This window comes from Dasypus novemcinctus, chromosome 4 (genome assembly GCF_030445035.2).
Source record: "Dasypus novemcinctus isolate mDasNov1 chromosome 4, mDasNov1.1.hap2, whole genome shotgun sequence".
Taxonomy (NCBI): Eukaryota; Metazoa; Chordata; class Mammalia; order Cingulata; family Dasypodidae; genus Dasypus; species Dasypus novemcinctus.
The window spans coordinates 134,294,362-134,438,540 of record NC_080676.1 but is presented as its reverse complement, the minus strand read 5'-3'; the positions used below and the strand labels follow the sequence as shown (position 1 = coordinate 134,438,540).

General features: G+C 39.4%; 2 protein-coding genes across 6 annotated transcripts; one reads left to right on the top strand and one right to left on the bottom strand.

Annotated features, from left to right (window-relative positions):
* Positions 1–30,396: 30,396 nt before the first annotated feature.
* On the top strand, positions 30,397–51,278 carry BTG3 (BTG anti-proliferation factor 3). The gene is made up of 5 exons (XM_004462639.5): positions 30,397–30,617; positions 34,042–34,220; positions 38,169–38,306; positions 44,172–44,370; positions 50,592–51,278. Exons 2-5 carry the CDS (start codon positions 34,048–34,050, stop codon positions 50,829–50,831), a joined length of 750 nt encoding a protein of 249 aa, XP_004462696.1. The 5' UTR covers positions 30,397–30,617; positions 34,042–34,047; the 3' UTR covers positions 50,832–51,278.
* A 9,803-nt stretch (positions 51,279–61,081) lies between these two features.
* CXADR (CXADR Ig-like cell adhesion molecule) lies at positions 61,082–133,682 on the bottom strand. 5 transcript variants are annotated; one of them, XM_058296110.2, is made up of 9 exons: positions 133,555–133,682; positions 94,005–94,171; positions 89,791–89,995; positions 83,794–83,949; positions 82,048–82,173; positions 78,643–78,781; positions 76,968–77,151; positions 63,346–63,445; positions 61,082–61,535 (listed from the first exon to the last, which is right to left on the bottom strand). In XM_058296110.2, exons 1-9 carry the CDS (start codon positions 133,595–133,597, stop codon positions 61,513–61,515), a joined length of 1,143 nt encoding a protein of 380 aa, XP_058152093.1. In that variant the 5' UTR covers positions 133,598–133,682; the 3' UTR covers positions 61,082–61,512. The 5 variants fall into 5 exon arrangements, with proteins under 5 accessions (XP_058152093.1, XP_058152094.1, XP_058152096.1 ...); XM_058296111.2 differs by having other exon boundaries at positions 63,410–63,445; XM_058296113.2 differs by lacking the exon at positions 63,346–63,445.
* Positions 133,683–144,179: the final 10,497 nt, after the last annotated feature.

Below are 144,179 nucleotides of genomic sequence, written 5' to 3'. Positions count from 1 at the left end.
CCATGAGGCAAAGGAACACAATGGCTTGGCTACTTTCTTGGAATGGGAAGGGGAAAAATACCTTTTAGCAGTGAAAACAAAGCACAAATCTGTAGGGCAATAAAATCCTGCTTCAAATATAAATACATATATAATATAGACATAGAGAAGCAGGTCTTTATAAAAATTTTATTAATAACATACACAGCTGAATGAATGCTTACAAGAAAAGGAGAATTTCACTGGAAAAGAAGTGACTTTTACTAAGATGACCTGTCTCATCCTCTAGTGTTCTACTATTGCCTTTGAACCCCATTCCAAACCCGAGGAAAAAGTATGTTTATAAAACTGCAAAGGTCAAGGCCAGTAATGGAAATTGATTTTACATGCTCAGCAGAGTGTTTTTAAAACCTTGGAACAGTCTAAGAGAAAAGAAATCTATTTAATTACTCGACAGTCTTTTGTAGTCCATTAAAAAGGCTCCACAATTGTCTACCTCCCCTGAACCAACTTAACATAAATCTCTCCCATTAAAGAAGCACTTCTTAGACATTGCACAGAATGCGCTCTTCTGAAGAGGTGAAAACTCCAGAGGATGAACTCAAACTGAGAATAATGATTTCTACATGAATACAGGATGCTTCCTTAAATGGTTTTAATGAGACAAAAATTTTCACTCAGCTCTTCTGCCTGATACCTGAGTAGCTAATCCCTTTGAACTTGTATTTTTCTCTGTTCATTCTTTGTTTGATGAGATGATGGGGAAGAAATCAATAGCCTCTGCTTCAGGAGCAATTATGGTGCATTCTTTCCTGTATTCTTTCTGAATTTCAGTCCATCACGGTCAACAATAAAATCTTTTTCCACATTTCAAAGAAAATTTATGATAATTTGAAATATGATTTTACTGTTATTAACTATGGACTGCTTTTTCAATTCTTACCATTTTAGATAGGGAATGAAGAAGAATGATATATAAATTAGATGTAAGGATCTGTATATCCAAATGACTACTTGGTTATACAAGCAAGTATGCTTACTTTGACAGAGCAGAGCTTAAATGAGTCTCCTGGGACAATAGTTCTCCAGCTAACAGAGGTCAGACTGCAAGTCCTGATACAAATCATTATGTTCATTAGATCATTAATTGAATTAATTCCATTTAATTAAAGGTCTTAAAAAAGTGCATAGTCAAGCACCAATGTCTGGAATTTTAGCAGTCTTCCTGTATCAACTATAATTAATTAACTATACATTAACTATATAGTATCTATTTTAGAACTGAAAGTTAGAAGCTGATAAATGGCTTGTGCTGTCACTATTACTTTGAAATAAATTATATTTGTCGATTTACAGTGGCTTCTCCCCATACTAATAAGATTTCACTCTATAGTAACTGATATCTCAAGATATTTATATAAGACTACCTCTACCTCCTTGTCTTAACTGAAATTTAGCTTTTTCCTGATTCCTTGCCTTGAAGCCTATTCCAGTGACAGCTGTTTCCTTTTACTAGTCCTAAACCAACCAGAGTGGAGCCATTTTTCTCCTTCCAGATGACAGGCTCCAACCTTTAAAACAAAAAAAGAAAAAGAAAAAAAGAAAACCTCCCTCAATTTCTACTACTCTTTTGAAATTCATGTTAATCTCAAGCTAATCTCAAATCAGCTTTTCATGACCCCCCATTAGGTCAGGTTTCTTAACCATTTGTGGTAGACAGAAAAACAACACCCAAAAGATATCCACATCCTACTCCCTGGTACCTATAAATGTTACCTTATTTGGGAAAAGCTCCCTAAATGTCACCATAAACGTCTTTATAAGAGAGAGGAGGAAGATTTGACACACACAGGCAGAGAAGAAGGAATGTGAGTGTGAAGACGGAGCAGAGAGAGTTGCAGATGCTGGCCTGGAAGATTGGAGTGTGGGGCCACAAGCTAAGGAATGCCAGGAGCCTGGACAAGGCAAGGGACAGATTCCTCCCTGGAGCCTGTGCAGGCAGCATGACCCTGACAACTCCTTGATTTTGGCCCAGTGATGCCAATCTCAGACCCTGGTCTCCAGAGCTGTGACAGAATAAATTTCTGTTGTTTTAGGCCACCACACTTGTGGTAATTTGTTATAGTAGCCATTGGAAATGAATACATTATCCTATTCTTTACTTTCAGCCTAAGACTTTGCCATATTGTGACAATAAATCATATGAAAAACCAGTAGAAGATTCATAAAATCCCACGATTAGTTTTAAGAATAAGGGAGCAATCAATATCTTTAAATACTACTAAAAGGTCAAGATAAAGTTTTTTTGGTTTGTTTAAATATTTATTTATTTATACACACAAACACTATGTTCTCTGTGTCCATTCGCTGTGTGTTTTTCTGTGTCTTCTTATATTTTAATTAGGTGGTTCCGGGAACTGATCCTGGGACCTTCCTGAGTGGCAGAGAGGTGCTCATTCTTTTGCGACTCCTCAGCTCCCTGATCTGCTGCATTTCTTATTGTCTCTCCTCTGTGTCTTTTTTTTGTTGTGTCATCTTGCTGCGCCAGCTCTCCACATGGGTCAGCACTCCACACCAGCAGCACTCTGCTTGGGTCAGCTCACTGCACAGGCCAGCTGGCTGTCACCAGGAGGCCCCAGGTACTGAACACTAAACATCCTATATGGTAGTCAGGAGTCCAATTGCTTGAGCCACGTGTGCTTCCCAAGATAAAGTTTTTAAAGTAACTGATAGATTAAGAAATCAGGAAATATTTAGTAACAAAAGGAAAAATAGTTTCAATGCAGTGGTAGGGATGGCAGCTGACACTCAATGGATCCAGTAGGTTGAGCAGTGAATGGTACTTGAGAAAGTAGAAAGCAATAAGGATAAGCTCAACTTTGCAAAGTGTGTTTAATATAGAAAGAAAAATATAAGGCAATTACCTAGAGTGCAATAAAGAGTCAAAGATATTTTTTTTTCTAATGGGAGATACTTGAGGATATTCATAAGCTGAGAGAAAACGTTCAGTACAGGGAAAAACATTGAACACACAATAGGAGACATACCTGATATACAAACAGATACAGGGAAACAACTTCTACTGAAATGGGAAAGAGGAAAGTGAAAATGGAAATGAACGCAATTAATTTTGTAAGTGTGGCAGATAGCACCTCCCATTCCACATGCTTTTCAGCAATGTGACCATGTCATTCCCCATCAAGTCTAATTTTCCTACCTTTGAATCTAGGCTATTCCTAATAACTTATTAAGAAAAAAAAAAGTTTCATAATAGTGTGCATAATGTCTTATCATTTTTGTACTTTTAAGGAACATAATATATATACCCATATATGCATGTGATTATATTTGCATAAAATATCTCTGGAAGGATACACAAAATGGTGACAATGTTTACTTCCACAGAAGACTGGAAAACTGGGGTGAAAGACATTTAATTTTCATTTTATATTCTTTTTGTTATTTTATATTGTCTTAGATGAGTAACCCTTATTGTCATAGTCCTCAGTGGTTGTGGTAAGTGACCAGGTTATTTGAGGAAAGGTACCGGGTGTAAAAATCGGGTGTCATAACAACTGGAAGAGGGCTTTTTGGACATGATTGGAAGAGTCAAGATTTAGAAAAGACAAGGAAGATCTGAGTGGATATAGCCCCTGGCCCAGAGATACAGATCTCATCTGTTATTTCTGTTTTTAGTGAAAACTGCCTGAGCAGTGATGATGCCAAGAAAAAGGCGAGTTTTTATTATGACAAGGTGATGGAGAGAGAGTTCTGTGAAGAAACTGGAGATATTGTAGGGAATGGAATAAATTTTCCAGAGAGCAGTAGAAAGGGTTGTGAGGGAGGTCAGCAGTAGAAAGCAGCAAGAAGGTGGGGTGAGAAAGAAAGCACAGAGCAGGACAGAGAAGCAATCAAAAAGTGAGATGGCCTGAGGGACTTACGTTCTAGACTTGAGGGTAATTGCCATGAGAAGCATGGAAGGAACAGTTCACAGGGTGCACAGTGTCCCTGATAGAATGTCAGTCAAACTTATTTCTGTACCTCCAACAAAATTCAACCCTAGGTAGTGTTAGCCACTCACATGGAGGGTTTTTCCCCCAATGTCATCATCAACCAGAAATTTCCCTTTCTGCTTCCTGTACTTCCAACACTCCCACTGGCCCATTATTGATGTGAGCTTGTCTTTGCCTTCCCTGAAACCTCTGGTCTCTTACCATTATTTTTCTTTGAGAATTCTAAGAAACTAGAACATAAAAGTAACTTTAGAAATCATTTATCCTAATGGTTCTCAACTGAGTTTCTTTATAGAAATCACCTGGCATGGTTTAAAAAAACAAACAAACAGATATCCAAGTCACATTCCCCAATCCGATTTAATTGTCTAAGATTCGGGCTGGGAATGTTTTTTCGACCTCCCCAGGCAATTCTTATGTACAGGCAGGGTAGAACAATGATTGACTTCAGCACTTTTACTACAAAAATGAAGTAACTAAAGGAGTTTATCCAAGAAAGAGGAGGTAGGATTGGAACTGAGCTTTCTTGGCTCAATTTACTGCTTATTCCTCTGCACAACGTTGCTTTGACCCAGTGATTCTGCTCCATCTCCTGGCTTTGCTTGGCTCTTTACCCAGCCAGAAAGTAACAACCGACAATATCAAATGTGATCAGCATGACCTTCATGTGTACCCACACATCCAGCTCCCCACCCCTGTGTTAGCCCAACCATCTACCTCTGTTCCACTCCTAAGCTGCTCTGTCTGGTAAAGTCACTTCACAGTGCCAGTTGGCACCACTACATTTTCATGCTATCTAACCTTAGTGTGTCCTCATACTGTTTGGCCATCCTTATTTTACCCTTCTTTGTTCATTGTGATGTCACCCAGAAAGGCTCTGCCAAATCTTTTCTGTACTCCTTGAATCATCTGCCTTAGCTCTGTATTCCACACTCTGCAGATCTCAATTCCCTAGCCTCTCCTATGCCTGAATTCATCTCTGTATTTTCACCTATGGTGCATGTCTTCCTGTTTCAGAAACAGGGTTCCTTCTCCTTTCCAAGTCTAACTTTTGCTTGTGGTTGGATTTAACCCACCCTATTTTTCTCTAGTATATATTCTATCAGCCCTACATCCCTTTCTTTTTCCAATTGTTTCTACACTGCTGCCTCTTCTCTCTCAGCCTACAAACAAGAGAGTCTTTCCCATCCTAAAAATATCCTTCCCTTAAAATTACTTCCCATGAAGCTACCAAACACCACCTATCTTTCTTTCTCTGCTGAATGTTTTCATTGTATTATTTACAATAACTGCTTCAGTTTCTCTACCCCTTATGCATAATCTGACCATCATCATCGAATTACTGAAATTATTTTCTTATTTATAATTTCAGCTTAATTGCCAAAATCAACAATCTCATTCACTCTCCTTGCATTGCGTTCTCTTTCTATAAAGTTTCTTCTCCTTTTCATTCACAATAGTTCTCAATGTTCATTCTCTCTCTTTTTCCCTTAGTCTCTTTTTCTGCCTCTGAACTTTCTAGTCACACCTTATTACCTCAGGTTAAAGGGCCTTGCTACTTAAAGTGTGGCCACCAGCCAGCAATGCTTCTGTGACCTGGGAGTTTGTTGAAATACAACATCTCAGCATCTCAGGCCCCACCTCAGACCTACTGAATCAGAATCTGCTTTTTAATAACATGCCCAGGTGATTCATATACAAGGTAAGACTGAGAAGCATTTAGCTAAGGTTCTGCCTTTAGCCATTTTTTTCTAAACCCCAGTTCACTGTATTCCTGATGGCCTGATCCAAAATCCCAACTAACCTTTCTAAGCAAAACTCCCAAAATCTTTTCCTGTGATCTGCATGCCTTTTCTCTATTTTCAGCAGCCTTTTGAATATATGTTAATGGACAAGGTATATCTTGATCAAAGGAAGTCTCAATTTCTTCTCTCAAAAAACTGTCCTTTCTTCCCTGCCTGAATTATTGGAACCACTTTCCTTTCCCCAGGCACCCCAGGTTTTAACTTTTTTGTTAACTTTGATTCTTTCCTGTCTTCAAACAATAAAGCATACATTCTTGGATAGATCCATTCCTGAAATGTATTTTTGCATTCTCATTACTTAACAAATTTTATATACCTATATTTATGTATATATGTATATTCTATATATTCCATATACATATATATGTAATATGCATATATATGATCACTTTTTATGAGTTATGAACCAGACATCCTTCTAAGACCTTTAAAAACATAAACTCATTTAGACAACAGTATCTTATCATCTTGCCCTCTTTTAGACTGATCATTTTAATCTGGATTTCTGTTAAAGCCTAGCTGGACTGGTTGCCTACTTACTTCTATAATCTCCCACTCCAGGACCATCCAGCACACCTATGATGAAAATCCTAACTAACGTTTGGGTAGTATTTTATATTAATAGTTTACTAAGTATATCACATGTATCACCTTAATTAAATCCCACAAAAAACTATGAGCCTGGTGTTATTTATATATCTCTTTTATGCGTAAGTAAAATAGGACTCTCACTATTTATATAATTTGTTCAAAACCAGCAAGTAACTCCTTACACTTAACTCCATGCAACTTTATCTTCCTAAAGCAATGTCTCCTCTTAGAACAAAACAAAAAAGTCAGTGTCTTCTAATTACCACAGAATGATGCAACCTACCTTTCCATCTTTAAGGGCTCCCTCATATCCTATTCTACAATTACTCACTAGTCCCATATTGTACCTAGGCTTTCTCAACTCTGCTTGTGATCACACTGTCCCTCATCTGAATTGTCCTTCTTCCCATCACTATTCAACAAAGTCATACTTGTCCCTGAAGTCCTGCTCAATTGACCTCGCCTCCATGAAGCTCTTTCCCAATCAACTATGGCAGGCCCAATTAATTCAGCTTTTCTCTCCTTTGTCAAAGCATTTTGAGTATGGTAAATAAGAGCATTGCTTTTTAAATCCAATAGCCTAGGTTCCAGGCCTGGCTATGCTACTTCCTACAATAGGCCTTTGGCTTCAATTCCCACCAGCAAATGGGAATGATTAGAGTACCTTGCTCATTCGATTATATGGAAATGCCAAGGACTAGACACAGTACTAGACACAGATATACTGCAACAACTGTATACGCGGTTTCTGCAAACATGAAACTTCATTTCAGACAGGGAAATAAAGAAATGAGTAAAAATAAGTCTTAGTATATAATTATTTGTGATAAATGTCTTTGCTGATCACCTCTTTAAAGGCCCTTTGAGAAGGTGAAATAAACAGGGACTGGTGCATTCAGAGTGCTGAAGAAGAGTGTCCTAGGAGGAACATGCTAAGGAGATGCATTGTATTTGAATTCCAATGAATCAAGTGGATACAAAAGTTCAATCAGCAACTGCAAAGACTTTTGACACTAACTGAAAATATACCAGTAGCTCAATCAATTCAATTCTACCCAGAGTTAGGCCAGGTTAAGGGCAATCCTCTAGAAGATTGTCCTTCAGGTACCAGTTGTTTATTTAGGGATTCAGGCCACCCACACTTCTGACCAACTGGCTACAGATTTAGGGGTTCCCACCACCCTCTCCGTTCAGTAATCCGCTTGAACAACAGAATAATACTTACTATTATAGCTTAACCACAGTAAAAGGATATAAATAAGGAAGAGTCAAAAGAAGAGAGACATAGGTTGAGGTCTGGGAGGATCTCATGTGCAAGCTTCCATGTCCTCGCCACATGGAGTCAAAACATGTCACACTCCCAGTACAGTGATGTATTTTTTCAGTCATGGAAACTGTCTTGGGCTTCAAGTGTCCTGAGTTTATATGGGGCTTCACGACATAGACAGGACTGATAGGATCACTGTCCGTGTGTCTGAACCCAATCTGTAGCATCCTCCACCTCCCAGAAAGGTGGGGTCTAAGAGCCTTCCTTCCCCTTGAACCTACTACAGTAGAAGTGAGTTCCCAGGCTAAATCATAATAAATGATACAATTTTGCCCTTAGAACTCAGTCACCATGCTGTTAGGAAGCCAAGCAGCTACATGGAAGAACCACATGAACATGTTTCAGCCACTGTCCCACTGTCCCCAGGTAAGATATCAGTTATCAACCCACAGGAAGCGGATTTGGCTCAATGGATAGAGCGTCCACCCACCACATGGGTGGTCCAGGGTTCAAACCCAGGGCCTCCTGGCCCGTTTGGTGAGCTGGCCCACACGCAGTGCTGATACGCACAAGGAGTGCCGTGCCACACAGGGGTGTCCCCTGCATAGGAGAGCCCCATGCACAAGGAGTGCATCCCATAAGGGGAGTCACCCAGTATGAAAAAGTGCAGCCTGCCCAGGAGTGGTGCTGCACACACAGAGAGCTGACAAAGCAAGATGACACAATAAAAAGAGATACAGATTCCCAGTGCTGCTGACAAGAATACAAGTGGACACAGAAGAACACAGAGTGAATGGACACAGAGAGCAGACAACACGGGGGAGGGGCAGGGGAGAAAAATTAAAAAAAAAAAATCAACCCAAATCAACTGCCAGACACATGAGTGAGTGAGTGAATCTTCAGGTGATTCCAGCCCTCATCCATGAAGTCACCCCTTCTGATGCTGAGACAGAACCAACTTGTTCTCACTGAGTCCTGCCAAAATTGCATATTCGTGAGCAAATTAAACACTGTTATTTTTTTAAACCATGAAGTTGTGCAATTGTTGGTTACATAGCATTGGATAACAAGAATATTAAATGTTTGAGTTAATATCATGTTTGCCAGTTGTCTACCTAATAGCATCTCTCCCCTGCCTTCTTAAAAACAGAACCTCAGTTTTCTTTGGAGCAGAAATATACCCAGTTACAAAAATATATTTCCACACATCCCTCAAACTAGTGGTAGTCATGTGATTCCTTTCTAGCTAGTGAAATGTAAGTGGACCTTTACTGGGTAGGATTTCTATTGTTTTCCTGGCAAAACGGGACAGATTCAGTTAGTATAAGTTAATACATACCTTGTGCCTTCACCAGAACTGGAATGCAATGTGGGCATGTGACCCATGCAATTTGTGCAGTGTGTGTGGTGTGTGTGGTGGTTTAATGCTCTGTGTTCCATGTGGTGGTTTAATGCTCTACTTTTGCCATTTTAAGATTCTTAATAACACTTAAGCAAGGGACCACCATTTTCATTTTGCACTGGGCACCACAAATTAGGTAGTCCGTCCTGGTCCCCCGCTAAGGATGGAGGAGCTGGAAGCTAAAAGATTCAGTGCCCTTGAAGGCTCACTGGAGGAGAAGTTGCACCAGCCCTGGATTTCTGCCTTGGTGCTTTTGTTATTAACAGTAACGTTAATAACCTCCTTTCTTTTTTTAAAAAAGATTTATTTATTTATTTATTTCTCTCCCCGCCCCCCACCCCAGTTGTCTGTTCTCTGCGTCGTCTTCTTTGTCCGCATCTGTTGTCAGCAGCATGGGAATCTGTGTTTCTTTTTGTTGCGTCATCTTGCTGTGTCAGCTTTCCGTGTGTGTGGCACCATTCCTGGGCAGGCTGCACTTTCTTTTGTGCTGGGCGGTTCTCCTTATGGGGCACATTCCTTGTGCATGGGGCTCCCCTATGCGGGGACACCCCTGCGTGGCAGGGCACTCCTTGCGCACATCAGCACTGTGCATGGGCCAGCTCCACATGGGTCAAGAAGGCCCGGGGTTTGAACTGCGGACCTCCCATGTGGTAGATGGACGCCCTAAACACTGGGCCAACTCCGCCACCAATAACCTCCTTTCTTGTTTAAGTCACTGCAGTGAGGTTTCTGTTACAGGCAGCAGAGCTGTTGATGATTCCCTTTCTTCAGCACTTATTCCTGCCCTCTTAGGTCATACTTACCGTACATCCACTTTTCCCATGTTAGACTTCAGTAATTCTACATGAGGCCAAGGCATTTTCCACTGACCTGTGTGTTCTCTCTGGAGCTTAGAACAGAGCTTTCATTCATGAGAGTCTACTAAATCTAGGCACCATATTAAAGACAGGCCTCTGACCTCAAGCAGCTTACCATCTACCAGTGGTCTCAGACATATCAAGAGTTTATTTCATATAAGACCTTAATGGAAATAAGTGAAGACACAGTCTTTGGGGAAAGTAGGTGAAGGAAGTTAGTCAATAAACATTTGATATTTGTAATTGTTGAATGATAACTAACTGTTCGCTCAAGTTTGCCACTAGCCCAAGAATGGAAGCTTGAAATGTTAGTTCTGTACAACAGCTTTCTTATAACTCTCCATAGTTGTTTGGGAAACCAGACTTATAAAAGTTTGGGAACAGTTTTGTACTTGTCTCTTTCAGGGTTTTTTCCCCTGAATTCATGATTTAAAACTACTATTAAAGGCATTTTCTACAGTAATAACATATCAGCTTTAACTATATTTTACAAATATATTTCTCTCCCTTTTGGGGTTCTCTTGCTAGATTTGACTGTTGTGTTTTTTATTTATTGATCATAGGCAGATCAGATGTTATTTTGGTACTATAACTGAGAGGCAGTCTGGAAGAAGATTTAATTTCCTGGCCTATGAAGCTGGGCAACCTGGCTGAATGAGGCCCAGTCTGTGTGACACCTCTAAACCTCTTTCCTCATATGTAAAAGTGGAATAATAACAGTCCCTGTGTTACAGGGTTGTTATAAGGAAAGTAAATGAGGAAATGTGAGGTGCCTTATACTAGTATGTGCTGAATAAATATTAGTACAGAGGAGTTTCATTGATTCTGGCTACTAATAATCCATTCCCGCTACGTTTGGTAACCACATCCTTCGGGGCAGTACCCCGACATTCTCAGACCATGTGCTTTCAGTGGTCTGACCCCACTCTAGGGGAGCCCTGGAGACAAGCCTCAGCCAATCAACCCAACATATTCTCCAGTACAGGTCAATTAATTTAGGAATGGGCTAATGACCCAACCCAGGCTGCAAAGTTTCAGCAAGAGATTTCCAGGACAGAGGCACATACTCTTCTGGTGGCCTTAAGGCTGAGCACATTTAAATCTGGAGGTGCTATCGCCATTTTTACCAATACAAGAGGAAGGCTGTCTAAGAGGGAGAAGAGCATAGAGACTGGGAAAGAGAAAATGGGCTTTGACAACAGGGTTCAAGTCTCTGTTCCTGACTTTCATTTACATGAGCAAATAAACCCCCTCTTTACTTTGACTTTCTGCTTTCTGTCCAATGTAAGAAAAGAGTTCTGTTTAACTTTTTTTTTTTATTTTTTTAGGTACTGGGGTCAGGGATTAAACCTAGGACCTCCTATGTGAGAAGCTGGTGCTCAATCTCTGAACTACACCAGTTCCCCTAACTTGGTTTTTCATTTGTTTGTTTTTCTGTTTTTAGGAGGTACTGGGTATCAAATCCTATACCTCCTATGTGGGAAACAGTTGCTCAACCACTTGAGCTACATCTGCTCCCCATCAACTATTATTATTGATGAAAATCTTACTGAAAAAACACTGTATATAAAGATTGAAGAACATAATTAAGATATAATATTTTAATTACTCATAACCATACTAACCCAACAATTACTTTTGCAGCTTACATATTACTTTACATATGCATATGTATTTAGTCATAATCACATGTTTTCACTTAATCATGTATCTGTTTCTTCATAACACAGATTTTTACGCAATGACATGATACTCTGTTATATTATGGAACATAATTTAATAAACCACTCTTACAAAAATGAACATGTTGATTGTTCCCCTGCCCCCTTTTCTTTGCTATTATAGATAGCACTGAAGTGTACATATTTGGGTATCAAACTTTTTACTTCTTGTTTACCACAGCTTTATTAAGCTACAACTTAAGGACAATAAACAGCACATATTTATCTGATGTGTTTGATATATGTATACCTCAATGAAACCATCACAATATAGATAATGACCATATCCATCTCCTTCCAGAAGTCTCCTCATGCTCCTTTGAAATCAATCACCCCACACACACACTCCATTTTCAGGAAACCGCTGATCTGCTTTCTGTCACTATAGATTAGTTTGCGTTTTCTGGATTTTTTTAGAAATGGAATTGTATGCACCCTTTTTGTGGCTTTTTTTCAGTTAGCAGAATTCTTTTAAAATTCATCTGTGTTGTAGCATATATCAATAGTTATCCCTTTTTACTGAGTGTAGTATTCCTTTATTGTATATACTACAATTTGTTTATCTACTCACTTGTTAATGAAAATTTGGGTTGTTTCCAGTTTTTAGCTATTACAAATGAAGTTCCTATGAATATTCATGTGTAAGACTTTGTCTGGACATATATTTTCATTTTTCTTGGTAGATTCCTAGAGGTGGATTGACTGGGTCGTATGGTAAATGCACACTTGACTTAGACTACCAATATCTACTTATGAATAGAAGGGAACTTCCTCAATCTGATAAAGGGTGTCTATAAAAATCCTACAGTGAAAGACTGTATACTTCCCTCCTAAGATCAAGAACGAGGCAAGGATGCCTACACTCACCATTTCCACTCAAAATTGTACTAAAAGTTCTAATGCAATAATAAGGCAAGAAAAATAAAGGCAACCAGATCAGAAAGGAAGATATAAATCTGACTTTATTCACAGATAATATAATTGTCTGTGTAAAAATCCTAAAGAACCTACAAATATACTACTAGAACTGAAAGAGAGTTTAGTAAGGTGGCAGGATATAAAATCAATATATAAAAATCAATTGTATTTCTATATACTAGCAAAGAATCAGAAATTGAAATTTAAAATTACCATTTGCAATAGAATAAAAAATATGAAATCCTTAGGGATAAATTTGACAAAAGATGTTCAAGACCTGTACACTGAAAACTACAAAACATTGCTGAGAAAGACATCCTAAGTAAATGGAGAAATATTCTGTGTTCATGAACCCAAATACTTCTTATTGTTAAGAAATCAGTTCTCCCCAAATCAATCTGTAGATTTAACACATCCTAATCAAAATTCCAGCATGAGCATGATGGGTTTTTTTTTATTATTATTTTGGGTTCTTTTTGTCTTTATTTATTTTTTTAATGTTACATTAAAATAATATGAGGTCCCCATATACTCCCCACCCCCCTCACTCCACTCCTCCCCCCATAACAACAACCTCCTCCATCATCATGAGACATTCATTGCATTTGGTGAGTACATCTCTGAGCACCGCTGCACCTCATGGTCAATGGTTCACATCCTAGCCCACACTCTCCCACAGTCCACCCAGTGGGCCATGGGAGAACATACAATGTCTGGTAACTGTCCCTGCAGCACCACCCAGGACAACTCCAAGTCCCAAAAATGCCCCCACATCACATCTGTTCCTCCCACTCTCTACCCCCAGCAGCTACCATGGCCACTTTCTCCACACCAATGCCACATTTTCTTTGATTATTAGCATGATGTTTTATAAAAGTGGCAAGGTGATTCTAAAATTTATTTCGAAATGCAAAAGATCTAGAATAACCAAAACAACTTAGGGAAAAAAGAACTCCTTACTAAGTATTTCCTTTGGAAAGAAAATAGGAGAAGAAATACTGAATTCTCTTTCATAGTTTGTAACAAATGTTTCACAACAATGCAAGTTTTGATGGTGGGGTGATGTATGGAAACCCTGTACAATGTTTATTTTAAACCCTGTACAATGTTTATACATGTTTATTTTGTAAGTTCACAACTTTTACTATAAACGTATTGTTTATGTAAGTTCATGTATGAATAATATACTTGAATTTTTAAAATTGTAATAAAAATATATGCAAAAAAGAAAGATTGACTAAAAGACTAAATACCTTTAAGAAAAACCAACAGCTTATTCAAGTAACTTTTTGTAGGTGAAATGCCTTTTAGCTTTGAAATATTTGAGTAGTAAATTGGGCTCGGGGAATGTCAGTGTGATTACACACTTCAGAGATGAGTCCAGAATGAAAGGGGATGGGACAGGGGTGTGGCATGGGATTATTTACTAGAGGAGTACATGATAGACAGGGAAAAAATCTCATTTACCAAATAAAATAACATAGTGGTAAACTTACTGATAAAAAGGAGAAAAATATCCTATTAGATAGAAGATACTTTATAAAAATTTTGTATTTATAACTATGCTTCAATAGAGCAAAGAGTCTTTTCACATCAATTTTTAGACGCTCCAAAAATGCATTGAACTGGAAGTCTGTTAACCTGAACATCAGTACTGGGTCTGTCAATACCTAGCCTGTTACAACCACCACACCATGGAGCCTAGAGTGATTACAACTGAAAATGGGAGGATTGCATCCAGCATCCAGGTGGAATCTGAGCCTCCTCTTGACATAAAGGTGCAATGGACACAACCAATCCAGTGTCCACATAGAAGAGGTGGCATTGGATTGGGAAAAGTGGACATAATGGACAAAGGGTATGGGGAAAGGCAGGAAGAGATGAGAGGTGGAGGCGTCTTCGGGACATGGAGCTGCCCTGGATGGTGCTTCAGAGGTAATCACCGGACATTGTAAATCCTCACAGGGCCTACATGATGGAATAGAGGAGAGTATGGGCCATGATGTGAACCAATGTATATGAGGTGCAGAGGTGCCCAAAGATGTACTTACCAAATCCAATGGATGTGTCATGATGATGGGAACAAGTGTTGTTGGGGGGGGGGGAGAGGGGGGGGTGGGGGGGTGGGGTTGAATGGGACCTCACATATATATTTTTAATGTAATATTATTACAAAGTCAATAAAAAATAAAAAAATTAAAAAAAAAAAAAATACCTAGCCTGTTGACTTTCGGTAGGTAAATTTACCTGTTAGGTTTTAGCTTTGACATTTTGATAAAAAGAAGTTATTGAAGGAAACAATTTCAGAGGCCCCTTCTAAATCCATACTACAGATCTATTTAGGCATTTTTGTAAAATTTTCAATGTTACTGCATTTTGAGATAACTTTTATTGATTATTCCCTATAGATTCAAGCTCCTTAAAAATGTATGCATCTTTATTTAGAGAACAATATTATGGCAGTGTCTAAGGAATCAGAGTCTCTAAAATGATCATTTCCCTTTTGCCACCAAGGACCAGTAAAGAAGGGATTTAATTTATCTCTACCACTGGGTATGGATGCTTTTGGTTTTTCTTCTCTCTGCAATCTCCAAAATGTATTTTTTGATACATCACATGCATGGAATACCAACGTTAGTTTTCTCTACTGATTTCCAGGGCAGACTAGAGAGTATTTGGAAATAAGTAAACTCAAAAATTATCAGTGTTCTCATGGAAATGACTAGTTCAAGTCCCCAAATGACCTTTAGCTAGTTACATCTGAAAATCTCTCTCCCATATTTTGACAAGTCTGATTCCTGACTTCCTGGAAGAGCTATTTGACTGATGATGATCTTAGTCCAAAAAGACCCCTGTTTAGGCTCTCTCTTTTTTGTACATAAAGCCAGAATGGAAGGGAGGAAGGGAGGAAGGGAAGAAGAGAGGAAGGGAGGAAGGGAGGAAGGAGGGAAGGAGGAAGGAAGGGAGGGAGGAGGGAAGGAGGGAAGGAATGAAGGAAAGAAGGGAGGAAGGAAGGGGAAAGGGAGGAAGAAAGGGGGGAGGAAGGAAAGAAGGGGGAAGGAAGGAGGGAAGAAGGAATGGGGGAAGGGGGAAGGAGGGAAGGAAGGAAGAAAACTTTGCATAGTCTTAAAAAGTACTTTGTCTTTTAGCTGTGATAGAATGAGTTACCCCCCACCTTATTCTCTCCAAGCAAGGTCCCAGATGAAGATCTGCCCATTTAGGGCTCCACTATTATGTGGCAATTAAGAGAGATGAGATCTCTCCTCTGAGGATCAAACTCCTGGGTTCAGGACCTTTTGAAATTTCATTTTCTCTTCTGTTCACTTTATTCCAGAGCTTACCATCAGTCCAAATTACCTCCTAATCTTTATAGAGTGTGTGAGACCATTCTGCAGTATAAGCTTCATATAGTCAAGGAAAATTCCAAGTGTGGTCTCACATGTTTTACAACATCTTAGCACAGGTTTGCAATATTAGACCACCTAAACTTTGCGACCACCATGATCATTAGCCCTAGGCAGAGTCTGAACTCAAACCTTTCGGACCCACAGAATCAGGTTTGACCTACTCTGTCCGCTTTCACTTTTTTAAATTGTGGAAATATATAGAACATAAAATTTCCCATTGTCTCCTTTACTTATAAGTAAAAGTTATACTTTTTTTTTAAAGATTTTTAATTTTTAATTTATTTCTCCCCCCTTCCCCGTCCCCCACCCCCACCCCCCGCCCCATTATCTGATCTCTGTGTCCATTTGCTGTATGTTCTTCTGTGACTGCTTCTATCCTTATTAGTGGCACCGGGAATCTGTGTTTCTTTTTGTTTCGTCATCTCTCCATGTGTGCAGGCCACTTCTGGGCAGGCTGCACTTTCCCTCACACTGGGCGGCTCTCCTTACGGGGCGCACTCCTTGCGCGTGGGGCCCCGCCATGCAAGGGGCACCCCTGCGTGGCGCGGCACTCCTTGCGCGTTATCAGCACCGTGCATGGGCCAGCTCCACATGGGTCAGGAGGCCCTGGGTTTGAACCTTGGACCTCCCATGCGGTAGGCAGATGCCCCATGCCGGGCCAAGTCCGCTTCCCAAAGTTATACTTTTAATGACCACATGAATTGCCAATTTGGCTTGTGTGTCCTAAATATTGCCCATTGGAAACCTTGACCAGTGTTTCTTTTTCTTCTTTTTTCTTTTTTTTAAAGATTTATTTATTTATTTACCCCTTCCCCCTCCCCCGGTTGTCTGTTCTCTGTGTCTATTTTGCTGCATCTTGTTTCTTTGTCTGCTTCTGTTGCTGTCAGCGGCATGGGAAGTGTGGGCGGCGCCATTCCTGGGCAGGCTGCACTCTCTTTCGCAGTGGGCGGCTCTCCTCACGGGTGCACTCCTTGCGCGTGGAGCTCCCCTACATGGGGGACACCCTGGGGTGGCAGGGCACTCCTTGCACGCATCAGCACTGCGCATGGGCCAGCTCCACACCGGTTGAGGAGGTCCAGGGTTTGAACGGCAGACCTCCCATGTGGTAGACGGGCGCCCTAACCACTGGGCCAAGTCCGCCGCCCCATTGACCAGTGTTTCTAATCCCTTTTTAGCTGAGTCTCCACATCAATATGTAACTCTGTTATTCTCCATGCTTTCTTAATCTGTTCTTTTTTTCTAGTTCTTCACATCAGGCTGTTAACTCATGTTGTATTCTCTTAAATTTCTCTTTGAAACCTTGAACCTTGTTTTTCACAGATCTTGCCCCCAGCATTTTCAATGTAGCCTATAAACTATAAAGCCCTTCAAACTCTTGGAGGCAAGTGTGAGTTTCGTTGACTTCCAAATGGCCTGGTCTGAATCTTTCACTTAGTGATACTAAAATCCCAAATTAATTATTTATACCAAAATTTTCACACTTTTGTTGCTTCCTGTTGAAATTTCCCAAATTCAGATGCTTTTGAAATAGTGTGACATAAATTTCATCTTCCCCATGTTGTCACCTTAATCAGGTGGTATCTCTTTGACCAGACTTGGCGAAGGCTAGACAGAATAAAAAAATGCTTTTCACTTCAATATTAGATGACAGTCCTGTGGAGAAGTATAAAAAATAACAAACTGAAATGATATCAAGAGCAAATAAAAGAAAAGTTAAATTTCTAATACTGTCATGTTGATTTTACCATGGTCTCTATGAAAATGAACATTTGATATATTTGAGATGTTGCTGGAGTCTGCATTGATTATTGTACCTTAAGTTTCAAAGGTAATTCTGGCAAAGTTTTTGTGTATATGGAATTCATAAAAAATTTTTTCATTAAAAAAGAATACATGTTGACATCTGTGAGTGATATCTCACAATTGAGTGAAAACAAAGTCAGCTGCTGCCTGGCTGCTACAGTACTTTTATTTGACACTTTCAAATACTTGGCTTAAAATGAGCTAGTGTGCAAGCCAACAAAAAGCAAAAGAGCATGGAAAAGTAGCAGGAGTAATGAAATTGGGTAAGAGTAAGACATTTTCAGTCCAACTGTTTTATTTTACAAGTCTAAGTCTGTAATAGCCACAAACTGTAAAACTATACTAAAGTATTTCCCACTGAATTTTATGCAATTCCACAATATTAAGTGTCATATCCTTTCCTTTGGAAACTTTTGCAAGTTCTAGATTTAAGTTAAAGAAGCTAGAACGCCATTATAAAAATAACCTATTTGGTGGATTTAATACATTTTACTATTTGGATTTCCAATCATCTCCTAATTATATAATACTGCTCTGGCTACAATCTTAGAGAGTCTACACTTGATGTCTCAATTTTTAGTTCACTTTCATTGGTAGACGTAGAGGATTCAAGGAGAGGGCATATATTTCTCTGCATCATCTCTAGCCCACCCTTCCACCTTCCTTTGTCTTCTCCATCTATGGCCTGCACATCATCTTTTGCATTTTTGTTTCCTTTTCTATAATCTAACACCTTCCTGAACAGCAGTTCCCCAATTCTTTTGCTCTCCTAAGAACCTCAGACTCAAAGCTGAGTGGGGAGTAGAATTTACTGAAAATTTGTAGTAAAAGGTGGGTAAACACATTGCACAGCAGTACATAAAATGACCTTAAATGAATATTAAAACTTACTCAAAATGTGGGACATTTTAAAAGACAAAAGATCCAGTTTCTTCAACAAGTCAGTAACATGAGAAGAAAAAGGAAGTAAATCTTTAGATTAAAAAGATTGGAGAGCTAGACCATTCAGACAGAAATGTGTGAACTGATACAAGGTGTTAATAATAGGGTGGAATACAGGAATTCTGTATTTTATGTATGCTTTTTCAGGAAACTTAGAACTTTTCTAATAAAAAATATTAAAATAATAAAATAAAAATGGAATGTATGGACTTTGAATTATGATTCAACTGATAAATTTGTGGTGATTTGAAGCTGTATGTACCCCCAGAAAAACATGTTCTTAAATCTAATCCATTCCTGTGGGTGTGAACCCATTGTAAATAGGACATTTTGATGGGGTTACGTCACTTAAGAAGGTGTGGCCCACCTCAATCAGGATGGGTCTCAATCCCATTACTGAAATCCTTTATAAATGAAGTGATATTCAGACAGACAGAGAGAAGTCCACAGGAAGTAAAAAGCTGAAACAAACGAAACTCAAAACTTGGAAGTGAAAGGATAGGCCAGGAGATGCTGCTATGCTTGATATGTGATAGAGGAGCCGAGGATCACCGGCAGCCAGCCCCAAAATGACAGTCTTTGGGGAGAAAGCATTGCCTTGATGATACCTTGATTTAGACTTTCTTTTTGCCTCAAAATCATAAGCAAATAAATTTCCATTGTTTAACCTGACCCATTTCATGGTATTTGCATGAGCAGCTAGGAAACTAAAACAACGCCTCCCGCTCCCCCAAACTGAGACAACCAAAGATAGTTTAATAAGGATTGGATACTCAAATATACCAAAATGATAGGAAAGAACTATTAATTTTCTTAGGTATGAAAACAGGTTGAGCTATGTAAAAAAAAAAATCTATACTTTTTAGAAATACATCTTGAAATATGTAGAAGTGAAATTATAAAATTTCTAAGATTTGTTTGAAAATAATTTAACAATGAGAGGGTAAAGAGATTGAGCACGTGTGGCTAAATCATGACCAATGTTAAATCTTCATGGATATGGGGAGTTTATTGTGCTATTTTCTCTACTTTTGTATCTGAAAATTTTCTTCTCACACATTTTTCAAATTTAAAAACTATTCAACACTATATTAGTCAGCCAAAGGGAAGCTGTTGCAAAGTACCAGAAATCTGTTGGCTTTTATAAAGGGGTTGGCTTTTATTTGGGGTGGATGCTTACAGTTACAAGACCCTAGAGAGTCCAACCCAAAGTACTGTAAGAGGTACTTTCTCAACAAATGTCTGTTGCCACATGTTGAAGCAAGATGACTCCCGTTATCTGCCAGGGTTCATCCTTCTTCTTTCCTCTTAAGGCTCTGTGGGCCCAGCTGCTTCTCATATCAGCTGTAGGCTGGCACAAGGCTCATCGCTGAGGGCTTCTCAGCTGCTCTGTTTTCTTCACAAGGCAGATGTAAACTATCAAGCGAGTGTTTCATCTCTCCCTGGGGCTTCAGTGTCAAAACCAATTTCTCTCCTCTGTTGTGCCTTTTCTGTTTATCTACTTCTCTGTGTGTCTACTTCCATGTTCTTGGTTGAGCATCTGTTTATATATCCCACCAAGGGGCAGGGACTCAATGTTGAATGCCCTAATGACATGGTTGAATCAAAACCCTAGTCTTAATTTAATAAAGTGAAACCTCTGAATTTAATACAATCAAAGAGGTATCATGCCCAGAGGAACAGACCAGTTTACAAACATAATCAATATCTCTTTTTGGAATTCAAAAATAATATCAAACTGCCACAAACACTGACTCTTATAAATTTTCATTTGAGTGTCTTCCTTGCTCAAAAGCCAACCCAAAATATTTTGGGCTACCTTGATTTCTTTTTAGAATCTCACTTTTAATTGCCCGGCTACATACAATCCTCAAATGTTCATTTATTTCCATCCCAATCAATTTGGACATATCCTGGGTTATTCTGACTGTGCTCAGAGAACCTCATAAACCTAAACAAAATGGCCCATCCAGATGTTTTCCTAAATGAAAGTTATTTTTCCTTTAATAAACTTCATTGACTTCTCTCTATATAGAAATTTTTATTTTCTCCTTTGTGTTTTCATAGCACTGAAAAAATATCTAATTGAAGAATTAAAACCAAGTGATATTATTTTACTAGCTCCCCCCAGTAACGTGTAAGTTCCCTGGAGACAGTCATCATACCTTACGCATTTCTAAGGGTACAGAACTTGACATAACGCCTAGAAAAGAATAGATGCTTTTTCTAAAGATTTGTTGAATTAATTAGTATTTTAATGCAGCGCATTTACTGTCTTCTAAGTGTAAAATGTATATTTGATTATTTATTTATTTATTTATTTTTGAAAAAAGAAAATGTTGGGCTTTGAACTATGTCCTACATTGGGGTAAGAAAATTTGAATTTTCTTGTGTGGTATAAAGAAAAACTTCCTGAGGAAGCTACTGCTGAATCTTTGGAGTTCCCAAGAGACAGGATTATCTCTTATTCATCCTCATGGTGGGCCCAGGACCACACCTGATAGTCTCCTGTGAGTTGATCTAGCAAATTATCAAATCTGATGAGGTGGTGGGAACCCATGAATTTGTACCCATTTGGTGAAAAGTATGGGTGGCCTGAGTCCCTTCCAATTAGCAACTACAGGTTAATCTTCCTAATAAGTTGGTTTTTTCTTGTTACTTCCCTATGCCAAAAAAAAGCATAAAACAAATATGGGGGGATGGGGGGGACAGGCTGGGGCAGGAGGATAATAAAAAAGAAAGAAAAGAATGGTAACTTTAAATGGATATCTCTGGCTCCTAAGTCATCTGAAGATTTAGCACGCATTGTCAATAATCCTGAGGAAATATTTAAATTAATAGAAATGCCAAGAATTTGCAATAAGGAGACATCCTAATTTTGAAAGGAAAAAAGTAGTTTGTAAAAACTACGAATTTGATCTTTAGCTCTTTCAAGATTTGAGAGAGATTATTAAAAAAAATTTTTCACGATTAAGGAGGAAGAGATAAAAACTTTGAGCTACTTTAGTTAGGCCAAGGAGAGTAACACCGAACTACTTCATTTTCCATATGACAGATCATGGGATACCATGGAAGTCATGACTAAGGCACCTGACAAACTAGTGATAGTCTTTTTTTTAAAAAAAACTCATTTATTTATTTATTTCTCTCCCTTTCCCCTCTGACCCTGGTTGTCTGTTCTCTGTGTCTATTTGCTGCATCTTCTTTGTCCGCTTCTGTTGTTGTCAGCAGCATGGGAATCTGTGTTTCTTTTTGTTGCATCATCTTGTGTCAGCTCTCCATGTGGGCGGCACCATTCCTGGGCAGGCTGCACTTTCTTTCGCGCTGGGAGGCTCTGCTTACGGGGTGCACTCCTTGCGTGTGGGGCTCCCCTACACGGGGACACCCCTGCATGGCACGGCACTCCTTGTGTGAATCAGCACTGCACATGGGCCAGCTCCACATGGGTCAAGGAGGTTCAGGGTTTGAACCGCGGACCTCACATGTGGTAGACAGATGCCCTAACCACTGGGCCAAGTCCGCCGCCCAAAATAGTGATAGTCTTAATAATATTTTTTTTACTGTAGTAACATATATGAATAAAAGTGGTTTTTTTTTTTAATAGTCTTTTAGGTCAATTCAGATTTAGTTGACTCATTTTTCTCAGACATGATTAATGAAGTGAGGCCTCTGGGAATTTTTTGGTGATTTGCATTCATTCAATCAATATTTACTGAACATTTTACTATGTGCCAAGAATTATTCTAGATGGGGAGATCCAACAGTGAATAAATAAAACTCCCTGCTCTCGAGGAAGAGGAAGATGGATAATAAACAAATAAGCAAATAGATTCTACATTAAGCAGTGGTGGAAAAAAGGGGAGATGGGGAAAAAGCAGATTAAGGGTGGAAGTAAGTAATTGGGGATGTTTCTCTTAAAGGTTGGTCAGGGGAGACTGATAGGATTTGGTGATAGTTGAGCAGAGGCATGAAGGAAGTGATGGAGTAAGCGGTATAATTATCTAGGAGGGAAGCTGACTTGGCCTACCACATGAGTAGGTCCACGGTTCAAACTCCAGACCTACTTGACCCGTGTGGAGCTGGCCCATGAGCAGTGCTGATGCACGCAAGGAGTGCCCTGCCACGCAGGGATGTCCCCCGAGTAGGGGAGCGCCACGCGCGAGGAGTGCACCCGTAAGGAGAGCCGCCCAGCACGAAAGAAAGTGCATCCTGTCCAAGAATGGCACTGCACACAGGGAGAGCTGACACAACAAGATGATGCAACAAAAAGAAACACAGATTCCCAGTGCAGCTGCTAAGGATAGAAGCGGTCACAGAAGAACACACAGCGAATGGGCACAGAACAGAAAACTGGGCGGGGGGGGGAGGGAGAGAAATAAATTAAAAAATAAATAAAAATTTTTTAAAAATTATCTAGGATTTGAGTCTGCGTGATGGAATTGGACTCAGAGGGGATCTCTTTTCACAAGACTTGCATGCTACTTTATTGGAATTGTAGTTGGTGCTGGGTTTGAGATATATGTAGGGGATTTGAATCTCTGGACTGATAATATGACACCCAGGCCCAGAGCCTCAACAGACTTCAGCTCCTACACTTTGATTTATTGGACTTACTCCACTCAGCTAACATGGAGTTGAAGAAGGTCAACCACCACAACATGGAGCCTAGAGTGTCTACAACTAGAAGCGGGAGGAGTGCATCCAGTACCCATGTGGAATCTAAGCCCTCACTTGACATAGGTGTGCAATGGACACAACCAATCCAATGTCCACAGAGAAAATGTGGAATGGGTGTGGGAACGGTAGCCATGGGGGCTGCTGGGTGTGGGGAACGGGAGGAAGAGATGAGATGTGGAGGCATTTTCGGGACGTGGAGTTGTCCTGGATAGTGCTTCACGGACAATTACGGGCCACTGTAGATCCCCCCAGGGCCCACTGGATGGAACGTGAGAGAGTCTGGGCTATGATGTGGACCATTGACTATGGGGTGCAGTGATGCTCAGAGATGAACTTTACCAGGTGCAATGGATGTGTCATGATGATGGGAGAGAGTGTTGCTGTGGGGGGAGTGGGGGGCGGGGGCGGTAGGGTTGAATGGGACCTCATATTTTTTTTAATGTAAATTAAAAAATAAATAAATAAATAATTAAAAAAAAAATTATCTAGGAGAAGAACATTCCAGGTTGCAGGGCCACAAGTATATGGGCCATGAGTTGGAAGCATGCTTGGCCAAGAGACAATAAGGTAGGCAGAATAATGGTAAACCCCAGGTATATAAGCCCTAATTTGTGGACCCTGTGAATATAATACAAGCAAAGATGGAATAAAGTTTGGGAACTTTAAATAAAGAGATTATCCTTGATTATCAGGGTAGGTTCAATCTAATCACAAGAACCCCTAAAGGCAGAGAATTTTCTCCAGCTGGAGCAAGAGAGATTTGGCAGAAGGGGCAAGTAGAAAGATTCCAATACACTGTTGCTCTCCTTGAGATGTAGGGACTCACATTCAAGGACCTGTGAGGGGCCTCTAGAAGCTAATGACAGCCCCCAGCTGAGAGCCAGCAGGAAATAGGGCCCTCACCCCTTCAAACACAAGGGACTAGATTATACAACAACCTAAAAAAGCCTGGAAATGGATTCTTCCCAGAGCCTCCAGAGAAGATCCCAGCCAGCTTACACCTTGATTTCAGCCTTAGAAGCAGTAAAACCAGCTGAGCCAACCCAGACCTACAGACCTTCTAATGTACAGATTGTGATCCTCTGACCTACAGAACTGTGAGATAATAAATTTAAGCTGCTAAGTGTATGGCTATTCATGGTCATGTTATGGCAGCAAGAGAAAATTAATACGGTCCATGACAGTAGATTGAAATGAGGGAGGAGTGTGTAGGAGATGAAGCAAGAGAGATAGAGAGAATTGGTTGGGGGAAAAGGGTAGGTGAGAGGTCAACTATTGTGGGGCCTTGTAGACCATTGTAAGGCCTTTGTCTTTTACTCTGGGTGAGACAGGAAGTCAAGGGGGATAAAGGATCACTCTGAACTACTCTGTGTAAAATCCAGTTAGATGGATGTTGCAATAGTTTGCACAGCTTGCATATGCAACATTCCAATGCAACAGCTTGGACTAGAGAGATAGCAACGGAAATGTGAATGGTAAGATTTTGGATACATTAGATTTTGTCATATAAAAATGCCATGTGGGTGAGTCAAAAGTACAAAACATTAAAGGATAAGCCTAAAGGATTTTTGATCATGGCTGGACTATGGGGTGAGGGGGTAGTAAGGGAAGATGAGTCACCGGGAACTCCTAAGTCATTGGCCTGCATCACCGCTGGAAGAGTTTGAGATAACACAAAATGCAAGGGGAGTAAGTTTAGGGAGTAGAGGGAACAGTGGCAACTTAGGGTTCATGTTTAGACATGTCATGTATGAAATACCTATCAGGCACCTGATATGTTTATTAATATGTTTATTAAGCTGTTGAAAACACAAGTCTAGATTTCAAAGAGTGTCTGGAATTGTAAATATTAATTTGGTGGGAGTCCTCAGCATATAGACAGCATTCAATGCTATGAGATGCTGATTTCAAACATTGGGGAAAGGAGTGTAAAGAGAGAAGTTTAACCTTTTTGAAAAATCTCTCTTAGATTTTTTTTCTAATTATGAATATAAATATACAAATAATCTTATAAACCAAAATATTTTAAAAGTATTTAGTTATTTAATGAATTATTTTAAAAATAAAATTGCAGAATTCCATTACAGAAAATCTAAAATAAATGGTTATCCTTTAATTTTAGTGTTTCCAAAATAAACATAGATCAGTGAATTTAGCATAAATTACATATGATATCAAAAAAGACCAGTGAATTATATTCCCTCCAAGATCTATTGCTCTGAAATAGTTAAACATTCTAGAATTGTGCACATATTCATATTGCATTTAATATTTATGCTGAACATCTGGTAAGGAGTATTATGCTTTCAATTAACTTTGGTTCCTTAGCACTATTAAGAATTAAGCATGTGGCTCAACAATCATCTACCATATAGGAGGTCTTGGGCCTCCATATAGGAGGCCCAGAGTTCGATGCCCAGGGCCTCCTGGTGAAAACAAGCTGGCCCATGTGGCGAACCTGCCCACGCAGAGTGCTGCCCCACGCATGTGTGCTGGCCCACACAGAGAGCTGGCACAGTAAGATGACACAACAAAGAGACAGAGAGGAAAGATAATAAGAGACACAACAAACCAGGGAGCTGAGGTGGCGCAAGAGAATAATCGCCTCTCTCCCACTCTGGAAGTTCCCAGGATTGGTTTCTGGAATCACCTAATGAGAATACAAGCAGACAGAGAAGAACACACAGCAAATGGACACAGAGAGCAGACAATGGAAGGAGGGGGGAGAAATAAATGAATGAATAAATAAAGAAAGAAAAGAATTAAGCATTTACGTATTTGTAATTCAAGACAAAAACTAAACTAAACAGAATATGACCCAACCTCACAACTTTGTTCAACTCCATATCCTTCCACACATATCCCTCCTCCCACCCCTATAGTGTTAAAGTTGTTGCTAATGATATTGGTCATGGCTAATTCATTACGGTCACCAACTTTCCTCCTGAAAAAAAACTTTATTTGTGAGCACTTTAGGCTAGTATTAAAAACACTGAAAAAAATCTGTCATAAATTTCTCTCTCTATATATGCATGTATACACGATTTATACATACATATAAGTATATATGTATGTGTATGTATGTATACAAATATATGTGTGCATACATGTATAATACGATGCTTTTTGTATCACAGAAAGCATTAGTTGAAACTTTTCACTGGAGTAGAGAAATATCTACCTCCTGCAATTATCTCTGTAAAGCACTTCTATAAGCACCATAACAAAACATTTTTTTGCCAACCACATCACAAGCAATTATTAATGTAGTAACCTTAGTTCCATGTTTTGAGCTCCTCCTGGGTTGGGGGTGGGGTGGGAACATGCTCTTTATGGTAATATCTCATTGCATCACCTGCTGAGAAAGCAGATTTTTAAAGCTTAACCATAATCACCCCTAATTAGGCCTTCAAATGCCAGGACTTGCAGTGTGAATTTGATTAATTCTACCCATCTCTGCAGTGCAACTGAGGTTGTGCACATCAAAGGAGTGTCTTGGCCTTGGGAGCAATTTCCTTATGCTTATGGTCTCTCACTCTCCACTTGCCTATATTTGAAGTAAGGAAAATTCGCAAAGATGTACTCACAAGTTTGTGAAACTTCCTTTCAGCTGGGAGCCTAATCACACCCAAACCCTTTTATATACCTACATCACTTCTGCCTTTATATCTTTATGTGGCACATAATTCATCATACAAATTGTAATATGTGTACATGGTTCACATGCCTCTGTCTTCAACCAGATTATAAGCAACTTATTTATTTTTCTTTTAATCCTTTCTGACTCTGTTCCCCAGGACCCCAACACAAATTTTTGAAATGGTGTGGCATCAAGTAAGCTTATGCATATGGTTCCTGGAAATATTCAATCCTCCCTCCTCCATCTTCACCCAGTACCACTGTCATACAACTGACCAAAAAAGACCAAAAAAGAGTAAAAACAGGACAATGTTACTTCCTTCAAAAAATATGCTTTATGTTGTTCAATAAGGGATTTATGCTTTTAAAATTACCACCGTGCCTTCAACAAAATGCTATTGAAAGTTGTATTTCAAGCAGTTCTTTCTTTTACAATATTTCTGAACATTGTGCTAATTACGTATACTTATATCCTTAATGTTGTTGCTACACTGAATAGGAGTTTATTTACTACTTACTAATAAGTCACTCTCTCTGCTAGATTGGAGAACAGGAGAGTTTTGTCAAAGAAACCCAAAAATAATGGCACCTCTTCCACCAAACAGGGGTATTTTACACCCGGGGCTTCCAATACGAAACTTTCCCTAAAACTGAAGTTTCAGCCCATCTAAGTAACATAACCTTTACATTTTCTTAAACTAGTTGATATGATTTATAAATCCTAACCAGTTATCAGTAAAGAATCTGAGAAGTTTGGTCAAAATATTTTCTCCTGAAATAGACAGGGTATGCTTGGGGGCAGAAAGATAGATGTCAACAGTTAATGCAACTCAGAATAGGAGGTTGTGCCCAGTTTCCATTGCCTCATTCATAAGGAGTTTGAGTTGTGACTTTTGGAAGCTAGTTTTATTGCATGATGTAATGGAGAAAGTAATGAAAATTACAAATTTTCTTTATGCTTATGTTTTTTAACCACTGCCAGTTTATGAGTATTTTCTAAGCTGAAGCAAGGAAAGGAGATTTAGTTTACTTTAGCCACGTGGCTAGGTCTTGGAAATTTCTGAAGGATTGAAGTTTTTTTTTAAATTAAAAAGTCTTAGAGCCCACTTGATGGACCTCCAGTGGCCCCCAAATGCTGCATACTTTTCCCTGATGTTACAATCTAACAGAAACCTACCTCTCGGTACACTATAAAAGTGATGGCACTGATGGTTTTATTTTCAGACTCAAAGTTGACATGTGGATTGAGATGATGGTACTGAAGACTCTTTCTTCAGTGCTGATTTTCTCTGAGTTCAAAGGAATATATGATATTGCAGAGTTACAAAGTCATTTAGTGAAAAACATGTCCCAATTTTAGAAGTCATTCACAGATTTTTGTTGTACTCTACTTGACTTTGGGGTACAAACCATGGTATGCATGTAATTATAAATTCCTGGTCCTATCCCGGTCACACATATTCAAAAGAATCAAGCCACATGTACTGAAAGCAGACTATACTAATCAAGAACCAATATTAGTGAACATGTAGGTCAGCTGTGAAAGGGAAAATATATATGAATTTGTAATTGTTAATATCAGCTCTGCTTCCTCTTCCCTTATCCTAGAGAGGAGGTCCTGTCTTGCTAAATCAATTTTCCTAGGCTTTGGGGATTCCAAAGAGAAGAAGAGAGAGCTAGGGGAAAGGATCAAAAGCATACAACCAGGGCTGAAGGACAGTAGGACAAATTTTAAAGACAGAGGTACAAAAGCATCTATTGTGTCCAAAAGAAGTGGATGAAAAAGAAAAGGTAAATGTTTAAAATAAATTGTATTTCCTTCCTAGCATTTGGACTATGAGAATTTTTAAAAGTTGTTCTGAAATTAGTTTCCATGTACCTGCCTGTGTTCTTTTGAATATGACATTGCTCAAAGATGGAATGATGTGGGTCACAAATCTACAAACATTACACAAAATACTAATCATAACCTACTGTAATTTCTGGATAAATTTTGGGTAATGTTCAAAGCTACCTGGCTACTTTATGAAATTGCAAAGATAAAAGCCTTCATCAGTAAAGTAACAGCAATTAGATTTTTATGATTTTAAAGTGAAAACACCCTCATGTTCCATAGAATAGACCAGTGTGTAAATATCAGTGTCCTCTTTAACCAGTAAATAGCCCTAGGCCTAGAAAGCTGTAATTTTTTTTCATATAAAGTTTATTGTACTGGCTTGGGGATTACTGCTAAAGAAATAGTTTTGAATTGCTAAAAGGCTATGGTCGCCAGCATCAGTTAAAAAAATTTAAGCTATTATAAAAATGCACTGAAAATGTGCTCTCAGGCTTAGTGGGCAGTGAGGAAACTGGTCAATATATAACAGTAACTTACTACTGCCTGTGTTAGCTCAAGTGAGAATAAGTCTTGTTTTAAAAGGGAGGGAAAAAGGAAGGATGATCTTGTGATTCCTGGCCTGTTTGATGTATTAAGGAGCTTTCACAAAATTGGTAACATAGCACCAATTAATAAAAAAGATTGGAAAGATGTTCCTCCTTTTCTTCAGGAAGTTAATGCACCCTTTCCATATTTGTATTTCGCTCAAAGATTAAGTTCTTTGTCTGGGACGTCCTTGAGTAAAAGTGTCAGAAATAAGAAAACCTGAACTCTCAAGACTTGATTCACTCAACCACCATCCCTGGAGCCCCTTCTTTGCGCACAGCACTGCACTTACTTCTAGACCCAACGTAGTCGACAGGAGGCAATCTCTGCTCTCAGAGAGCGAATGCTCGGCAACGGAAAGGCCCGGCCAGGAGTTTTAAGCAATCTAAAATATACGAGAGCGGCTGTATGGTCACAGTCAACGTGCCTGCTCTTACTACAACAAGAAGGATAAAGAGCCACCATATAAATACCAAGTTTCCCCTCCCGTCTGGTCTATGTGGTCTCTCTCTTTCCCAAAACCCTGGGTCTAGAAAACGGAAGCCCGAGCTGCGTCTAGAACTCTCGGCTTCAGGAGGGGGAAGGGGGGTGTCAGGATGCTGAGTGGAAAGGACCGACGAAAGGGAAGGAGAAGCCGGGGCAGGGAAGGAGACGGGGGTTGCGCGACCCCCGAAGGCACTGCTGTAAATAGGGCGGTCAGGCGGTGGCCCAGTTCGGCCCTCAGCGGGCACGTATTTCTCCGGGAGGGAAGTCTACCCGGTGTGGGCCTAGCCGACGCACCCGAGGGTCCGCGCTCGGCGCTTGGGGGAGCCAGGAGCGCTGCCCGGGCCGCGGGGGCGGGCTCGCGCCAAGCCCCGCCCCCGGCTCCGCCCCCGCCAGGACGCGCGAGCCGGTCCCGCGCGGCGCCAACCTTTTCCCGGGTCATCGCCCCTCCCCTCTTCCGGGCCGCGAGCCCCCCGCGCGCGCCGCCTCGGGGCCGCGCGCGCTCGTCCTCCCGCCCTGCCTCCTCCTTGGCGCGCACGCTCGGCCGCCCGACGACGCGGGAGCAGCACGCGCCGGACGAGGCTCGCCGCGCTCCTTGCCACCGAGCGCGGGCCCGCGGAGTCGGCGCCCTCCGTTCCCCGCCTGGAGACGGTCGGGGCCGCCTAGTTTGCGGCCCCGAGGCGGCGCGGCGGTGAGGAGACCGGGACGGGGGAGGTGGACACGGTGGGGCTGAGGGCACCAGGGGGAGTGTGGTGCGGGCGCCGCTCTGGCGACGTCGAGGGCTGCCTGGCGGGGTGCGCCGGGGAGAGAGGAGGCGTGCTGGATCGAGCCGGGCTGCACCGGTTCGGGGCTCCGCGCTTAAGAAGGGCTGGGGCTTCGGGGGTGGCCCACAGCGATTGCCGCGGCACCCTCGGCGGGATTCGGATGGAAAAGACGCCGCCTCGAGCCTCCTGCCACGTTTCCACCGCGCCGGGGCGCGCGTTCCCTTCCGCTGGCGGGGGGACGACGGTCTTCCCACCTCTCCTGCCTTCCTCCCCCCTCGCGTCGGGGGGTTTGCGCCCCTCACTTCTGGAGCCGGGGACCCGCGCTTGCTGGGTGTTGGGTCGCGCGAGAGGGAAGCCCAGTCCTCGAACCTTGGGCCACCCGGAGCCTGGACGCCTGCCTGGGGACGGCGGACGCCGCGGGCAAGCGGGACAGGCTCCCCCAAGCGCTGTCGGCGGCGTGGGGCAGGACGGGAACTGGGCTCGGGGGCCTTTCCTCCCTTGACTTGAGGGGGAAGCCGGGATTGCAGAAGTTGGACGCAGCTTGCGGGGCTCTCTCGAGTGGGTGGAGATGTTTGATGCTTACTCACCTAAACTCGTTAAAACCCAAGTGGGACTGCTTAGCAGCAGGTTTGCTTGGCTTCAGAAGGAAAACTCCTAACCCCTTGGAAAATTCTTTTCCTCACTTTCGGGAGACCGACCCCCCCCCCCCCCCTCCGGTCCCGCCCCCATCCGCCACCCCCGTGACGCCGCCGAGGCTGGTCCGGGCTCCTCACTCCCACAGACCGGGGTTCCCGCTTCCTCAACCTTGGGAACGTCTATCAGGAGAAATGTTTGTTTCTAGAAGCGGTAGCGATTAGCATTTTCGTTACAAGATAGGAGAAAGTACAAAGTTACACACACTCCTGGAAGGCCGGGCTTGGTATTCCCGTGGATTCCATCCATGCTTTCGTGAGCAGAGGATCCTGGGGAACAAAGTAGAACTTGAGGAGCTGCCGCCCCGGGGACCGCGTCCCTGGATGACGTCACCGTGCGTTATTTAAAATGCGAGTTTTTTTGCTCTGAGCGTGGGTGGAATACTTGTGGCCGCTTAAGACGCCCGAGGTTTTCTAGAAAGGACCCGCTTGATTCTGATTTTTTCTCTCCTGTGGCATTGTAACTCTCCCTTTTTCACCTTTTGGTAATCCTAGAAAACTGGTGGAAGTGAGTTCATTTTTCAGCTATTCCAGTCATCATGCCTTCAAACTAAAAAAAAAAACAGCAGCTCCATATGACTCATCTTGTGTGACAAGCAAAAGCAAAAGGGAAAACCACCAAGTGATTCTTTTCTACCTTTCTATTTTTCGAGATGAAACAAACAAACAAAAACCGAAAACCTACAACCCCGTGACTCTATGTAGCAAATTTAATGAATGGGGAGAATGATCTTGAGAAAACAGAACATCCCTTTAGTGTGGTTCCTTATTTTCTTTGGTGAAGTGGAGGCTAATGTAGTTCCATCGGCAACTTTCCTCCCAAACCATATATTAAATTACAGTGAGTTTTCTATCGTAAAGTGGTTGTGTGTAAACGTGGCTTTAAAGAGTAGAAACTGCTCACATTTTTTCAGGAGAAGGTTGCACAACGCCTGTGGTGGGTTATAGTTGTGTGTTCTTTGCACAGGCTGGAAGCTGTCCGTGGAAGTTTGGCCTTCTGAAGTTCCTGGAGAAAGGTTTGGGTGTCCTCCCATCCAGGATAAGGGTTGTTGTAACTGCCAGCGCACTTCTCAGATAACTGTATAGACTTTATTTCACAGTGAGGTCCCTTGTTTGAATTTGCACACAGAGTAAAGGGATCATATTATGAAGAGGGAGTTAAAGAGCAGTTTTGAGGCAAGAAAAAGGAAGCTAAGAGACTCAGCTTAATTTTTGGAATGTCTGGGAACACAAACTGTGGCTGGGTTAGTTGGCTTTTGAACTAAACATAGCAGAGACTGTATATCTATAATAATTGGCTCTGGAAAAGGTGATATTGCTTACTAAATGCAGCATCTGAATAACTCCAAATTACTTAGAGTAGCCAAATGAATGAGCTCATCCTTTAAAGACAGAGTATACATGGAAACAATCCTTGGACAAGGTTTTTGCCTTTATGGATTAATCAATGATAAATCAGATTTGCCTTTTTTAAAAAGTCCTTCTTTGAGGCAATTCCAAAACTCACCTCTGAATCTCTGCTTGCTTTTAGTTTAATTTTCTGTGGACAACCCTGAATTTCACTGTCTTAAATATGTTTTGATAGAGCCAGTATTTTTAGGTCATACCTAAAGTGAAGCACTCTTCTTGAGCGTATAAAGAAACTCAGTACTGGAATTTTAAGGAAAAAAAATGTGTAATAGCTTTATCGATATAATTCACACATTTAAGATGTGCAGTTGAATGACTGCAATATATTCAAAGAATTGTACAGCTATCAAAATTTTAGAACATTTTCATTACCCCAAAAGAAACACCATACTCATTACCAGTCATATTCCCTTTCCCTCCAATCCCCTTAAATCTGGCCACGAATCTATTTCCAGTTTTTATATTTTATAAAGACAATCATGTTGTTTTTTGTGGCTGATTTCTTTCCCTTAGCATAATGCTTTCAAGGTTTTTCCATGTTATAATAGTATGTATCAATACTTTTTATTGTTGAATAATATTCCACTGCATGGATTTTACAATATTTATCCATTCATCAGTTGATGGGTATTTGGGTTGTTTCTGTTTGGGGCTATTATGAATAATGCTGCTCTGAACATGTGTGTACACATTTTGGCATGGGCTTATGTTTTAATTTCTCTTGGATACATTCCTAGGGTCATATGGTAACTATAACCTTTTTAGGAACTGCCAGGCTGTTTTTCAAAATGGCTTCACAGTACAGAATTTTATTTTTAGGCTTTTTTTGTATTTTTGTCTTTTAAAGCCCAAAATATTATGCAGAATTTTGAACTTTAATCATAGTAGCTTCATATGGACACATTTAGTAAAAACTGTGTAGTGGTAATATTTATTATGGTGGTTATCTCTGTGTGGCATATCTGACTTTATTTAACCAAAAGAAACATTTGGTATTCTCTCTTTTTGAACTTCTCCACTAAGCTAAATGTAATCATTCTTAAATATTGTATAATAAACTCTTTATGCCATAAAATAAATTAGTGATTATTCCCTACTCCATATATGAGCCAAGGAAACACAAGATAAAATTGGAAGGAGGAAGGAGAGCTGGAAAGGAGAGATATTTCACAGTGCTTTATCTTCCTGTTAATATAATTTGGTGTTTGTTTTGTTTTGTTTTTTGAGAGAATGTGTTTTATCTTTGCAGGGAAAGATGAAGAATGAAATTGCTGCTGTTGTCTTCTTTTTCACAAGGCTAGTTCGAAAACATGATAAGTTAAAGAAAGAGGCAGTTGAGAGGTTTGCTGAGAAATTGACTCTAATACTTCAGGAGAAATATAAAAATCATTGGTATCCTGAAAAACCATCAAAAGGACAGGCTTACAGGTAAAGGAATAGACTGGATGGTTGGATTGGAATAAGCAGTGAAGAGTTTGATCAACCCCTGGAAGGGGTAAGAGGCCAGAGGCATGAACTGTATCTGGGTAATCAGAGTTTTATCTGCAAAACACAGATCTATCAGGCGTCTAGGTATTTTGTCATTCCTGATTTTAATATATAAATATTTGTTGATGAAGTTCCACTGCCTGGATCAGGAGGACAAAACAATAGGATCATTAGACTTACTCGTCTTCTTGTGGCTTATAACTTGGCTCTTGGTGCTTGGGTGTTTTCACAATTGTAGAGGACCCCAAAAACTAACAACCATAAATGAGCAGGGTAAGAATTGAGGTAAATGAGTCAACTTGTGCCTAAATATAAATTCATGTTACATGTTTTTTGTTTTTTTTTTTGGAAAAAAGTGAATTAGAAAAATCGAATGAGGATTATTGGATACCTAATACAAAAATGATTTCATTTATGATGCATAATTCTATGTGGGTTTAACATGCATAAAAGAGTCAGTGTACCACTTTACAGATGAAAGTAGATCATGTATGATCTACAGCTGGTAATGTTGGCTCCAGGATTTGAACTTAGGTCTAATGACTCTAAACTCTTAGGACTTTCTGTATACTTCAGTGTCACCACTGCCTTTGTATTGAGAGGGAAGGTACTTCTCACTTGCAGCTGTCTTTTGTACACTGGTTTGTACGTTATTTTTACAGCTTAAAGAAGAGTAAGCTCCTGCAAAACATGTCCTGGCATGCTCACTTTCTAGTATTTATGTGGCTTCTTGAGAACTGGGGTTGAGAATATTCTGCTGAACTTGGCTGTCAAACCTTAACCTGTTTGTGGATGTGGCCCCAAAAAAGTCAAAGTGAAACAGTTGTGACTATAGTGACAATTACAGAAATTCTCTTTGATTTTTATATTTGCTGTCCCCGAAGTTTCTTTCCCAGATTGGTACTTTGGTGCTTGGATATAGAAATAAATTTAGTCACTTAGCTCTTGCAAGTGCAGAAGTCTTGGAGGAAGGTTAAAATATGATTTGGGGAAGCAGATGAAGCTCAAGCACACGTGAGGTCCCAAGTTCAATCCCTGGCTCCAGTACCGCAAAAAATAAAAAAATAAAAAAAAATAAAAAGATTTATTTCTCATTTGCTAAAAGCCAGGAGAGCTTATATCCCATTGACAAAAAAAGATTTAAGATAATTGATGTATTCCCTCTTCAGTTTTATCCAAAGAGGTTTCCTATTAAATTGGAAAATGTGATAAGTCAAAGTAGAAATGTGGATGATCTATAATAAACAGGATTATTTTTATCTTATTTTTTCCTCTTAGTTTTTTCTGCACATCTTTATTGCTGATATAGTGAACAGCTCTTGTGAGGTAGATCTGTTGAGGCTTTTTATACTTACCTAACTGACATTGGATAAAGGCATTTTGGAAATTCCAAACCACATTACTATTACTGAAAAAGGAGGCACTGTCAAATCAATGCTTACGGGTCAGGCATGTACAATTTCATTTCCATTAATTCTAAAAACTTGAGGCAAAGGTTAAGCAGGATTAAATTGGCATGTGATCTGAAGTATCATATTGAGTCATTTAGGAATAGTCACTAAAGTAAGAAACTATTTGACTTAATGGTGGGTCTTCACTATTACAAAAATGAACAGAATATGGAATTGACCATAGTATATAGACTTCAATCCATGGGTTGTACGTGTTCTTCTTGTTTCTAAATGCTTATAAATTGTTTCTGTGCAATATAAAAATTATAAAATATAAAATGCTTGTAGAGGTACATTTGGAAAAATTAATGGAATCCATGAAAATATTTTCTTTGAACAGTAAGTCTCCTACAAAACTATTCCAGAAATATCAGAAATGCACACAAATAAATGTATGAATATGGATATTTCTTACACTTCACTTATAATTGCAAAAAATCAGAACTAAACTGCCAACATTAAGGAAATGACTATTTTTATGCAGTTTTTAAAACTTGTTTTTGAAGTGTATTTAATGGTTCTAGTCACAGTATGTAGGGTGAAAATAAGCGTAGTATGTGTAAGATGTTAATTTTGTTGAAGCAAAGTCTGTGTTTGAGAGCACTTGTATTTACATATATATATATTTTAACATAGAGCCCACATCACTCTCGTTGTGGATTAAAAAGAAAAAAATCTAAGATAAAACTCCTTACCCTTAGCTGCTTTTGAACCTGGGCCTTTGACTCACCTACCCAACATCAGAATCTGTAGCACAGAACCATCTCAGGGAAAGGACTAAGACACCTTACTATAGGACAGAAATTTTCCCCCTGAATTCCCTGTATTGTTAACAGTGATGTTAAATACAGACAGGCAAATAGAGTGCTGTTTAATAATACGAACTTTGGAGTCAGATGGCCTAGATTCAAATCCTAGATCCACCACTTACTAGCTATATGGTGCTGGAAAAGGCAAACTGTGCTTCCTTTCTTCCTTACAATGGGGATAGTAGTATCTAACACATAAATATGGTTGTGAGAATTAAGAGTTAATAGGGGAGCAGATGTAGGGCAAATGGTTGAGCATCTGCTTCCCAGGTATGACGTCCTGGGTTCAATTCCCGGTACCTTTAAAAAAAAGAGAGTTAATACATGGAAAACTTCAGAAAGAGTTGTTATTGTTTAGAAACATTCTTGACTGTTAACTAATTAGAACTTTTTAACAGTTTTTCTGTGGGGTTGTTGTTTGGGCTTTTTTGGAACCAGGGATTAAGCCCAGGACTTCTCATGGGAGAAGCCAGTACTCAACCACTGAGCCACATCAGCTTCCCCAAGTTTTTTTTTTTCTTTTGTTTTGCTTGTTGTTTGTTTTTGTTTTTTCAGGAGGCACTGGGAACTGAACTCGGGACCTCCCATGTGGGAGGCAGGTGCTCAACCACTTGAGCCACATCCACTCCCTTTTCACAGTTTTGATGAAAATTGAATCAACTAGTAAGAGAATTTAACTGGTATAATAACTGTAAATTAACTTCTACTTTCCATATATTACAACTTCAGGTTTGAGGTAAAATTATTTTAATCTAAGTTTGCCCTGTAAATAAGTAGATGTAGTACTAAAGCCCAGATTCTTGTGACTGATTTCCTAATAGTAGTAGGTCTTTGGCATGAAATTCTTTGCATTGTTGCTACCGTATTCCTACTGATGTAGAATTGTTTTAACATGTATTTTTACATTCGCTCTGGGATTGAGCATTCCGTTAATGGAGATATAATATTTCTTTGGTTTAAAAAAATAGAACAGAGGCCCTATTTAGCAGTTTTTCTCATTTATTTTGACAACTATTTTAAAAAGCCCTTGGGTAATTGAGAAGCTAAATGAAATCAGTAATAATTTTTTGATCTTAAGTATGTGAAATGAATACTTCCATGTGCTTGACTGATTCTATGAACAGTTATAGGTAAGGCAAAGGGCACCTTTCTTAGCAGTTATTTTTATTATCTGGGATGTAAAAGCAAGGTAAAAGCAGACCAAAATTTGTTACAAGCATTTCCAAATATTTAAAACAGTAGCTGGGATCTTTAGTTCGTTGGAAATTTTGTTGCCCTAGGAAAATTTTTACCTTTAGAGCTCTAAGTAATCTTATATAATTTTCATACTCCTTGATAATTTAATGTACATATGATGAGGTTGAGTAGTCTCTGGCTAAACTGAGTTGAGTCAGTGTTAGTGATTTGCCTGGGCTCACACAGGTGCCCTCTTTCCACTAAACTGGGTAGTCTTATTAATGCTGCCTCTTTACCTGTAGTTCACGTTTATTCAGGATAGGTTAGGTACCCTTCTGGGTTCTCCACTGGGAGAACCTTTTTTTTATTACCTTAACAAATACTGATAGATAAAAGTAGGTTTATGGTTAAAATTCAATCAAAATCATTAATATGACTCCACTTTGTTATAGATGCATTCGTGTCAATAAGTTTCAGAGAGTTGATCCTGATGTCCTGAAAGCCTGTGAGAACAGCTGCATCTTGTACAGCGACTTGGGCTTGCCAAAGGAGCTCACTCTTTGGGTGGACCCATGTGAGGTGTGCTGTCGGTGAGTTCTTAAGTTTGGCAGTAGAACTGATTTTATGAAATTCTCCCATGTGCTGCCTGCCTGGTATCTTTTATAGCTGGGAGGTGGTGGTTTAGCTTTCTAAAGCTGAATGTTCTTAAGCACTTTTCTTAGAGGTGCTGGTTAAGGACTGGTTACATTACCATTTTGCAGCTGAAAACGAACTGAGAAGCCTTTTGGGCAGGGATTTTCTTGAGCTTTGCCAAGAAATTTATTTTGGTTAAAGAATAGACTTGGACACCTATACTCCTCTAGGGTAATTAGCATCTTCTCTTTCGTTGGTGGTGTGCTATCTTTTTACCTTCTTCAAAATAGGAAAGAAGTTAATCTCACATAATAACTTTTGGGTTGTCTCTACTCCCCTCTCCCCACTTTGTTTTTTAAGTGACATATTTTCCTGATTTTGTTTTCATAATAGGGATTATTTCTCTCATCTCCTAATAAGCAGATGTAAAAGTTGAGTGCTAGTTTGAAGTTATTTGAACTCCATCCATTGGGAAAAAACTCACCAAGGACCAGATACTCTTAGTTGTATGTTCAGTAGACAAAGTCTGTGAAGCCTGACCCTGGCTTAAGTGGAATTCTCAATTAGTCCTAGAATCTTACAGTGTTTGACCTTCTCATACCTCAACTTGAGATGGCTTGCTTTGCCTTTTTCAACCTGAGAAAAACTGGTGGAGAATCTTTATCTCCATAAGCCTCTACCACTTCTTTCTTTTAGATTCTAGGATTAATTTAGAACTCCTCTTAGGCCTACATCAGACTTTGGAGACTTTATCACCTGAACCTTTGCATAAGACCGCAGTTTACAAGAAATAGCTATCACAAAGTTACTATTTTGATTTGCTAACTTTATTACCCCTGCACTTGGATCCATATTACTGCTATTTAGCACATAGTTCTTTAAGTTGCGTAGTTTCTCAGCCATAAAAGATTAGAAGCAGCATTTGAAAGATTGCTATTCATAGTAGTCAAAAAGCTACAAAAATGTCATTATGGGCTGCCACAGAGGCAGAAGTGAAAAAGTTAAATAGTAGGCACAAATATACCATCACACAACCAAATAATATTTAGTATAATGATCCTAATTCATCAAGGAAAAATTTTTATGTCCAGTCATGTTTAAGAAGTCAGGTGATTATATATAAACATTTTAGACACTTATTTAAAATGTTTAAAATAAGTTTTGGCACCTGAAAATAAAAGTTTTAGTTAGATGGACATTCCAAGGTATTCATTCAGGATAATAGAACCCCAAAAAGAAAGACTTGTTAGCAATTGAGTGGAGATGATTGATAGAAGTTAATAGAGGAGATTGAGATATTGGGAAGTACTTTGGGACCAAAACTGGCAAGATAAGTGTTCTGAAAATTAATGCAAATCCGATAGAGCATTTTTCTAATAGAACAAATAATCCGGAAAGTCATTAAATGGAGATAAGTCATTGGTAATCCTAGAGACTGAGGTTGTGGGGGGTGAGAATCATGATGTACTCAGGGAGAACTTTCTTCATAATGAAGAGTGTACACTGTCAGGATAAAATGTTGGGAGGGTACAAAGAGTACCAGATAGACTTGTTATCACTTAGTGAAATGTATGAGGTTGCAGAACAGATATCAGATATTTCCTATGATGAAAATGTCTGAAAATCTGTCAGATTCATTAGCTACTCATCAGATTCTCTAACTTTTTTGTGTGATTTCTGTAATCTCTTTTTTCTGATAAAAAGCATGATAGCTTATTCATTTCAGATTAATTAAACTGGCCTTAATGTTTTAGCAGTGTCACTGAAAAATAAGTTTGAAAGTTGTTCGTTGGAAATTCTCTGAAGAAAGGCATTGACTACACATTCTAATATTAACAGCAGTGAAGTAAGCAGCTTCAAGCACTTAGCATACCCAGACACTACAAAGAGAAAGATGCAGAACCTAATCAAACTTACCTGTGTAGGAAGTTTTAGTTAATAAAGCTGATCCTACAATCATTAGATGTCTGCTCTTGGTTTAGGTTTCTCTTTCTACGAGGCTGGGTTTTTTCTCAAATTTTTCAGCTTTTTGTTTTGTTTGAATTTTGACCATTGATGGACAAAACTGGGGGTAAGCATAAGCAAGCCTATTGATAATATTATTATTAATATCGGAATTTACCTTTGATTGTATTGAGATTTGTTTAGTCCACTGTGGAGAAGACAAAGAGACAAATTTCCAATGTAAAACCCTTTGCTGATTAAACCTGTGCATAAATTCTGTGCTGTAAGGAACTGCTCAGACATGTACTATTAAGAAACATCAGCCAAAGACCAACCAGTCTTCAGTCAGTTCCATCCTCTTCACCAAGCAGATAGGAAACTGACCTAGAGAAATTAAGTGACTGGTCTCTGGTAACAAAGCTAGTTAGTAGTAGAGCAAGTACCAGAAAAGGGTCTAATGCTTTTTCTTCCATCCAGTAGCAACTCATTTTTTGAGATAAACTGAAAAAGAATAGAAAAGGGAGTTATGTAATATTTATGGCCCGTTTCCACCTGTGCAAATGGAAGATAGAATTGCTAAATAAAGAAATAAGACTCATCTAGGAGGTTACTTGATTTCCACATAAACTTTCAGAGACTTTTTGGCAGTCAAGCCTTTTAACTTATCATAAATAAATACCCTGATTCAGAAATAATTTGAGACGAGTTATCTTGAGATGAACTTAACATCACTTAACCTTATTTTTCTATTAAATCAAAGCTTGATATTATTTCCAGTTGAACTTTCATTTTTTTATATTTTTTAAGCTGGAATAATTGTGTTTCTAACTTTAATTACATGTTTTATAAAAACTGCTTAACAATTCATTTCCTTTGTCATCTGTTTAAATAGACTTGTGGGTTTCTCCTTTATTCTCTGAATAAAACTCTTAATTTTACTGTTCATTATTGTTTCCTTATTGAAGAATTTATTTTCCTTTTTTTTTCTTTTTTCTTTTAATTAACCATCAGCCTATGTTATATATTTTTATATATTTTAAAAATTAGTCCCCTTCTCAGCCTAAAGCAGTGAGTGGACGTCATGCCAAATCCCACAAGATTGAGGAATAAAGAAAAGTAAGGAGGGAGCAAAGCTGCTGATTAAAGCAAATATAGTGTTATTGTAGTAATAATAGTATAATCTGGTGTTAACTGAGTAACATGTAACCTTGATATAAAAAATTAATAAGTTTTTGAATATATGTATTTATTTTTTTAGGAGGTGCCAGGGATTGAACCTGGGGCCTTGTACATGGGAAGCAGGTGCTCAACCACTGAGCTATACTAGCTCCCCCAAAATAATAAATTTTTAAGATTTTAAAAAATATTTTTTGTAAACAGAGGCTTTAAAAATATTTTGAAAGGATAAAAAAGCCTTGCTCAATTTACTCTTTGAAATTAAGATGAGATGTAAGCAGTTATCGTCACTATGAGGTAGGCATAATTTAAGCAAAACCCCTCTATTTTCCTTAACAGTAGTATTTTTTTTTCTTTAACCTCAATGATGGCCTCTGTTCTCATTTTTGTCATTGTGTATCCACACAGGCCTTTTTGATGTAATTTTGGTTAAAGTAAATCCCATAGGAAATTTCTGGTTGATTGGTAACTTGAATTACTAAGAGGTACATTATAGAGGTTAGTTTTAAATACATAAGAAAATTTTGCTGTAAAACCAAGGTCAATGGTACATAAAACATGAATCCAAAAAATGGCTCTAAACAGTGAAATTCTCTTTGATGTTTTAAACAGTTGGGAAAGAGAATTTTTTTTTGTACTTAACTACACCAGAAGTAGAAAATTGTGGCATGTTTGGTGGCATAGAGTGAATTTTTTTTTTTTTTTTTTTTTTGTTCTTAACTACACCAGAAGTAGAAAATTGTGGCATGTTTGGTGGCATAGAGTGAATTAGAATAGAATATTAAATGTACGGTCAATTCTGAGAGTCTTTGCCATGGATCAATGTCATGTCCAGACCTGTTTAATTGTTTTTATGTGCTTTTTTTTTTTAATTAAAAAAGCCTTTACTTACAAGAATATTAAACTTATTTGGGGGGAAGGGGCAGCTTTTTTTTTAACTATTTTTAAAGTAGTTTATTAAAAATACAGGGGATTCCCATATACCCCCACCCCTTCCCCTCCACATTTTCCCGTTAATAACATTTTTCATTAGTGTGGTACATCTATTAAAATCGATGAGCAAATATTGAAGCATTGCTACTAACCATGATCTATAGTTTACATTATGGTTTATACTTTGCACTGTACAATTTCATAAGTTTTGACAAAATGTATAATAGCCTGTATCCATCATTGTAATATCACAGAATAATTCCACTGCCTAAATAATGCCCCATGTTGCCCCTATCTTCCCTCTCACTCCCCTTAGAACCTCTGGTGACCAGGCTTTGTATCAGTGTTACTAGTTCTTCTGTTATGACAATACAGTATGTCTCCTTTGGTCCATGTTGCATTAACCCCTTAAGTTTGCTCGTTCCTCATTCTTGATGACTTTGAGAGATTATGATGACCACTCTGCTTCAGTGTGTAGCTTTTTATTCCTATTATTCATGAGTTCCTAAAATGAAGCACTTATTCTTTCAACATTCATCAAGCACTTAGTACAGGAACGACAAATGACACAAGGATATACATGACATGGTCCCTTCCCTCAGCATATTTACAGGCCAGAGAAGGTGGACAGCCTAACTGATAAGTAAACTGATAACCCCACCCCTAGTGAAATGGTGAGAAGAGCTGTGCACAGAGTATGAGCCATGGAGGGAGCAATCATTCATTTCACCAGAATTCCCCTGCAGTGAAATTGCAGGTATTTGATCATTTTTATATACAAAAATGGCATTTTCATATGGTTGATCCTCAGAGTTCAGCACGTCTCGCTCAGGGATTAGTTAGAAACAGTAGTAGGAAAAGGAGACAAGCTCATGGCCTGGCCTGGCCTGCCTCAGCTCAGTGGCAAGGAGTTTGGACTTGAAGCTGCCAACAACAGGGAATTGTTTGAATTTTTTTTCCCCAGGAGGTATGGGGGATTGAACCCAGGACCTCATACAGGTGCTCAGCCACCAAGAGAGTTGTTGTTGATACATATTAATAAAGCATACAGTTCATCCAAAGTGTACAGTTAGTGGTATTTGGTATGATCACATGATTGAGCATTCATCACCTCAGTCATCAAGTCATCATTAGGGCATTTTCATTATTTCAATAATAAAAAACAGCCAAGAAAGTTCTTCACCTTTCAATCTCTGTAACTTCCCCTGCTCTTTCTGGCTTTTTAAATTTTTATTTGATTTTTTTAGAAGGTACCTTGTACATGGGACCTTGTACATGGGAAGCAGGCACTCCACCACCCAAGCTACACCCGATCCCCAGTCTTTTTTCTAAACATCAGAAAGTAGGTTGTGTACATCATGCTCCATGGACAGTTAATATTTCCATGCACATTTCCTAATAACAGGGTTTTCATTTATGTAACCACCTTTTAAGTACAGTTATCAAGTTCAGAAAATTAACATTGATATAAAACTTAATATCTTCACAATTTTTTCATATACCCCAATTAGATGCAGTCTGGGATCATGTATTGCCTTTACTTGTTATTGTCTTTAAAAAGAAAATGTAGAAACATACATACAACATAAACTTTCACATTTCAGCCACTCCTGAGCATAAAATTTAGTGGGAATATCCACATTCACAATGTTGTGCTACCTCAGAACATGCATTAGCAGGACTTTCCCCAAAGAGAAACCTGGCACTATGGATATTTCTTTTTGTTGAATATGACTGCAAGTTTTGTAAGTATTTTATTTTATTCCTAGATATGGAGAGAAAAACAATGCATTCATTGTTGCCAGCTTTGAAAATGAGGATGAAAATAAGGATGAGATCTCCAAGAAAGTTACCAGAGCCCTTGATAAGGTTACCTCTGATTATCATTCCGGATCTTCTTCAGACGAAGAGCCTAGTAAGGAAGTGAAACCCAGTTCGGTGGCTGCAACCCCCAGCCCAGCATACCAGGTAACTATGAAACAGCTTCATATTGAAGGGCAAGAGTAGGGCTTGCCAGGTTGTTCCAGGAAGTCCTCCTCATGTTGCCCAAAGTTTCTGATTTGAGATTCTGAATCACAGTTCTTGCCTTTCCCATACCAAAGGGGAGCTGCTCTGATGACATATAAATAGATTTCCTGAGGTGTTTTATCAAAGGTCTGCTTTGACACTCGTTAGCTGTAGTAAATATTTTTCAAAAAAGTGTGACAAAGAACAGAAAACTTGGGATGAAACATCCCTAATATTTTTAAAGTGTTCAAGCACAGCACTCATTTTTTGCACTTTGGGTTTCATACCTTTGTGTATTTTAATACCTCTAAGTTTACACTAACTGAAACGTCTCTCACTTTAATGGCTGAAAAGTCGCAAAGCTAGTGTGTGTGCACTTACAGATTCATTCACTTATTATTTATATCCCACATACCAAAAGGTATATAATGTATATAACCTGCCAAACAAGATCTTTTGGGCCTTATTCTGTGCACATCATTTTGAATGTTTTTAAATGTACTATTTTTCTAAGTTTGGTCTTAATAATTAAATATGATTCAACCTATCAAGTTCAAGGGAGGGTTGGATTTGGGTTAAAATGAAAAGTTAGATCTAATGAGCAAGATGTCAGTACTTTATTGGAGTTTTGAATGTTGAGAAAGTAGTCTTTAAAATAAACATCATTTATATAACAACATTCTTTCCATATAACTTAATTTTATATCCTTTTCAGTTATTGAATTATCTATGTTTGAGAGGAATATTACATTTTGAAGATTATCATATTAGGAATATACACATATATAAGATTATTCAGCTGCTTTTAAAAACTTAAGATAGTATGAAAGTATAATAGAAATTCTACTCCTCCTGACCACTAGTCCTGTGGTGATATATGTCTCTGTGGAAGGGCAGTTTTCTATGTATTCTTCCAGAGATTCACTTTATAGAAGAAAGGATCGTTTTAAAAACCTCTGCCATCAATATTTTACTCATATTTTTCCTTTGTGATGCAGTATATACTGCAGATTACGTGGAAATTTGCTGGAATTCATTCAAATACATGGCACTCTTACCCCAGAATTTGTTGTTACTCAACAAAGCAAGAATATAAGTCTCAAACTGATGTGTACTAGTATTTTACAAGTAAATTGATGCTAATTTTTAAATTTATTTTTAAATTAAATTGTTTTTATTTTCTCAAGGTTGAAAGACTGTTAGGGATAAAAAGTAGAAAGGCATGGAAATTCTTAAGAAAAATGTTCCTTCTTGGAATTATACTAACAAAGCATTTCACAACAGAAGCACTATTATTACCAGCACTTTTGCAAAAAACTGGTGCAAGTGAACCACTTATTCTTTTCTGTCCACTTTTTGATCTTGAACCTGGCATGGCCAAAAGTTTTAAACTGGGCTACCAAAATAAGGACAAAAAATTCCTAGGTTGTTCTCTGGTGTGTTTTCTGAAAGATGCCTCCATGGACAGCTCTCTAAGGAGATATGAGTCAAAACTATGTCAGTTCTCCCCTGTTTTAGTTTGCCAAAGACTGCAATGCAAAAATTAACAGAAATGGGTTGGCTTTTATAAAGGGGATTTATTAGGGTAAAAACTTAAAGTTCTGAGGATGTGAAGAAGTCAAAATCCAAGGTATCATCAGAGATGCTTTTTCACCAAAGGTTGGCTGCTGGCAGATACTGGAGTCCTGCCACATGGCAAAGCAAAGTGGCAGCTCTTCATCTTGGTCTCTACCTTTTCCAGGTCACTTTCTCCTCAAGCTTAGCTTTGGACAATCAAGCACATACCATATAGCTCATCTTACAAAAGAACTTCAAACTCTCACATCCCCCAATTGATCTATATATTCACCTCAATCAAAATCCCAGAAAGCTTTTTCTAGAAATTGACAAATTGATTTTAAAACTTAAAAGGAGGGAAACAGATTTGGCCCAATTGATAGGGCATCCGCCTACCACATGGGTGGTCCAAGGTTCAAACCCAGGGCCTCCTGACCCATGTGATGACCTGGCCCACATGATGACCTGGCCCACATGCAGTGCTGATGTGCGCAAGGATTGCCGTGCCATGCAGGGGTGTCCCCCGTATAGGGGAGCCCCACGTGCAAGGAGTGCACCCCGTAAGTAGAGACACCCGGCACAAAGTAAGTGCAGCCTGCCCGGGAATGATGCCACACGCAAGGAGAGCTGATGCAGCAAGATGACGCAATAAAAAGAGATACAGATTCTGGGTGCCACTGACAAGAACGCAAATGGACAGAAGAACACACAGGGAATGGACACAGAGCGGACAACTGGGGTGGGGGGGAAGGGAAGAGAAAAAATTAAAAATCAAAAAAAAATTTAAAAGGAGAACAAAGCTGGAGAACTCATTTATATAAAGCTGTTGTACTAATCAAGTCACTGTGTGATAATAACTTAAAGATACACAAATAGATCAGTGGAACAGAGTAGAGTCCAAAAATTGACACAGTATATACACAGTATTTATGTTTTGTTTTGTTTTTTTTAAAAAGAGTTCCAAAGCAGTGGAAAAGGGAAAGGTTTCAAAAACTAGAGTTAAAACAATTTGATAATCTGTATAGAAAAAAAAATTTATCTCAAACACTACCAGATACCATACACAAAAAATTACAGATGAATTATACACCTAAACATAGAAGCTAAAACTAAAGCTTCTAGAAGAAAACAGAGAGAAATACCTTTAAAATATTTAGATTGGCAAAGATTTCTTCCAGGGAACACAAAAAGGCATCTGCATATAAAAACTGATAAGTTGGGGAAACGTACTTGGCCCAGTGGTTAGGGCATCTGTCTACCACATGGGAGGTCCGCGGTTCAAACCCCGGGCCTCCTTGACCCGTGTGGAGCTGGCCCATGCGCAGTGCTGATGCGCGCAAGGAGTGCCCTGCCACTCAGGTGTCCCCCGCGTAGGGGAGCCCCACTCGCAAGGAGTGCACCCGTAAGGAGAGCTGCCCGGCATGAAAGAAAGTGCAGCCTGCCCAGGAATGGCGCGGCCCACACTTCCCATGCCGACGACAACAGAAGCAGACAAAGAAACAAGACACAGCAAATAGACACAGAGAACAGACAACCGGGGAGGGGGGGATTAAATAAATAAATCTTTTAAAAAAATTGATAAGTTGGACTTCATCAAAATTTTAAATCTCTGCTCATCAAAAGAAACCATTAAGAATGAATGAGGGGGGAGGCAGACTTGGCCCAGTGGTTAGGGCGTCCGTCTACCACATGGAGGTCCGCGGTTCAAACCCTGGGCCTCCTTGACCCATGTGGATGCTGATGCACACAAGGAGTGCCCTGTCACGCAGGGGTGCCCCCTGCATAGGGGAGCCCCACGTGCAAGGAGTGCGTCCTGTAAGGAGAGCTGACACAGCAAGATGACGCAACAAAGAGAGACACATTCCCGTGCCGCTGACAACAGAAGTGGACAAAGAAGAACACGCAGTAAGTGGACACAGAGAACAGACAACTTGGTGGGGGGAAGGGGAGAGAAATAAATAAATCTTTAAAAAAATAATGAATGAGGGGAAGCAGACTGCCCAATGCGTCTGCCTACCACATGTGAGGTCTGTGGTCTAAACCCTGGGCTTCCGTGACCCAGGTGGAGCTGGCCCTGCACAGTGCTGATGCGCGCCAGGAGTGCCGTGCCACGCAGGGGTGTCCCCCACATAGGGGAGCCCCAAGCACAAGGAGTGCGCACCGTTAAGGAGAGCCGCCCAGCGTGAAAGAAAGTTCAGGCTGCCCAAGAAAGGCACCGCACATATGGAGAGCTGACACAGCAAGATGACACAACAAAAAGAAACACAGATTCCTGGTGCTGCTGATAAGGATAGAAGCAGTCACAGAAGAACACACAGCAGATCGACACAAGAGAACAGACAATGGGGGAGTGAGGGGGGGAAGAGGAGAGAAATAAAAAATACATCTCTTTTTTTAAAAAATGAATGAGCAAGCCATAGACTGTGATGAAATATTCACAATACATCTATCAAAGGACATATTTCCAGAATATATCTTGAAAAATTAATAATAAAAGCGAATGACCCAATTAAAAATATTGAACAAAAAGTTCTATATAAACAGTCTACAAAAGAAGTTGTATCAGTGGCCATACACACATTAAAAGGTGCTCAACCTCATTGGTCTTTAGGGAAATACAAATTAAAACCACAATGAAACACTGCTTCCTCCAGAACAGCTAAAATTGAAAAGACTGATAACCTCAAATGATGAGGATGTTAAGCAGCTGGATTCACAAACTAGTAGTGGGAGTGTAACATGGTACAACCACTTTGGAAAATTGTTCAGCACTTAAAGTTACATATGCTATTACCCAGCAGTTCCACTCCTAAGTATTTTGCCAAAGAAATGAAAATATGTCTGCTCAGCCTTGTATTAGAATATTTAGAGAAGTTTTATTCGTTAAGTAAAAAAAGCTATTAACAAGCTAAATGTCCATTACCAAGTGAATGTATAAACAAATTCTGATATATTCATGCAGTTGATTAATAGCAATAAAACAAAAAGAATAGATACAATATGGAAGAACTTCAAAAACATTAGGTTTGTGGGAGCAGATGTAGCCTTAAGTGGTTGAGTACCTGCTGCCATATACGAGGTCCTGGGTTCAGTCCTTTGTACCTAACAAAAAACAATAACAACAACAACCAAAAAAAAAAGTAGGTTGAGCAAAAGAAGCCAGCCAGAAAAGGTATACATGCTGGATGGTTCCATTTATAGGAAGTTCACAAACTGGGAAAACTAAATCTGGTGGTAGAAATCAGAACAGTGGTTGCCTGCGGGGTGTGAGGATTAACTGTAAAGGGATAATGCAAACGCCAGGTTTCTACCTACTTTCTGGCAAAACAAAACAAAACAAAAACAAAAAGACTTCGCACTATAGAAAGAAATGAAACACTCTTTGCCTGCTAGTTTGCAATATAGGTCAATTTTAGTAGTTTGAACTATAAATTCTTCGTTATTTCCCCATTATTGTAGGCAATCAAGATTTAACTGAGCTAAGATTTTTTACAGCATTGAGGTTTTCTTTTTGTTGGTTCGTAGGTTTTTGTTTTTGCTTTTGCTTTTTTTTTTCTTTTTAGGTTGTAAGGTTGCAAGGTTGCAGCATTGTTTCTTAATACTAAAAGACTTGAAATGGCCTAAATGTCCCATTAATAAAAGACCAGTTAATTTGATTATGTGGTAGTCACTGCAGTACTATGTAGCTGTAAAACAAGACAGAGAGGTCTGTGTGTTGATTTGAATGTCTGAGATGTATTATCAAGTGCAAAAGGTAAAGTACAGAATAATATGTGTTTTTAAAAAGTGTCTGTATAGTTAAACACAGAAGTATGAGTAGAATATCTCTGAAAGTAAGCCCAAAAACTTAGTGTCATTTGCCCTCAGGAGAGTAACTGGAGAACTGGTGGTTCAGATAAGGAAGACTTTCTACGGTACAAGCTTGTACTTTTTGAACGCAATGCTGTACAGAATATAAATAATAATAAAAACCTGTATTAAGAAGAGCAGAGCATCTGAGACTCTAGTCTAGTTTAGGCATACTATGCAGAGAGGTCCTTAACATCTGCTGGTAAAGACTTTTGAATAGTAGGAACATAATGTGCCTACCTGACTGATGGGCACTCACTCACTGAACAGGCTACAACAGAATCAGCTGGAGAGCTTCATCAAAATACCTGGACTAACTCCTACGATTTTTTATTATTATTCATGGACCAGGGCTGGGGTATGAGTACTTTGTGTTCAAAAAAGTCCTAGGTCCCTGTTCAATTAGCCAACTGTGGAAACACTGGTCTGAAACATGGTATGTTCTTACAAGCTTCCATTCTTTCCATGTTTTGATCTTTTCTAATTGGAAAACATTGAGGGTACAGATTATCCCTTACCTTTTATGAATTGTTTTAGAATGCTGTTTGTGTTTATTAATTTATTTCTTCATTCAGAGCACAGGGATTGGTCTCCTATTATATATAAGGTTTTTTTTTTTTAACACATTTTGTGACTTGCCCATAGAACTGTCACTTGAATGTATTCTTATAATTGTGGGTCATTTTGTTTGTAGTTAATAAGGAATCTGAAAGGTTACTTAGTCATGATTAATTTTTCTTTTGAATTAACTGAAAAAAATTTTTTTTTCCCTACAGATTTCAGAGCTGATATTCCCACCTCTTCCAGTGTGGCACCCTCTGCCCAGAAAAAGGTCAGGGATGTACCGAGGGAATGGCCACCCAAGTCACTACCCTCCTCCTGTACCATTTGGTTATCCAAGTCAGGCAAGGAAGAATAAACCCTATCGCCCAATTCCGGTGACATGGGTACCTCCTCCTGGAATGCATTGTGACCGGAATCACTGGATTAATCCTCACATGTTAGCACCTCACTAGCACCTTCTGCGTCTCCTGGTTCGTGTTCACAGATAGGTAGAATGCAAGCCTGACTATATGTTAAAAGTGAAATGTTCATACTTAATAGTAGTAAAGTTAGATGGACCAAACCATCAACATATTTTTATAGAAAAGTTATTGAGAATAATCTTTCTTAAAAATATATATATATGCACTTTAGATATCTTGATATAGTTTGAAAAACTTTATTAAAAGTTAGTCAAGTGCCTGAGTTTTTAATATTGGACTTGAGTATTTATATTTTGTGCCATCAACTTTGTTGGATACAGAACACTGTAGGAGTGGATGATCTGTTCTAGCACCTTTACACATTTACTTTATGGAGAGTATGTAAGTTATTTATACACAAGGAAATCTATTTTATGTCATTGTTTTAAAAAATTGTGTGAAATCATGTAGTTGCAAATAAAAAAATAGTTTGAGGCATGATAATGTGTGTTTCTGTTATGTGCATAAAAGGGAGGAAAAAGCGTGTTTACTTAAATATGTAGCAACAATATATATACACAAACAGAAACCAGAATTTCAATATTTCCTTTAAAAAAGAACACCTGTTCTTAACCATATTGCCCCCCAAAGGCCATAGTATCTATATAAATAGAAAATTTGTTAGCAGTAGGTAATTGAAAATAAAAACATCTCTTAACTTATCAAAGTCACTATATATAGGATTTTCTTACCCAGAATTTGACCAACTAATTTTTCAGGAGGGTACCAGGTTCAAACCTAGGACCTCATACTTGGGAAGCGGGTGCTCAACTACTTGAGCTACATCTGCTCAAAATTAGTCCAACATTAATTTTCTTTTTTAAGATTTATTTTTTATTTATTTCTCTCCCCTTCCTCGCCCCCAGTTGTCTTCTCTCTGTGTCCATTTGCTATGTATTCTGTGTCCACTTGTACTCTTGTCAGCAGCACCCAGAATCTGTGTCTCCATCATCTTGCTGCATCAGATCTCCCTGTGTGCGGTACCATTCCTGGGCAGACTGCACTTTTTTTGCACTGGGTGGCTCCTTATGGGGCGCACTCGTGCATGGGGCTCCCCTATGCGGGGGGCACCCCTGCGTGACACGGCACTCCTTGTGTGCCTCAGCACTACATGTGGGCCAGGTCATCACAAGGGTCAGGAGGCCCTGGGTTTGAACCTTGGACTTCCCATGTGGTAGGTGGATGCCCTATCCATCCGTTGGGCCAAATCCACTTCCCAGTCCAACACTAATTTTGACGTGATATCTGATTTAAGGCTTAAAGCAGAAATGTCCTTAGAACTGCTCTCAGTGCTGCCTTGTAAATTTTTTTTCAATGTGTAATGTTATAGTCCTTACTGAAGGTCTAAAAGCCAGACAATACAGTACTTCATATTCTTCAGTAGTCCTTCATAGTTAATACCCCTGTAATTCTGTCAGTCTTATAATTGTACTTGAACTACAAAAATGATCTATACAAGTTTGAATTTTTTCCCTACCACACACGGTTTTCAATTTCCATTTTGAATTATTAGAAAAAGTACAATTTGTTAAGTTATTGGTTTATGTTGGCTATTCCAAAATTCCCAGGTAAAATTTTTGATAAATTCTATTGAGGTATAGAATTCAGAATAGTGCATATATAAGAGCTTATGGTTCAATGATTTGAAAGTGTTAGGTCATCGTTTACTGTGGGATTTATAAAGTTCAACTTTATCAGAAAACTTATTTTTAGACCTTGGAGACAATTCTAGCTTTAATGTTACTAATACTCTGTTAAGCCATATACAACTTTAACATAGTTCTAAAACATAATATCCACTTTGTGAGGATTTTATCGGAACACAACAGTATCCCTACACTTTAGATGGAGCTTTATGGCATAAACTCATCCACTGGAAAGTTGTCACACCAGCACTAGTTATACTTAGAGAAGACTCATGCAATTTGTTTAAAATGTATAGTTGATTCATAGGCCATCTTCCAGGTTCCTTTGTTCTTTCACATAAAAAATTTTTTTTTTTAAGGTACTGGGGATTGAACCCGGAACCTCATGCATGGGAAATAGGCACACAAACCATTAGTTACGCCTACTCCCCATATTTCACATATACAATTTTAAAGAATGTCAACATGAAAACATTTAATCTTCATCAAAGTCAAATTCATCATTAGGACTTGTAGGAGATGTAGCTCTGCATTTCAGGATGATTTGATGTTTATTCCTTATAGCACACAATCACCACAAATCAAGTATTGAATTTAATTGTTCCTATCCTCAGAGTAATAACTTGCTGCAGAATTCACTTCCATAAAAGTTACAAATATGATCATGGTTGTCTTCTAGTTAAATGTCATAGGACTTGAAAATACCAAGCGTTATGATTCAGAGAGAGAGAGACATAGCTTGGCTCAAAAAACAAACTCACATATAATGCAAACATAGGAAGTGTGCATGGGTGATAAACATCATAGTCCAGCCTAGAGGTTTCATGGATCACTTCTGTACACAATTTTAGTGTCAAGGCAAGTAATGTATGAAAAGTTATTAAATTTCATTAGCAAAGGCAAAATAAAGCAGGTTTATTTTGGCAATCATAAGATTAATTATGTTTAATGTTGGTGAGGATGTGTGATGAAGTAGTCAATCTCAGACTGCTAGTAGTTTAGAGAGTATACCCTTTTTGAAGTTTATGTACATCCTTTGACCAAGCAACTGTATTCCTAGAAATGTACAGAAATACTCAAGGGGCCATGAACCATGTAAAATGTTCATTGCTAAATTATTTTAGATGGCAAAAATAAAAAGCCTAGTAGCTATCAATAAATGAATACCTAAACAGACTTTAAGCATTTATTTATTTAAGGAAATACTGTAGAAAATACCATGTAGCTATGAAAAAAAATGAGGTAGATCAATTTGTAATGATGGGACAAGTATTGCAAATGGAGAAAGAAAAGTGTTATGTCTAGAATGATGCCAAAATTGGAAGAATTTTTAACAATAGTGTTCTCTGGGGAAGGGAACAGATAATAATTTTTAAAATTTTTCTACGTTATATATTTCAGTCTAGATGTTTATACAGAGCATTATTACTTTGTAACTGGAGGGGTAAAAAGAAAAACATTTTTTTTAAAGTTCTTAATTTAAAAGATCAATAGATTTACCAAATCCAACTACTACACACCATGGATAAACCATGTTTTATGAGCAATCCGCTATATTTCTGGATTACTACATGGTCACAAAATTTATACATATGCTGATCATACTGTGTAAAAAGTCTGGAAGGAAAAATTGGAAAATAATGTTTGTAATTAGAGTAGTATGGTGGTTTGGAGTTATTTGTACCCCAGAAAAACAACATTCTTAAATTTAATCCAATACTATGGCTGTAAACCTTTTGATGAGGCTACTTCAGTTAAGATGCAAACTACCTCATTTGAATGGGTCTTAATCCTATTACTGGACTTCTGTCTAAGAGAATGGAATTCAGATAGAAAGCCACAGAAGCAAGAAGGCGAAAGCAACAAAACCCCAACGAGAAGGGAAAGACCAGCAACTGGTCTTCAGGAATAAAGCATCGCCTTGATGATGCCTTGAATTGGACATTTTCACAGCCTCAAAACTGTAAGCTTGTAAGCTAATAAATTCCCATTCTGAACCATTTCATGGTATCTGCTTTGAGCAGCCTAGGAAACTAAAGTAGGATTACACTTCTTTCCATATGTTCACAATTGTATACAATATATTAAATTTCATTAGAAACATTTAATACAGTACTTTGTGGGAGAAAAAAATCCCTACTACTAAGAATAGTATTTAATACTTGGAAATAAATGTTAATTACAACAAAAAGCAGTAAGTCCTATTCAGGAAAAAAATTTATAAAAATCTGCTGAAAGACAAAAAGAACTGAATATAGGAATATACCATATTTCTAAATGGACTCAATATTATAAAAACTTTTCTAAAAATTAATATATAGTCAACATAAAAAAAAAATTAAATCCCAATGAATTTTTAATGAAACATGAAAACTAGATTTTAAGGCTTACATCAAAGAATGTTTTTCAAGAATAGCCAAAAAGAAAATTTTAAAGAACAATGAGAAATGTTCACTTAAACTAGGTGTCAAGACAAACGATTCCATAAAGGGAGAAAATTTTCACAAAAATGTGTTTTAAAAAATGGGTTTATAGCCATAATAACAAAAAGCTTCCACATATAAGTAAATTACTTAGCAGAGTCAAATTTTAAAAAATGGCTAAGAGCAAAAGATGTGCTGATGGTACGTACACCAATGACAAGGGAAATATAATTTGAAATTGAAATACCATTTTTCACCTATCAAATTTATTGAAAAGATTGGGGTTTGCATGTTGTTTGCTTTCTTTTTGAAAGGCAATTTGACAATGCCAAAAATAATTTTTAATGCGCATATTCTCTTATCCAATAATTCAAATTCTACATATCTAGAAGATAACCTATGGAAATACTTTCACAAATGTACAAAAATTTATGTACAAGCTCACTGAAACATTATTTACATTAGTGAATGATTATAATTCATTCATACTATAGAAGAACGTGTGGCCAATAAAAATGTTGATCTGTGTCTACTGATGTGGAAGGATGTCTATCATAATGTGTGTGTGGGGGAGGGGAAGTTAGGGACAAAAATGTGTGCAAAATAGGTGTAAAAAAGAATTTAAACCTACATGGGTTTATCCTAGAATAAAATGTGATGATTAATGTAAAACTTCCTGGTACACAGCACATATCAAATGCTTAATAAATTTTATTACTTTTACATAATGTGTGAAGGGTGAACAGTGGTACAAAAAAAGAAGGATATAATACAATAGACTCTACCTAGATTTATCACTGGGTCATGTTACCATTATAGTTCATATGAATACATACATGTATAATGCATTTTTTAAAAGTTCTCTCCCCCCACCCATTGTCTGCTCTCTGTATCCAATCGCTGTGTGTTCTTCTGTGTCCGCTTGGATTCTTGTCAGTGGCACCAGGAATCTGTGTCTCTTTTTGTTGTGTCATCTTGCTGCTGCGTCAGCTGTTCGTGCCACACCTGGGCAAGCCGCGTTTTCTTCGCACAGAGTAGCTCTCTTTATGGGGCCCACTCCTTGTACATGGGGCTCCCCTACACGGGGACACCCAGTGTAGCGTGGCACTCCTTGCGCACATCAGCACTGAGCGTGGGCCAGCTCATCATACGGGTCAGGAAGCCCTGGGTTTGAACCCTGGACCTCCCGTGTGGTAGGAGGATGCTCTTATCCTTTGAGCCAAATCTGCTTCCCTATAATGCATTTTATCTAGCATATTACTGTTACCTTTCACAGGTATTGTAGTAAGGGCTTTCTATTCCTTGATAAACCTATGTATGTTCTAGTATTACCCTCACTTTACAGATGAAGAAACTGGGTCTCAGTATCCAAGTAAATTGCCCAAGGTATCCTAGCTGGTAGAGTTTCAAACAGGCAGTGTGGCTACAGGACACATTCTTTTAGGAGTGCGGTATAGGGCTGGAAATATAGTCCCTAAAGTGTTAATAATGGTTACCCTTAAACTGTTAATAATACTGAAAATGAGCACGTTATTTTTGTCATGTAGAAAGCAATAAAATACAATTTTCGTATTGGCTTAGATTTTTTTCTTGGCTTAGATTTCAATGAAAAGTAATAAATCACCTTTAAAACCTACTGGCCACAAGAGGGCATCAGATATTCTTTCCCAACTTCCAAGCTAAAGATTATTCTCCCTTGTCCATAATCGTTGGTGTTTATAGTTAAAATCGCTGCTTTCCTTATGGATCTACTTGTAGAAATTGCCATCAGTAACACAGAATTCCAATTAACTATGCCACATACAAACATTTCATTAAAATTGTTTTGGTTACTAGAAGTAGTATTGCTTATTTAGAAAAATTAGGTACACCACATACAAACATTTCATTAAAATTGTTTTTGTTACTAGAAGTAGTATTGCTTATTTAGAAAAATATTAGGTACACCAAAGCACAAAGAACGACAATGAAAATCACTGTTTGGGTTTTTAAAAAATTTTTTATTTTTTTAATTTCTCTCCCCTTACCCCTCCTTCCCCCACCGTTGTCTGCTCTCTGTGTCTATTCACTGTGTGTTCTGTGTCTGCTAGCATTCTTGTCAGCAGTGCCAGGAATCTCTCTTTTTGTTGCGTCATCTTGCTGTATCAGCTCTCCATGTGTGCGGTGCCACTCCTGGGCAGGCTGCCCTTCTTTTGCATGGGATAGCTCTCCTTGTGAGGCACGTGTGGGGCTCCCCTACATGAGGGACAGCCCTGCATGGCACAGCATTCCTTGCGTGCATCAGCACTGCTCGTGGGCCAGCTCATTATACAAGTTAGGAGGCCCTGGGTTTGAACCCTGGACCTCCTATGTGGTAGGCGGATGCTCTATCCGTTGAGCCAAATCTGCTTCGCTGCTATTAATCACTGTTAGTGTTGTAGTGGATGAGGGATATTTAAAAGAGAGAGCTTTCAGTTATTATAGTCTTATATTCTTATGATACAGAATATATTTGTTTTATAGTCACAACTTGAAGACATGGTGAACATTTTCTTGAATCACTGAATTTTTTAAAACATGATTTTTATTAGCTTCATGAATTCATCATATGTATGTGCCTTATTTATTTCATCTGTACCGTTAGCTAATAAGCTATCAATTTCTTTTGGAAATGTCTTTTTAGACATGTATTTAAATATAAAACCTTTGGTGGTGAGGATATCTATTCGCCAAAAGGGGTGCTGATGCAAAGTACCAGAACTCTGTTGGTTTTTATAAAGACTTTATTTGGGGTAGAAGCTTACAGTCACAAGGCCCTAAAGAATCCAACTCAAGGTACAATAAGAGGTACTTTCCTACCCAAAGTCTGTTGCCATGTGTTGGTGCAAGATGGCGGGCAATGTCTGCGAGGATTCAGCCTTCCTTCCTCTTACGGCTCTGTGGTCCCCAGTTCTTCCATTCTCAGCTGTAGACTGGCTTAAACTCTCTCCAGGGCTTGTTTCTTTCTGGGCACAGCTGTTCTGGTCTCTCCACTAGGTCAGCTATAGACTATCAGGCTCATCACTTCCCAGGACCTAAGGAGCATTCTCTCTTCCTGCGTATCTGCTTCTGTGTAATATTTACTTCTGTGTGGGAGTCTGTTTACCAGCCCAGGTAGGGTGGGGACTCAACCCTGCAGGTCCTAATCTTATCATAATTTAATCAAAGGCATCTCAGCTGTATCTAATACAATCAAAGGGTATCACACCCAGAGGAAGAGACCAGTTTACAAAAATAATATCTATTTTTGGAATTCATAATACCAAACTGCCACAAGGTGTTCCTTTAAATCCATAAATAAATGGATAGTTGATCTCAAAACAGAACTGCCACAATTTTTAATTCAGACAGATAATAAATTTTCTATAGACTTCAATAGCAAAAAACCCCAAATAGTACAATTGTTTCACTCAATCCAATGGAAAGAGCAAATATTGTTTTACCATCTTATAAAATCAAATACTAAGGGAACTGACTCTCCAAAATAAAATTTACTGATTAAGTGATAATGAAAATTTTAAAATTTTAAACTTTGTCTAAAATGACTGAAACATGAAAAATATATAATTTAGTTTGTCATCTGAGTTTTTACTACATGAAATCTGACTTCCTATTTTCTTCTTTTCTCTGGTTAATTGTAACCCCCTAATTCTATCTTCTGTTAGAAATGTGGGTGGGAGAGGGAGAGACAAAGAAAAAAGAGATACACAGATAACTAATCAAATCCTCCTATTAAAAAACACTATTTTAATAGTCCAGGCTGAGGAGTATTGCTGATTTCCTACTTGATATATATACCATATGGCCAGAACTCTTTGGCATGTATAAAAAAACTATACATGTCTGTCATTTAGAGGGGGGAAAGGCCATATATTTAGGATACAAGGTTTAAAAAAGGCCCAGGTCAAAAGATAGAAATAATATTCCTAACATTGCCCAGTGATAAAAATAGACTATAGTTGAAATCTGATACTGATAGCTAAATCTCATCCTTTAGTAAATGATTTTGAAAACCCATTTGTGATGCCTCATACTATGAAATAAGGAAATAAATATACAAAAGTTAAAGATACTTTGGAAGTAATATGGAAGCAATAATCAGATTATTTTCCTCAATATTTTAATGTTATCTTGACTGTGCCTTTTTAAAGCAATTTTTTTAATGTAGCTTCTGTCAACTGTTTCCAAAGCATTCATGTAATTTTTATAGACATAACCTTTTCTTGCCCCATGCATTTCTTTGGTTTATGTATTAGTTAATTACACTGTGTAATCAGTAGGTATAACAAGCATGAACAGGTTTGGTACCAAACAAAATGGACTCCAGACATGCATCCACTCCCCAAGGGCTGGCAGGAGTACATGAGCATCCCGGGGAAGAGGCTGTGGCTGTCACTGCTCAGTGTACTTAGGCATCCGTAAGTGATTCAGAGAGGGAACCACACGAGGGTCCTGGGAAGGAGCCAGTCTGTTCTTTCACGGACTTCTCCCTGGCTGGTATTGCTGAGTGTATATGAAAAGGCTGCGAGAGGGCTGCACACTCTTAACCCTTCCCTGCCTTCCCCCCATACAGTCTCTCACGCCCTGGACCAAAGAATCAAGGTGCCTGGAAAAACATGAGACCAAGAATCAGGAAATCTGGATTCTGTTCCTAACTGTGGCTTTGGGAAGTCTGGACTTCAGTGTCTTCATAAAATGATATTGAACTAGATTCCATAGGGCATGGTTGTTTTATTTTTCGTGCTGTGTCTTTCATGATGACAACTTGTCTGTATCTAGTTTAAAACGAAGCCTCTAAAATGCCATTGATCAAGCAAGCATTTTCTTTCCCAAACAAATGTTACCTACTCTTGCTTTAGACAAGTTGTATCATCTTGGGAGCAGGGCTTTAACCCCAACACCTGCAAGACCTTTCTTACTAGTAAAATATCCAAACACATTAGGAACCATCTCAGAGTTTGCTTTCTAAGACAGAGTAACTGAAGAATTTGAAGCAGGATGACACAACTACAAGTAGATTAACCACCCTGCTCGACAATACTCTCTCCTCTACCGTCTCTTCATTGTTACAGGAAACCCCTCCCCCTATATAAATAAAACTAAAAGCTACATCTCTTTACATGATGAGGATCATCTCTGATTGATGGCTGAACACTGGCCAGGTGCTGTACTAAGCACTTTACATGGACTATCTCATTTATATTCATGAACTATTAGTTTGTTTCCTATTTGCTTGGTGGCTGAGACAGGGTTTGAACCTTTATCAATCTCATTCCAGAACCCAAACTCTTCCATTTTTCTTAAATTGCCTGCAAGCACAGAGCTTTCCCACCTGAATTGACAGATTTCACACAAAGCCAGAAATGAGCATTTCTGACCCATGCAGGCCTAGAAAACACTAACTTGTGGCCACAATGGATCCCTTTCTAGCACAGCAACAAAGGGAAGGAAGGGGACTGAGATCTGTTCTGAGGTGAGACCCAGGAACAGTCCTGTGTTTCTGCCCTAAGACATTTTTTTCCTTTTTGACGTTTTATGTTTTTAAGAAGCTTAGTTTACATAAATGTTATATCAAAAATATAGGGGATTCCCATCAACCCCACCCCCTTCCACTCTCTCCCACTCTAACATCTAGGGTGGCACATCTGTCACAATCAATGAACACATACTGAAGCACTGCCACCAACCATGGACCAGTCTACACTGTAGTTTACACTTTACCCCACAGAATTTCACAGGTTTCAACAAAATGCACAATGGCCGGTATCCATCACTGCAGCGCCATGCTGGACAACTCAGATGTCCCCAAGCTGCCCCCATGTTACACCCATTCCTCCCTCCCCCACTCTCCCAGAACCCCGAGTGGCCACTGCCTCCATATCAGTGATACAAGTTTCTCCATTGGTATAAGTCTACTTTAGTCCACAGTTGCATTCCCCCGACCCCCCATGCTTGTTCATTCCTCAATCTTGAGGATTCTGGGACAGTGATTCCCGCTGTTTCCAATTGAGAGGAGGCCTACATCCCATGGGGCAGATGAAAGGAACTGTCATGCCTATAGCTGTAGACACTGTTTTTTGGGATAAGTGTCACCCATTATCATCCTTCTGTCAGTTGTGTTGGCTGAGTCTAAAGAACTAGAGAGACTACAGGACATTTTTTTACGGTAAGTTTTTATTTATTTATTTATTTTAGGAGATACTGGGGATTTGACCCAGGGCCTTGTACATGGGAAGGAGGCACTCAACCACTGAGCTATATCTGCTCCCCAATGAGGTTTTGTCTGGTTTTGTTTTTAGGAGGTACTAGGGATTGACCCAGGACCTTGTTCATGGGAAGTAGGTGCTCAACTATTTGAGCAAATCCATTCAATGGATTTGAGCAAATCCATTAGTCCAACACTAATCCTGACATGACATCTGACTTAAAAGCTTAACACAGAAATGTTCTCAGAACTGCTCTCAGCTCTGCCTTGTGTTTTTCAGAATGTTATGTTATAGTCCTTAGTCAATGTCTAAAATAAAGCCAAATAATACAGTACTTCATATTCTTCAGTAGTTCTTCAGTTATACCACTGTAATTCCATCAGTCTTGTAAGCATACTTGAACTACAAAAAGAAAAAAAGAGAGCTATAAGAGTTTGAATTTTTTCCCCCACCACCCACACTTTTCAATTTCAGTTTTGAATTACTTATCAGAAAAATCACAATTTGGTAGTAAGTCATTGGTTTACGTTAGCTATTCCAAAATTCCCTGGTAAAATTTTTGGTAAATCTATTGAGGTATAGAATTCAGAATAGTGCACAGATCATAAGGGTGTATGGTTCAATGATTTGAAAGTGTTAGGTCAATTTTTACTGCAGGATTTATAAAGCGTTTGCAGCTTTATCAGAAAATTTATTTTTAAACCTTGGAAACAGGTCTAGTTTTAATGTTACTGATACTGTTAAGCAATATATAACTTGAACACATTTCTAAAACATATCCACTTTGTGAAGATTTTATAGGAACACAATAGTATCCTCACAGTTTACATGGTGCTTTATGACATCAGCTTATCCAGTGGGAAGGTGTCACATAAGCACTAGTTATAATTAGAAAAGGCTCATGCAATTCCTGTGGTTTTTATTTCTCTCTCCCCCTTCCCCTGTTGTTTGCAGTCATTGTCTGCTCTCCGTGTCCGTTCATTGTGTGCTCATCTTTTTTTTTTTTTAGAAGTCATCAGGAACCAAACCTGGGACCTCCCATGTGGGAGGGAGGCGCACAATGGCTTGAGCTACCTCTACTCCCCGCTTGTTGTGTCTATCACTGTGTTTCCTCATTGTGTCATCTCATCGCATCAGCTTGCTGAGCCAGCTCGCTGTCTTGCTTGTCTTCTTTAGGAGGCACAGGGACCCAAACCTGGGACCTCCTATGTGGTAGGCGGGCACCCAACTGCTTGAGTCACATCTGCTTCCCTAATTCCTGTTTAATATGTGTACATTTTATTCATTGCAGAAACAGATTTGATAGCATTAAGCTATCTACATCTACTCCTTAGGAGTTTGTGAAACCATGTCATAATATGGTCTTTATGGCAGTTTGTATAAATTCATCTTCATTGAAAGAGTCCAAAAAGGACTCTTGGGTTTATTAATTTTTTAAATCTATCTTCTCTTCTCCATGCCTTTGGACAAGCAGGTGAAGCCTGTACCCCAGAATTCTAATATCTCAGCATTCAAGTGTTTTACTCATTAAAATATAACCCTCACTGAAGGTGGGGTGCAAGTGCAAAGTGAGATAGAGTGAATTTCAGAAGTTGTGTGTCAATACGGCCAAATCATTGATGGTTATCTTGGATGCGATGGTATTTCATTTCCAGTACTAAAGTAGGTGAAGTTGAAACCAAACCTCTATCTATCTACCTATGTTTATAAAGTCCTGTTGGTATTAGAAAATGAATCTTTTCCTTGTCCTGAACACAGAAAATACTATCTTTTAGTTGACAGGGCAGAGATTACATTTCCTGCCATGTGATTTTTAAATTTTACTTTGTGTTCTGGTCTTTCTGTGAAATCCTAAACTGTCACCTCGCATCAGTAGATGGAAAGTCTGGTGGACCCTGAATATTGGTGGACTATGATTTTGCAATGAGTTGCAAATTGCAACCACTGGCATCTTCTCTATCTCTTTCTCCTTCCAGTATTGCAAGTTGGATAAGAGGACTGGTGAGGATTTGGGGATAAACACTTTCAACCATTGAAAACATAAACTGTTTTAACGTTTATTAAAAATATCAAAATTGTAAATGCCCATACACTTTACTCAGCAACCCACCTTTTAGAAACTTAAGTTGATATATTTACAGATATGCAAAATGGTGTGTATACAAATGTGGTGGTTTGAAGCTATATGTACCCCAAAAAGACAGGTGCTTACATTTAATGCATTCTGTGGGTCTGAGTACCTTTGAGTAGACTACTTCAGTTAAGGTGTGACTGACCTCATTCAGCATGCGTCTTATCTTCTTAGTGGAGTCCTTTATAAACAGAATGAAAGAATGAAGAGAGAGAAAAGGAGATATGAGAGATAGCGAGACAGAAAGAGAGAGTGCACCATGGAGGCAAAAAGCTGGGAAGAGAGAGACCAGCAGACACGACCATGTGCCTTGCCATGTGGCAAGGAGCCAAGGAGTGCAGGCAGCCAGTCTTCAGGGAGAAAGCCTTGATGATGCCTTGACATGGACATTTTCCTGTACTTGAACTGCAAGCTAAAAAATTCCCACTGTTTAAAGCCAACCTATTTCATGGTATCTGGTTTAAGCAGCCTAGAAAACTAAAAAATTATATACATATATAGATTGTAAATTTATTCATACCAAAAGGATGAGACCAATTTAAATGCCCATCAATTGAAGACTGGGTTAAATAAGTTATAGTGTATCATTCTGACATATTACTTATACAATGTGGAAAAAAATAAAGCAGCTATATACATACACATATAGATCTGTGAAGAAAGGTTAAATGGAAAAAAAAGCAAGTTTGTATAAAATTTTATCTTTTTGAAAAAAAATATAAATATATGAAAGTGTAAGCATTGAGTATGATAGTGGAGAGTCAAATGTGAAAATCTAAACCCAGTTAGGGTTAGGATTCTTTAAGCTAGGGATTCTTCAGAAGCTTTTGAGCAAGAAAGTAAACAATTTTAAGAATATTAACCTGGAAGTGAGTGTGAAACCAGGAAATTGACTCTTTATGTGAAAAGAGTTCACTGATAGAGGCAAATAGCCATCTGTTTGCTTCCATAATTGGAAAGGATTCTATTTCTTTCAAAATGTGTCCATCATCTTTTCATGTCTTCATGAGGCAAGATGCTTCCATTATAAATGACATAACTTGACACTTGGTAAGCTGTTAACTGCTGTGGTTATTTTATCACATAGTTTTATAAAGTAAGTATATCAAGAGTCCCACTTTAAAGTTTAGGAAAACTCATGTTCAGAGAGATTAAATAACTTGCCCAAGGTCAAGCAGTAAATATTGGCAAACCTTAGACAGGCACCAAGAACTTTCTCTCAAACTCCAGTTCTAAATGTTATGATGTGGCCTTTTGAAATCAAATATTTCAGAGCTGTTTGACAGAACTCTGCAATGATGGAAATGTTCTCCATTTGTTTTGTCCAATAGTCACTAGCCTCATGTGGCTAATAAGCACTTGAAACTGGACAGTGCAGGTCTTGGAAGAAAGGCCATTTCTTGGGCCATTTCCATGTGCATATAAGGTAATACAAATTCCATCCTGGCTCCTACCTCTTTCTAGACTCCTTCTCCACAGGCTAAATTATGTTCAATTCTATCCCATCCTCACAAGTTAACCTTTGCCCTTCTCTAGTTACTGTGCCCTCTAGCTCTCTCCTTCCCTTCATGGGCAAGTCCCTCTAAAGAACAGCCTAATATAGTTTTCAAATTGTGCCCCATGATTCAGATGAATCTCATGTCTCAGGAGCCAAGAGGGATTGGAGAAGGAAGATAAAGAGAGATAAAGGAAAGGGGAGCAATAACCATTTCATATGTATATACTGCATTTTGTATAAGACTTGTTTTTGAACAAAGAATGGTTTTAAATGCTAAATGCATTCGTTTTAAAGATTTCTTTTTTATTTCTCTCCCCCTCCCCCCCTTGTCTGCCCTCATGTCCATTCGCTGTGTGTTCTTCTGTTCTGTGTTCACTTGCATTCTCAGCAGCACCAGGAATCTTTGTCTCCTTTTTCTTGCATCATCTTGCTGCATCAGCTCTTCGTGTGTGCAGCACCTCTCCTGGGCAGGTTGCGCTTTTTTTGTGCAAGGAGACTCTCCTTGCAGGGCGCACTCCTTGCGCGCATCAACACTACGTGTGGGCCAGCTCACCACATGGGCCAGGAGGCCCTGGGCTCGAACTCTGGACCTTCTATATGGTAGGCGGACACTCTATCAGTTGAGCCACATCTGCTTCCCTAAATGCATTTCTATTAATACTTCCTTATTTCTCATTTTTGCTTCAGTTCACTGAACTAAGGGTTATCCCAACCCTTCCACAAAACCTGGTCTGTTATCATGAATGACTTCATTCCCAAAAGTTTCTTTTTGGTTCTTTTGTACCCCAGGAGGCTGACTTTGATCCTCTTCTTGTTCTATACACTCTTTACCTGAGTGGCCTCACCTTCTCTCATGGATTGAACATATATATTATATACCTTTGGTTTTAAAAACAACTCAGGGAAGTGGACAAGGCTCAAGCAATTGAGCTCCTGCTTACCACATGGGAAGCCCTGGGTTCAGTTCCTGGTGCCTCCTGGGGAAGTTGACCAAGACAGCGAGCTGGCATGACAGGTAGGTGCAGTGAGCTGAAGCAATAAGATGGTGCAACAAAGAGACAAAGAGAAAAGACAATGAAAGACACAAAAACCACAAAGCTGAGGTGGCTCATGCGATTGAGTGCCTCTCTCCCACATGGGAGGTCACAGGTTCAGTTCCTGGTGCCTCCTAAAGAGACGATGATAGGAAGCAGATGTGGCTCAAGCGAATGGGCTCCTGTCTACCATATGGCAGATTCAGGGTTCGATTCCAGGGGCCTCCTGGTAAAGGGCAAGCTGATCTGCGTGGAGAGCAGGCCCATGTGGAGTGCTGGCCCACAAAGGAGTGCTGGCCCAGGCAGCAAGCTGGCCCAAGTGGAGAGCTAGCGCAGCAAGATGATACAACAAAAAGAGACACAGAGGAGAGACAATAAGAGACTCAGCAGACCAGGGAGCTGAGGTAGTGTAAGAGATTGAGCACCTCTCTCCCACTCCAGAGGGTCCCAAGATTGGTTCCCAGTGCCGCCTAAAAAGACAAGTAGACAAGAAAAACACAAAGCAAATGAACACAGAGAGCAGACACTGAAAGCAGGGGATAAATTTAAATAAATTTTTAATTTAAAAAAAGAAGACAAGCAGACACAAAGATCACACAACAAATGGACACAGAGAGCAGACAGCAAGCGCAAACAATGAGGGGAGGGGAAATAAATAAATCTCTTAAAAAAAACAATATAAAAAATATAAACAGAAAAAAAAGTGGTCTAGAGACCATAGCACCCATAGAAAGTAGCTCATGAAATGGTCAGGTATACGAGAAACAACTCAACAGCAGCTTCACCTAAATTCGACAATTTCATTTATGTTAACCACTATGATTACCCGTGCTCTAAAATAGCTTAAAAGAATGGAAAAGACTTTAAGATGCAATCTTACAATTACAGAGAAAATTGAAACTATCTCCAAGTCCAAAAATAACAAAATGATTAGTTATGGGACATTGACTTAATAATACCATGTGACCTTCAAAATGGATATATATGAAATATTTTTAGCAACAGGTATACAATATCAAGTAGAAATGGAACAAAAAGAGTCTATACAGGGAAGCGGATATGGCTCAAGTGATAGGGCTTCCACCTACCACATGGGAGGACCCGGGTTCGATCCCTGGGGCCTCCTGGTGAAAAAGAGAAAGTGGGCCTGCCTGGGAAGCCAGTGCCCACTCAGCAAGCCGAGTTCCTGTGGGTGCCTGTGCAGTGAGCCAAGTGCCTACGTGGTGAGCTGAGTACCAGCATGGTGAGCCAAGTACCCACATGGCGAACTGAGTGCCCATGTGGTGAGCCAGTGCCTGCACAAGTAAGTCACACAGAAAGATGATGATGCAACAAAAAGAGAGGCAAAGGGGAGAGTCAAGGTGAAGCGCAGCAGAGACCAGGAACTGAGGTGGCACAGCTGAAGGGAACCTCTCTACACATCAGAGGTCCCCAGGGTCGAATCCTGGTGAATCCTAGAGGAGAAAAAATGAGAAGACAAAAAAAGAAAGAGATACAGAAGATCAAAGAGCAAATAGACACAGACAGCAAAAACAGCAGTGTGGGGAGAAGGGGAAGAGGAGGGGGAGGGGAAGGGGCAAATAAATCTTTTTTAAAAAAGAAAAAAGTATATACACTTTTCAAATAAAATAAAGACTTAAATGTATCAGAAGACAGACAGACAGATTTTGTTTATGGTGATACCATTTGGGCAAAATATTTAAAAATTAATTTACTGATGTTACAGTGCTATTTCAACAGGAAACTTTTTTTATAATTCTACCATCAAGTCAGACCGACCAAATTCAGATTTTGGAAATGCAATGAGTTAAACACATCCTGGCTTACAGAGATGGAAATTTTCTCAGTGGGTATTTTCCCTATAATACAGGGAATGATGCCACACATTACAACTGTACGAGTGCTAGACTTTGGGGGACAATCTAAACACAGTGGAAATTTAACTATATTGGTGCTGTTTTGTTTGAACAGGGGCAGAGATACCTATCAGCAAGGCTCTACCTTCAGGGCTATCCTAAAAACCCAAAGGTAGGGTAATCATTCTGATTGTACACCTGAAGACAAAAGACAGATTGCTCTTACTAAATTCTCGAGATAACAGACCTGAGGTAGGTGTGTTTATCGCCATTTTATTTGTGAGGAAAGTAGTACAGAGTAGTTAAGGAGTTTATATAAGGTCACCCAGCTAGCAAGCAGTAGAAGCAGCAATGGAACGTGGAACTGGGGCCGACATCTCCCAAGCTCACTTTATGGCATCAGTCCACCAGAAGTGCTGCTTTGTGGGGTGCCCCCAGGTACTAAATGTTTAGTGTGTTTAACGCCGAAATAAAATTCTTCCTCAACAGCGGAATCCTATTGGGTTTATTTTTGTCCTCCCGTCACCCTCCCAACTAGTGATATCTTTAAAAAAATCCTAAACCTGACAGGTATAAACCCTTAAAATACCAAACAAACTTTCCCTACAGGAGCCACAGGGAATGGAGTCAGGCAGTTCATTCAAAGTTGCCAGTTCCCACAGGCTGACAGAATTAGAACTGCCCCCAACCCTCAATATCAACTCCAGTACATATTTCTTTCATTTCCCTACTTTCTGTTTAAGTGTCCAGAGCTGGGTCACTTATCTACACCTACACCCTTGGTGATCCACAACAGTCTCACGCCATGAATCCCAACCTTCTAGCTCTAGTCCAGCCCCCTTTCCCACATTCCACATGCACACATCCACGTTACCTAGTCAACATCTCCACTTGCATAACTATTAAAGCTCTCAAAATCGGGACGTTCAAAACTGAATTCCTTAGCTAAAGGTCAAAATGTACAGGAAGTCAGACCTCCACCCTCTGTTGCCTGTGTTTTCCTCTATATTCTCAGCCATAGTAATTTAATCTATTCCCATGTCTTTAAAATTCAACTAGGGGAGTGGATGTGGCTCAAGCAGTTGAGCACCCACCTCCCACATGGGAAGTCCTGGGGAACAAACAGCAAATGAAAAAACCGACTCAGGGAAGCCGTGTGGCTCAGTGGTTGAGCACCGGCATCCCATATGAGGCCCCAGGTTCAATCCTTAGTCCCCAGTATTAAAAGAAAAAAAAAAGAAAAAAATTCAACTAAATTATGAAGACTGTCAAAATTTTGTCCACAGTCCCAACTCTGCTACTTAAAGTCCAAGTTTGTGATTCACCTGATTACTGTCATCCCTGCCTAGATTCAAATATGCATTTTAAATGTTATACAGCCAAAGCAGGACTCTCTTTCTGCTTTCAAATTTGTTTCTTCCTCTGTCGTTCCCAGTTCTATACTAGAATTTTTCACTCAGTTGCTCCAGTCAAAAATCCAATATCCCCTTGCCTCACAGGACCAATCCAACAGCAAATATTCAGGATAAACCCACAAGCATTACTCAAGTGCCCGTATATGTATGGAGCATTTCTAGAAAGATAAGAAACTGATCATACCTTTTGCTGTGTGTTCTTTTAACTTCCACACCATGTGCTTATCCTATTTGAAACATTAAGAAACTAAAGAAAACAAAAATTGTAACTTATGGACTACAGATAATGTTGTAATGTTTGTTTAGCAAAAGCAAACTTGCTACTGTATTAATTTAAAGGTTAACAATATCAGGGTTTGGTTTTGTGAATATGAACGGTTAAGCATTTTTTCCCCCATTAACAAGGATACCTTGACTATATCATTTAAGTATTCTGTTCATCTGTGTATCTTTCTGAACACTAGAGCAACAATTTAGTGTTGGAATTAGATAAAAGGGCCTAAAAAAGAACTTTTTAGGAGTAATGTCTCCTTGACTTACTGGGCTTTTTCTGTTCTTTCACTTATTTGTTTTTAAGAGGTACCAGGGATTGAGCCCAGAACCTTGTACATGGGAAGCAGGTGCTCACCCACTTGAGCTACATCCGCTCCCGTTCTTATATTTTTGTGAATTTGAAATAGTCATTTTAAAAAAAAGCGAAGATAACTATTCAGATCCATAAATTACCGTTACTATTAAAATACAGAACATCTTGGGGAAAAAAAATACTTCCCTGAAAAAAGTTTCATCCTGTCAGCAAGTTTCTTAAAAAACAAACTCATAACCATTCCATCAACTCACTCTTTTTTCAATTGACAGGCATCTGTCAATTGGACCATGAGGGCCTTCTATGTCAATATTAAGATGATCTGGTTTTTAATACGATCATATTTACATTTTAAGAAAACAGAATCACCAGAACTAGACTAAGGTGAGGTTAAAGGGTACTGCAGTCACCCCATATGTGAAATAGACTCTATATTCCTGGGGGTGGGAGTGACTGAGGATCCATGAAATAACTATGTTGGCAGATTCAGGTGCTAGTATTTGTATTATGCCACTGAAAATTAAAACAAAAAAAAAATTCTCTAGGCATGTGTTTATTATTAGTCCCTCTTCATAACTTCCAATCATCACTACATGCAGGAATTGACTATACAAGACTGGCCACTTAAAATGACTTAAAAATAATTGACGTAATGCTGCTCAATTCGTTTGGAAAACTTTTCTAAGTTTATTTTTTTAGAAATCTAAGCAAGTCTCCCTAAACTGATATAAAGTTTATGATGCCAAAGAGAAAATATTCTACCATTAATAACTTAGCGTGGAAATCATTCATTTGCAAAAGGGTTTCTGAAATGATTCAGGGTTTCCCAATGTTGGTTATCAAAATAACGTGGGAACCTGGGAGAGGAGAGTCACTGACCTCTTTCCAGATATACACAATTAGAATTTCTGAGGACGGTTTTAGAAATTTATTTCTAAAAAGCTTCTCCAAGTTTTAATAATTAGGTAGATTTGTGTTAATGTTGGCTGAATTATGTTGCCCCATTTTCTGTGCAAATTTTATCAGAGAAGTTGTGGGTTTACGGAACCATCCTGCATAAAATACAGGATTCCCATATAACACCTTATTATGAACACTGCACTGGTGCAGAACATGTTACAATTGATAGATTTTTATGATTGTATGATTATAGTCAGATTGTACATATGGCAACAGAATTAAATTTTCTTAAAAATCCATAGAACTACACTATGCAAATAGTAACCTAATTTTTAAATACAAAATTGTTCTTACCACACTCACTCACTCACCCCCTTCATGATACTGCCATTTGGAAGAGACCATGCTGGTTGTCAAACTCACACTTGCCCCTAATGCACCATTGTCTGTCAACATTTACTGAGCAAATTCCAAGCCAGAGATGGGCACTGAGGACAGAGGTAAACAATCTTTTAGTCTCATAATGGAGGTGTCTTAAGCAAGTGAAACAGAATGCAGAATGCTTTGCACCATCAAAATTGACTCAAAGGAGATAGTGCTTGAACTTGTACTTGGCATGGAAAACATGCACTGCCAGTAAACAAGACTGAGGAAGTTGCAAGTTCACAAAGGGATGAAGCCATGGCCGCTTAGTTTTGGAGTGCAGCTGCTGCATTAAGGTACATCTTGACGTGTGGAGAAAACAAACCATAGAGAAATGGAATGGACCATGAGGGCCTTCTATGTCAATATTAAGATGATCTGGTTTTTAATACGATCATATTTACATTTTAAGAAAACAGAATCACCAGAACTAGACTAACTTAGGGAAAGACAAGAGCATGGCGGCTTTATTACTTCTGTGGGGATTTATATCAGGCTTTATACTTGTGATTTCCTAGCTTTAGCTCCGGAAATTCTTTAGATAACTATGATCAAGGAGAACTGGGCAGATCCTCTTCTGCAGTTACCTTAGGGCAACAATTTTCTTCTCTAGTAATAGTCAAAAATTCGAAATAACCATTTAAGTAACAAAACAAAGTATGTTTGATTTATACTTCAGGAATACTGGCAAAAACATTTATACTTCTGGGACTGGCTTCCTAATCTTTTCACAGCTGCCTTTACCGCATTTAGAAATTATGTCTGATTCTGCCTTAGCCTTAAAACTAAGACCATTTTTATTCAATAGCAAATGACTTTGCATTTAATGTTGCCTCAATGTCATCAGTACTGCCACTTGGAATCTAATTAACCAAAAATATGATCTAGGCTTTAGAAACGCAGAATGAAATCTGATCTAAATTACAGGAATTAAATTATATTCAGTAGTTTCCTGTATCCTTATTGTGTTGCCAATTCTTTGTAATTCTGGATATCATTATCAACACCTGGCTACTAAGGAGAAATACAAAGTATTTTCATTATTATATCAATTTTATCTTTTTAATCTCTTCCAACATCCTCTAAAGTACTTAGTAGGTACTTTTACCCCCTTTTGAAGCACTAGAAAACTGAAGGTAAGTAAAGCACCAAAGTAATAAGTGGTATTCTAATATATCTGACCCCAAAGTAGAAAATTTCACATTAGTATAACCCAATTGCTCTCTCCTGGAGGTGAATTTGCCTATGGGGACATTTAGCAATATTTGGAGACATTTTTTGGGAGGCGGAGGGCAGGGAGGACTGAATTAGCAGATAAGGCCAAAGATGCTGCTAAACATCCCACAATGCATGGGACAGTCCCCCCACGTCAAAGAATGATCTGTCCCCCCATGTCAAATGTTAACAGTATGAAGGTTTAAAAGTCCCGGTATACGAACAAAATATTCCTCAAAATGTCTTCTTATGGAAACATTACTACTTCATCCTGTTTTTTCCTGAAATCATTGCTTAAAATCAATGAAAATAATTTTAAGGCATAACTAGATGTAGATATATTAAATGTATATTTGCATGAACACTTTAATGCACATGAAACATGACTTTCACACTGTACATTCTGAAATGATCACAGAACTTTGGAGGTTTCAATCCCAAATATCCTATCATGTATCATATGGACTGTCATATAAATGCACACATATTTGTGTTTGGCATGGTTTCATTAACGTGTGATTGTTGTACTCTTTATTCTGTTTATTAAAGGATATAAAGGTTTTCGAAAAAAGGAAACCCCAACTCAGGAAAGCAGGGAGGAATAACATATTAAAAGTTTTAGTACATGCATGTGTTTCATGTATTTTGTTTTTTTAATAGACATTTTAAAAAGGCACAATGAAGCCACACCACGCTCTGAACTGCAAGGCAGAATACTGCTTTCTCAATTTTATTTCAAAAGTACACAAGGTCACAAAACTAGAGCAAGTTTTGTTTTTTAAAACAAATTTTGTTTTTACAAATTTTAAAATCTGCACCAATGGATAGTTAAGTCAGAAACTTTAAATACAAAATGATTTAAAAACTGACACTATCAAGGCATGTGTGAAGTGTCAAAATATATTTTCTCAGTAGTACAAGTATATTTATTACTAAAATTCACAGTTAGGAACAAGAATAAGTGAATCAATGAATTGTGGTTCTTAATACTTTTGTCACTGAAATAAATTAATAGAAAACACAAAGTTCTCCCTTAACTGGAGTTTTTAGTGTCCATACCCCAAACCAAACCAACTGATATTTGCCATGCTTTTAAATTACAATATAGGACACTTTGTAAAACTTGATTTTAATTACTACTAAGAGGCCTGCTGTAGCAAATATTTGCTGGTGTTATCAGACATAAAATGAATGATCAGCCTAAAGAGGCATAAACAGAACCACAATTCATATATTTATTTATTATTCTTCCCTGTTTCTATAATTTATAAATGAAAGTTGTGCTCAGCTATGAACAACAGGCAAATGAGTAATAAGCCCTAATGCAGAATGTGTTGCCTTTATTGCAGGAATATCCAAAGGCATTTGAAATATTTAAACTTGCTCAGAACATTTACACTACTAAACACAAGAACGTTATGAAGTTTTATGTACATATATATATATAATGTCACAAGCCACTAAAAAGTTAAATTGTGCCCCCATTTTCTACAAAGTATTATATGACACATCAAAGCATTGACCACATAAAATATGAACATTTTCTGTTCACACTAGAATAAGACATTTGAAAGCTCTACAGTTTTAGATGAAAACTGGAAAAAAAATTCACATAATTTCAAATTTACATGCCGTGCACACCCACAAAGACACCAAGAATACTTTAAGAAGCCATACATCATAGAATTTGATATCCAACTTCATGCAATGGGTTCTTTTTATACTGAGTCAAAATGTTTACTTGTCCCTTGAGCTAATGCTCCAAATTTCTAGTACTCGACCTTAAAATTAAATATTTATTGAACTGAGGAATTGAAAAAGTAACCACATACATTGATTCTCTTATCTGGAGGCAAAGAATTAATATTTCTTCATATCCACAATCTATATGGATAATGGTTTGTGTTTCTTCAAATTAACTACTCCCCACCCCCTAAGACAGACTCAGGCTGTGTTTCCATTTTAACAGGTCCGTAGCAGATAGCCCAAATTGAAGGAAAATTATTTGTCTGATCAATGAGACTTTTTTTTCTTTCCAATAGGGGAAAGTAAGATTGTCAATAACAAAAACAATACCTGTAAGCTACTTTGTATTCAAGACACAACCACACAGTCCACAGTATCATTTCTCTTCAAGTTATCAATGTAATTGAAAAAGATGGTGCCAAGTCTCTAGGTTTATGTAATGTGGAATCGAACAGTTTTGTTCTGAAGATACAATGCCATCCTTGGCTGGTGGTATTTGTCTTTTAACAAAAATGCTTTAATAACCTTTTTTTTTTTTTAAGCTTTTTGATGATCAGTAACAGTAATTCTAGAATAACTGATCTCTGGCTCAAGTGAAATTATCGGTGAGAATGTGGGAGAAGTTATCAGTGATATTTTCTTACCTTTGGATCAAATGCAATTTACAATGAAAGCAGCTGGAGACATAAGCCTAAAAAACTAAATTCTGTCCCCTAAACTTAATCACGCCAATAAGTCTCTTTAGATTTCACAAGTGATTTTTTTTTTTTAATGAGTTTGATTCTCATGCTGTGATTGCTATCGATCTAACTTGAAAGCCTTTTTGGAAGAGGTTATTGGTAGCCAAATCCTAGAAGGCTAAGGGAAAGAAGGTCTTACACATGTCTATCTTTTATATATATTCTACTTTAATTGATAGCATAATCTTCATTTTATTAAAAAAAAAAACAAGAATCGGAAGGACCAATACTTCTGTAATATTAAAGTTTCTGATCTGCTTTTTATTTATTCTTATAATATCTTATAAATAAATTATATTAGTATAAAAGAGGCCAGATATCTGGCATTAAAAAAGAACTACTGTTATAAAATCAGAAGCCATGAATGCAGTCAAAGAGTGTTGAGGATACTGAAATTTCTGAATCTTTATGAATAGCACAATCATTTAAATTACATCTAAAGAGGCAAGATTGAAAGTGAGGATAGAAAGGTGTCACAGTGATGTGTTTTGGAAATAGTACCTTCACCTCTAGCACCTGAAAGGCGATAGCTAGCTCATAGGCACCAGAAATTCATAATAAAAATTAAATTATCCAAAAGGCACAGATGAAAAGGTTAACACAAGTATAAAAGTAATTTTATGCAAGGGGAAGAACCTGTTTTTAAAAATGCTTCCAAATGTAAAACTATACACTAACCTATTACACATACATTCAGCTTAAGCATACCAAGACAAAGTATACACAATGCTGCCTAATCGCAAATTCATGCCAACATTTAATTAATAATATGGCATTTACCATCACAGCACCGAAAAAAGTTGACAGAAACCAATTCCCTAATAAAATCTAGGGAAAAGATTTTAGAGTTAGTGAAGTAATTTATTGCAGACCTTATTCACTATGGACATTCTACTATATCCGCACTCCCTCACAATCTTATGGGAAATACAATAAATTCACTTTCTTTTTCTAAACAGCACTGAACACATTTGGCAGTCAGGAGTATCCTTTTCACTCCTCTTTACTTACTTTTTTTTTTTTTAAAGAACGAATCACTTTCACAAATTAAGACAAACTTTTTTAAGTTTGACTTTCTAGATGAAACTTTACAAAAAAACACGTTGGCCACACATTACACAGCCTCCCAAAATTTCTAGACAATAAAATATGCAATATCAAAAAAAAAAAACCACAGACACACATAAAATAAGACGACTGAACTATAAAAAAAATTAATTTGGAACCAATAATTAGGGAATTTCAACTATAACTGCCAAATAATAAATGCATAATAATTTTTTCTTACCAGAAAAATATCAACTGAAGGGGAAAGGCAGTGTGTAGCTGGCAAAAGCCATTCATTTAAAAGCCTAGGTCAGTGAGTTGTGTGAATAAAACACACTAAGCCAGCTGTGGTTCTGAAGACCACCAGAGGCCACACGTCACTCATTAACAAAACCCACCCCCAATACTGCACCAGTAGTTTCATCTCCGTGTGTAGCAGACAGCTTTTTCTAGATGAAACTGACAGGAGCGCCTTTACTTTAGCAAAGAAAAGCCTATTATGTCCCTGTTGCCTATACCAGTCTATCAATTACTTACATCATTTCATAGACATGGAGTATGAATAACAGACTCAGAAGTAAGACTAGTAATTTCTAGAACACTGTAGTGTTTTCTATGTTATTAGAAACAAACTTCAACACATTTATTAGTGTTTTCAAAGAATCAATAAAAACAAGAACATATATGTCTAAGTATTTTTGCCCATGAATGCTTCTTTACTAATTTGGAGGTGGGGGTGGGCAACTTTTGGCTCATGAAGGGAGAAAGGCATCCTGAAATTAATGCTAGAAATTATAAAGTACTACTTTTGGATGATTCAAGTATCTATCAATCTGGTATGCATGGAAGTTCACCAATTTCCTCACCTATCATTTCATGTTCAAAGTGCTACATATTAAATATTAATATTTACTTATAAAATCAATAACCTAAAGCAAATCCATCTTTTTCACATGGTGAATTTATCTTTAACAACTTTAATGCCGTTACTGTTTCAATATAACCAAACTAAACTTCCTGAAAAGTAAATGTCTTATGGTCTCTCATGAACTTCTTTCTGATACCTTTTAAGTGTGGTAACCTAATTTGGAACAGAACTGGTTTTCATACATCAAGAGAAGAAAAGAAAGGTGGAGAGCATAGAGGAAAGGCACGGAAGTTCTCATACTATGGACCCATCCTTGCTCTGAGCTGGAATCATCACAGGCACCGCTCCCATTCTACTCAGGTTAGGGGCAGCTACCTTGGCAGGCGCAAGAGTTGGGCTCTGAGAAGCACGTTCAAAATCTTCACTTGGGACTTGGTTATACTGAGCCTTGGAATATCCTTCCATGTTGGACGGAGACATGGATCCCAGGGATGAATGATTACTGCCCATGTAGCTCCTGGCTGTGGACGTGCGGCTCTTTGGTGGAGGCACGTCTTCCCTGGAAAGCAAGTCCTCGAACAAGTTAAAGAACAAGCTTTTGAAAGCCTACAATTATATCAGCTATGAATCCCGGCTAGAGGTGGGGGATATCGTCTAAGTATTGCAATGGTTAATTTTATCATCAACGTGGCTAGGCTAGGACAGTCCAGGACGGGCCTAGATGCTGCTGTGTAGGTTTTCATAGATGGGGTTAGACCCTACAATCAGTTACTTTTAATAAAGAAGATCATCCTCAAAAATGTGGGCAGGCCTCACCCAATTAGTTGAAGCCTAAGGAGCAAAAATCTGAGGTTTGCTGAGAAGAAATTCTGCCTCAAGAGTATCAACTCATCAGAATTTCCAGTCTGCCGGCCTGCCTTTCAATTGCAGATTTGCCAGCTTCCTCACCATGAGAACCAATTCTTCAAAATAAATGTCATATCCTGTTGGTTCTGTTTCTCTGGAGAACCCTGACAGTACTAGTACTAAATTTATATAAGGTATATTTATGTCACACAAAAAAGAAAGTAGAACAAGGGGCAAAGTCTTAAACTCTATATGTACTCCCAACTTAACATTTAGAGTATCTTCACAGAAGATAAAACTATAGTTTTTACATTTACTTATTCCATCTTATGTTAGCTTTATAAGGAACAAAAATCTCAGATATTTTAGGATTCTAGTATCACTTTTCAAGATAATCTAGTTACATTCATGTAACATTTTATAGCTGATATAGCACAACAGCTACAGAAGTACAGGGGGAAAAAACCAAAAGAACAAAAAATTTTAAATTCGCAAGAAATGGGAATTTAGGCATAAGAATTTTCATACCAAACAATGGCAAAGAATATACATATATCTGAGTGATCTGGTGCTTTTTTTTTTTTAAGGAGGTACCATGCAGGGGTTAAACCCAGGCCCTCAGACACGGGAAACAAACGCTCAACCACCAAACTACAGCCACACCCCCAATAAGAGCTGGGGATTTTTTATTATCCATGTGTGTGTTTTTTAGGTGGCACAGGGGATTGAACCCAGGACCTCATATGTGGGAAGCAAGCACTCAACCAATTGAGCTACATCTGCTCCCCTGATCTGGTGAATTTAAAAAATACAAGTGCCGCGACCACAACCTGTAGTCCTACCAAAATATCAATTTTCAGGATATTATTTGAATCATGTGTTACCATTTTTTGAAGTGCCATAATCCAATGTGCACTTCTAGTTAAGACCTACTAGCTTAGAATATTTGAGAAAATGAAAGTATACTATCAATAATTTTATGAACTACCTATCTCATTTGATATAGTGGCTGGGGTAAACTGGAGCCAAAGAAATTGTGGGGGTGCGGGTTGGGGAACACAACGAAGGGTGGCTGATATGCACATGTGAAACTGAAAAGAAACAGCTTTCAAATGCATTGAGGGGTAGAGTCATAGCTTTTATCCAACTCTCGGACAAATAATACTTTGGATGATTAAGTTAACTAATGCTACTGAGACATTACCTGATATCGTGATGGACTTCCTTTTCATATTTTTCTTCTCTGCGCTTTTTACGACAGCAAAAGATGATGAGACCAATGAGCAAAAGAGCAAGCAGTGTTCCTATAATAGCTCCTGCAATTGTTGCAGCTCTATTTGAAGCTAAAATAAGAATATAATTAAGTGTAAAAACATCTATATTCATATCGAGGGTAGGATACACATTGATTACATTGCATGTATTAACTGTCAAAGACAAATTATATAGCCTTTTTTGATACAGGAGGGGGAAATCCATTTAAAGGACTTTCGTCTCAGAAATGCATAATCCATTTCGAGCATATAAAAACAAAACCAGACTAAAAGATTAATATTCAAAGCTATCTTGGTTAGCATAAAAATGTTATAAGCTGCTCATATTTATAATGGCTAAATATGGTACATAAGAGATGATCTGACATCACTTTCTGTGGCAGTTAGATTTGGGTGAGAAAGTACCTCTTAGGGTACCTTGAATTGGACTCTTTCTTCAGGGCCTTTAACTGTAAGCTTTTATCCCAAATAAATACCTTTTATAAAAACCAAGAGACTGCTGGTACTTTCCATCAGCACCTCAATTACCAAAAATGATAGAAAGGTTTTATAAATGGTTAAAGAATATTTTTTGAGCAATTGTGAGATGCTTCATGGAAAAGGCCTAGACTCCTGTGAAGAGACTGCTGGTAGGAATATGGAGTCTAAAGTTATTTCTGATGAGGCCTTATAAGGAAATGATGAAACGATTATTTAAACTGGAGGAAAAGCGAGCCATGTTTTAAAGTTGTAGTGAACTTAGCAAGATTAATTCCTGATGTTACATGGAAGACAAAATTTGAAAATGGCACGTCTGGACATTTAGCTGATGAGCTTTCCAAAGAAAACTCAGAGAATGCAGCTTGGTTTCTCCTGCAGCTTATAGCAAAATGCTAGATAAAAGAGATAAACTGATATCTGAATTATTAGGCACAAAAAACCCAGAAACTGATTCAGGAAACTCCAAGCCTCTGGAAATCAAGCAAGCCCCAGACAATAGTGCCCCATTTAAGGATTAACTAAACCTGGAGCTTGTAAGCCAGGATTGAAAATGTGGTTATCCAGGAAAGACTTGTGCAGTCTTTCTGTCTGATGGCTTGGACCCCTGCTTCCTGCATGCTAAACCAACACGCTTTTTGAGAAACCTGTATGGAAAAAAACCACTGTCAGCTTTGACTAAAAGGGACATGGAGGGGAAAGATGGAAGGGAAAACAGCTTTAGAGGAAAATCATGGAAGCTGAGGTCTGGAATTAAGACATCTCCTTGGGCCAAGAGAGGGACCCCAGCCATGTATGGAAAGGGTGAGTTTGCCCTGGCATTTGAAGAAAGTGGATGCTCCAGCCCGCTGTTCAGGGAGAGTTTTGCTGCCCCAGGCTACAGAGAAGGTGGAGTGTATTTCCCAAGGGTTCTGGAGAATGAGGTTGACACCTCAGTGATCTGAGAGGGGTGGGCCTGTTCCCCACAGATTAGGGAAGGCCAGGTCACCACCTCACTGTTCTGAGGTGGGAGATTGGGCCTGTATGCCAGAGATTAGGGAAAATGTTGCCACCACCTCACTGTACTAAGAGGATTGAGACTCCACTCAGAGATTGGGTGAAGTGTGGCCATCACCCCAACATTCTTGGAGGGTGACTCAGGCTGGGTCACCACCCAGATGCTTAATGAGGGTGGAACCAAGAAAACAGTTGCTGGGCAAGCCTATGGAAAGGGTGGGCCCCCATGAGGCACCATGCAATCCTATGGAAAGGGTGGGCCCACATGAGGCACCAAGGAGGAGAAATAACCATCATCTTAAGAATAACTCTCAGGTATGGGCCATGATGTGAACCAATGTATATGAGGTGCAGAGGTGCCCAAAGATGTACTTACCAAATCCAATGGATGTGTCATGATGATGGGAACGAGTGTTGTTGGGGGGGGGGAAGAGGGGGGGTGGGGGGGTGGGGTTGAATGGGACCTCACACATATATTTTTAATGTAATATTATTACAAAGTCAAAAAATAAAAAAATTTAAAAAAAAAAAAAAAAAAAAAGGATAGAAGTTGCAACCCTGTAGCTGTCAATTCAGTGACAGCTGGGTATGAAACACTAAGCTATACATAAACATAAAATTATTTAGTTTGGATCACTCTTCAAAACCGTGCTTGTTAAAAAAAATCTACAAATATAAGAAATATTGCTTAAATCAAACCAATTAAACAAAGATATTTATTGGTTACCTTCCATGTAATTGAAGAATTGTTACTACTATGCCAAATAACAAAGAAAGTAAAATAAACTTGAGAGTATTTCTTCAAAAAAAAAAAAAAAAAAAAAAAGAATAACTCTCAGATTTTGAAATCTAATGGAGTATCCCTGCAGGTTTTCAGAACTGTTGGGGACCTGTGACGTATGTTTCCCTCCCTAAGTCTCCTTATGGTAATGCAAATGTATATCCTGTGTCTGTCCCTCTGTATACTAGAAGTAGATGAATTGTTTTGTAAGATTCACAGGTCTACAGCTAGAGGGGACTTTGCCCCCAAGAAAAACTATTTGTAACACTGTGGTGTGATTTTGTACTTAGCATTGCTAACTGAGAGGATATAAGATTTTTTGAATGTTGTAATGTCTATTTGGAATTCAGAGGGTAGAGTATGGCAATTTGAGATTATTTATGAATTCCAAAAAGAAAGATTATGTTTGTAAACATAATGGTCTATTCCTCTGGGCATGATCCTCTTTGTATTAGATTCAGCTGAGATGTCTTTGATTAAATTACATTAAGATTAGGGCTTTTATTAGACCACACCAGTAAGGTGTAACTCAGTTTAAGTCCCTGCCTTCTTGGTGGGCTATATATAAACACTCACTCACTCACTCAGGATACACAGAAGGCAGTACAGGAAGAAAAGAGCACTGCATAGACATGGCAGAGGAGAAAACTTTGATCCTCTAGCCCCAGGGAGAGAGCTGAACCATTTGCCTTATAGTTTGCAGCTGAAGAGAACAGAGCAGCTGAGCTGAGGAAGCCTGGAAAGAAACAAACCCCATGCCAGCCTACAGCTGAGATCAAAAGAAGCTTTTACCCCAAATAAATATCTTTTATAAAAACCAACAGATTTCTGGTACTTTGCATGAGTACCTCTTTGGCTAATGCAATAACCTTCTTCACATGTTACTACAATAATGAAGGTTTTATTAATAAAATGCATTACTTTTTCCTTTCCATGAGCTAGAAAAGCTAATAACCAAGGCACAAAGCACTCTACTCAATAAATCAATTTGTCCTCAGTACACACTTGCTGACTGAAAGGAGGGTTGTACAAAGATAACTGGAACAAAACATTTTTACAAAAGATAGAAAAAGGTACTTACGAGGAACAACATTCAGGAGTAGGAGGCACTGATCAGAACCCACTCTGTTTTTGACTGTACAACTGTATGTCCCAGAGTACTCAGCAGTGGCATTTTTTATAGATATAATAGGTGAGGAGGTCATTTCTATGGGGAGGAAAGGAGAAAAATTTTTACAGTGTTATTATTTCACTCCTAGCTGAGATCTTAGTAAAGGCAAACCCTACCAATTTCAACAATCCATTTAAAAGCACATCAGGCTAAAGGTAGTTATAGAACAAACTTCCAGAGGGCTGAATTCACATCTCCAAAATCTAAACAATCATGCATTCAGTTCATTTTGGGGGTAAGGGGATACCAATAAATTTTTATTTATTCATTGTGTTATCGCAGGGAAAAGAAGAACATGGAAAAGATCAGCATGTGTCACAAAATAATAGCAGAAGGGAAAGGAAGTACCCGGTAGAGAATCCAACCATCAAATAAACATACCCCAGTGACGGGGTCACCAAGGCCCAAGAGGGCTCAGTCTCGCAATTCAGGAGGGGAAAGAATAGACAGGTACATGCTTTCCTCCCCATAAATTCAAGATTCCATACCAAGCTCTGGTTTCTAGTAGTAAACATGGAGTTACATTCTTCCATCTCCTATGAAACAATTCTGTGGCCACTTAGACACTTGCACCTGCATAAAAGTTCCTGAGTGATTTGGATATACATTCATCTTCCCTTTCTCGATCTCTCATCCCCACTTTCTACATGGATCCTCCCCCCCCAATTGTTTCTCTCAATCCTAGGACTGATGATTAAGTAGATTTGGTCAATCCAAATACAGCAGTGTTAATCTTTTGGCTTTAATCACATCAAGGAATGGTCTTTACTCAGAAGGCTGGGAATGAGAGACGGAGTGTTCCTACATTCTTCAGGTTTTTTATACAAATCATTGTAGAGTTGTGGAGATACCCCCAAAACTAATGTATGGGGTGGGGGCTGAGAGGGGGCTCCCTCTGGTTCAGCCAGGCATCAAGATCCAGAGCTGAAGCAGAGACACTGGTCCACTGCACAGCAGTGCGCAAACCCGTTTCGGGCCCCAGTACCCCATGCCACAAAAGCCCTTCCGTGCAGCAGGAAAGCTTGCAAGCATCCATCTTATTCCCACAGATGGAAGAAATGGACAAGTGAAAGTCAGAAGGGATCTTAGACCATCTAGTTGGGCCTCTTGGTTTGAAAGAAGAAAGAGGTAGAGAGAAATTCTAATTAAGAGCAGGGTAAGGGGGATGAGAAAAGGGAAGATTATGTTCAAGTGCTGCATTCCTGAAGGTGGTAATCAATTTAACCAACAGGTCAGTTAAACAAAGAGGTCACTTTCTAGTTAGCATCATTCAGGTTTTCTTATTTACATATACACCATAGGCAAATTATGATGTTTCCAGCATGAATTATTAATAAGACAAAGCATTCACAATCCAGTTCATTACAGTTTAGCCACTACGTAATTTATGATCATGAACATTTCCTATTAGTATTACCATTAATTTTTAAAAAATCCATTACAAAAAAAAACTAAGAAAAATATCCTAAAAGGTAAAGTCATTATAGAAATATCATTTATTCCTTTACACTAAGATGTCATTATAGAACACAGTAATTCCGAAAGAAATTGTGATTGTTCTAAATAGAAAAGGGAAGGAGTTTGGGCATTTTACAGAAAGTACATACACATACACATGCCACATTTGACTTAAGGCCAAACTATAATCTGTAGTACCTGACAACCATGGGGTGGACATTTTCTGTGAGTTAGACAATTTTTGCCATTCATACTGTAATGGAAGAGAACCTTCTTTTGGTTCACATTTTAATTTAAAGTCACTTCCAATTTCTTCTGATCCATCAACATAACACCTTATACCAGAAGGCTTAACTGAAAAAGAAAATAAATTATAACTTTATACAAAAGAATGGATTTTTATAACAGATACTTAAACACACAGCATGCTGTACAAACAATGACTCATTATCAATTCATCCTGGGTTCAGAACTGACAAAGACTAGAAAGCTACAACTGGTTCTCAACCAGTTTATTCAGCTTTAACCAATACAAAATACATGAAAACAAATTTGGGCAAACAGCCACTGTATTAGGAGGTCTGACAACATCTCAGGTACAGCTCTGTGCCCCTTCATTCCGCAGGGTACATTTGAAAAGAGGGATGATGTGGGTTCAACCACTGATGACTCAAGGAAGCTTCCCAATCCATTATTTACCTATTCTTTTACTCCAAGTTTGACATGTGCCCTCTGGGATATGTGCCACATCACATCCTCTGGAGTTTACAATAAATAATTCTGATAACAGACAATCTGCTTAGTGTAGCAAGGCCTAATTAACATTCTGCATTTACACTATTTCAATACCTTCCAAAGAAAATATATTCATGGCAAAAGAGAATATAGAGGGGGAGCATACGTAGCTCAGAGGCTGAGCGCCTGCTTCCCATGTACAAGGTCCCAGGTTCAGGCTCAATCCCGAGTACCTCCTTTATAAAAAAAATACAGAACAAAATATTGACTGTAATTATCTCTGATCAGTGAGATTATGGATGAGTTTTATTAATTTTTATTTTATATGTATTTTTCTAAATTATCCTATAATGAACATGGAACATGCATATTAAAATAGTATACATTAAAAGAAAAATCATACAATGAAATTAACAATTACATAAGTTTTGATCACTTGAGAAATATCTATACCAATCAAGTAATACTCTAACTACCTCCCGAGGAATTTCCCTTTCTGGCTGTTGCAATCAATCTCCTTCCCTAACCCAAGCTCCAGGTAGCCACTGATCAGATTTCTAGTGCTACAGATTAGTTCACTTCTTCTAGAATCATAAATGGAGTTAACATAGCATGTATACTTCTATATTGCTTCTTTCACTTAGCATCATGCTTTTGAGAGTGGTCCATATTGTTACATACCCAGTAGTTCATTCTTATTTTTTGCTGAGTACTACGCCATTGAATGATCATAATACAGGGCTGCTTATCATTCACCTGTTAATGAACAGTTTTTAGATTTCGGGCTACTGGTAAGGCCCTGATCAACCAAAACCTCTGGTAGTGGGGCATCTATCAAAACCTGATTGAATGATGGGTGAGAAAGCTACTATAGAGGAATCGTACATGGAACACTACTGCCCAAGAATGGAGGGACTGAGAATGATTCTGGAGTCTAGAAAGCAGTAATCAGTTCTGAAGTGGATGCTGTTTCTGGGGCAGGATTAGGAGAAGCAGGGATTAAATTAGGACTGGGTGCTGTCCAGAGATGAGTTTAGCAAGGAAAGGATGGGAAGAGCAAAATGGGTCTGGGGGAGACATTAGGAAGACAGCAGTAGTCCTGCATTTTACAGCTGCTCTCCAAACCTTGGAAGAGACAACATTTCCTATAAATTATGCATGCATTTGGCTTTATCTGTCTGTCCTCTCAGCCTGATAAATGGTAGGATTGCGTCGTCCTTTGTCAGTCTGAACTGGTTTTCACCCAAGTCCTAAATGGGTTTTTTCTTCTTTCACTACTATGAATAAACATGAATGGGCACTCACAGTTTTGTGCTACTGTGAACAACATTGCTCAAACATACATGCTCATACTTCTTCCTTTCTCTTGGTAGTTGCAGGGTCATGTGATAAGTGTATGTTTAAAGTCTATAAGATACTGCCTGTTTCCTAAAGTTGGCCAACAGGATTTGTCATATACAGTGGGTTCTCTTCAACTAAGACTGTCAAACATGTTTTCATTCTTTCACATAATTCCTCATACTCCTCAGCCAATTTGATAGTATTCTGCCCATCATCTGTTACAGTCTGTACTTAAAAGGATCAAGAGATGCTTTTAAGAGTGTTGCTGACATTTCTAAGCAAATTTCTTTCTTTTCAGACATCTTAGTTGCCATGGAGATTATATCAATTGGACTTTTAAATCAATTTTGTAAATAATTTCACAGGTAGGTTTTCACTGAAGTAAGTCTTGTTCTCCACTTCCTCAAACTAGCACCAAATCCTTTATTATATAAACTACCAGTAAGTGAGATATTAAAGCAAAGTTTATCACCAACAACTCTTGGTAATATAGTATATTCTAGTCCTAACCCCTCATCCTCTCTACTGAAAATGTCCCTTTCCATATACAAAACACATCCAATAAATACATTTACTAAAACCCACTATTTAGGAAACTCAGGGCCCCATTGAGTCTGAGATCTCAACATACCCCAGCCACAAAAGAACAGCATGTTACCAACACTGATTTCCCAATGTCACGCTGAAGAAGCCCACCTGCTTTCCAATGGGAGGATGCAGTACTAGTCTTACATGCCCAACCCCCAACCAATACACCATTCAGAAGATTAACTCTTAATCCATAGTCCTCCTCTGGGAAGGAATGATGAAACAATAAAGAGGACATGGATAAAGCCTTGTCCCCTAAATGCTTCCTTGCTCTGGAATTCCAGGATATGTTGCCACTTTCATCAGAACATGTGACTCCATGATCACTCATAGCCAGTAGTCCTTTCCAAGTAAGGGCACATGACCATCAGGATGTATATTTGACCATAGTGCTCCACCTTTTCAGTAATTCTGTAATCCATACACCAATCGCACCATCATACTTCCAAGTTAGTGGCCTACTTGGTCTATTAAAAAAACACTCTGAACCCCTAACTGGGATAGGATATATTTTTATCATGATATCCTTCCAGGAATGCTTCTTCTGCCTTGGATCAAAACTATCCTGACTCGGATACCTTGACAGGATCCATCAATAGATGGATCAGTGGGTCAGAGTTTGAGGAGAAGCAACAGATTGTGTATAGTCTCAAAGTATCTCTGCCCAAGATTTTTAATTATAAAGGGAAAAATAGTAATTTTACAGTGGAAAAATCCATCAGAGAACACTTAAACCAAGTGATCAAGATTCCTGCCCTGTACACCTCAGTACACTCAAGATCAGTGTTGACTGAGTCCCCATACAAGCTGTTAGCACTATGTTCTGGCATCAGTGCAATTTGTGTGCACCATCTATGTCTAGGAAACTGTTAACTGTATATGCTCTACTCTTCAAAACAAATTGGTCTGTTTATACCAGAAGATCTCAGTAACAGGCCCTTTCAGAGTTCCAGATGAGAGGGATATACAGCCAACATATTGACCTTCTATCAGCTCCCTTTGTATCCAACACTTCCTTTCGGCTTTTTTAGAATTGCACCCACATATGCTTTTGGTGTATGTGAAAGAGAAGGGCATGCTCTGGCATACGGGGCAAGCTATAACAACACGTCATCACTCACATCCAGGCAAATGACAGACTCACGTGGGTTCGCAGCCATGCAGAACACAGTGAACTATCGTTATTACTCTGTGGACCCAACTGCTGCAACTCCTTCAGATTTCCCACAAAAGAATCAAAGTATGAAACAAAGCCACTTACACTGAACCAAATGAGAGCTCCTACCAGTCAGACTACCTACCAGTCAGGTCATTAGAGGGCATTTCTCATTTTCCCTCCAAATAACCCAGGGAGCATTTCTGGGCTAAGCTAAGAGATAAGTCCAATCCTCACTTTCAAGAGAAAATACCAGTGGTTTCTCCCAGCAGCAGCCATGATGCATGAAAACATGGAATAAAAGCTAGAGAAATTCTCCACTGGCTCTGAGAGATCCTTGACTGATCAGAGTATTAGTCATCCCTACTTCCTGATTCCTTTCCCCCTTTAATCCCTGGATTTAATCCTTCTCTCCTTCTCTGGGCTGAATTCAGGGATTGCTTGGCCATGGTAATCTCCCAGGAGATATTAAAAAGAGTAACGAGGTCAACACTTGCTGCTTATCTATTCCAAGGAATCAGATGTTAGGACTGTGAGGTTTAATGTAAAAATATCCTCTACCTACTGATCATTATGTACCATTACTACACAACCCAGCCTCTTTCTGGGATATGTGCTTTAAGATTTTAAGCCATAGTCCACCTTGTCTTGTGCTACAATGATCATTTCAGACAGGGCCTACCAATTCAACCCAGAACCTAGGTGAGCTCCAACAGTAAACACACAAATACACATGCAAACTGTGCTTTTCCACAGCTCTAAGCTGAGAGTCTCACCATACTGCTCAGTTCTTTCCTCAGGTTGGTTCACTCACTTTCATACCATAACACACGTTTTTGAACCACTGCACTTGGGAAAGATTGCCTTGCACCAGAACTCTCTTTTGTGCCCAATCAATGGTGCTACCAGCAGTCAGTTCACTGCCTCAGCCACGAAGACAACACCTGAAGCTGTCAGCAGGGTGCACTGTCATCTTTCTTTTCCCTAGCCTCTATATTCTGACACTGACTCATTAGGGAAAAAATGAGGTTCAAAACGATTCTGGAACCCAAAACACTTCTCTCCCCCACCTCTAATCAATTCTCCACATCAAAATGGACAAGGTGAAACTGATATAGAGAGCTGCCTTACGAGGTTGTTTCCAGGAGCGTGCCAGGCAGTTCCAGCAATCAGCATTTCCTACATAATGTAGGTCCTTCACATGTACCCAAAACAAGAGACCTTGTGTCCAAAACAAGGAATTTACTATCACAGAATAGAGAGCCAGAAAGCTGTGTGTTTCTACATGGTAGCCACCATACATCTAATGAAGACTATCACAATAATGTTTTAGAAGTAGATTTATGAATTATATTACTATAACATTTGACTTTCTTGGTTTGAGGGGGTTAAGAGTGACAGGATGAATTACCACAGGATGTAAAGAAGGATAATAAAAATTGCAGTCTTTGACAATTTACAAAGCAATTTACACTTCATTCCTTCTTAATTATCAAATACACAGAAGACACCCTAGTGATTGTCTAATCCCTTCTCTTTAAGAATGAAAAATAGTGATGCTCAGGCAAGTTAAATGCCTTACTCCAACTGAATATTCCTTCTACCACATTCTATCTCCCCTTTTCTACATATTCCCAATTATTCATATCAGAAACCTCATTTAATCTTTGGGTAATTAAGGTATACACTTAAATCAGACATAACAAAGAATTTTGTACCAAGTGATATCTCATGGCTAGATTTAATAATTAAATCTTTTTCTTCTTCAAAAAGGTAGGCTGAGGCCCAGGAAAATTTAAGAGGTTCTAGTTAATTCTGAGGACAAAGGCAAAAACCTCGAATCTCCTACTTCCTGGTTTACAGTTCTTTCCCCAGACAATATTCCATTTACTTTTCTTTTTTTTTTTTTGAGGTACTAGGGCTGGGGATTGAACCCCAGATCTCATATATGGGAAGCCAGCACTAAATCACTGAACCACAGCAGCTTCCCTGAGTTGGTTTTTTCGTTGGTTTTGCTTGTTGTTTGTGTTTTTGTTTTTTCAAGAGGCACCAGGAACCAAACCCAGGTCCTCTCACGTGGGAAACAGGCACTCAACTGCTTGAGCCACATCTGCTCCATTTACTTTTTTTTTTCATCTTTTTTAGGAGGCACTGGAAACTGAACCCAGGACTTTCCTTGTAGAAGGTGGACACCCAATTGCTTGAGCCACATCCACTCCCCCACTAACTTTTAAATTCATGAATTTCACAAAGAAGTTGGCCATTTCTTATTTCTTTCTATCAAAAAGTGTGCTATCTTTATCTTTTATACTGTTTGAAGACATTATGTGATAAAGTAGCACTGCTAATAAGTAATATGAATGCAATTAACTTACCAAGAACTGTGAGGTGAATCTTTTTATTTCCAACACCAGGAGCTTTTTTCACTTTGCACTGATATGTGCCAATATCTGATAACTGTAAATTGGTTATATTTATTGATGCATCGCCAGATGTGAGATCACTACTTGTAAAATGCACTCGTCCTTTCAGATCTGCATAGTAGTCATCATAAATTTTGTCTCCGGAATATAAAATAATCTAAAAGAAAACCAAAATAAGAGGGGAAAAAACAAACAAACCTCTTTTTCATTAAAGGATCCCTGTATACACTGTGCTACTGTGAGATAAAGAAAAAATAGATTGGGGGGGTATATGGGGACCTCATATTTTTTTAATGTAATATTAAAAATAAATTAAAATTTAAAAAAGAAAAAAAAATAGAATAAGAATACAGCATTATGAGGGATCCATAATTATCCAAATCACAGAGTGAGAAAATGGAAAAGGATCTATGTGATCCTCGAGTCTGGCCCAAATCTCCAAGTGGGGAAATCAAGACCCAACATGGATAAGCAATAGGTCCAATATCAGAGAGCACAGAATAACACAGATCTGTTTTTCAACTGCCTCAGAGGCGGCAGTATGCCCATCAAGTGCATAAAGTCGAGTTTAATACATCCCTCTCCCAAAGGCGTATGATAATTTATCTATGGAATCACCAATAAAGACATTTTTTAAAAAATCTTGATACTATGCTGGGAGCACTTGGGAGTCCGAGACTCTAATAGATAAAAAATCATAAAATAAACATCTTAAGATATGTGTACCCAGGTTGACAAGCTCTTTCAAAGAAACTCTGTTAACTAAGAACACACACCCTTCTTAAACACTATTATAGGCTTGATAGAGGTAACTGAAAGGTGGCTAGATTCAGATGGAAAGTAAAAAAAAAAAAAGTGTTAAATTTGACTTGGAAGAGAACAAGAGTCAACTCTAACTATCCCTAAAATTAATTTAACACATTCCATGAATTTTCACATTTGCTAATAAAATCCTTAATTCTGGTCATGACACCCAAGAGCAGTGGTGCCAAACTCAAATAAGAATCACGAAACCGGACTCTACAGTCCACATCCTGCAAATACACCTTTTAATTCTGAGATGCTAATTATGGGTAGCACAATCAGATAAATCATCCAAGACATCTATACGAACTTCATAAGGACAGGGACTTGAGTTCTTTTAAGTATCATCACCCCCACTACCACGCTGACCCCATTCCTAAACCACTCAAGATCTTTTAATTACATTTTAAGTGCCATACAAGGCATGGGACTGTATATCACAGTGAATCCTGTGGTGGAAGATGAACTGTGGTTAACAGCAAACAAATAAATATATAATACTAATACAGGGTGTTAATAATTGGATGGGCTGGGGGGGAAATACACCAAATGTATGATATGGGCTATAGTTAGTAAGATCTTGATGATGCTCTTTCATAGTTTGTAACAAAGGTTTCACAACAATGCAAGGAGTTGGTGGGAGGTGGTGGTGATCTATGGGAACCCTGTATGATGATACGTATGTTTGTATTGTAAGTTCACAACTTTTACTAGACACTTCCTGTTTATGTATGTTCATGTATGAATGATATACTTCAATAAATTTTAATTAAAAAAAAAAAAAAACTACATTAAGTGCCTGCACCTAGGATGCACTTAGTATCAATTTGCTAAGTAAGTACAAGAATCAGGGGGAAAAAGGGGGAGGCGGGCGGGAAGCAGGCATAACTCAGTGGTTGAGTGCTTGCTTCCCACATAGAGATCCCAGGTTCAATTCCCAGTACCTCTTTCAAATAAATAAAAGCATTTCTTAAAAAAAAAAAAAAAAAGCAGCAGTTAAGGGTCTACAGCTGACTTACTCAATAAACAGAAGCCATTACTTTATTTCATCCATCGTCCCACCACACCCCTGGTCAACAGGAACACTGAGAACTCAAGGGAGACTGCTATTATCTTCCCTTATATTTAATTACTCAGTCGCTGCTGTGAAAAGCTATATATATATATATATATATATAAGGTTCAACCCACTGTACTTTCAAATCCCCCATGTTTGCTTAGCACAGACATTAACAGTCTTTGAAGGAGGGCATGATAAACTGTGTACCCACTGTTAGTTATAAACAGTGCTTGAGAAATTGGAAATTATCATTGACAGGCAATTTTACATGTCTTTGTTGATTCCTGGTGACAACCATGCAAGGATAGTGGCATTATCCACTTTTAACATTTAGGATGAGGAAAGCAGTGACAGGCACAGACCAACCTTCACAAAATCACACTGCTAAAATGCAAACCAGATCAACTCAATATTAGCACAGTGTACTGACCTTTACTTGCATTCCTGTATTCTAAGTTCATGAAATGCTGTGCATGCAGCATATCGATTCTAGCAATGCTGAGAGATAGGCACATGTATTTCTATTTTACACATGAGGAAATTAAGGCGTATGAAACAAACAAAGGAGGTGGTACGGATAGTGTAAAGAATAATCAAAGTGCAAGTGTGGGGGAAAAAAAGTGCAAGTGTGGGAATCAGAGACCAGGGTCAAACTCCAACTGCATCAGGTCCCAGCAGTGGTGTGACCTGGGTGTGTTCCTTTAAATCTCTGGGCCTCCTTTGCCATCTTTTTGTGTTTACAATAATTCTCATTTTAGGGTATAATTTTTAAGGCTTAAAGAAGAAAATATAATTAAACTACATAATACACTGGCCAGCACATAATAAATACATAATACATGGTAACTGTTGGCTGGCAAAAGAGATAGCACAGGGAGTAAGAACGGAACTGTCTCCAGACCACTCATCCTATTCAGAGTCCTTATCCACATGCTGGCAGCTTAGATACAGAGAAAGGAGGCTCAGTTAACATACAGTGTCCCTGAAATTCAAGGTAAGCATTACATAATCTACCCTTTTGTGTTCTGATTTGACTGTGTTAGAGGCTATGTTTTTAACCCAGAAATGGACACTTCATTGCCCAGTTTCACACTTACATAACTCTCCTTTGGTCCGAAGACTGTGCTTCCCACTCAGCAGGGAAGATTCTGTGTTCTCCCTTCTATGCATTCACAGGACACACAGGGCTTCTGGTACCCGCTTAGGGCTTCAGCCATAAGATGCAAGTCTTAAGCCAGAAGCACCCAGCCCTCCATGCATCTCCCAAGCTTCGCCCATCTTACCCAGGGGGGTGATCAGAATTCTGGGCTCTCAAGGGGCATGGGGACTGCACTGGCAAGGGAAAGGGAGGATGTGCGGGAGCTCAGGTTGAAGTCTGGACTCAAGGTGCTGACTCTTCCAGAGAGAGAGGAAGAGGAGGAGCAAGAGAGGAAGTAGGGGATCTGGGCTGGGGAGACAGAATGAGTCAGGCTCAGTTTATTTTGCTTATAGAAAAGAAGGAGTTCCCATTGCAGAATCAGAGAAGGGTTGAGACCCTGGAGGCGGTGGCCCCAGTCATTCCCAACTTGGGAAAGTACCTTAATTACTCCCTTTAAATACACCATGGGTAAACTGCCTTGACTTGTCAAGAATATTAATCACCCACTGATTCAACCATTAAAGAGAAAAATTTTGTTTTCAGTTTTTAAATAACACATACTTTTATAGATTATTTCAATGCTGTAAAGACTTTTTAAAAAAGAAATTCACTTAACAGAATTTTAAACTTGGAGAATAAGGAAAACAGACTCCTCAATAATAGCATAAACCTTTGTTGGACTACCTCTGTGCTTAAAGACCCTCTTCTAATGCTGACAGTATCCTTGTGTAAATCTTACAAATCAGTTCTACCTTTCAACAAAGTCTCCTTTACTCACTGCCTTCTAGTGCACTATGCATATTTCTGTCCTACTATCCCTCTACCCCTTTCTCTACCTCTGGTATGCTTCCAAATCCAGATTTTCAGAACTATTGCAAATTTCTCTTCCTCCTAGGAGCCTTCACTAAGAAGTCCGTGGCCTCTTCTTCCCGTAAAATCTTAGAGCACTTCCTGTATCTCTCACTCCATTACATGTTACCGTGTGTCCTCCCTTTTCACCAGAACAACTAACAGCCTCACCAAGACTACAACCTGAGATGTCTGTGGCTTTCTGCAGCCCCTTGTGCCCATCCAGGTATGATCAGCACAGTAAGCAATACATACAAATAACACACTAAGTTAAACAAACGCCTGCTGAATGAACAAACACTTATCAAAACTTACCACTTGATCCACCTTCTGATTATCCGCTGGTGACAGCAGCCACTCAATATCCAGGGGTCCTTGGTCTCCTGGGCTCAGGGTAAATTTGCACGGCAAATAGGCAGTTTCCCCTTTGGCTTTTTCAATCATCTGCTCAGGAGTTGTTATACTCAAACTTCTGGTCAAATCTGGGAAAAGAAATATGTCCGTGGAGTAAGCATCTGCTATTAAATGGTGGCGTGCTGCGCATACCACAGCCATTAAGGAGGAGCCTGTGATGCGGTGGAAAGAACTGCATTTGGGACAAGGATAACTGAGGTCAAACTCAGCAATCCCCAATTTCTAATTTGTGCCCTTGAAAAAATGGAATGACAATACTACTATCTGTCTTATTTAATACAATTCCCTTTAAGAGTTCTGTGAACTTCCCAATATTATGTTTTCATTAATAAAGGGGATTCTATATTCAAGTAGATGTTTAAAACTGAATTGAACTGGACCCTCTAAAAGGTCAGTTACGCCTTACTAATACTAATTCAAGGCTGCATAAATTCAGGCTTGCCATGGTGCCTCATTCGCGCTGGGAGCTCACAGTTGGTGGGGCATATGCTAATGAATTTTGACAAGTTCTCTGTCAAGGCTTTTTAAATTCTAAATCTTTATTAAATTTGAGTCTGTAATCTTTATTGGCTGTTTAACAATATTTCTCAGTCAAATTCTGACGAAGACAAATCAGAAAGAAAAATACCCATTTATATATTTATAAATTTACAATATAGTTGATCTCAATTTTATCTTTAAGACATTTCATACTGTTCATGACCCTTCCTATTTCCCTTCTGAAAAAGTCACGAATATTTCTTAAATGCTTTTAAAAAGACATCTTTAAAAAACACACTTTAAAATTCCATAACTTAGGAAGCAGATTTGGCTCAACTGATAGAGCATCCTGGGAGGTTCAGGATTCAAACCCAGGGCCTCCAGACTCGTGGTGAGCCGGCCCATGTGCAGTGCTGATGCGCGCAAGGAGTGCCCTGCCACACAGGGGTGTCCCCCACGTAGGGGAATCCCATGCACAAGGAGTGTGCCCTGCAAGGAAAACCACCCAGGTTGGGGGGTGGAGGGGAGTGCAGCCTGCCCAGGAGTGGCGCTGCACACACGGAGAGCTGACGCAGCAAGATGACACAACAAAAAGAAACACAATTCCCAGTGCCACTGACAAGAATGCAAGTGGACACAGAAGAACACACAGCGAATGGACAGAGCGAGCAGACAATGGGGGGAGAGAAATAAATAAATCTTTAAAAAAACTTCCATAACGTGCTCTGAAAATTTTATCTTTAAAACTCTCATATACATCAAAGAGAAAAGTAATAAGTAAATGCCCAAATAAGAGATCTTGAACTCCATCCGCACACATATTCTTCAAGTAGTTTGTTAAAAAGAGCTGGCTTAAACCCACTGGAACCTACAAGAACTGAAAAAAATGTTCCCTCCTTGTTGCTAATAGTTTACTGTTAACAATACCAGTATCTCTTACATGCATATAGGTGGAAACAAACAATGAGCAAGATGTCACTATTTCTTGGGGGGGGGGGGGGAAGCAATTAAGTCCCACATATAAATAATTCTGTTCACTACTTATGTCTTATAAGATCAAAGTTTGAACAAGCTAAGAAGATTTAAAATGCAAATTCAGGGAATGGAAGAGGCTTGAGCAGTTGAGCACCCGCCTCCCATATGGAAGGTCCTAGGTTCAGTTCCTGATGCCTCCTAAAGACAAGCAGACGCAGCAACGAGCACATGCCGCAACCAGCAAGGAGCAGAAGAGGCTCAAGCAGTTGGGCTCCCGCCTCCCATGTGGGTGATCCTGTCCTCGGTTCCCAGTTCCTCCTAAAAGAAGATGAGCAGACAGTGAGCAGACAAGTGAAGGAGTCATCTCTGGAGGGGGGGACTTGCCACACAAAACTTAATTTGTTCACTATTTATGCTGCAAAGGTTTGCACAACACTATTTCATACCTATCTATTCCTTGTGATGACCTAACATTTTAAGTGTAAATTCAAGTATCTAATTATGCAGAATCTTAAGTTCCAAGTGAATAAACCATCCTCTGTTAAGCAGCTCTAGATCTCTTTGTCACCTAACACTGACGTTTAGGCCCAGATGATGACCTGGAAGAGGCCCTAAGCACCAAGATTATGGTGTGTGCAACCTGCCTCTTCCCATTTCCCTTATTCTCCTTTCTCACCATAAAAGTAAACACAACAGAGCAGATGTAGCTGAAGTGGTTGGGTGCCTACTTCCCATGTACGAGGTCCTGGTTTCAATCCATAGTACCTCCTAAAAACAAAACAAATGAGGGAACCAGCTCTCATTGGGGAGCAGATGTAGCTCAGGGTTGAGCGCCTGCTTCCCAAGTACAAGTCCCAGGTTCAATCCCCAGTACCTCCTTAAAAAAATAATAAGGGAAGTGGACTTGGCCCAGTGGTTAGGGCATCCGTCTACCACATGGGAGGTCCGCGGTTCAAACCCCGGGCCTCCTTGACCCGTGTGGAGCTGGCCCATGCGCAGCGCTGATGCGCACAAGGAGTGCCATGCCATGCGGGGGACCCCCACGCGCAAGGAGTGCGCCCCATAAGGAGAGCCACCCAGCGCGAAAGAAAGTGCAGCCTGCCCAGGAATGGCGCTGCACACACGGAGAACTGACACAACAAGATGACGCAACAAAAAGAAACACAGATTCCCGTGCCTCTGACAACAACAGAAGCGGACAAAGATGATGACACAGCAAAAAGACACAGAGAACAGACAATTGGGGTGAGGGGTTTGGGGGGAAGGGGAGAGAAATAAATAAATAAATAAATAAATCTTTAAAAATAAACAAATAAAAAATAAATAATAAAATAAAATAAACACAACAGAGCAAAATTAAGGGTAAATAAATATAAAGTCTTAATTCTCCACAATGACTACTGTAATGCTATTTTTCAAATAATAAATCAGCAGAACAAATGAAAACAAAGAATTACATTAACCATTTCATAAGCCTTTTCATTTGTCCTAAAATAAACTTATTATAATAATAAAATATTAACAGAGTTGAAGTCAAAAGATTGAAGACAAAAGAAAAACTAGGTTACATCCAACACCATTTTTATTCATACACCATCTTCAGCTTTTATTCACATTTAAGTACACCACTTAAGTGGTACATGAAAAACAGGCACAAACTCTCTGCACCCCCATCTCTTAAATCTGAGATTGGCCTTGTTTTGGGCAATAGAATGGCATAAATGATACTGTGCCCAGTCTAGGCCTCAAGAGACCCTGCCGCTTCCACTCTAGCCCTCTCAGAAGGCAGCCACCTAGTGAACAAATGACCTAGTGAGCAAATCACATAGAAGCCAACTAAAGTGTCCTAATACGTAGCCTGCCTAACACCCAGCCCCCGGCCAGACCAGCTGTCTGCAGCCTCATGAGCGAGCCCAGACATTCCTGTATCTCAGCCTAGCCTGAACTGTTAACCCCACAGATTCATGAACTAACACATGATTTTTACTTTAAGTATCTAAAGTTTGGTTGGTTTGTCACCCAACAAGATTGAAGATACACCACTCAAGCCCACTAATGCAGCCCAAATGGACTGCTTTTCATCCCTGAAAAAGTCCAAACTATTCCTGTCTCTATTTAATTTCCATTTATTTATTTAAAATTGCATGCTTTGATATTTTTGTCTATAATCTGAAGTGCTTCTCCTGAGTAAATACTTAATACTCTAAACAAACACTTTCTACTGTTTCTAATAAATTCAGTTTCATTCCTGCCACATTCATTAAGGCATTCTCCTACTCTCCAACCTACACTGATTTTCCTTTCCCTCTTTCTGTAAGTGTTCACAGTACTTTACTTTCTATTACCTGTACCACCCATTTGGCACGTATCATATACTACCTTGTATTTTCTTTTTAGATTTTATTGTTAAGCTGACTTCAGTAGGTTCTGTCACATTCCTAGATACTGATGAGCTTCTTGTCGTCTAGCCCTAAAATCTATTTTTAAGTGCAGGTCATTAGCTATCTTAGAGTAGAAGAAACTATAGAGAACTATATGTTCTCAACACCCAGTAGAGGTGGACGCCGTACTTGGACATCCTTAGAAAAGAACTGGTGACTAGACTGAAAGTTTGATCAATTTTGGAAATGTCCTTTTAAAAAGAAATAAATGCATTACTCTATCATATAAAGAAGTTGGCAGATTTTTCCTGCTATTTCAGGAGTTCCTTTCTACAGCTACTGTAACAATTTGTTGCCTGCATATAATGTGCCTAGCTATTAATACTAACTTTACTAAGCAAAATAAAAACAATAAGTACACTTCAGAATGAAAATTCCATTTCAAAATGCATCAAGACATAGCACAAAAATATGAAGGGTGAAAATATACAAGGGAGAACTGAAAATCTGCTGTAACAATTAAAATATCCTGGTTACTCTATGTGTCAGGAGTTTTTATTCTATAGAAAACAAAGTATTAAATGACATCAATTAGACATTTGAATGTGTAAATGTTCAAGTTCTCCTAATTCTGGCTCTCAGTACATATACTACATAAAGTCATCAGGATAAAATGCAACGTAAGTTTTCATGATACAATCTTTCATTGTTTCTTGTTTGACACACACAAGAAATTACTTTTATTTTTAAAGAGTGACAAAAATAATTACATATATGTGTATAAATTATTCAAAAAGAAATACACCAGACTGTTAATGGCAGTTTATTTTTGAGAACTGACATTTTAATGTGATTGCCCTTTTCTGTCTTATGCTGAGATTTTCTTAATGTGTGCACTGCTTAAAAAAACTTAAACAGGTTTTTAAATGGCTTTCAGTATTTCTTTTTCAAGAAAATGTTATAAAAAAATCAATTACTCTCGGTTTGCACTAAATATGAACTAAAATCTTCAAGCTCACACAGAACAATTATTGGGTTTCCTAGCAACATTTAATGGCCGGCCTCTTTTTTCAGAAGCACAGTTTTGCAGTGCTGAAGTATGCAACAGTGATAAACTGTGTAAGACAAAAAGGGAGACAACTTGGGGATTCTTTCCTAATACTCTTCTCTATGGATTTTTTTCCTAATACTACCCAATTTTATTTATACAGCAAATGAGTAATAATTTACCTTGCAAACTCCTCACAGGTGCAAAGATCATCTAAACATAAAATCAAATAAACTGTCTTATAATTTTATTCAAAAATGGGAAGCAGATTTGGCTCAACTGATAGAGCGTCTGCATAGGAGGGCCAGGGTTCAAACCCTCCTGGCCTGGGTGGTGAGCTGGCCCATGTGCAGTACTGACGCATGCAAGGAGTGCAATGCCACACAGGGTTGCACCCCGTGTAGGGGAGCCCCATGCGCAAGGAGTGTGCCCCCCTCAAGGAGAGCCGCTCCGTGCGAAAAAAAGCGCAACCTGCCCAGAAGTGGCACCACACACATGGAGAGCTGACACAGCAAGATGATGCAACAAAAAGAGACAGAGTCCTGGTGCCGCTGACAAGAATGCAAGCAGACAGAGAAGAACACATAGCAAAAGGACACAGAGAGCAGACAATGGGGCGGGGGGAGAAATAAATAAAAACTCTTTAAAAAAAAAATTATATTCGGAGTGTGAAATACTGTGAGGCCACAAGTATTTCCAGAGTCCAGTTAGTTAAGTCCACAGCACTGGATTATATAAATAAACTGAATCACACCCCACTTGGCAGTGACTGAAGTAATAGTTTCTAGTGTTCTACCTGCTTTTTTTCATTTCCAAATTCCAAACTGCTTAGATCTTTAGAGCTTCTCTTCTGCCCAGACGGCCTTCTATCTGAGTTTCAACTTGACACAAGCTCGTAAAAGCGAACTTTAGTCCTTGATGTTGCCATGTCCCACAGAGGCCTTAGAAAGATATCTTTTTAGTCCTAAAGATAACGCATGGGAAACTGCAGATAATGGAAGGGGCTGTATTTTGAACAGATGACCTGCCTCCATTTCTTTAACTTCCTTTTTCACTATAATTTTCTTTTAAGCTATAAATTTGGAAGGTTTTTAGCTACCTTTGTCTTCTGGTAATCTTAAAAACATTGAAATTGAAGTGTTCATGAAATTTTGTGGTTGACTTTTTTTTTAATTCTCATGAGAAAATTTATTATAAAAATGTTTTTCAAGTGAGGAAAACCTGAGAAAAAGGTAGGGAAGAAACACAATAGGTATTTAAAAAAAGGAGACATAAATTTAACTCTACTAAATTTTTTAGGTTATAAAAATCAACATTTGACAAAAAGCACAGCATTTATCATTCCAGTAAAAATCATCAGTGGATGCTAAAATTTAGAATATAATGAAAAACAATATTTACACAGTTTCTAAGAATTTTCTAACAAGACATTTATTAATTTCAGAGGGAAACATACTAACTTTACAATGGAGAAGCTTGGCAAACACCACCTTACCTAAATGTTTACTTTCACCATAACAAATGAACACATGAAATCAACACTCCTGATAAGATGCACTTAAAAATGATGCAGTATTACTCTGGTGGTATAGTCAAGAGTATAGAATCTCACTCTAGAATGCAGTATGGCAGTTCCTCAAAAAGTTAAATATAAAAATAAATAAAAATTTTTAAAAAGAAATGAAAAAGTTAAATATACGCTCATCCCAATCAAGATATGTGTGATATGCTTCAGAGCTCCATCCCCCCATAGAAGCTTTGACCAAACAGGAAGAACTGGAAGAAACATATTTCTCAAAGGTCTAGAAAAGATTTTAAAATAAGATAATTTAGAATTTGCAGATTTATGTTTCCCTGTATACACCTGTTTCATATAATAAACTATTCTCCATGTGACAATATTTTTCTGACACATTTCTTTTACCATCTTGCTCACAGTCTATCACCCAGAATCATTTATTTCCCTCTTGTCACACGTTTAAATTAATTCTAAATAAAATTGCTTCTGAATTTCATTTTTATAGACGTTCAAGGGGCATCCCTGTACTTAAAAGTTTTGGAGTTTTTTTACTTAAGGTTTTGCCTGCCATATCCTTATCTGATCCTTTCCTCAAAAAAGGTTCTAAAAAGATTTACTAGATCCATGAGCATGGATATTTTTAAAATAGTTTTAACTTAGTAGTTTAATAGTAATACCGGAGAGTTAAAATTAACACTTATTGAGTACTTACTTTGTTCCACAGATTTTACTAAGAACTTTACCCACACTGTCTCTCTAAATTATCACAGGGGTTGTAAATGTACTATTGCTTTTTCCATTTACAGCTAAGAATACCAGCTTTCCTCAAATCACACAATAAATAAATGGTAGGGCTAAGATTTGAGGCAAGAAAAGATGATCCCAGGGCCTTAATCCATCCTTAGAAGTGAAACAAAGTTTGGGAAGAAAATTGTCTGCATTTCCGTCCAGTGATTCCTGATCCACCACAATGTGAGAAAGTCTGCAGGTCAGTACATTCAAGGGCTGTGCCACTCCAGAGACCTTGCAGTAATCAAAAAGCCTTCTTAACCTAGAGCAGTCATGAGGGACTGCAGTCACTGGTTTTGACGTTGCCTTTGTTCCAAGGTCATGATGACATCATAACAATTGTGGGCCCTGTTTCAATAATGATTCATTTTCCTAGCTATTGGAAATCTCCCTCCCAGTTATAAAAACTGAACTGCTAGAAACTGGTAACAGTTTCCTCCTCTGGAGGAATTCTAAATGACTGCTAGAACTCAAGGGGGAAAAAAATCACTTTTATATCCTTTTATACCCACCGAAATTCAAACCAAATGATTGCATTACCTCCTCAAGAAACAAAAAATATGTGGTATTCCTACAGGATTTTAAGATGGCCTTACCAGTGTCAAATCAGAGTTCATAATTCACACAATTTGTGAACATACAATTCTTTAGCCTCAAGGTCTTTCTCCAGCCCACCACCTTTACAAGTACATCTTCTTCCTTAATTATACCACCTGCTGCAGGAATACCTGGGTCTCTCCTACATCGCTGAGTCTTGCTAATAATGTCATCCCTCCATCAAGAAGGCAGTGTTCCAGTGTAACTGTGGAGTCTACCATAGAGCAATATACACACTTTCTCCCACAGGACTGTCCCACAACTGATAATTCCCTAGCCAGCCTTATCCGCCCTGTATTCACCATCCACAAAGCCGAGAAAATGTAAAAATATTCTATGGATCAGAACTAATGCCCAAAGACAGGCTCTCTGGCACATTAGGTGGAGTTCTTCAAATTTCAATAAATTGAATGCAAAATTGTGTACATATACGCTTTTTTTTTTTTTTTTTTGAGGAGGTAGGGTGTTGGAGGGTGGTGTATTGAACCAGAGACGTCATGCATGGGAAGTAGACACTCAAACCAATGAGCTACATCAGCTCCCTGCACTTAATTTTTATAGTGAGAGACTGAGCAAAAGTGGTTCTTGCCCTATGCACTTCAAACAAATTCCTGAGACACCCAAGTGTCAAAGGGAGAAAGAGTTTTGCTAGCACGTAGCAAGGAGCTCAGCCTAACAGCCTAAAAGTCTGTCTCCCTAAACTGCAGTAATTCTGACAGTTTATAGCATCCAAGTTTAGCAGGTTTATGCTAATGAGTAATTGGGGTGGGGGTGGCTCAGGTTCTTTCATTAATAATCATTAAGGGGTTGTCTAGTGATCATAAGACTTTAAGGTTTGTTGGTTTGTTTTTTTTCTTTTAAGATTTTATTTATTTATTTATTTCTCTCTCCTCCCCTCCCGGTTGTCTGTTCTGTGTCTATTTGCTGCGTCTTGTTTCTTTGTTTGCTTCTGTTGTCAGGAGGACGGGAATCTGTGTCTCTTTTCGTTGCGTCATCTTGTGTCATCTTGTGTCAGCTCTCCGTGTGGGTGGCACCATTCCTAGGCAGGCTGCACTTTCTTTCACGCTGGGCGGCTCTCCTTATGGGGCGCACTCCTTGTGCGTGGGGCTCCCCTACATGGGGGACACCCCTGCGTGGCAGGGCACTCCTTGTGCGCATCAGCACTGCACATGGGCCAGTTCCACACGGGTCAAGGAGGCCCAGGGTTTGAGCCACGGACCTCCCATGTGGTAGGCAGACGCCCTAACCACTGGGCAAATTCCGTTTCCCAAGACTTTAAAGTTTTAAAACAGGATGGGGTTGAGTACAAAATGGGGGTCAGTCACAAGGACTTTACAATCAGGAGATGAAAGTTATATAGTTTTACAATCATTATAAGAGATCAAAGCATCTGGATTCTAGTTCAGAGTTTCAGTAATTTTAGGTATTTACTTCTACAATACTAGAAAGTAAAAAGGCATCTATAATTAATATTTTTTTAAGATTTATTTTTATTTATTTCTCTCCCCTCCCCCCTCCCGTTGTCTTCTGCTCTGCGTGTCCATTTGGTGTGTGTTCTTCCTTTTCTTTTTTTTAAGAATTTAAAAAATTTTAACACAATTCAAATCAGCACATCTGGTTCATTTCAGCTTCTTTACTACCGAACCTGGAGGCAGGGACTGCTTCAGTTTCTCTGCCTTCTCTTCGTCTGTGATGATCAAAGCATAAAGATATCTGCTGCAGGAACTTTAAATTTCACATTATCCTTATTTTTCTTGATCTTGACAGATTTGGCATACTTTCGCCTGGCAGTGAGCAGGAAGTCCTTGATTTCCTCAATTTTACGAGGCATGGTGACAAGGTGCACTGGGAGGCGGGTGCAGAAGGGCACAGCCAACGGTGAGAAGGACAGAAAAGGTCGGTGTGTGTTCTTCTGTGTCTGCTTGTATTCTTGTAAGTGGCACCCAGAATCTGTGTCTCTTTTTGTTGTGTCATCTTGCTGCGTCAGCTCTGCATGTGTGCGGCACCACCCTGGGCAGGCTGCACTTTTTTTGCACTGGGCAGTTCTCCTTATGGGGAACACTCCTTGCGCGTGGGGCTCCCCTACGTGGGGGACACCCCTGTGTGGCAGGGCACTCCTTGAGCACATCAGCACTGCGCATGGGCCAGGTGGGCAGCTTAACTGCTTAAGCCACATCTGCTTCCCTATGTTAAAAACAAATAAAGAGGCCAACCAGCAAGATGGTGGCAGAGTAAGGAGCATCTAGAGTCAGCTTGAGCTACAGGGCAGGAGTTATCATCCAGAACTATCTAAAGCACCTGTTGGGGGGGGAGGGGAGAAACGGACTCCAAGAGACCAGAAGAATGTCCTACATCCTTGAAGGAATGGAAGATTCCTAAGTAGAGCACTCCACACCCAGAAGCCAGTGCCCATCCTCCAGTGGCAGCACAAGCTGCCTCTGGATAGATTCTGCAGCTGGAATGGAAGCCCCAGTTCTCAAAAACGGGAGGAAGGGATGTTTGGCCACCAGCTTCAGATAATTATTAGTAAATTCAGTGGGCTAAAGTATAAATACTAATAAAGTTTGAATCTGTCCAACTTAGAAAGAGGCTAGTTTTGATTCTGCCCCCAGCATGAAGGGAAGCCAGGCCGACTGAAAAGCACAGTGCTGATAGACTGGTTTCTTTCACCCAGATCAGCCTATAGCCCTAGCCTAGGCTTCAGCCCCACCTCTACCAGGGAGAAAGCTGGCAGGCCCTGCACCACCCTATCCAGGTAACTGTAGGCACATTCGGCTGGCACAGACAGACTGAAACACTGAAGTCTACCAGGGCAACTGTGGTTATTTTGGACCCACACAGCATAAACTGCCGCCACACCTGCAGCTCCATCCCCGCCCCAGGCAGGGGAGAAACGGGTGTAAAGTTTCATCTGTCTCTCTGGGCAACAGTCTAGGCCTGCACGACTTGGATTATTCCACAAAACTGTGACTCTGTCCCTACCCCTGACAAAAGAGAAAGTTGGAAGAAGCTTCATCAGTCCCTGGGGCAAAGAAGGCAGCTTAAGCCTCCACAGCTTACAGCACCAACTACATCCTTGGCTCCTGCTACACAACCAGCAAGGGAGAAATGGTAAGAAAGTCCTAAAGTGAGAAACTGCACCCAGAACAAATATTTTAGTAAGCTAGGTGCCAAGACACTAACAAAAAATTACAATCCACACCAAGAAACAGGAAGATAAGGCCCAGTTAAAGGACCGAGATAAGCCTCCAGATGACATAAGGAAGTTGAGAAAACTAATCACAGATGTTCAAGCAAATCTACTCAATAAATTCAATGGGATGGTGAAAGAGAATAAGGATATTAAAAAGACAATGGATGAGCATAAAGAATAATATGAAAGCATACATAGAAAAATAGCAGATCTTATTGGAATGATAGGTGCAATAAATGAAATAAAAAATACATTGAAATCATATATAAGAGTACATTTGAGGAGGCAGAAGGATTGGGGAACTTAAGGAAATGGTCTCTGAAAGTGAACATACAAAGGAACAGATGAAGAAAAGAATGGGAAAAAACTGAACAAATTCTCGGGGAACTAAATGATGGCAGGAGACATGCAAACATACATGTCATGAGTGTACCAGAAGGAGAAGAGAAAAGGGGAAGAAGGAATATGTGAAGAAATAATGGTAGAAAATTTCCCAACTCTACTAAAGGATAAAGATATCCATGTCCAAGAAGCAAAACATACTCCTATCCAAACAAATCCAACTAGACCAGCTCTGAGACACATATTAATCAGAATTCAAATGCCAAAGACAAAGAGAGAATTCTGAGAGCAGCAAGAGAAAAACAATGCGTAAGATATAAGGGGGAGAAAAAAAGATATAAGGGGGAAAACGGACATGGCTCAACCAATTGGGCTCACATTTTCCATACAGGAGGTCCATGGTTCAATGCCCAGGGCCTCCTGGTGAGGACAAGCTGGCCCATGAGGTGAGCTGGTCCACATGAAGTGCCAGCCCACGTGGGAATGCTACTCTGCGCAGGAGTGCCACCCTGCATGGGAACGCCGCCCCACGCGGGAATGCCAGGCAACACAGAGAGCTGGTGTAGCAAGATGATGCAACACAAGACACAGAGGAAAGAAATTAAGAATATGTAGCAGAAGAGGGAGCTAAGGTGGCACGAGAGTAATTACCTCTCTCCCACTCTGCAAGGTTCCAGAATCGGTTCCAGGAACTGCCTAATGAGAATACAAGCAGACACAGAACACACAGTGAATGGACACAGAGAGCAGACAATGGGGGAGAACGGTGGGGGGGAGGGGGTGCAGGGGGATAGAAATAAATAAAAATAATAAATCTTAAAAAAAAAAAAGATATAAGGGATACCAAATAAGATTGTGATTTCTCATTAGAATCATGGAGGCAAGAAGGCAGTGGTATGATATATTTAAGAAACTGCAAGAGAAAAACTTCCAGCCAAGATTTCATATCCAGCAAGACTGTCTTTCAAAACTGAGGATGACTTCAGAATATTCATAGGTAAACAGAAACTGAGAGAGTCTGTAACCAAGAGACCAGTTTTGCAGGAAATACTAAAGGGTATGCTACAGCCTGAAAAGAAAAGGCAGGAGAGAGAATTGCCTGGGAGACTAGAAATGAAGATTATATCAATAAAAGTAACTAAAAGTGTCAAGAGTGGTGAAAATAAAATAAAATATGACAGATAAAACCCAAATATTCAGTAATAAACTTAATCAAAGATGTAAAGCCCTTGTATTCAGAAAACTACAACTCATTGTTAAAAAAAAAAAAGACCTAAATAATTGAAGAATATTCCATGCTCACATACTAGAAGACTAAATATAATTAAGACATCAATTCTGCTCAAATTGGTATAGAGTCAATGCAATCCTGATAAAAATTCCACCAGAATTTTTTAAATTAATGGAGTACACTATTATCAAATTTATTTGGAAGGACAAGGAGTCCTGAATAGCCAGAAACATCTTAAAAAGGAAAAGTAAAGTTGGAGGACTCTCATTTACGGCCTTTAAATCATATTACCTAGCTACAGTGGTAAAAACAGCATGGTACTGGCATAAAGACAGACACACAGACCTATGGAACCAAACTGATAGTTCAGAAACAGACCCTCACATCTATGGTCAAATGATTTTTGACTAGCCTGTCAAACCCAGCCAGCTCAGATAGGACAGTCCATTCAACAAATGGTGCTGAGAGAACTGGATATCCATAGTCAAAAGAAGGAGGAAAGCAGACTTGGCCCAGTGGTTAGGGCATCCATCTACCACATGGGAGGTCCGCAGTTCAAACCCCGGGCCTCCCTGACCCGTGTGGAGCTGGCCCACCTGCAGTGCTGATGCGCCCAAGGATTGCCCTGCCACGCAGGGGTGTCCCTGCATAGAGGAGCCCATGCACAAGGAGTGTGTCCCGTATGGAGAGCCGCCCAGCGCGAAAGAAAATGCAGCCTGCCCAGGAATGGCGCCGCACACATGGAGAGTTGACACAACAAGATGACGCAACAAAAAGAAACACAGATTCCCGTGCTGCTACAACAACAGAAGCGGACAAAGAAGAACACACAGCGAACAGACACAGAGAATAGACAACTGGGGCAGGGGGGGAGGGGAGAAGGGGAGAGAAATAAATAAATCATTTAAAAAAAAACAAGGAAAGAGATATTCTCTCTCATATCTTCTACAAAAACTAACTCAAAATGGATCAAAAACCTAAATATAAAAGAACCGTAAAGCTTCTGGAAGAAAATGTAGGAAAATATCTTCAAGATCTGATGGTAGATGGTGGATTCTTAAAGGAGATAGGAGGACTGAGATGGACTACTGACTATTTAATGTATGTAGAAGTTTTAATTAGCTGTACTGTAAAAGTGTGGAAATGGACAGAGCTGATGGTAACACATTATAGTAACAGCTGGTTTATAAATGGGAATGTGGCTGAAAATGGTAGTCTAGGGATGTAAATGCCAACTGACAGAAAACTAGAGAATAATCTAGGGACTCAATAGCACGGTAAATCCAGAGGTGGATGAGAATTGTGGTTGATGGGACAGATGCAAAAAAATGTCCTTTGTTGACTTAGAGCAGATGTACATCACAATCGCAGGGTGTTAGAAATGTGACTAAGCATGGTAAAAATATAACTGGAGTGACCTATGGACTGTGGTTAACAGTAATAATGTAATATTCAAGCATCTATGCCAAAGATGTATTGTGTTGATAATGGGGGAGGGAGAGTATGGAAAAAGTATGTCAAATGTATGCTATGGATCTGGTAATAGCCTGATGATATTAACTCATAATCTGTAACAAACGTTCCACCACAGTGTGGTGTATTGATAGAGGGGTGTTGTATGGGAATTTTGCATATGTGCATGATTGTTTTGTAAGTTTACAACTATCATAAAAAATATATTTAAAAAATAATAATAGGGTGGATTGGGGGAAATACACCAAATGTAATATAAGGACTATAGTTAGTAATATTTTGACAATATTCTTCCTTAATTTCTACCAAATGTCTCACAACAATGAAAGATGTGGGTGGCAGGTTGATGTATGGGACCCCTGTATCATGTTATGAATGTTTGCTTTTTAGGTTCACAACGTTTACTATACACTTACTGTTTATGTATGTTCATGTATGAATGATATAAAAATATAATAATAATAGGGAGGATAGGGGGACAACAGTTAGGAGTAGTATTTTGAGGATGCTCTTTATGAAGCATCCTCAAAATTAGTTAAATTAGTTAAAAATGTTTCACAACAGTGCAAGGTATTGGTGGTAAGGTGAGGTATGAGAGCGCTGTATGATGTTATGTATGTTTGTTTAAGTTCACAACTATTACTATACACTTATTGTTTATGTATGAATGATATACTTCAATAAATTTTAAAAAATAAATGGCTGCAGTAATATGGAGAGAATGAATCAAGAAAAAGACTACTTAAAAGTGGGAGGATATCGTGGTGCACTGGCTGGCCCCTTTCCCACCCCTCAACAAAGTTCAGGAGGGAGCAGAAGAACCCCTGTGCACATACTGAGAGCATGTATGTCTCACCCAATCTATCTGGTGGTAGCCAGAGGGAATCACCCTCCCAGGAATTTACCCTGTGTTCCAAGGCAGTCACAGTATACAAGGACAAACATACAGACTAATGCAATCAAAATGAGATTTCAAAAATCAACCCTCACTGGCACAGCAAGCTGGCCCAAGTGGAGAGCAGGCCCACATGGAGTGCTAGCCCACATAGCTTGCTGGCCTACGCAAGAGTGCTGGCCTGCATGGAGTACTGGCACAGCAAGATGATGCAACAAAATGAGACAATAAGAGATGCAGCAGACCAAGGAGCTGAGGTGGCACAAGAGACTGAGTGCCTCTCTCCCACTCTGGAAGGTCCCAGGATCGGTTCCTGGTGCTGCCTAAAGAGAAGACAAGCAGAAACAGAATACACAGTGAATAGTCACAGAAAGCAGATAGGGAGCACAAAAACAAGAGGGGAGGGGAGAGTAAAATAATCTTTAAAAAAAAAACAATCCTCATATTTATAGCGAGCTGATTTGGGACAAGCAGGCAGGACTACTCAACTGGAAAAGAAAGTCGCTTCAATAAATGGTGCTGGGAAAACTGGATCTGCATTTGTGAAAGAATTAAAGTGCACCCATACCTCATATCCACATTTAAAAATTAACTCTAAGTGGATCAAAGATCTAAATATAAGAGCCAGAACCATAAAACTCCTAGAAGAAAACAAAGGGATGCATCTTTAGGACCTTGTATAAACCCCAACCTCTCTAATAATAATAATAATAATAGTAATAATAGTAATAATAAAGGAACATAAGTGAGACAGCTGGTTAAATAGAACAAGATCTACCCATTAAACAATAGTAGAGCATCAATGTTAAATTTCTGTTTTTTACTATTGTATTGTGGTCATGTATGTTTATATCTGAGGATTTCTTTTTACTATTTTTGCAACTATTTATTATTTCTGGAACTACTGTAAAATGAAAAGTTTAAAATATCAAATTAAAATTTTAAAAGCATAAATAGCATACACAAAGACAAATCTTGGCGTATCATCAGTAGGGGAGAGATGTACAACATTATCTAATATAGAAGAGGCCTACAAATAATTAGGAAAAATCACCAGAGAGAAAAACAAAGTCACAGTTCAAAACAAATGAAATACACATAGCCAAAAGCTAATAAGGAGTCTCAACTATACCCATAATTAAAGAAATATAAATTAAAATAATGCGGCATATCTCATGTACAAATTTGGCAGAGATAAAAAGTTTAATAAAAGCCAAGCATGGCAAGTGTTGGAAAATGACACTTGCATACATGTAGAATAAATTAGTACAACCTATTGTAAACTCAACAGAAGACCTGTGAAATGCAAATATGTAAATCCACTATGCAGAATCAAAGCTGAACTCACTCTCAGCTGTGAGGAGCTCAGATGTGTAAGGATAAATATTCATCAAAGCGCTATGTAATGGGAAAACAGCTGAAAACAACGTACATGTCCAACAACAGGTAAGAAAATCAGAGTAAGAAATCCAAGCTCATCTACCTGAGACAAAGAAGCCAGAGCAAATACCAGGCCAGAACCAGACTCCTCCAGCAAAAGAACTTTACTAAAATTTGGTCAGTGGGTGGTAAAACTGACATTCACTCACTAAATCTTGCCAACTCCAGATTTGATACCACTCAATAGACAGCAAAGATAATCATCTAATCAAATTAGACCTTTTAAAAAGATCATTACCTTAAACATACCATAAATGCTTTTAATTTTTTTTGGACTGCCTTCAACTCCCTGGAGTGATGCAGTTTTTCATCACGGAAGAGGTATGCTATTCAACTGGATATGAGGTAATGCATTTAGCAAAAACTTTCAAGAGGGATTAAAACATACTGGGAATTCACAAAACAATGGGAAGAATGTGCTTATCAATCCATTCAGGGGGCAGATCCTTCCAGCTAAGTGGGGGGAAATAATTTATATAGATTAAATTAAGTATAAAGTGTAAATTAAATTAAGTATAAAAAACTTTACGGGGGGGGGGGGGTTATATATATTGTTTCATTTAATCTTCACAAAACCTGTGAAGCAAGCATTACAGACAATGAAACCAAGGAACACTTTCACATGAAACAGAGGTAAATTTCTTAATCCAGACTAATATGGAAGGAAAAGAGGGAAGTGAGAGAAGATAATGAAGCTACTTATGTAAGAAAAATGAGGAAATGAGGTAAGAGAACTTAAAAGAATAATAAAAAAAAAAAACCTGTTTAGGTAATGGTGATACAGTTTGTAGATCCCTAACTATCCAGAATAAGGAAAGCACAAAGCACCACTGCTTTAAAAACTGAGCTGAGAACCCTCATATCACAAGAAAACAGGGTAGTAATTTTAGAATTAGACCCACATACTTGATTTGGATAGAATCAGGGGAGCAATGCTATCAAACTGTGATGGTTTGTTCCCAGGTCTAACCCCAAATTTCTCTGATGTATCCCCTATCTCAGGGATCTACTACCATCACCTCCTGTAACCAATCCCTGCCTAAGACCAGATATGCAAAAACAGCTGCATCACCAATCTATCTACACCAACCTGGAAATACAATTCCAGACCATTATTATTTCTCACAAGGATTTAACCTGCTAACTGGCTTACCTGCATCTACTCTTCCTCATTCTAACCCATTCTCCATATAGTTACCCAGAGTGTTCTCTATACTATCTTTATTTTAAAGAAAGTATAATGTCTGCCAAGTTCAGAAACCTCAGATGGCTCCCCATTGATTCAGACACTGTAATTATCCTTTCAAGGCCCTTCGTGAGGCAGTACTTCCCTACTTCTAGTCTTTTACCACTCCCCACGCCCACGTATGCTTTACCCAGTTCATCCTCTCCCCACTGAGCCTTCTCTCACTCATTATTCCTCCTTCGAAGATTCTCCCCACCTCCACATACACCTTTTAGGCAAACTCCTACTACTTTGGTCTCAGTTCGGACTCAATTTTTCCAGAAAGCATCCCTTTACAGCAAATATAGATTGAAGCAGATGTCCTCTACGTACTCCTAGAACTGATAATGCCATCCTAGGCACTAATCACACTTTATTGAAGTTGCTTCTTTACAGTGTATCCTTCCCACTCCTCACTCTCAATGAACATTTCACATCTGACTTTGAAGACAACCATGACAGTCATTTATTTAGGAGATACCAGAGACTGAACCCAGGACATCGTACACGGGAAGAAGGCACTCAACCACTGAGTCACACCCGGTCCCCTCATGCCAGTCTTGATCATCACAGTTTTCTCTCAGGTTATGAGAATTTCAGGTACTAGGGGGGATTCAACAAACATTAGCTGAATGATTGACAGGGTTTTCTGTTTTATTGCTGAGAAGAGAAAAAGAATGTTTTGAAACATTTTTTCACTTTTTACCAATACCAGCAAGATTGTGAAGTCTGATTAGTTACTGCATTTGCACAGAGATTTTTAAGATCATATCTGAGGGCAGAATTCAAGCAGTGACAGATGAGGTCCTTTCACCTGGGTGCAGAGAGGAATGAAGAATTAAAAGATGGGCGACTACATGATCTGTCTTCAGATCAAAGTGATCAAGAGAACAAGCCATCACAACCAAATACAACAGCAATCAAGTAATTCTGGATGCTTAGAGATAAGGAGGTCACACCTTTGGGTAATGAAAAGTATTCAAAGAGAACCACAGGGAGTTGGTGTAGCTCTTTCAGTGCCTGCCTGCCACTTACGAGGTCCAGGGTTCAATCCCCAGTACCTCCTACAAACAAAACAAACATTTCAACTAGAGTCATGGAAAAAGGAGGCTAAGCAAAGGTCATAGACATAAACACCTTCATGTAGAAGGAAACAGAGAACTCACTATAAGATGAAAGATGGTAAATTTGGGAACAGTGGAGAAACATTAACAAGACGAAATGCAGCTAAAAGTAAGAATAAATGAAGATCTTTTTCTTTTAAAGATGGAGTATCAGTCAGGTGTCCTGGCCTGGGGCTAATCAGAGAATAAACAAATCAGGGAAAGCACTACGGAGGAAAAAAGAAAAATAAATCAATGTATTTTGAGCACTCCCGTATTTGTGCAAGCTTTCCCTTATGTCTGAAATATCCACTGCTCCACTTTCTCCCACCTAGAGGACCTCTAGCCATTTATCAAAGTACCTCTTGCCTGTCACTTCCTCTCTGATCCCCAAAGGCTACACTGCTCCCTCCTTTGTATTACACAACCTGTTCCTCTACTTTAGGTAGTTGTTTGCATGACCCTACACTTCAGAACACACTTTTAATCGCTTAACAGGGCCTCCTGCTTCATCTCCAGAAGGCATGGCCCAAGTCTTATTCAATAATAAGCCGCAAAACCCCCGTCTCATGTGAAATACGAGTATGGGTAATACTGCACACATAAGACTGTTTTTCTTCAGAACAGAGCAAATGTAAAGGGAATACATACTGTTTGACTCCATCAAATACAAAATATAAATACAAATAAATTAGACGGAAACAGAATAGCAGCTATGTATGGCAGGGGAAGAACAGAGATTGAGGTGATTTTAAGGAGTAGAGATTTTTGTTTTTTATTATTCGAGTAATGGAAATGATCTAATATTGATAAAAGTGATGAATGCACAACTGTGATTATACCAAATACCAGTTAACTGTACACTGTGGATGGACTGCATGCTTTATGAGTATGTATAAGTAAAATTGTTTTTAAAAAAGACCCCTTATTACTAAACTTCAAGTGGTAGGAGGGCACTCAGAGTAGAGGGAAAGTAAAGGAGCTCTTTCACAGAGGAGTGGACCATCAGATCATGTGCAGGGAAAGCATGAGAAAGGAGGGCCATGAGAGAGGCAAAGGAATGAAACCTAGTCAGAAGATACAGCTTAGAGGGAGCTGGGATAGCCTGAGTCATTCCAAAAATACTAACAAAAAGGAAAAAAATTAAAATAAGAGGAATTTAAATCTACATTCCAAGTCTTGCATATTTCTTTGGTTTCTTGGAAAGGGGTATGCTAGGATGACTTTAATGCCAAATAGGATTATTGATGAGGGACGCATGGTTGGGAGGGAGTTTTCCAGGACATGTATACAGGGAATATAAAATGTAGGAAGGGAAGCAGATGTGGCTGAACTGAAAGAGCATCTGCCTACCATATGGAAGGTCCAGGGTTCAATACTCAGGGCCTCCTGACCTGTGTGGTGAGCTGGCCCATGTGCAGTGCTGCCACGCACAAGGAGTGCTGTGCCACACAGGGGTGTCCCCCACATAGGAGTGCCCCATGCGCAATGAGTGTGCCCTGCAAGGAGAGCCGCCCCACATGAAAAAAGCACAGCCTGCCCAGAAGTGGCACCATACACACAGAGAGCTGATGCAGCAAAATGACGCAACAAAAAAAGACACAGTTTCCCCGTACCGCATGACAAGAATGCAAGCAGACACAGAAGAACACACAGTGACTGGACACAGCAGACAATGGGGAAGAGAAGAGAAATTTAAAAATCTTAAAAAAAAAAATGCAGGGATATTTGCTGGGTATTTTGATAGCAGTTACATTTACAAAAAACAACTGAGGGAGTGCCGAGTTCATAGCCAGGGGAGCTCTGCCACATTTCCCAATGGAACAGCAACAATCCCCCAAGTGCAAGGGCAAGGGCAAAAACCAGTGAAGAAGGATGTTCCAATGATGGGCCCTTGATACTAATGATTATGTTTGCCTGTGTGCCTGAAATATGAACTAGGCCTAGAGCTGCAGGGTGCCTAAGAGTTATCTCCTGAAAGCTTCCATGCTGCTCAAATGTGGCCCCTCTCTAAGCCAAACTCAGCATGTAAATGCATTACCTTCCCCACCAGTGTACGACATGACTCCCAGGGATGGGCCTCCCTGGTGCCGAGGGATTACTACCAATCACTAGCTGGTGATGCAACTAGAAAAAGACCTTGAAGAAAAGGGGGATAATGGTAAAGACAAATGAATTTCTATGGGTAAGAGTCTTCAAAAAAGAGTCTGGAGGTCATCAGCAGGATCCCAGAGACAGCCAAAGTAGATACAACCCCAGGTACTGGTACTCCTGAGGGCAATGGAGACACACAGGTTCTGTGGTCATGGCAGGTGGTTCTGGATTTCAGTGCCTTGTCAGTGGGCCCTACTTTGTAATTTGTGTTCCTGAGTATAATGGAAGTGGACTCAGATGTGACCTTTCTACACATGAACCTGTGTTTTGACACAGGGGTTGGTGTATACTCAGGAGACTTGAATCTCTAGACTGGTCATGTGCCAGCTGGGCCCTGAGACTCAGCAGTGTTGCAACTCCTACTCTCCAGTTCGTTGGACTTACCCAGGTCAGCTAACAGGGAGGTGAAGATGGTCAACTACCACACCAGGAAACCAAGAATGTCTACAACTGCAAGCAGGAGAATTGCATCCATCAACCAAGTGGGATGTAAGCCCCCTCTCAATTTAGAGATGGAGTGGACATCACCATCGCAGGGTCCACAGGATGGTGGAATAAAATATGAATCAGAGTGGACTTACTGATATCCCACTATAGAACTATTGTGACTCTAACACTTGAAAAAATTTTATCATTGATGTGGAGAGAGTGGCCACAGTAGTTGCTGAGGGCAGGGAGAAAGAAGAGATTTGATGTGGGGGCATTTTTGGGACTTGGGAGTTGTCCTAAACGATATTGCAGGGACAGATGCTGGATATTTATATCCTGCCATAACCCACTGAATGGACCTGGGGGAAAGCGTAAACTACAATGTAAACTATAAACCATGTGGTGCAGCAGTGCTCCAAAATGTATTCACCAAATCAATGAATGTGCCACAAAGATGAAAGGGGTTGTTGATGTGGGAGGGGTGGGGTGGGGTGGGGCATATATGGGAACCTCATATTTTTTAACGTAAAAAAATTTTGTGATGTCTTTTTTTAGAAAGTCAATTAAATAAAAATTCAGAAAAAAAAGAATACATTTAATACTGAACTTTCTGAGAAATGTCGAGAGTTACTATTTTAAAAAGAGGACAATCAATAGTATTATTGACTTCAGAACACAGTATTTTAAGAATCTTACTATAAAATGTAATAATAATGAAAAAAAAACTGGACAAATCAGGACTAATAATTATGTTTAAAGGATTGACCAGGACAAGTAAAAAAGAACTTGTGTGCTTGACTACAAATTGAAAACCTCACATGTAACCAGCCAGAGCAGGCTGGCAACACAGTACAGCCGCGGCACCAGGAGCAGAGGCCTGGAGGGAGCATGAGGCACGGGGAAATCGGCTGCGCAGATCCAGTGACAGTTCAAGACGTACTAGATTTTGACAACCTTAACATATGCGTGAGTATAAGCTAGACATTGTTGGCTCAGGAGGCACTGTAAAGTCTGCTCTGACTGTGCAGTTTGTTCAAGGAATTTTTGCTGAAAAATATGATCCTTAGAAGATTCTTCTAGAAAGCAAGATGAAGTAGATTGCACAACAGAGCATATTTGACATCTTGGATACTGCAGGAACAGAACAATTTACAGCAATGAGGGATTTGTACATGAAAAATGGACAAGGCTTTGCATTAGTTTATTCCATCATGGCACAATCCACATTTAATGATTTACAAGATCTGAGAGAATAGATTCTTCCAGAAATAGACACTGATGATGTTCCCAATGATTCTGGTTGGTAGTAAGTGTAACTTGGAGGATGAGAGAGTTGTAGAAAGGAGCAAGGTCCAAATCTAGCAACACAATGGAAAAACTGTGCATTCTTTGCATCTTGTGCAAAATAAAAAATGTTAATGAGCTCTTTTATGACCTAGTATGGCAAATTACCAGGAAAACTTTATTAACACAGTTATACAGTTGTTGATTTTTTTAAATTTTTGAAAAACCTGTGAAGACAATGATCTTGTGTTTAAAATGACAGTCCTTTTAGTTAAATGACTTAAAGACATTGCCTTTAACATCTGTTGGGAAGGAAATTTCCAGGCTTTTCAAATCTCCTGTTATATGTTTCCTTTTTGTATTTAAATAGGGAACAATGTTTACAGTTGTTTGTATAGTGGGAGGTCTACAAGAAGTATTTTCAAACAATTTAATGATTTAACAATTTTTGTAAATCATTTTCAGGCTTCTGCAGGTGTAGATTCTCACTGTGAATCCCATGCTCGCTCAGGCGTATGTGTATTTACAATACCAAATATATTTAGTATTTTTGCCTGCTAGTGATTGTTTCCCGCGGGTAGTGTTCTGGTTGAGATGTTAAATGGTGTATGAGTACTGTGGATGTGGATGTGGGAAGTAATTTTAACCATGTGTAATTAGTCACAAGGTCTAAGTTACAGTAACTACTGCTGTTTTATTAAACAATGCCTTGTTGCTTTGTATGCATAAACAGGTGGGTGTAAAGACTGCCTGTCTATCCAAACAGGGAGCCAAAGTATTTAAATTGACCAACCTAATGTTACAACTACTTTGAGGTGGCCAAATGTAAACTGAAAGTCTTAATTAGAGTGGTGCAATTTTGTATAACTTAGCAACAATAGTTCAATAAATTTGGATTGCCATGTAAGGTCTTGCATTCTAATTATTTGCCACTTGAATGTTTTGGGTAATATTTAACAGTGCTAGTAAATAAATATGGGTTTAACATTTTAAATGTAACAGGTACATTTTACACTGTGTAATTTCATAATAAGATATGGGCAAGTCAGAGTCATTCATTAATTTTAGGAATGAATAAAAAATGTCAGATTTTTCTAGTATTGTTTGAATATCCACATAACCACCTTCTTTTGAACTTTTCCTTGGGAAAGAATTTTGTAAATCAAGCACTATTACTGAAGATAAATACCTTCTGGGTAATTTTCAGTAGCTCTTTGGGGATGAAGAAGGGAGGACTGAAAATACTCTGGATGTTACACTGATGGATTTTTTTAAACGTGGGATGAAGTTACACTTAGAATATTATGGTTATAAAAATCTTTGAACAACAAAAAAACAAAAACAAAAACAAATACTCTAGATGTCTGGGTTAGCAAGCAAGTCACTGCGACATTTCAAAGTTTGTGCAAAGATGTAACCATTGTGTTACTGGGGCTGTCTCCCTTGTCCCTTTCACCAGAGCCTAATACCAGCCTGTGCCCCTTCTCACCAGCAAGTTGCTTTGGGGCTAGCTGATATTTAAATAGTGAGTGTCCCTCTTTCTGGAAAGGAAAAAGAGAAACTTTTACACATGTTAACAGTAGTTTACTCCAACTGGTACTTAAATATTGCTGGGGGTGGGGGTGGGGAGTTACATGGAGGGAAAGATTTGTGCTTTTTTCTAGGAGTATTAGTTGTTTAATTCCCATGTGTGCGTCTCAGTATGTTAATTTGTATACTGAGAGCTGGGAAAATTAGTATTTACAGATAGAGACATAACCATGAGAAATGGCATAAGGATACTTATTTTTCTATGTGTTTCTTCTGAATCAATTCCCAACTCGCCCCACCCCCAATGATAAAATGAAAAGCAGGAGCCTAGGAAATAAGGTGAGGTATAAATGGGGAAATCATCATCCTAACAATAAACAGCAACTAACAGCAAGTGCTGACTATGTGCCAACCACTTTCCAAACTACTTTGCACACATTAACTCTTTCAGTTCTCTTAACAACCTTACAGAGAGGCATTAATATTATCCCCATTTTACAATGAAGAAACAGACAGTGAGAGGTTCAATAAGGCACCCAGAGTCACAAGCTACAAAAGGAGCAAGATCTTGAATCCAGGAAGACTGGCTTGAGAGCCACACTCATAAGTAAAAGTCTGGCCAATGAATATACCTGGACACTGAAATTTCATTTCTTAAATCACTACAAAATACAACAAGTACATTATTGGAAACCCCATTCCAATCACATCACGGTAGAAGGTTTAGCAATTACACAATTCCTTCTTCATACATACAACATTTCTAAGCAGACAGCACTGCAGGCAACACATGATTCAGGAATTTGGCTGAATCTTTTAACAGAAAAATAAATACCAGACTAGGAATTTGTCAAATTGGTCTAAAAAAAAACAAACAAAAAAAAACCTGTATCATTTTGGACAAGTTGCTTCTCTAGGGCTCAAACATAAATTAAGAGTATCGAGCTAAATTATCTGTTTCAGCCCTAAGGATGTTCTAACTCTAGTCTAGCCCATCAGTCAAACAAGAAGCCTTATTAACCCTGACACCAATTTCCTCCCCTCCCTTCTGCCTACATCTGAAAAGTTCTCTGTGCTCACTTCACAATGAGTGCAGACATATCTTAAGCATTAATACGCAGAATTATAGGAGCAATTCTGCCCATTAACTGCATGGGTTTTGAAGTTAGACCTCTGGTTTGGTTCTACCTACTAATTGCATGGCAATTGGCATGTTTCTAACCTCTTTAAGACTCAGTGTTTTTCTCTCTTTAAAAGAGGGATTAATGGCAATATTTCCTACTTTATTGTGAGGATTAAATAGAACAATGCATGTAAAGCTCTTAGAACATATTTCCAGGTACCTGTCTGACAGTCATTCAATAAACAGTAGTTATGACAACAATTAATTGTCATCTTATAAACCTGTCATTTGTACTGGTATATAAACTCCTTAAATGTCTACTGGGAAGGTTCTTTTAATCTTTGATTCAGCCTATCAAAACTCCAATCTTAATCAAGTAAAAGTGAAACCTCTGAACTGAATACAATAGAATATGCCCTTAGGAACAGACCAGTTTACAAACATAATCCAATATCTACTTCTGGAATTCATAAACAATATCAAACTGCTACAGTGGACTAGGCCAAATCTGATTTAGTGAAGGCTTTGGGGAGTTGCAACAGGATATAGCTGTGTCCCCCAATCTGCCGATTTGGAATCTACTGATTCAGTTAGCCACGGTTAATGGAAAATGCACTGGAAAATGACAGAAAATAAAAAAATAAACAGTTAATAAGTTCCAAACCACCTGTCAAGTGAGTACAGGCTGTAACACGGTGAGGTACGCCAGCGCGGTACATGACTCTTCTCCCTTTGTCGCCATATCCATGCGCCCATGCAAAACTTTCCTCCAGCCTGCCTCTAAGTGTTCTTGCAGATCGCATTCGTTGTGGCAGTGTCTTTGTTTAAGAAAGCCCTTATTTACTGTAATAATGGCCCCAAAGTACAAGAGCAGTGGTGCTGGTAGCATTTCTATGACTAAAAGAAGCCATAACTTCAATAGTGCTTCCCGTTAGTAAAAAATCAAAAATTCTCAATATGACTGAAAAAGAAAATTGTATGCTGAGGTTGCCAGGTTGCACGGCAAGAATGAATCTTTGATTCATGAAGTGATGAAGTCTAAGAAAATTCACACTAGTTTTTCTGTTACACCTCACACTACTCTAAATGTGTGATAAGCTGGTGTTCACTCCTCCTGTTTCAACCATCCATGGCAGGTCTTGGAATGTATCTGCTGCAGATACAGGGGCCCTATTGTACCTAACCACAGGGAGACGTGAAAAGAGACAGAAGTGACCTCTGTTTGGAGGAACTTGGTTCTCAAGGGAAGGAGAAAAATACGTAGTAGACATAGGTTGATTAGTGATTAATGAAAATGTGTTTTGCAATGAGAAATGTTGTGTTTATAACAGAACTGAAAGTAGAATTAAGGGAATTAATTTCCCTATTTCCTCTATGACAAAGGAGGCACACATTTTTTATTAATGATAAAAGGGAGAAAAATCTAGGCAGATGCTTTGGGTAACTGGTCCAAATCTGAAATATTTGTGAAGAAGAATGGCGAAGAGAAGGATTATAGAAATTAAGTTTCCAACTCAAGTAACTTGGTAGTTGGGGAAGCTGAGTGAAGAAGATATACTAGGGTTTGTCACACCATTTTCTCTGGTTATGCATGTTTGAAAATTTCCATTCTAAAAATATTTTTTAAAAGCCCACAATAAAATGGTACAACATACCCATCAGAATAGCCACACTGAAAGAAACACACAAAACCTACGATATAATCGATGAGATTCATAGGTAGAGAAATGTATGCACATGTGCTCTAAGGACATGGATGAGACTACCATGGCATCAGTATTCACAATAGCCAAAAACAGGGAAAAATGTTCCTCAACAGAAAGAATAAATCAGTTGTGGTACAGTCCCACAGCAACAAAAAAGAATTAAATGAAGCTCGACAACATGAATAATCTTAAACACATGATTACAAGTGAAAGAAGTTAGATCAAAAGTACATACTCTAAATCCCATATATATAAAGTGTTGACACTAATTGTTATGGTTAGGAATCAGAGAGTGAGGAAATGACTAGAAGGGGCATGAGGGGAGCTGAGAAGTGAGTTACATTCTATTTCTTGATCTGTGTGAATAATTACATAGAAGTGGTCACTTTGGGATAATGCTGTGAACTGTACACATTATACTTTAGTTAAAAAGTTTATTTAAAAGAAATTTAAAAAGAGCTGAAGGGGCCAGAGACATAGTTATCTAAAAACTCCCTTGTTAAAAATATAATATGCTAATACTTTATAAATGTACTTAATTACAAAAAAAGAAAAATCTAGCCAAGTTAGACAATAAAAGCAATGCAGTATCCCCAATCCATTCAGCCTTGTACTTGTTTTTCTCCAAATACCTGCACCACAGTCCATGAGCAGGAACAAAAAACTGACCTGGGGAGCTGGTGTAACTCAGTGGCTGAGGGCTGGCTTTGCACATTCAAGGTCCTGGGTTCAAATCCCTAGCCCAGGTACCTCAAAAAAAAACTTGACTGTAGAAGTGATCCACGGACAGGAACAGGGACTGGGGTCTGACTGTGAGATGTAGGATTAGTAAAGAACTCCTAGAAGGCCAGAAAGATTGCCTGTTTTGTTTTGTTTTGAACGGGGGCGGGGGGGGGCACAGAAAACCAGTGGTAAGGTGGGAAAGAGGAGGCAAGAGCCTGGAGATTGCACAGATATCAAGAGGTGTGATGAAGTGAGAGAAAGCTGGGGGACAGTGACATATCACACCGTAAGATTTTAAAGGTGGAGAACTAAATATAAGCAGAGAGGGTTGCCTAACTTAAATGGATAGGAAGTCACTGTATTTGAAAGGTCAGTTACCTGTGGTACAGGATGTTAGAAAAGCGAATCATAAAATTAAGTACTAAAATGCCAAGATAATGCTTATTAGTGGGGGCAGCTGGGGAACTATGAAATGAAGCATTTTTTTGGTCAACGTGAGAAGCAACTAAAGTACGGTATAAGCAGAGGGAAGGATTCTCAAATGATGACGTTGATACTTAAGGCTGATGGGACCTGAAGAAGCCAATGGGCCTCCCCACCAAGAGAACTAGAAAACTAAGTTTTTACACTGCATACCTGCTTTGACCCCTAATTTGCTCTGCTTGGTCTGATTATTTGACTCCTTCCTCCCGACAGTATGGGAAGGCTGTCTTCCTCATTTATATCCCCTGAAATACCTACTACAAAGTCTTGTCCATAAGTGCACATTATTTATTTATTCCCAAACCTCTTTCTCAGGGATTGAGGTTGCTTACAAGAAATAGTTAATAATGCATAATTTATAGATCTAAATCCTGACTAAGGAAAATGTAAGTTATAACGGAAAGCCAGATAGGAGTTAAGAATGTAAACAGACAGACAGATTTTCTCTAAGTATTTGCTGAATTGGATTGCGCAGCCGCCCTCTCCCACCCTCACCCCCACTACACACACACGAGATGCACTCATCTCAGGGAAGCATTCAAATTTCAATTATGATCAAAATGATTCCTGTTCTTATTTTCTCCCTGTTCTCCAATCCAGTACCCAGATGCTAATTTCAGAATTGTCTGGCAAAATAAGGCAAGGAGAGTATTTTGCATTATGGGTAAAGTAGCCTGGTTGCCATGGTGAATATTTTCATCACCATCACAGAATACTACATACTGCTCCATTTAAAGAAATCTTCCTTGGCTTCTTTCCTCATTAAAAGAAGAAAAAAAAAAAACCCTCACATTCTCTGCTCATATTTTTTGAATAATGTGAAACAAGAAAACTGACTGTGTACTTGGCAAAACAAAAACAAAAAACAAAAACTGCAAGTGAAGTGTCTTAAAAAGAGATCACCGACAACAGGAAACCCCAAGAAACAAATAGTAAAACGAGTAAATAATATATCTCCTTATGGATAGCTCTGAAATTAATAAAGAAAAGTTAATTTCAAGGGAAAAGCAAAGCACCCCTGGCATGCCCAACCTGATTACCTCAATCTTGAGATTCCTTTCTAACATCCTTAAGTAAATTCTAATTTCCCCAGCAATCATTACCATGGGCCAATCTATTCCTACTTACTTTGCATCTCTCCATAAATGCATTTATGTTAAAAATAAGATTTTTGTGCATATATTTTTTTGTTTCATACTTAAGACTGGAACGCATATAACTATTGAATAGAAAAGCTGATACAATTTTTTGTTTGTTAACAAATGTTCTAATGAGTACAAGAAAGTAAATGAGAAACAAGGGACCCTTTATTTAGTTCCTGGCCAACTAGAAAATACTACATGACCTAAATAATTATTTTAGAAATATAATCTCATGAGAACAAATCCAAAAGGCATGCTCCACTTGACAAAGCTCTTTTGATGGCACACTGCACCCAGGTTTTTTCAGTCGATAGGATGTTCCAGAAGATGACCAGAACTAAAGCTCCAAGTCCTAGACCTGTGCTGTTCAATACGGGAGCTCCTAATCATATATGGAGACTGGACACTTGAAATGTGGCTAGTGCAAAGTGAGGTGTGCGGTAAGTCAAATACAGGCCAGCTTTCTGAAGAAATTTCTAATGTCTCAATATGCATCAATGTTGAAATGTTGACTAATCTGACCATTGATCCTTTCCTTCACCAACTACTAAAGGACATACTGAACCATGCCATTGATCTCATACCTACCCAAAAAATAGGCTGGTCTTATCTCCCTCATCTTACTTTCCCTTTCTCAGAGGTCAGGAAATAGTCTTTCCTTCTACACCCAAATACTGATTCAATAAGACCTTTAAGGCTTAAACTCTAATTGCCTCTTAATTAGAAATAGAACTAAATGATTATACCAAATACCAATGATTATACATTTGGAGGGATCATATGCTTTATCAACATGTATCAATACAATTGGTTTGTTAAAAAAAAGAAAGAAATCAAAATGAATTAGACACAAAATGGCCCGAAGACTTCAATATATGAGCCAGAACTATAAAATCCCTACGGGGAAGCAGAATTGGCCCAATAGATAGGGTGTCCGCCTACCACATGGGAGGTCCACGGTTCAAACCCCGGGTCTCCTTGACGCGTGTGGAGCTGGCCCACGTGCAGTGCTGATGCGAGCAAGGAGTGCCCTGCCACGCAGGGGTGCCCCCCGCATAGGGGAGCCCCACGCCAAGGAGTGTGCCCCATAAGGAGAGCCGCCCAGCGTGAAAGAAAGTCCAGCTTGCCCAAGAATGGCACCGCACACAGGGAGAGCTGACACAGCAAGATGACACAGCAAAAAGAAACACAGATTCCTGGTGCCGCTGATAAGGACAGAAGCGGTCACAGAATAACACACAGCAAATGGACACAGAGAGCAGACAACTGGGGAGGGAGTAGAAATAAGAAATAAATCTTTTAAAAAATAAAATAAAATAAAATTCCTAGGAAAAACACAGAGAAGCATCTTCAGTGTTAGGCACTGGTTTCTAAGACTTTACACACCCAAAGGATGAGACACAGACACACATAAAGATAAATGGGACCTCATCAAAATTAAAATCTTTAGTGCATCAAAGGACTTATCATGAAATAAAAAGACAACCTACCCAGTGGGAGAAAACATTCTGAAACCCAATATCCAATAAGGGTTTAATATTCAGAACATACAAAGAAATTCTTCAACTCAATAACAAAAAAGACAATGCAATTTAAAAATGGGCAAGACGTCAACACTCACTTCTCCAAGGAAGAAACTCAAATGGCCAAAAAGCATATGAAAAGATGCTCATCACTGGCCATTAGGGAAATGCCAATAAAAACCACAGTGAGGGAAGCGGCTGTGGCTCAAGCAACTGAGCTCCTTTTACCATATGGAGAACCCGGTTCAATTCCAGGACCTCCTGGTTGAAAAAAAAAAAAAAGGGGTTGGGGGGAGGCAGGCCCCTGTGCAGTAGGGTGAAACGCCACACCTAAAGATGATGATGCAACTAGATAGGAAAAAAAAAAAACCCACCACAATGAGATACCATTTCACAAACATTAGAATGATTAAAAAAAGGGAGGGGGAGGAGCGGATTACAAGTGTTGGAGAGAATGTGAAGAATTAGGGACACTCACTCATTGCTGGTGGGAACATAAAATGAGTGCAACTACTATGGAAGACAGACTAGTGGTTGCTCAGAGAGTTAAGTATAGAATTATAATACCATATAACCCAGTAATTCCACTTCTAGTTATATACCCAAAAGAACTGAAAGCAAGAACTCGAACAGAGATTTGCACACTGATGTTAAAAAGCAGCATTATTCACAAATGCCAGAAGATGTAAGCAATCCAAGTTTCCATCAACAGATGAATGGATAAGCAAAACATGATCTATACACACACAATGGAATATTAGCCAGCCACAAAAAGAAATGAAGTTCTGACATGCTACAACAGGGTGTACCTTGAAACTATCATGTCAAGTGAAATAAGCCAGACACAAAAGGACAAATACTGTATGATCTCACAGATATGAAATAATTTTAAGAATTTCATAGTCAGAAACTAGAATACAAGTTACCAGGGGCCAGGATAGGGATAGAGAATGGGGAGTAAATGTTTAAATTGCACAAATAAAAAGCAAAACAAAAAAATTGTAGAGTTTCAATTTGGAAGGAAGGAAAATTTGGTAATGGAAGGTGGTGATGGTAGCACAACACTGTGAATGTAATTTATAGCAATAAATTATATATTTGGAAGTGCTCAAAGGAGAAATTTTAGGGTGTTTGTTACTAGATAAAATTTTTTTAAAAAGACTGTGCAAAGCAACAGTGAACCCTAACATAAACTAAAGACTAGGATTAACAGTACAATTAAATTATAGTTTCATCAATTCTAACAAAATAATTATACTAATACAAGGTGTGAAATAAAGGGAGAAGGAAGCATATAGGAATTCTGTTTTCCGCATGACTTTTCTGTAGACATACAGATTCTCTAATAAAAGAAAAAAATACAAATATATATATATGGGTGAGACATGCAACTGCTAGATACTAGTAATGAAATTAAGAATAAATTAACAGGGGAGCGGATGCGGTTCAAGTGGTTAAGCGTTAGCTTCCCACATGGGAGGTCCCAGGTTAGGGCCCAGAGCCTCCTAAAAAAAAAAAAAAACTGAAAAAACAAGAGTTAATAGACAGTCCTGACCTAATGAAATGTACATATGATGAGAGAAAACAGACAATTACAATAAAGGTACACTTGGTAAATGTGAGGACAAGCTCCAGTAAGGGTGGTACCTCAATTAGAGACCAATTACGAAACTAGGGAAGCAGCTGTGGCTCAACTGATAGAGCGCCCACCTACCATATGGAGGGTCCAGGGTTCGGTACCCAGGGCCTCCTGACCCGTGTGGTGAGCTGGCCCATGGGGCAATGCTGCCACGTGCAAGGAGTGCCGTGCCACACAGGGGTGTCCCCCGCATAGAGGTGCCCCACATGCAAGGAGTGCACCCTGCAAGGAGAGCTGCTAAATGTGAAAAAAAAGCACAGCCCATGCAGGAGTGGTGCCATACACACGGAGAGCTGACGCAGCAACAACAAAAAAAGTGAGTTTCCCGGTACCGCATGCCAAGAATGCAGGCGGACACAGAAGAACACACAGTGAATGGACAGAGAGCAGACAACAGGGGGATGGGGAGAGAAATTTTTAAAAATAAATAAATCTTTTTAAAAAAAATAATGAAGGTATTACAAGTTTAAGTGACGATGGTGTAACCAGGAAACAGGTAGTGGCTGGAGGGACAGAAGTGACTTAGAAACTGACTGGCTGTGAGCAAGTGAGAGAATCTAGGAAACTGGGGGGAGTCTGAGGGGGCCAGAAGAACAAGGCCTTGGCATGGTGAAGTGATCAGTCAGGAAGCTGGAGCCGAGTCCATGGTTTGATTTGGTGGGCTCCTGCAGTTGTATTACTGTAATCTTTCTTAATTGGTTCATTTTTGTTGAATCCAATACTCCATGCAGTAGTAAAAGAAAATGGGAAACAAAGCTGAAAATGTTTCTACATGGCCAGTGAGAGCTATGCCGGATAAAATGGTGATTTAGGTAGACATTTTATCAAGTTGGGTGCCCAAATTTCTGCCTGAGCATTCTGGTGGCTGAAAATGCCATTCATTCAAAGAGACCAGTTCAAATGGAGGTGTCTCTGAGCAGTCTAAGCAGAGAGGTCAAGTGGGTGGTTTGAAATTATGGGTAAAGCTGGGAAAGGGCCTAGAAAGAGACTGAAAACTATAAGCACATAAAGGTAACTGAAGCCATAGACTGAGGAACCCAACATTAAAGGTATATGGAGGAAACTGAATCCACAAAAGGAAATGAGAGGAATGGGGGAAAGAGACTTTCAACAGAGCTATTCCTGCTGGCAGGGTTTAAGAGGTAAAAGGTGTAATGTGTCCATTGGCTGCAGCAACAGTGACAGCCGCAGTTTCCCAGGAGTAAATGGGGATGAATATCAGATTTCAAAGGGTGGAAGAATGAATGAAGAATTGAAGCAAAATAATGGAGTCAGCAAATGTAGGCACCTCCTTCAAGAATTCTGGTTGAGAAAGGAAAGAGACAAAGTGTGCCTGCAGTTGCTAAAGGGGAATAAATAGGATTGAAAGGCTGTAAGGCAGGAGAAAGAAGTTTGTTTAAAGGTGACGACAGGATACAGATATGAAGAGATAGCTGAGTGGCATCCCAGAGAAGGCAAATTGTTCAGGGTTCAGGAATTAGCCTTAAGGGGGCAAACACTGTAGTAAGGAAGGATGATGATGTAAATACGGTTCTAAAGTCTGGGTGGTGGGAAGTAAAGGAGTTCCTATTTGCTGGCTTCTACCTACCTTCTTCCCCAGAGTTACTATTTCCTTCTGGAAAAAGGCTGTATGTGCAACCACTTGCTGTCAAACCAACTTCAAGTGCACCCCACTACCTGATGCCCAGTCCTCAACCTATTAAAATATAGCTTCACTCTTGCCACTACAGAAACTGCCTCTCCTATGGAATCAACAACCTCCTGAATGTTATCAATAACCTCCTAATAGTAAGCTCCACAGACCTCATTTTCTTCTGCATCAGTCTCTAGGACACCATCAACTCTAGAACACTCGTTGTTCTCAGGTTCCTCATTTTCCATCTACTTATTAGATGTAGATGTTCCCCAGAGCCACGTTTTACCTTCTCTTCTTGTCCTACTTGCTTTTCCTGGTTAACCTTACATAGATGTCACCTTACACGGATGCCAATTGTCAGCTACAATTCTCAATTCCGTATGACCAGTCATTGCCTCTCTTCTGAGATTCAGTACTTTGAAACACTTTTTACCTCCATTCCACACAAGTACCTCAAATACAACCAGTCCAATCCTGGGCTCACTGCCACTCCTTAAAACCTGCTCCTCTCTTCTTTATTCCCTGTAGGTTAGTGATATCCCAGTCACATAAGCCAGAAATCTTACTAGTTTTTTTTTTTTTTTTTTTGGCCACTCACCCAACTAGACATCAGGTTCCCCTCCATGAGCCTCAGAAAAATTTTCCAGATCAAAACGATACCCCAGCATCTCACCCTGTAGCACACTCACACCTTTATCTGGGGTGTGTACTTTTTCTTGTTTCTCAATAAACTCCTTATTCCCTTGTCTAGAAAAAAAAAAAAATACACAAACTCTCTGCTCTGTTCAACAGGCACCACCTTTGTTCGGATCACCCCTCAACCCCCATGAGTTCATCCATTAGATCTACTAGATCTATCTACTTGTAGATCATCTTCACTACTGCATAGTTACCAAGAAAAAAATTCAGCATTATAACCACACTTCTTTAAAACCTCTATGAGTTCCTCAATGCTATGGAATAAAAATTAAAAAGTGCAAATTATCTACCAAGCTTGGCCATACAGCCTTTAAATCTTGCCCACTCAAAGAATGGCCCTCAATGAGACCCACAACAGGGGCAACACCAGGAAATTTAGAAATGCAAACTTTGCAGACTTCCTTAATCAGAATGATTCCTATGCAGTTTAAGAAGTGCTGATCAGATCCTTTACATGCACTGAACTTCTCACCTCCTAAGACACATACCCTTTCAGACTTCCAAGTCTTTGCAAAAACTATACCATCTGCTTGGAATGTTCTACCAAACTTTTGGCATCTTGCAAAGTCCTATTCTTTGCATGGACACTTAGCACAGGGCACAGTACATGGCAGGCCACCAATTTACTATCTGAATTACTGAAGAGTTTTTTCAGTTAACTGATGAGTTCAATTGGGGACATGTAGAGCCTAAGGTATTCAAATGCATTCACTAGAAAACTGAATGTCAGGCAGCTGGAAACAGTCATCCAGAATTTGAGAGTCACTAGCAACTACCTGGAGGATAGATACCCTGATGAAGAGACGAGGTCACCCGGGTTTAAGATAGAATCTGAAAAGGGAAAAGGGAACTGTGGACCAAACCACGAAGAACTCTGACTTTAAGGAACCTGTTTTAGAAAGCAGCTGAGGGCAGATCAACAGATTGGGATAGAATTGAGGGAGGTAAAGGGGCCCTAAAGGGATCACTGGGTGGGACGTGGGTTACTGTTACCTTGGTGATTGAAGCAGGGGTATGCAATGCATAAAGTCAGAGATGAAGCAGTAGCTCAACTTCTTTAGACTGAGAATGAGACCAGGCTAGGGTAATAATCACTACAAGGACAATCTTTCCTGGATAAGAAGGTAGAGAACATGAGATGGATGAGAGCTATGTTATATACACACACCAAGAGGCATAGACTTTGAAAACTCAGTCATGTAACCAACATTTAATGAATACTGGCTAACAGCCAAGTGCCACAAGATGACAATGAGACTGTGAACAACATTGCCCTGCCCTCTGATCTAGTATAATGAGATAAACTGGGCAACTGATGGAGGGCCTGCAACAGATTGCGTAAGAAGCAGAGTAGGGAGGGGTCAGCCTTGGAGGAAAGCAGCATTTGCTCTGGTGGTGGTGTCACTGCAGGAATATAAACATTAAGAGGTGGGTATATGGAGGAGAAAAGGTCACACCTAAAACCCTTACATTTCTATGTAAAGGAAAAGACCCCTGGTAAAGTGAAAAGATAACCTCATTTTGCTTCTCACAACAACTCTTGACAGAGAAGGATCCCCATTATTGACAGGTAAAGCAACTAAGGACAGAGAGGATAGTGGTTACCAAGTGTTGGGAGACCACAACTATTGAATTATTGTCCAGGTCTTTTTTATATCTACTCAACACTGACAGTGCGAAAAACAGCAGCACCCCAAACTTTAACTTGATACATAGGTGACGGTGCTGCTGCTGGTACATGGGCCACATTAGTTTATTAGCACCGACTGAAGATTCCTAGTGCTGGAGAATCCTAGGGCCTGAAAGTATTCTTTCATTTTTTATTTAAGATCAGGGAATTAAAAGAACTAATAAAAGCCTTGGCACACAGTCTAATAAAAAGTAGGTCCTTTTTTTTTTTTTTTTTTTTTTTAAGAGGAACAGTTTCCTCTTTGGATTTTGTGAAATCCAAAATGTTTAGATCTTTAGAAGACTGTAGACATGGAACTTTTCAATTATTGTACTAAATTCCCAAAACTAGTTTAAAAATTCATTTTCTAAATGCATGAATTCTATTTTATGCATCATTTGGCTTGGAAATTACTTGTCTCTTCTATATTGTCTTCCCACTTTAATTTTTATTGTGCTAACTTATATACAACATAGTATTTCCCATCTTAACTATTTTTAAGTATACAATTCAGGTGTTAATTACAGTCATAATGTTGTGCTACCATCACCACCATCCATTACCCAAACTTTTCCATCATCTCAAACCAAAACTCTCTACCTACCGGGTATTAACTCCCCATTCCCCACCCCCACCTCTGCCCCTGGTACCCTGTAATGTAACAGTTTAATAAAGGACTGCTGGTAGAAATTAAGATGTTGATTAGAGGTAATGAAAGAGGGCAAAATGTCTGCTGCTTGAAAGGCAGAAAGGCAGAATACCATAGAGGTTAAGTGCACAGATATTATCAACAGCTTTTTGCATTCAATTCTTAGATCACCACTTTCCAGCGCTGTGATCTTAGGTTAAATTATGTAACTTCTCTGGGCCTCAATTTCCCCTCTTGTACAACAGGGATAATTATAACACATACCCTCTAGAGTTGCTAGGTAAATTAAGTAAGTACAGGTAAAGCTCTTAGAACAGTGCCTGGTATTTAATTAGTGTCCATTTAAGAGTTTAATTTTCCTACTGTTGTTACTGCTCTTCTACTTTACCACTACTATTACTTATAGTATAACTTGTTACTAGGTAGACAATAAAAATACAAAGAAGTCCCATTAGCATTCAGAATATACCAAATCCTTTACAAGGTATGTGGAGACAGATCTAATGGAAGACTACCAGAGACTGCAGTGCAATTTCCATATAGCAAGCCTGGGCCTTGTTTTGCTAATGTAGGAGATGATCATGCTAACACTGAACTTTTATCTCTTAGCAACAAAATTTTAAAATAGTCAGAAATATTTGAAGTTCTGAAAGGCATAATCAATTACAGTTACTGAGTTGTCTCTTAAGCTGGGAAACTGGAATTAAAGTAATTGTCTTGTTGAGCTGAAGACAAGACACTGTCCTCTAATGAAACGTTTGCTCTACCGTAGTCATACTTTTTATCAGCAGAATGACTCCTAACATATTAAAATATCCTTGGCTGAGACCGTGCTTACCAAAGTGAGAAAAAAGGAAATCCAGACAAGTATCTGGATATTCCCTGAAAAAAACGCCTCTAACTGATCTGCTTTTTTCTGCTTAAGATGTGGTCAAAAACACTTTTCCTAAAAGGACATAAACACTGCCAACTTCTAACTTCAGTTTAGGCCTTGATGAGACAAAGGTATTGAGTGAACTGGTTACATGAACCTCTCCAGAAGCTTTATTTTAGGAATTTAAGCCAATTCCACATGATATGTATCAAAAAGGTGGAGGCAGTGCTATAGAATCAGATCGAACATTAGACTTGTTAATGGAATCTGTTGATCCCATGAGTAATGCTCACAGCTGTGTCATCCAACAATGGAATTAACATTTCAACAGGAAGCAGAGAGCCATCCCAACAGAAATGGCCACCCGATCCCGCTTTAAAGCAAAAAAAAAAAATTTTTATCCTTCCGGAGGTTATACCGAATGTGCCTCCCATATTTTCACCGATGGAATTTTTAATGTATCATTTGGTTGTAAAATGCGGCCATGCTTAGTTTGACAAAGATCAGATGGCTAAAACAAATCAGGTTGTTGGGCTGTTGTTTTTTTTTTTCCAAAATGACTATGCCTTCTAATGTCTAATGGTCCACTTCTTTTTAAACGCCTGTTTTTCCCCTTCTGAGAGAAAGGTACAGTCGAAAGCATGTACTTGATGAATTCTTAGCTAGGAGTTAGTTACCCGGGGCAAGATCCCGTCTTATCTTCAGGATAAACCAACTCATTACAAACGCAAAACAGTGGTGGCTAAATTCTTCTTTGCACTTTGCCCCGGGACTGCAGGTATCAATACGCACCTCTGCAGGCACCAGCATTTGATTTCCCGTGGGCTACTTCGTAGCTCGCCTATCGCAGCCAGCCGCTCGGGCGTGGGGCTCGTCCCTCGGGCGAGACCAAGAACGCCTGGGCTTGGTCCTCGTCCACCTTCTCCTTCCTCGAGGTACCTCGGACGATCCGAGACACTGAACAGCTCGGGGTCCATTTAACAATGGCGTTTGTAATTCAGCCTCATCCGCTAGGACTGCGTGACACCCGAAAACTCGCCACCCAAGGCTTTTAAAATCGGGGAACCCTGGACGAACACGCAACCCAGGCTAACAGGAGAAAGGACAAGAGCAAACAACGCCGAGTCCGAGCCCACGGCCAGCCGTCTGGGAGAGAGGACCGGCGCACCGGGCAGCCGCGCCCGCCCACCCGTGCCCAGCGGGCCCCTCCACGCCACCCTCAAGCCCGGGCTCCGTCCCCGGCTCCGCCAACGCCCCCCGAGACACCCAGGCGCTCCCAGGGCTCAGCCCCGAGCCGCTGCGCCCTCGCGGCTCGCGCTCGCGACGCTGCAAAGCCACCCCGCGTGCAGTGCCCCCAGCACCCCCGCCGACGGCGCCCCCAAATGCGCCCGCCCCCTCCCCCACGCCCCATTGTTCCTCGGTGGCCGGGGGGCAGCGAGCGCCCCTGGGCTGAGCCGGCGGCGCGGGGCGCGGGGAGCCGTCCCGCCCCCCACTCACCCGCGACTCCGCAGAGGAGCGCGACGCGCAGCAGAAGCGCCATGGTGGCGGCCCGGCCGTGGACGGCGGCGGCAGGTCGACGGCCCTCGACGCGGGTCCGGCTCTCCTCGCGCCCCGCGCGCTCCCGACTGGCTGGCGGCTGCGGCGGCGGCACCTCCGCGCCCCGCCCCTCCCCCGCCCCTCCCCCCGCTCGGCAGGTGAAGGCGCGTCACTTCCGGGAGCGGGCCGCCGGGCCGCGTGCTGCTCTCCCTGCCGCGCGAGCGGGGACTCGGGGCCGCGTGGCGTTGCCGTGGCAACCGGCTCCCTTCGCGGGCTGCCCGGGGGAATCCTCGGGACCCGGAACCCTCCCGCCCTCGGCGCGAGGCGTCGGGTGCTGGGGCCCGCGTCCCTGCGCCCCCAGCCTTCACTTTAATATCCAGGGTTTGGGGACGAGGGTCGCGCCAGTCCCTCTCCCCAGGCGACCGAAACGGCGGTCGCGTCCTCCCCGGGGGCGCTGTCCCCGGGAAGATATTTGCGGGTCTCCCCACCCTGAAGGGCGGCTGCTGCCCGCCCCCGCCGAACCCGCCCAGCCAGCTCCGCGAGGCGGGAGCGTGGAGCCTCCAGCCCGCCGCCCCAGCCGGGCGGCGCCCTCGGGGCTGTGTTCCCCGACCTGCACCCTGGGGACAGCGTTCTGCTCCCTCCTCCTCCGAGCGGAGAAGGGCCTGTGCCGAGGAAGGCGCGAGGAGGCTTTTCTCTGCAGCCAGCAAAGACTGAACTACTATACGGCAGCTTCTGGCTTGGGAAACCACATTTCCCCCACCACCTCCTTTAAAAGACCTGTAGCCGTGCAATGGACCAACGAAGGCCAGTGAGCTTTAAAAGTGGGTCTAAGTAGGGGTGGGTTTAAAAAAAGTGGGGCATGCGGGGATTTAGGGATCTTGGACGTCCCCATCGATCCTTCCACATCGCTCTTGCCCTGGTGTCCTTCATACTTGTTCTTGTGTCATTTCGCTGCTTGTTCTCGGGTTGCTCTTTCCAGATAACGTTTATTTATAACCTCTGAGAGGCTTCGGAATTTGGAACATTTCCATATCAGGAGTGAATTAGAGAAGGGATGCAGCATAGTGCGATGGCTACGCTTGGACACCGCAGTGGGCCAGTAACTGGGCAAAGTATTTGGAAGTAGCACCTACTTCAGGTGCATGCTATGAAAATACATGAGATAATGCCCCCAAAATGCTTGGCACACTGCCTGACACATAGTAAGTACTCAGTAAGTGGTAACGACTAATAAAAATGTTGGAAAAGTTTTATTCTTTATTGAATTAGAGAAGGGCAGAGGAAGTAAATTCAGGGGTCATTTCAACCATTTACTAGAATAAATCTTAAGAAGTTATCCAAAAGATTTTTTCATCTTAATCCATTTCCTCCTGGTACTTTTTCTGATAACCTTTACTTCTGCCTCCTTCTGTGATAGTATTTGCATACCAATCCAATCACTTCTCTTACTCTGAACATTTCAAAGTATTCATTATTCATCTTTTTTTTTTTCTTTATTTTCTTTTAAATGTTACATTCAAAATATACGAGATCTCCGTATACCCCCCACCCCGCCCACCCCACATCAACAATCTTTTCCATCGTTGGGGCACATCCACTGCCCCTGGCGAATACATTCTTTAGAACCACTGCACCACATGGACAGTGGTCCACATTGTAGTCCACTCTCCCCCAGTCCACCCAGTGGGCTGCAACAGGGCACACAACGTCCAGCATCCATCCCTGCAGCACCACCCAGGACAACTCCAAATCCTGAAAATGCCCTCACACTATATCTCTTCTTCCGTCTCCCTACCCTCAGCAGCCACCATAGCCACCCTCTCCACATCCCTACTACAATTTCTTCCCTTACTAGGCACAATACATTATTCATCTTTATTGCTCTTGGAAACACAGCATGTTGTAGGTTCTCAAGTTTTTGTTTAATTGAATATTTTCTATATCATATGTTAGTAAAAAATTTAAACATCCATGAAATAAATCACAAATTATTACCCTTTAGTATATCTTTTTTAGAATGCACTTTTAAAAATGTAAATTTGACAACTTTACATTCGTCAAATGTTTCAAGCTTTGACAACAGTGTTTCAAGCTTCTATAAGACACTGAACACAAATTTTAAAAAATTTTCATCTCTAAACCTTAAGTAACTATTGAAAGGAGCAGCTTACCTTATGTTCTTGCCTAATGTCCCTTTTTTTAAAACTATTTTGTACATTTAATAGTTGAAAATATAAACAATAATTAAATAAAAACACGTTTCTCAATTAAATGTACTGGATACATATAAAAATTTTTTTGAATCATACAATATGTTACATAATATATTTGGTTCACAGTAATGCAATCATACAGTATGTGTCCTTTTGTGTCTGGATTGCTTCGCGCAACATAATGTCCTCCAGGGTCATCCATGTTGTCATATGCTTACGACTTCATTTCTTCTTACAGGTGCATAATATTCCATTGTGTCAATACACCATAGTTTATCTATTCATTGGTTGATGGACACCTGGGTTGTTTCCAACTTTTAGCAATCATGAATAATGCCACTATGAACACTTGTGCAGATGTCTGTTCTTTAAAAACTTATATGAAATAATCTTTAGGCCTTGCTTTGTGACTAGATTCTTATAAACAGTAATCAAAATTATGCAGTAATCTGACACTTACTAATGACATCTTACAGAAGTCTTTCTGGTTGTGCTGTAATTGTCACCTGGGAAAGTATGTCTCCTGGAAGCTGTAATGAGAAACCTCATTAATTCTGGAACATACAAACCAAGTTGACAAATAACACACAACCATTAAAGGAATTGTCCTGTCTTAGGATAGCACCACGAATTGTATAGCCTCTAAACTAGCGGAAGGGTCCATCAAGAAGGTGATAATTATAGAGACATACAAAACTCTGCAGTTAATAAAACATCCATCCTTACAAAGATTTCTCAATAGTAATGGATCTATCAACACATCCATAGACAACTAAAATCCTATCCTATTCAGAGCTTGACTTATCCTTAAGAATTAAAGGATTTTTGCCTCTTCCCAGCCTGGATTATAAAGGTACTTGAAGTAAGATGCTTTCTATCATACGTGACACTGCTGATATTTTTCTGGAAAATGATAATGCTAATCTTAAGAAATGAAGATTTCTTGCTACTATGTGCTATTTACATTTCTGTGAACAATGTTTTTACAGATTTAATACCATCCAAAAACCTGCATGTCATTTTTTGTCTATCGAGGAAAATTCTTCTATTCAATACCTAAGCAATGAATGTATAAACATATACATTTTTTGTTTTATACCATGTACATAAATACAAATAATACCCTAATATTCATAAATCAGCCCTTTGTCAGTGACCCAGATTTTTTTAACATTCTTCATAATGCAGATTCCAAGAGGAATACACAAAAGTGATGTTTGTACAAACCTAAGGAAATATTTTTATCTATATTTATAAACCCCATAAATGAAACGTATTTTTCTCCTTGTGTAGTTTTAAAACACACATACAGGGAAGCAGACTTGGCTCAGTGGATAGGGCATCTGCCTACCACATGGGAGGTCCACGGTTCAAACCCTGGGCCTCCTTGACCTGTGTAGAGCTGGCCCACATGCAGTGCTGATGCGTGCAAGGAGTGCCGTGCCACACAGGGGTGTCCCCGTTTAGGGGAGACCCACGCGCAGGGAGTGCGCCCTGTAAGGAGAGCCACCTAGTGTGAAAGAAAGTGCAGCCTGCCCAGGAATGGCACCGCACACATGGAGAGCTGACACAGCAAGATGACACAACAAAAAGAGACACAGATTCCTGTGCCGCTGACAACAACAGAAGTGGACATAAAGAAGAACACGCAGCAAATGGACACAGAGAACAGATAACTGGGGCGGGGGGGGAGGGGAGAAAAATAAATAAATCTTTAAAAAAAAACACCCACATGTACACACTTATACCTCATTCTAGGACCTTTCTCAAATTTGCCAGTTTGATAAAGTGATGGAATCTGTTTAAAGTAATATGTACAGACACATTAAATCCTGCGTACAAAGATCTTCAAAACCCATAAAGGGACTTGCAATTGAAAACATGTACTTTAAAAATCCCTACCTTAAGCTGAAGCTTCTAATTTTTCTTTTTGGCTGTGTGACTTCCCTTTTCCCCAGAGTTTTGAAATTTCGTGATGGTAACCCATGGTTTATTTCCATCCACTACCTGAGGAATTCAGTGGGTTCTGTCAGTCTACAAATGTTTGTCTTTCTGGGAAATTTTCTTGAATGAGTTAATGATATAAAGTACTTAGCACAGTGCCCTTCACCTAGTAGTTGCTCAAATCATGTTATCTGTTATTATTATCTTTGTTTTTTCTTTGGACTTTCCTCTGGTTATTTAAGTATCTCCTGGAATATCTACTATTTCATTGCTTTTTTGTTTTTTTTATAAGATTCATTCATTTATTTATTTTCCCCCTTCCCCTCCTCCTGCCCTGCTGTTTTTGCTGTATGTGTTGACTTCTCTTCTCATTTTCTCTCCTCTATGATTCACCAGGATTCAATCCTGGAGACCTCTAATAGGGAGAGAGGTTCCCTGTCAATTGTACCACCTCAGTTTCTGGTCTCTGCTGTGCTTCACCTTGACTCTCTGCTTGTCTCTCTTTTGATACTTCATTTTCTTGCTGTTTGACTCACTTGTGCAAGGCACTGGATCACCACACAGGAATTTGCTCGGGCATTGGCTTGACACATGGGCAGGCTATATCTTCTTCTTTTTCACCAGAAGTCCCCAGGGATCGAACCCAGGCCCTCTCATATGGTAGGTGGAAGCGCTACCACTTGAGCCATATCCACTTCCCTAGACAGGTCCTTTAATTTTATCCTCTCTACTTTGCACCATCTCCTTTTTACCTAATTTTTAGAGGATTTCCTAATATTTAACCTGCAATTCTGCTATTAAAGTTTTCATTTCTATGGTCATATTTTTCATTTCCAAAAATTCCTTCTTGTTCTTCCAATGTTGCATTTATTCAGTTCTGATTCTTGTTTTTGGCATGCAATATCTTCTCTTTCTGGACTTGGCTCAACGGATAGAGCACCACCTACCACATGGGAGGTCCGCAGTTCAAACCCAGGACCTCCTTGACCTATGTGGAGCTGACCCACACGCAGTGCTGATGTGCACAAGGAGTGCCGTCCCATGCAGGGGTGTCCCCCGCGTAGGAGAACCCCACATGCAAGGAGTGCGCCCCATAAGGAAAGCTGCCCAGCGCAAAATAAAGTCCAGCCTGCCCAGGAGTGGCACCACACACACAGACAGCTGATGCAGCAAGATGACACAACAAAAAAAAGAGACACAGATTCCCGGGCCTCTGACAACAATAGAAGCTGACATAGAAGAACACATAGCGAATGGACACAAAGAGCAGACAACTGAGGGGGGATGAGGGGAGAGAAATAAATAAATAAATCTTTTAAAAAAACGAAAAGAAAAAGAAAGTTCTGGGCATGTGGGTGATATTTTTCTATTGCAGTTTCAGGTTGGTTCCGTTTGGGGGAACCCCAATAAAATTAACTTTATAAAAGACCACTCATCTTCAGCACTTAATACAAACACCAGGTGGCCAGCTTTCTGGAAGGAAAGCTGGAAAAGCACTAGAGCCTCAATTTTGGTACATATATTTTCAATTAATCCCACTCCATTCACTACAATTACTTCTCCCCACTCCCAACCCTGCTTGGTGTCCTCTTGTCCAAAGACTCTCTTTTTTACCCACTTGAGAGAATAAACATTCAGTTACTTGCCAGGGTGCAGAATGGGTAGAGATGAGATCTTGATGTTTAGCTTCCTTCTAAACTAACTTTGGACCAATCGCCGTTTATAGCCCTGTCTTCATCCCCACTCTCAAACGTGCCTGACGCTACCATATCTTGAAACACTTGGAAATTTCGCTTTACCTGCTGCTGGTTTAGAATTTAGCTTATTTGGGTTTGTTCTGTCAGTAAACTTTCATTTATCTGCTTTCCAGTTTCCAAAATTTTGATGTTGTTTTCTTCGATCTTGTTACCTTTCTTGTTGTGCATTAAAGCCTTTTTAAAAAGTCCATTTCCTGTCATTCTAGTGAAGGTTTGGGGAGAAGTAAATCTAAATGCATGTGTGTTTTATTCTTAATCTTTATTCAGAAGTCTGTCCCCAGTTATATGAAATGTTCCCATACATATTTAAATTGTGAAAGTCTAAAGAGAATTTTACTCTTCTTCTGAAGAGTACAAGGATCTTAGACTGTTTAACTGTCACATCCTCCTCCTACTTTATATTGTAACCTGTGTTCTTGTTCTGTTCACCTTATACGTCATATGTTATCATTTTTACGTAGTTAATATTTAATTATGCTTATCTACATATTGACTCACCAGTCCTTCTTCCATCTTAAACTCCTGAGATCATTTTCCTTTTCCAGATGTATGTCCTTTAGAGATTCCTTTACAGAGTATTGTTGAAGGTAAACTTTGTTTTTGTTTGTCTAAAAGTATCTTGTCTTTAAATTCCCTCATTTTTGCCAGGTAGCGGTTCTTGGTATACAATTCAGTGCTAATAATCTTTTTTTCTCAGTACTTTCAAAAGATTATTCCACTGTGTTGTGGCTTCCTTTGTTATTTTAATGAACTTTGTGTAATTATCTTTGTGATTAATCTGGCTGTTCTTAAGAGTTTTGCTTTCTTTTTGTTGTTCTGCGATTTCATTATAATGACATAGCTTTGGATTTCTTTTTCTTTATCCTGCTTGGTGTCCCAGGAGTCCTGAACCTGAGAGAATTACTGTCTTCCCTCAATTCCGGAGAAATGTCAATATTCAAATTCTTGTTGAATATTGCTTTCCCACATTCTCTGTATTATCCTCTTCTGAAGTTCCAATTAAATATCTATTATACACTCTTGTTCTATCCTTTATATCTTAGTCTTATATATTTTTTAGATACTCTGAGCTGATGTCTGAGTGATTTTTTCAGTTTTAACTGTCAGCTTGCATCTTTGCTCTTCATTTGTACTGCATCTATTATTTAATTCCTACATTTGAGTTTCAATTCCAATTATATTTCTCATTTACAAATATTTAATCTTTTTTTTGAATCTGCTTAGTCTTATTCCCTACTCATACTTTCAGTTATCACTTCGTTTCTTTAAACATATTAAAAGGGCTGAATATGCCTTATATGTGCAATAATTACATGATTTGAAATCTTCATGTATCTCATTCTGGATTTTGTTATTTATGCATGCTCCTGCTTATGTTAGTCTTCTCTTTCCAGTATTTTACAATTATTTTTTATTGTAAACTCATATTTGTTGGAATTTTTCTGTGCAAATTATTTGAGAGGTTTTTTTTTTAAAGATTTATTTTATTTATTTCTCTTAACCCCCACACTCCCCTGTTGTCTGCTCTCTGTGTCCATTCGCTGTGTGTTCTTCTGTATCTGCTTGTATTCTCGGCAGTACCAAGAATCTGTGTCTCTTTTTTGTTGCACCATCTTGCTGCGTCTGCTCTCTGTGTGTGTGGTGCCACTCCTGGGTGGGCTGCACTTTTTCCATATGGGGCAGCTCAATACGGGCACACTCCTTGCACAGGGGGCTCTCCTATGCAGGGGACACCCCTGCGTGGCACGGCACTCCTTGCACATGGCAGCGCTGTGCATGGGCCAGCTCACCACATGGGTCAGAAGGCCCTGGGTTCGAACCCGGGACCTTCCATGTGGTAGGCAGATGCTCTATCAATTGAGCCATGTCTACTTCCCAATTTGAGAGTTTTAAGTGCTTTTCATGAGTGAGGATTGCTGTTAGCTTTTGCCAGGATCCTAGGGACATAGATAACTTAGGAAAACTTAAAAAATAACTTGTTGGCATTGGTTTTCTTAGATTACAGGTAATATAAATCCCAAAATATAAATTTGGATCAGAAATCATAACGAGAATAGGCTTATAGTTATAAATTCTTAGTTGAGGTTCATAATCCTTATCATTGCAATAACCATTTTAAATAAAAGAACATCCCCTATGCTCTGTGGATCAACTATATACAGACTATCAAGTCACATCTTCCTTTGTTGATAGCCCTCCAGGTTTTTTACTTAGCTTACTCCATTTAGTCTATTGAATTACCTCAAACACAATGTGAGATGCTCTCCTGGGATTCTCTAGTGTCTGGGTAGATTAAATAACATTTCTGGGATATTCTCAACATCTTTACCTCAAAATATCTAAGATATCAAAATAGCTGACTTTCAAGGGACCCTAGGTACTTTCGTCCTTTGTAGGTTCCTCCAACCATAAAAATATTTAATATTTGGGGAGCAGGCATTGCTCAGTGCTTGAGCACCTGCCTCCCATGTACAATTTCCTGACTTTAATTCCTGGTACCTCCAAAAATAAATAAATAAAATAATAAAAATTGCATTTTACAACTGCATGTAGTATAAAAGGACAAATTTTAAAATGATTTTATTTCTTTTTTTTTTTTTTCCCCTTTTGATTCTAAAAGAAATGAAAACATTTCCATGGACCCTAGATAAGTCAGTTCTGGGCACTGCTTGTCTTTCCTCCTTCCACCCCCAATATAAGTTGTTTTGGTGATGCAAATAATATGAAAGATTTCTTTGGTAAGGAAACAAAAGAGTGAACTTATAAATTTCCATCTCATCCCTGTCTCTGTTTCACTTCTTCCACCAAAACCTATATCCTTATCTTCATCTTTTTCTCTGCTTTCCTTAAGACAGACAATCTATAAGTATTAAATTTGCCTAGTACTAAAGATAAGACAGAGATAGGACCCTTATCTAGGAATAAAATGGGAGAAAAGTTTGTTGCTTGTTTTGTTTAAGCTCTTCCTTCATTTACATGTTCCTGTTTTTTGTTTAGAGGTGTTTTGTTTGGTTGGTTGGTTGAAAAGAGATAGGACTAGTAGAATAAATTGGGAGTCTATAGCCTCTCTCTGGGATTTTAAATGAGCTTTAGTGGTGACCTTTAGTGAGAAAATTAAACTCTTAACTGTGGTAATCCTCAGGAAGAAAGAATTATAATGACTGGTGTTTGTGACATATACTCCCAATGAGTATTTTGAAAATAGATGATTTAATGCTTGCACAGTGCTCAGGGCATTTTAGATAGAAGATGCTAGATTTACTCAACTCAGATTATAATTCAAAATGTCACATAAGTAGCTGGAGCCTCATATAATTAATATTTTGCTAGTTTGGGCTGGTAATAGTGACAATCTTCATATTTATAGGTTGTATAGAATCTTTTATCCAGAGTTCAAAGAACACAGCAATTATTACTCATCATTCCCTAAAACACCTCTATAAAACTGGAGGTAGCAAGCACTGAGGTAAAAAGGTTGTAAGTAAAGAAACCAGAGTCAGGGAGGTATTTTAAAGTGTTAGCCAGGCATTTCAGGGGTCAGAGATAGAATTCTAAATAAGTACTCCTTTTTTTAAAAAGATTTATTTATGTATTTATTTATTATTTATTTCTCTCCCCATCCCTACCCCGCCCCCCTGTCTGCTCTCTGTACATTCGCTGTGTGTACCTCTGTATCCACTTGCATTCTTGTCGGCAGCACCCAGAATCTGTGTCTCTTTTTGTTGCATCATCTTGCTGCATCAGCTCTTTATGTGCCCAATGCCACTCCTAGGCAGACTGCGTGTTTTTTGCGTGGGGTAGTTCTCCTTCCAGGGCACACTCCTTGCATGTGGGGCTCCCCTACGTGTGGGACACCCCTGTGTGGCAGGGCACTCCTTGTGCATATCAGCATGGGCCAGCTCACCACACTGGCCAGGAGGCCCTGGGTTTGAACCCTGGACCTCCCATGTGGTAGGCAGAAGCTCTATCAGTTGAGCCAAATCTGCTTCCCATCTTTCTTTGATTAACTTGTAACCACTAGCACACAATGTCTCCCCATAAATATATATATGCTTCAAGAGGTTCAATTGTGGGAAGTGTACTTGGCCCAGTGGATGGGGCATCTTCTGACACATGGGAGGTTCGTAGTTCAGAGCCCGGGCCTCCTTGACCCGTGTGGAGCTGGCCCACGCGCAGTGCTGATGTGCTCAAGGAGTGCCCTGCCACGCAGGGGTGTCCCCTGAGTAGGGGAGCCCCATGCGCAGGGAGCGCGCCCCGTGGGGAGAGCCGCCCAGCGTGAAGGAGGGTGCAGCCTGCCCAGGAGCTGATGCAGCAAGGTGAGGTAACAAAAAAGAGAGAGATTCCCGTGCCGCTGACAATAACAGAAGCAGACAAGGAATGCGCAGCGAGTGGATGCGGAGAGTGGACAACTGGTGGGGGAGGGGAGAGAAATAAATAAAATAAATCTAAAAAAAAAAGGTTCAATTGTCTTTATGATAATGATAAGACTTCTTAACTCTGAAGGGTTTAGCTCTTTGCTATCTCTCCAGGCTCACCTCACATTCCCTATTCCCCCTGCCGTTAAGAAAACTTTGCAAATGCTGTTTTCTCTGTCTGGAATAGTATTTTTTTAATATATATTTTTTAAGTATTTCTTTTTAAAGTGGGTATCTCCTTCACATTCCAGCTCAAG

Bases quoted from the DNA above. Each gene is read 5' to 3' on its own strand.
- CXADR (XM_058296110.2), bottom strand. From the start codon at position 133,597: ATGGCGCTTCTGCTGCGCGTCGCGCTCCTCTGCGGAGTCGCGG. The intron at 89,996-94,004 runs GTAAGTTTTGAT...GTTTTCTTTTAG, and splicing joins ATCAGAAGGTGGATCAAGTG to ATTATTTTATATTCCGGAGA. The intron at 78,782-82,047 runs GTAAGTACCTTT...TTCTTATTTTAG, and splicing joins ACTCCTGAATGTTGTTCCTC to CTTCAAATAGAGCTGCAACA.
- BTG3 (XM_004462639.5), top strand. From the start codon at position 34,048: ATGAAGAATGAAATTGCTGCTGTTGTCTTCTTTTTCACAAGGCTAGTT. The intron at 34,221-38,168 runs GTAAAGGAATAG...ACTTTGTTATAG, and splicing joins TCAAAAGGACAGGCTTACAG to ATGCATTCGTGTCAATAAGT. The intron at 44,371-50,591 runs GTAACTATGAAA...TTTTCCCTACAG, and splicing joins CCCCCAGCCCAGCATACCAG to ATTTCAGAGCTGATATTCCC.